Raw genomic sequence first — 102,264 nt, 5'->3', positions numbered from 1 at the left:
TTTAATTGCAAGCAGTCAATTCCCCGCCACCCGCGTGCATCTCCCTCTTTCCTCTCTAAGGCAAAGGCCCTCAAGATACAGAGAGAGAACAAGGGAGAGGGGGCTGCCCTGTTCTGCTGCAGCCGGCCTCTCTGGCACTAGCTCCACCTCCTGTCTTCTGAAGAGGCATTCCTCTGCCCTCAGCCAGGTGCATGATGATTTTGCCTCCTGCTCTGTCCCAGGTGCCACTGCTCCCTGGCCTTGGAGCTCCAGAGGCCCCAAAGATCCTCTGCCACGTTGCATTTTCCAGTCTCAAGGCTTAGCTCTCAGCATCCAGGCAGTGTATTCTCTGCCATCAGATCTGGCTCAGGGCTAGAGATACAGACCCTAGATGCGCTGCTGTCAAGTCATCTGCATTTTTACATTTAAGTTTTGTCTTTTTTTTTTTTAGTCCTTGTCAGTCCAGTCTTAAACATAATAAGCAAAGAGACAACAGTTATCCGGAACTCCAGGGGATCACCATCCACCGGATGTAGGGGCCTCAAAGACATTCCAAGCCATAGGTATGCACCCCCTACCCTCTCCACACCCAGTTCCTTCCCGGTGCGCTGCAAGATTTTGACTCTCTCTTCTCCATGTTGGACTAGATGCCCAAACATCAGGGAAGAGTTGCTCCAGACACCACTCACATAACCACAAATTGATGCAAAAGCAAGAGTGAGTTTAAATCGCCCCAGGGTGTTTTGAACCCAAAACAGGACAGAGGGAGGGAGGTCTATCCAATCATTTTGCCGGTCTCTAGGGCCAATTTTGTTAATTTGTAAAAATTTTCTTTTAGAATTTTATTTATCCTATCTATCTGACCTGAGCTTTGGGGTTGGTAAGCACAATTTAATCTTTAATTGGCCACGCACTAACTTATCTGGGCAACAAAGGCAGGTCTATTATGAGACACAATTATCTTGGGCATCCCAAACCTCAGGATGATTTTCTTTATGATCTTCTTAGCCATTACATTGGGTGTCTCAGTCCTGGTCAATGTATGATGGCTATCTTCTTTGGCAACTGTGTGGCCTCCTGGAGGCTCAAAATTTCCGCAGATGTCAACAGTCCTCTTTGTCTGTATATTGTTCTGTGTATATGGGTGGTGGCAAAAGCATACCTGCTGTCAGTATAGACGTTTCCTCTGCCATCTGTAGAGCTTGTATCAAAGCCACAAGTTCAGCTTTCTGGTAGGGCCGACGTCCCTGAAGGGAGGCTACTGGCCCAGATCATTTGTTTCCTGTCCACCAATGCTGCCCCCGCCTTCCACTTACCTTCAGTCTTGCTAGCTGTGCAGCAGCCCTCGCACCGCCACTTCCTCAGTCATAGCTTTTTCTTGCTGTGCCCCTCCAGCCCAAGCCTGGCTTTATTCCTTGTGGTCCTATTAGGTGATCCTGTCCTGGTAAGTAACTACAGGTGCTTAGAAGAATTCATAAAAAAATATAACTAGGGATCATTTGTGTGATATTTTGGCCCCAAGCCTATCTTAATTTTGCCATGTCCCAAGAATAAAAACACTAGGTAGTTTCAGATGGCAGTGCAGTGGTTAAAAAGAGACAGGGAATTTCAAGTATCTTAGCGCCATTAAAGGAATTGCTCTGCATTTAAAGCTTAGAAAGGTGCCCTAAGTCTAAGACTCTATCTGTCTATGCCCCTAATTTATGGAAAGACTATGCAAAGTAATTCCTTGTCTCAGGAGCAGCATCATACAGAACCTGCAGTAAATTTAGTCCAAGCTTGACAGGGTCCATCAGACCTTGACAGGATCATCTATGTTTTGCTAATTCTGAAAATAAGAGAGATGCATGGATTCTTCTTCTGTGGTCAGTTAATCACAATTGTAGCCATCTGTGATTGGGAGATTCAGAGCCATAGGGAAGAGACTGTGGGAGTTCATTTCATTAGGTGTTGAAGATGAAGCTGGGTTACAGTTGAGATCACAGGATGTTGAAATTTCCAAGCTATAAGACATCTGTCCTGGAGGTCTGCATACGAGGAATGGAAGTTGCAATAGAGCGAGATCTATGAGAAGTTGCAAGGGGTTGTGTAATAGCTTGACCTTATTTTGATAATAAACTTTGTTTGTAGTCAGAGATCAGAGCTAGCCATTAGCTGAACAAAATATCATAGAGGTTTTGAGGACTGTGAAGTGATAAGAGACAGGAAGTAGACAGGTGGGGGCTGAGAGAGGATCTTTCTCTCGTTACATGGAGGAGGTCAGAGTCACTGGTGGTGCTCTGCTGCTTCTCTGATCTCTCAGGTTCGTACCCCCATATCTGATTCCTGATTTTTTTTTATTGATAAAGATTAATTAGATTAACACTTCATCAAACATCTTAAAATATATGCTCAGTTAACAGAAAGGGGTAATTAAGGCCTGCAGAGATAGGTTACAGAATAGATTATTTTTTTAATATTTATTTATTTATTTATTATGTATACAATATTCTGTCTGTGTGTATGCCTGAAGGCCAGAAGAGGGCGCCAGACCTCCCTACAGATGATTGTGAGCCACCATGTGGTTGCTGGGAATTGAACTCAGGACCTTTGGAAGAACAGGCAATGTTCTTAACCACTGAGCCATCTCTCCAGCCCCCCAGAATAGATTATTAACTTTTAAATTTTTAAATGCTAATAAAAAGGAAACAATAGCTGTGGGGAAACATTAAATAATAAAAAAGCCCTGCTAAATTAAATCAAGCTGTATGCTTTAAAGATATGTTGAGCTCAGAATAAAAACCGAGCTATGTATTAAATTGGGGAATAAAGTTATAGTGACCACTAAAATCGTTAAAGATTAGTTTCAAACATAAAAATCTCTTGAGTAAAAGGGACAGTAGTTCATCAGAGAGCATTGCCATTCAATCCTTACTAATTTGTAAGACTAACAGATGTTTTCCTTTTGATTAAATATAATTGCCAAAAATCTAAAAACTCTGGACAACAGAGACATCTAAAAAAAAAAAAAAAAAAAAAAAAACCAACACATCATCCAAATAAAATGTCTCCCTCAAACAGAAAAAATTGGCCTAACAATCACTTATTATAATCATACTTATAGTCATGTTAGATACATTTTCAAGGTGAAACATTTTTCTTTTTCCTTTTTTTAAAAGTCAGATTCCTCTGTGTTGCTCTGGCTTTCCTGGAACTCACTTTGTAGAATAGGCTGGCCTCTAACTCAGTGAGATATACCTGCCTCTGCTATGAAAGTGCTGGGATTGAAGGCCTGCATCATCACAGCCTGGCTAAAAATTAATTTAAATAGACAGGTGGTGTTTCTTCATTTTAAATGTTACCCGCTTTACACTTTCTGTTTACTCAGGTAATATTATCTCCTTCTGAGTTCTCTGATGGAGCTAAAGACTCGATCATTGTAATTATGCATGTTACCAAATTGAAAAAAAAAAAACTCAAAAAAATTGTAGCAGCTTCTGATTGCAATAAGAAAGGAATCCGAGAGAGCAATCTGTGTCCAGCAGAGGGCACTCCGTTTCTCTCCCAAGTTAAAAGGGATGCATTTGCCTTGCTGCACATCCTTCAAACTTCTGTCTTGTATCTCCTTCAATACCACATTTCCTGTGTTTTGTTCAAGCATAGCTTCCAGAACAACACGACACTGAAGGGCTGTATGAAATTCGATAAAGAAGAAACATGAAAGGGGGAAGCAGTAGACCTGGATTCACTGCTCTCTGCCAAAGGGCTACCCTGGGTACATTAGTCTCTCTAACCAAAATCATTTTTTTTTTTATTTTAAAAAATTCTGTCTGGCCTTAGTGTGTTACCACAGTCTGTTCTCTGCTAACCTTTGTCCAGTGTAATTACCTACCTGGGAAGCAATTGTTAAATGTTTACCTTTGGACACCTGCGGGATGTCTGCTGCTTAAGGCAGAAAGCCATTGTGAGAAGGTAACAGTTGCTGTCTGCTTCAATTTTCCCAAAATATGTTTAGGCTTACAATTTTATATGTTGGGCTCTTCACTTCAGAACTTTCCCTACAAGTATAGTAAATATGATTTTAACTGTTACATACATAAAAATAGAAGGAAGCTATATTTGTGGGGTACCATTCAATACATATATACTTTGTGTAAAGTTGAAATCAGGTTGAATATGCATGTCTAGTTAACATGGATGACCTCTTTTGCATTTAAGTATTTACTTTTCTCAGTCTTTTTTCATAATAAATGCTTTTAAGTCTACATGTTTCTCGGGAATATTTTTTCTGTGTCCCCTATATTTTTGTATTTAGTTCCTTTTTGTTCATTTTGATAGTTTATAATTTGTATTTTATTAACATATCATAAAATGGCTTTAAGTAATTCTCATTATGAGATATTTTAAACACCACAAGTAAAAAATAACAGTGAAGGGCTGGAGAGATGGCTCAGCGGTTAAGAGCATTGCCTGGTCTTCCAGAGGTCCTGAGTTCAATTCCCAGCAACCACATGGTGGCTCACAACCATCTGTGGTGGGATCTGGTGCCCTCTTCTGGCCTGCAGGCATACATGTAGGGCCTGCAGGCATACATGTAGACAGAATATTGTATACATAATAAATAAATATTTTTAAAAAATAATAATAATAGTGAACTCTGTGTAAAAAAAAAAAATGAGGCTGAGAACCAAGCAAACTTGATTTCAATGTGCTTAGACTGCTTTATTGGAACAGTGAGGGAGCCCAATGTTTCTATGGGATGAAAGTTGAGGGAACTTTACAGGGGCTGGGACACATATGTGAAAACCGCAGCTAACTGTGTGTGTGTGTGTGTGTGTGTGTGTGTGTGTGTGGTTTTACTTGGATCAAAGTGGGTTGTTTGTTTTTGATATCTGAGCATATTGTTTTTGCTAGTAGAACTGGAATGGTCAGGCTGCGATTTTTTTATGGCTAGAAGCTGTTGTTCAGGACACGCTGACTCAATTCCTCCTCACTTGATACTATCACCCAACGCTAACATTCTCTCAGATAACGAAAGTTCTCAAGTTTCTTTCGCGTTTCTTTCAACTATTTGTTTTCTTTGTCTTTGTTAAATTATCTTCAGGAGGGGTGGGCAACAACTCAGAGTGTGAGAGCACGTGCTCTGTAAGTTTGAGGGCCTGAATCTGAATCTCCAGCTCCTCAGATGAAAATGTGAGTGTAAATGCACCTGCCTGGCACTGTGTCATGGGAAGAGACACTAGAACCCAGAAAACTTGGTGCCCAGGAAGCCCAGCAGAAATGGTGAACTTCCAGTTCAGTAAAAGACCTTATAGCAAGTCAGTAAGGTCAAGAGTGATGGAAGAGAATGCCTTTATGTCTTTTTGTGGCCTATGTGTGAACATTCACACACGCACGCACACACACACACACACACACACACACACACACGGGGTTTTTAAGAAACAGTTGTAAAGCCAGGTGGTGGGGGCGCATGCCTTTAATCCCAGCACTCGGGAGGCAGAGGCGGGCGGATCTCTGTGAGTTCGAGACCAGCCTGGTCTACAAGAGCTAGTTCCAGGACAGGCTCCAAAACCACAGAGAAACCCTGTCTCAAAAAACCAAAAAAAGAAAAAAGAAAAGAAAACAGAAACAGTTGTAAAAGACTTTCTCTCCTGCATGTTCTTGTCCTTAAACTGTGAAGGCACTATTTTCTGCAAAAATACAAGAATATTAGTCATTGTAATTATCACATCTAATAGACTTTCAGACTATTTTACCAAGACTGTGATTGACTTCTCTTATTCAAATTTGAATTAAATGCATGCCAGGCAAACACAGTAATAGCTGAGCTGCATTTCAGGCTCTCGGATTTCAGACCTCTTTCACTTTCGTTTGTGTGTTTGAGGGGCAGGAGCTATTCAGATTTTAGAACAATCTACAAGAATTTCTCATCTCCTTTTCTATATGAGTTTCTGGGTTTAAACTCCAGTTGCTATGCTTGCTGAGCCCTCCTGTAGACTTCCCTTCCTTTACATTTTCTCCGCCCTCTAGACAGGGTTTCTCTGTGTAACAGCTGTGGCTATTCTGGAACACACTTTGTAGATCATGCTCTCTGCCTCTGACTCCCAAGGGCTGGTATGAAAGGCATGTGCCACTACCACCTAGCTGATTTCCTCTTGTTTAGCTATTGAAGCTTGGAATTGTTCTATTTTTAGTTTCTGACTGTTTGACATTAATCCGAGAGACTGCTAACCGTTTTGTTGCTATTGTCATTGTTTTTCTTTTGAGACATTGCCTCACTGGGAATCTCGGGCTGGCTTGGAATTGGTATAAGACAAATCTGACCTTGAAGACAGGGGCTCAGCACGGCTCTTCATCAACACGGGAACAATCCGACACAGGAGACGGGTCTGCAGCAGGAGAGCAGTGACCAGCCGTGTTAGTGCAGCCTTTGGCCTCAGGGAGTCAGAGCCCAAACCGAGGCTTCATTTGGGGAGAAAAAAAAACCTTTTAGGTGGCAGAATGGCTCCAGGCCAGGCCTGTGGACTGCACCCAGGGACAGCGTGGTGCTGTGGGTATGGCAGGAGACCTGGTGCCTTGAAGGTGAGAAGAGATTTGCTTGATACCTTCCTGTGAGTGCCAGAGAGGACTGCGCTGAGCTCAATGGAATCGTCAGCTGTGCAGGCCCTGCCCGAGTTCTTGCACCAATACATACATTCCCTTTTCTTTCTTTCTTTCTTTCTTTCTTTCTTTCTTTCTTTCTTTCTTTCTTTCTTTTTCTTTCTTTCTTCTTCCCTCCCTCTCTTTCTTTCTTTTTTTAACAGCCCATTAGCTTCTCAAACATGGTAAGCAAATGATACTACTGTCCTCCCCAGGGTCAGGTCCAGGCCTTGTCTCTTTATTTGATCTGTTCACTCTTTTTTTTTAAAAAAAAAAAAAATTTAAGATTTTTTTTTTTACATATGCAGTATTCTGCCTGTATGTCTGCCTGCAGGCCAGAAGAGGGCGCAAGACCTCATTACGGATGGTTGTGAACCACCATGTGGTTGCTGGGAATTGAACTCAGGACCTTTGGAAGAACAGCCAGTATTTTTAACTGCTGAGCCATCTCTCCAGCCCTGGTCTGTTCACTCTTACATGTGTGGTATATGGCAGTCCAGATCACTCCTCAGCCCCGTCCTCTGACATTTCCTAGACTGTTTGCAAAGGCAAGCCAGACAGCAGTATCTGGGATTACCTTACTTTGTGGTAGAAGTTGACCTTTGAGTTGGTCCTCCACCCTGGACATTTTCCCATCATAAGTGGTGCATGGAAGCTGTTTACTTCAAGTTCCTTAAAGAACATGGTTGGTTTCTTGAAGTCTGTCTGCTTCCATTAGGTACTGTATAGTATACTACTTGAATGCCGTAAATTCAGGTTTGGGAAAACCCTCTCTCCAGAATTGAAGAACAAGAATGTTCTTAAAAGGGTGTGTTCATTTTGTGGCAGCATCACAGCCGGAGTTGGTGTGAGATCTTTCTTGCTCAGAAAAGGACTGAAGGGTAACTAAGCAGCCCTGGTTTTTGTGGCGACCGTTGGTGTCTTAGTAAGGCCGAAGGCCAGCATCCAGAATACAGGTTAAGATTATCTGTCCAGAAGTTACATCTGAGGCCGGGCGGTGGTGGCGCACGCCTTTAATCCCAGCACTCGGGAGGCAGAGGCAGGCGGATCTCTGCGAGTTCGAGGCCAGCCTGGTCTACAGAGGGAGTTTCAGGATAGGCTCCAAAGCTACAGAGAAACCCTGTCTCGAAAAACCAAAAAAAAAAAAAAAAACAAAAACAGAAGTTACATCTGGGAAGCTGATGGGCTTGTATTTGAGGTCAGGTCTGGCCTTGACTTTGTTGGTGCTACATGTTTGTCCACTCACAGTGACCAGTCCAGGCCCCCGTTCAGTGGTGCTTCCTATGTGCTAACTGATGGCCACTGGAGTGTGACTGCTTGTGTGGTGTTGAGGTGTGAGCAGTGCTTTCTTTGTCCTTCGGAGTTGCTTCACTGCCTTCAGCCTTTGACGAACTAGGTCTTACCCCGTTCCCCAAATAAGTTACTGTGCTGTGGCTGCAGCCCATGGGGTTTGAGTAGGCAGCGGTCTGAAGACTGGCCAGTGCCGTGGCACGCTGGTGACTAAAGGAAGGCCTGGGACAGAGGCCTTGGGGAGAGGAGGCTCCTTTTGCACCCTCAGCCCCACCCTTCCCTACATTTCATTGTCATTTGTAGTTTGGTGCCTCCAGTCAGCCTTGTCTGCTGTTCCAAAGTTGGGACATTCTTTTTTTGTTTTTTGTTTTTTTGGTTTTTTTCGAGACAGGGTTTCTCTGTGGTTTTGGAGCCTGTCCTGGAACTAGCTCTTGTAGACCAGGCTGGTCTCGAACTCACAGAGATCCGCCTACCTCTGCCTCCCGAGTGCTGGGATTAAAGGCGTGTGCCACCACCGCCCGGCTAGTTGGGACATTCTTTAGCGCTCCCTGCAGGACTAAGGACTGGGTTACGGTCTTTGGAGTTGGTTGTTGGCTTTTTGAGTGAGAGGACTGTACCAATTAAAAAAAATGGATTTTGAGCTCATGTGTCTCTTGCAAGTGCCTGAATTAGCAGGCCGGGTTGTGTGCACAGAAACAGCCTCATGAGAAAAGTGACTTTACCTAGAGTCTCAGAGCATCTTAGCAAGATTACCTACACCCGAGGCTTGACTGTTCAGTGTCCTTGTATGCTATGTAATTGATGATAAACCCCAGCCAGTAAGGCCCTGGAGAACAGAGACATAGCATTACTTGGTGGAGAAAGGTGACGGCCAAAGTTGAAGACTGAAGTGACTGGGTACAGTAGCCAAAGTGACTTTACCCAGCCCCGTGGGAAAGTGAACAGGCCTGAGGAGATCTGTGGGGGGGGGGTAGCACAGGAAGAGGAACTTCTCAGAGTCAGGGTGTGTGTCTTCGGGAGAACACATGTTCAGAGCATAGACTTCAGCTCAAACTGTGTGCTTGAGTTTGAGCTAGGCAACTTCTGAGATGGGAGCAGGGAGCACAGCGCACAGCAGAGCACTGCCACCTCCCCAGGGGGCAGAGCCACTTCTGTGTCTGGATGGGGTCATTTCTGGAAAACTATTTTTTCCTAATGGCAAAATGCTTACTTTGTATTTACTTTTGAAGTTGCAATTGTTCGCCTACCAGTGTTTACGGAACCCTGTATATGGGATGTTTTTTCTATAATAACGTATTTTTATTTTATTTATTTATTTATTTATTTTGGTTTTTTGAGACAGGGTTTCTCTGTGGTTTTGGAGCCTGTCCTGGAACTAGCTCTTGTAGACCAGGCTGGTCTCGAACTCACAGAGATCCGCCTGCCTCTGCCTCTCGAGTGCTGGGATTAAAGGTGTGCACCACCACCTCCCGGCCGTATTTTTATTTGTAAAAAAAAAATTATCTAGGCAAAGAAATTCCAAGAGAATTCAGTGGATGGGGGGGAGGGAATTGTTTAATGAAAGGGGATCGAGGTTGGCTTTTTCCTTGATGAGACATTGGAACTGAGGGAATGAGGAAAGACCCCTCATAAATAAAGTGTGTAAGGAAGAATGAGCTCCAGTCTTAACTAAAATGATTTAATATGGATGGAGTGAAAAAGACTGATGAAAAATCAAAGATCTGTCTGCTCTTGCTGTGCTAGGAAAGTGAAGAACAGAGAAGCTATATTTGGGTCCCTGTCCATCCCAGGCTGTCTGCTAACACAGATGGGTTTAAGCGGTTGGGATAATCATATGCGAGTTTTTTTAAAATATTTATTTATTATTTATACAATGGTCTATCTGTGTGTATGCTGAAGACCAGAAGAGGGCACCAGATCTTATTACAGATGGTTGTGAGCCACCATGTGGTTGCTGGGAATTGAACTCAGGACCTTTGGAAGAGCAAGCAATGCTCTTAACCACTGAGCCATCTCTCCAGCCCCGCGAGTTTTGGCTATAGTTGGCGCATATGGGGACACGCGAGTGATACAGATCTCCTTAAGTAAATGAACATTTAATCATATTCATCCCCTCAAGGGAAAGGAGTTTGGCATTTTCATTCCCTGTTCTGATTACCCTGGGATTCCGAAGAGACCCTTCAGAATAAGGGCCCTGTTTTTCATGCAAGTGTTACTGAGTATTTCTGATGGTACTGTCTAAGTATTAAGGCATGCTGCGGTCCTTCCCTTTGGGAGGTGCCACCGTGTCTTTATTCCAATACCTAGAGTGACTCATATGTCAGCAATGAAAAGATGATCCCCGTGTAGGAGCTGCTGCTGCTGCTGCCATCATGATTTCTGCACCGGGCAGAGAACCAAGTCTGTAACCATCAGCTGATCTTCTCACATGTGTGAAGCACTTAAGCTGCCCTGCAATCCAGGGTTTCAGCTTGCACCCAGCTGATGATTGAATTCTGATTGCCACTTAGGGTTTTCTACTAACATTGGAAGAAAGGATCCACAGAAGAATGACCTCCAGGAATTGTTTTTCCCTTGGAGGAATTCAACAGAATCTACTGTATTATCATGGCGAAGATCTCTTAACTAAAACATGAAACCTTGATTCCAGTTGTCACTCATTTTTGCTAGGTATGAAGCTTTTCAAATGGATTCCTAAAATAGTGGTTTTAGGTCACAGCACATTTGTGTCACATAGCCCTTCACAGCTGTCCCTGCAAGCACCTCTACCAGAGGGGTCCATTTGTTAAAATCAGTCAAACTACATCAACACCATCAAGCATTAAAGTCTATGGTACACACTGTAGCTCAGTCTCAGGGCTGTACGTCCTCTGGGATGGGATAAACATTGTAGCCCTTTTGCTATCTGTACTTTTGCCTCTTCAGACTGTCTGTTACGATTTGGATATCAAGTATTTACTGCAAAGACTCATGTGCTGAAGGCTTGGTATACACTATTGAGTAGTTGGTTGTAGGAGGAGGCCACTTGTTTGTTCCCAACTGCTCAGCCCCAAAATAATCACACAGAAACTATATTATTTAAATCGCTGCTTGGCCTATTAGCTCTGTCTTCTTTTTTTTTTTTCTTCTTCTTCTTTTTTTAAAATATTTATTTATTTATTTATTTATTTATTTATTTATTATGTATACAATGTTCTGTCTGTGTGTATGCCTGCAGGCCAGAAGAGGGCACCAGACCTCATTACAGATGGTTATGAGCCACCATGTGGTTGCTGGGAATTGAACTCAGGACCTTTGGAAGAGCAGGCAATGCTCTTAACCGCTGAGCCATCTCTCCAGCCCTAGCTCTGTCTTCTTATTGGCTAACTCTTACATCTGAATTTAACCCATTTCTAGTAATCTATGTATTGCGACGTGGCTGTGGCCTACCGGGTTAAGTTAGTTTTGTCATTGCCGCAACAAAGCACCTAACAAAAGCAACTTAATGAGAAGGGTTTCTTTTGGCTCACAGCTGAAGGGCACAGATGTTGGCAGACAATTCATGGAGGACGAAGTTTGGGCTGCAGCCAGGAAGCCAAGAGAGATGAACCTTGATGATCAGCTTGCTTCCTCGTTTTTATTCCGTTCAGGATCAGCCTCTGAAATGGTTCCATCCCTACTAGGGTCAGCGTATATAGACTTACCTCGTTTAATCTGATCTAGAAAATCCTTCAAAAATTTGTCTCCTCGGTGATTCTAAATCCTAGCAAGCTGACAATCAGGATTAACCACCACAGCAGACAGGCTCCTCTGCACGCTGTCTCTGATGTAAGACAAGTGAACCCTTTGGGAAGCTGCTGGCTCTGTTGATTGAGCAACTTGGAAACGTAAAGAATTATATTTTTATAATATATAGCCCTTGCCCAATGTCTAACAGGTCTTCTGGGAGATTAATTTGGTATACATTTACAAAGTCCCTCAGAAGTGAGTTCTGATTGCCAATAGCAGTAAGCAACTGGAAATTTATACTGAAATTACCTTTTTATTTATCTCTCTGTTCCCCAGCCCCATTAATTAACTAAGCCTTGAGAGAAGCTCAGAATAGCACAGCGAGGCAAGGAAAACCATCCAAAATGCAACCCCACAGATGTGATCACTATTAACATTTTGATTGCCATTTATTCATATATGGGATCTCACTACAAATTGTAAAACTAAGTTTTATTATTTAGTACTACTTATCCCTTTCATTCTCCTTTCCATCTAGTTCCTTCTTCATCCGTTTCCACTGATCTCCCAGGGTGTGGTGTGTCTTTTGCTTTTCTTCATTCTCACATAGTCAGACACTTGAATCGTAAGTCAGCTTACCCTGGAATCATGTGGGCTAATAATTATTGTGCTTATGTATCACCAGAATCTTTTCCCATGACCATATAGGTGGGGTAACTCTCTGGGGCACCTTTCTCCATGATGCAGCTCAGCTGCTCAGCAGCTGGATGTAAAGGATCCATCATCTCTCTACCCAGGCTTATACTTTGTCTAAGGCAGAGAAGAAGAAGGAGAGAAAAGTCCAGAGGTGTTTCATTTCAGCGTACTTTGGAGATATACTAAAGGCAATGAGGTCTCTGATAAAAGAAAGAGATAGTGCCTTAGAGATTGATTTGTCTGAGGTTACAAAATCAGAGCGTGGGAGACAAACCTTCCAAAGGACAGAGGCTTTCTCAGTTCTTTTTAAAGCCAAGAATGATATTTAAATAACTCACCACATCCATCCAAGATCGGAAGTGTCATCTCTCAAACGGAATCTACTCTAGAAGGGGGAAAGAATGGAAGGCATGTCACACCATGGAACATTCCTGAATAGTTCCACCAGGTAAACACATTTTTTCCTAATAGAAATCTGCTGGGAAAATAATTATCTTTCTGAACAGTGATCAAGAGCTGTGGCTAAAATCAGAGTCTGATCAGTTCCAGTTAAGTCTTATAAAAAGCTGTGCTTCCAAGCTTGGGTGATATCATGGAAACAAAGATAAGGCTGGAGGTGTTTGTCCCTATCAGAGTTGTGTCCAGTCTGTGCTCCCAAGTTCATCGAGAAGTGGCTTTAATAGAAAATCATTCTTTTCTTGTGGACTTATATATGTAGTTTAGAGAGTAGATACTTGTAGTTATCTCTATTTTAGCTTTTTATAACAGGTCTAACAGAAAAGCAATTTTAGTTAAGTATGCTTCTTTTTTTGTTTGTTTTGGGTTTTTTTTTTTTTTTTTTTTTTTTTGGTTTTTTGAGACGGTTTCTCTGTGGTTTTGGAGCCTGTCCTGGAACTAGCTCTTGTAGACCAGGCTGGTCTCGAGCTCACAGAGATCCACCTGCCTCTGCCTCCCAAGTGCTGGGATTAAAGGCGTGCGCCACCACCGCCCGGCTGGATGCCCGTTTTAAGAACTAGAATGACCCATACTCATGGATCAGAAGAATTCATCTTGTAAAAATTGCCATCCTACCAAAAACAATCTATATATTCAAAGCAACATCAGTTAAAATCCCAATGTTATTCTTCAGAGAATTTGAAGAAAAACTTGAAATTTGTATGGAAAGGGAAGAGCCCTGGGTCACTAAAACAATCTTGAGCAAAGAGAGTACCTTTCTGTTGTTGTGATAGACTATCTCAACAAAAGGCAATTGTATGAAGAAGTTGCTGAAACATGGCTAGGTTTATCACACTAATACACCCACCCTCAGTACGATCTTCTGCATTGGTTGTAGTTCACCCATATGGTATTAATCTTTCATCTTCTTTACTGTGTTGCTTACGCTTCCCAAGTGAAATGCTTTTATTTGAGTCCTTGTCTTTGTGTTTGCTTCTTGAGGAATGCCGGACTCAATAATATCAGGACTGCTGGACGCTTGGAAGACATAGCTGACAACTGTTAATGTGCTAACTGTTCTGTGACTGCCAATTCATCTCTATTTTACACATAAGGACACTGAGGGGCTGGGAAGGTATTATGCTTACCCAAGCTTACCCAGAAAGCAGATGGCTTCTCCAGGATGTCATTATAATCTATCACATAACAACACATCCACTACATATATGGTGCATCTTGATTTGGGCATTGTTGACATTTCAGGCCAGAAAATTGATTTTTGTGGGTATTTCCCTGCACATTATAGGATTCTGAGCTACAGCCTGGCTGCCAGGTACGAGATGCTGACAGCAGCCCTGTCTGTTGTGGAGTAATCTTTTTGGACATGTGAATATGTGTCACTCTGATGGGTTTAATCAAAGCTAACTGGCCAATAGCTAGGCAGCAGAGGGAATGCTGGAAGAAGGTGCAGTCCCCAGCCGGAGACAGAGAAGCAGGATAGCAATATGGGCAGTACAGAGTCAATGTAATAAGGCCATGAGGCAAAAAATAAACTGATAGGGGCTGGAGAGATGGCTCAGTGGTTAAGAGCATTGCCTGCTCTTCCAAAGGTCCTGAGTTCAATTCCCAGCAACCACATGGTGGCTCACAACCATCTGTAATGGGGTCTTGTTGTATTAGCTGTGGTGAGCTACTACGTTCCTGGCACCTGGCTGCCCGCACAGCTAGCTTTATACCCGAAATAATTACACGGAAACTGTATTCTCTTAAGCACTGCCTGGCCCATTAGTTCCAGCCTCTTATTGGCTAGCTCTTACATATTGATCTAACCCATTTCTAATAATCTGTGTAACACCACAAGGTGGCTTACCAGGAAAGATCTTAACCTGCGTCTGTCTGGAGTGGGAGAATCATGGCAACTGACGGACTTGGCTTCTTTCTCCCAGCATTCTGTTCTGTCTACTCCGCCTACCTAATTTTCTGTCCTATCAGGCCAAGCAGTTTTCTTTATTAGTTAACCAATGAAAGCAACAGATAAGATACAAGACCCACCTCCATCAGGGTCTGGTGCCCTCTTCTAGCCTACAGGCATACATGTAGACAGAATATTGTATACATAATAAATAAATAAATATTTTTTTAAAAATAAAAAATAAATAAATTGATAGAAATGGGTTAATCTAAGTTATAAGCACTAGTTAGAAACAAGCCTAAGTTACATGTCAAGCTTTTATAATAAGTCTCTGTGCCAGTTTTTGTGATTTGGCAATGCAAAAAAAAAAATTATGTCTATGGGCTGGAGAGATGGCTCAGAGGTTAAGAGCAGTGCCTGCTCTTCCAAAGGTCCTGAGTTCAATTCCCAGCAACCACATGGTGGCTCACAACCATCTGTAATGAGGTCTGGTGCCCTCTTCTGGCCTGCAGGCATACAAACAGAATATTGTATACATAAAAAATAAATAAATAAAATTTTTAAAAAATTGTGTCTATAAATGACATCCAATGTGGGGGCATGTATTCACAAAAATGGATCCAAACACCACTTTCTAGCCCTGCATTCCCTCATGCAGGGTGTGACATAGACACGACTCCCTGCTGCAGCCTGTGGGCTTGAGTTGCCGTTCACCATAACCTAAGCTGTGCAGCAGTTGAAGATTTTGCTCATGCAAACAAAAAAAAATTTAAAGAAATGCAGTAAAGCAGGTTCCAATGGAAAAATAACTCTAAACAAGTTATAGTATTTTTTAAAGTCATAAAATAATAAAGAAATAATAGCTAAAAATAATGAAGTCTTTAATGAAAGAATGAGACATAATAAAAAAGAATAGGCACACAGAGAAGGGAAATATACAGAGAGTCTGGATCCTGTATGTTATTGTGTTGTCTTTGAATTTTTTTTTTTTTTTTTTTTTTGGTTGCTGATGAAAAACTGATAGCTGCTAAGAGACATTGGATTATGGAAACTGCTAAATTAAACCAACTTATACATTTAAAAATGTCTAAACTTCAAACTAGAAGTCAAACTATATGTTCCATTAGGGAAGAGATTATGTTTTTGTTCCCACAGAAAACAAAAGGTTATGGATTCGTTCCAGGTTAAGAGGATCAGGTTTAATCAGGGGAGACCCCCTAAAAATCCTGGATACAAATATAAAAACACAAACATAGAAAAACTCCAGGACAGGTGACATATATTCTACCTACTCAAACATAAAACAAAAACTTATCTTTGGGGCCTGCTAGTGTACAATGCACACTCAATACTTGTATTAATGCCGACAGAATGAATGTTACCTCTGAATGCTTGTGTGTTTTCAGAGCAAGGGGACCAGACACCAAGGAAAATGGGTGGCCCAGGAGATCCAGCCTCTCAGAGTGCCTCTGCTGCAGTTTTCTTAGCAGAGTTCTGCATCCAAAACAGCAACAAGGGTGTTGACTGAGATGATCCAGCCTCACAGAATATTCTGGCCAGGACTTGATCATTATGATAATTTTTCAGGGTCCCTTAAAGATGCCAGTGTCCCCAGACGATAGGAAGCAGTATGGAGAACACAACGCTCACATTCCCAAGAGATGGGATGGGTGCTTTTTGGTTATTCAATGGGTTATGGATGTTTGTCATTGTTTGGGGTGATATAGAAATGTAATATAGGATAAAAAGACAACTATTAACTTCAAATATTTTACATTGGTATGGATTTTGCTGTATTGATACAAATTTTAAGTTATTTTTGTTATACTAAATGTATGTTTCTACTCTTGTTTAAGGTATTACACCGATGTCACTCATTTACCAAGGTAATTTAAATTTCTAGTCCTTGAAAGTTATTATTATGCCAGATTGGGGTGGTGCACACCTCTAATCCTAGAACTCAGGAGGCAGAGGCAGGCAGATCTCCGTGAGTTCAAAGCCAGCGTTGTCTACAGAGTGAGTTCCAGGACAGGCTTCAAGAGCTACAGAGAAATCCTGAATCAAAAAAACCAAAATAAATAAGGATACACAGGTTGTATGCTAACCGGAAGACCTGAGTCTGTCCAATCAGCAAAAAGATTACTGGACCAGGCTGTTGAAAAGGGAAGACCAGCACCTGGCTTTCATCATGGTGATGAACCTGAAAATGCAGTTCAGAAAATCATGATTCCAGCCAGCAAGGCAGGGCTCGTTATTGGAGAGGGGGGAGACTATTAAACAGCTTCAGGAACGAGCTGGTGTTCAAATGGTTATGATTCAAGTTGGGCTTCAAAACATTGGTGCTGATAAACCTCTTAGGATTACAACGTTCAGCAAGCCAAGGAAAAGGTATTAGAGTTAATTCGAAGGTGGGTTCAGAGAAGTGCGGAATGAGTATGGCTGAGGAATAGGAGGAAATGAAGGGATAGATGTCCCAATTCCAAGATTTGCTGTTGGCATTGTAATAGGAAGAAATGATCAAAAAAAAGTACAAAATTATGCTGGTGTTCGAATTCAGTTTAAGCCAGATGATGGAATAACACCTGATAGAATAGCACAGATAACAGGACCTCCAGACAGATGTCAGCATGCCGCAGAGATTATCACAGACCTTCTATGAAGTGGTCAGGCTGTAATCCTGTTGGACCTGGACCTGGTGGGCGAGGACGAGGTAGAGGTCAAGGCAACTGAAATACGGGACCACCTGGTGGACTACAGGAATGTAATTTCATTGTGCCAACTGGGAAAACTGGATTGATAATTGGAAAAGGAGGCGAAACCATAAGACGCATAAGCCAGCAGTCTGGTGCAAGAACAGAGCTTCAGAGAAATGCTCCTCCTAACGCAGATCCTAATATGAAGTTATTTACAATTCGTGGCACTCCCCAGCCAATAGATTATGCTCGACAACTCATAGAAGAGAAGAATGAGGGCCCAGTAAATTGTTTAGGGCCACCTGTACCCTATGGGGTTCCAGGTCCTCATGGGCCTCCGGAGCCCGGAACTCCAATGGGACCATACAACCCTGCACCTTACAATCCAGGACCAGCTGCTCCAGCTCCTCACGGTCCTCCAGCCCCACACGCTCCCCAGCGATGGGGAAATGGCCAACAGCTAAACAGGATTTTCTGGGCAGAGAGAATGCTGGGAAAAGAAGGCAGAGTCTCCAGACAGAAACAGAGGAAGCAGGAAAGCAATGTGAGCAGTACAGGGTAAAGATAATAGCCACAGGGTAAAGAGTAAATTAATAGAAATGGGTTTTACTATGGTAAAAGAGCTAATTAAAAACAAGCTTAAGTAATTGGCCAAGCTTTCATAATTAATAACAAGTCTTTCTTTCATTTTTTTATGAGTTGATAGCCCAAAGAAAAATATGTCTATACCTGTCCATTGACGTGACAACCAAGCTTGTTTAAGATCCTTGAGAATCCCTGTCTCGAAAAAAAAAAAAAAAAAAAAAAAAAAAAAAAAAGATCCCCAGTGGGAGGGGAGGATGGATTCCTATGCGCACCAGGGGTGCAGAGTCAGGTTCTGTGAGAAAAACTGAAAATCAAGACATTTGTGCCGAGGGAGAGGATCAAGTGACAGTGCCCGGTGGCCCTGTGTAAGCGGTCACCCTTCAGCGTCTCCAGATATGGCCTGCTTTCCATTGGGTTGGACTTCCCAGGAACACTTGTTCTGAGCCGCGCTTATTAGAAAGTTCTTTCCTACTGAGCCCAAACTCAAGCCTGGGACCTTACCTCATCAGTGCACCCTGCAGAGTCCTAATCCTTCATGGCTGGCACTTGAAGCCATGCGTGTTCCTGCCATCTCCCAGAGACCCCTGCGGACCCCTGGCGCACACAACAAAAAAACAGCAACCGCACCTGTCAGGAGGTCAGGGAGTCTTTGTCTGAGAATTCAAACCTCTGGGCGCCTTTTCAGGCCCCTGAGCAAAGGTTGGCAGGGATTTTAAGACTTCTAGAAATTTCTGACATAGTTTCCTGTGGTCCTGTATTTAGGAACCTCTGATCTAAGTCGTTCGACATTCAGGAAACAGTTGTGATTTACTTCTTAAAAGAGCTACAGGGGCTTTAGAAAAAAATTATTACAAACAAACCCTGAAATAGCAGACATGCTCACATTCAGACTTTTTTTTCTTCGGTTTAAAAAAAAAAAAAAAAAAAAAAACCACCAAGTAAATGAACAATTCCCCACCCTTTCTAAGTAGTACAAAAGTATGGACAAGTGGGGGCCCGATCTTGACTTGCCCTGTAGTCAGAATGATGAATATCTTAAATATCACCATAGAACCTTCATCCAGTAACTGATGGAGACAGAGGCAGAGACCTACATTGGAGCACTGGACTGAGCTGCCAAAGTCCAGTTGAAGAGTTGGAGGAACGAGAATATGAGGTCAAGACCATGATGGGTTCACCCACTGAGACAGTTCACCTGAGCTAATGGGAGCTCACCAACTCCAGCTGGACTGGGAAGGAACCAGTGTAGGACCAAACTATTTCTAAATGTGGCTGACAGTTGTATGGCTGGGGCAGACTGAGGGGCCACTGGCAGTGGCACCAGGATTTATCCCTACTGCTTGTACTGGGTTTTTGGGAACCAATTCTCTTTGGAGGGAAACCTTGCTCAGACTAGATATAGTAGGGAGGGCCTTGGACCTTCCACAAAGCAATGTGCCTTACCCTCTCTGAGGATTGGATGGGGGTGGGGTGGGAGGGTGTGTGGAGGGAATGAGAGGAGGGGATGGAGTGGGAACTTGGATTGGTATACATAATGAGAAAAAGATAGTTTATTTTCTTTTTTCAAAGAAAAAGAGAAAGAAAGAAAAAAAAGAGAAAGAGAAAGAGGGAGGGAGGAGGAGGGAAGGAAGGAAGGAAGACTGAAAGAAATCTATTATAAGGACATTATATGATAAAAACTATTTACTGCCTAAAGTGTCAAACAATATTAAAATGGGAGGATTGTACTAAATGTTACTTCCAGAAACAATAATAGAACTTGAACTTTGTTGCATCAAATATTCCCAAAGTCAATATCAGTGATCAGCTAACCCAACAGTAATAAAAAAAAAATCAAAAAAGTATGGATGATAACAATACAAAAATACTAGTTAGATTTATCTTTTCATGAAGGTGGGATTAAGTATATTTAATTTTCCTCTTTGTTTCCTTATCTTTATGCTTAAGCTTTTAGAATGAATACATTTTGTTACTTATACCATATGCACTGCTGTCAGTTTTTAAATTTACAAGCTAGGCAAGGGTTCTACCACTGAGCAACACCTCTAACCCTTTATTTTTTAAAACTTTTTTTTTTTTTTTTTGGTTTTTCGAGACAGGGTTTCTCTGTGGTTTTGGAGCCTGTCCTGGAACTAGCTCTTGTAGACCAGGCTGGTCTCAAACTCACAGAGATCTGCCTGCCTCTGCCTCCCAAGTGCTGGGATTAAAGGCGCGCGCCACCACCGCCTGGCCTTAAACATTTTTTAGAATTATTTATTTATCTGCCTACATGTATGCTTGCACACCAGAAGAAGGCACCAGATCTCATTATAGATGGTGGTTGCTGGAAGTTGAACTCAGGACCTCTGGAAGAACAGCCAGTGCTCTTAACCTCTGAGCTATCTCTCCAGCCCCAAACCTTTTATTTTTATTTTGAAATCAAGTGTCCGAGATTGCCCAGGCTGGCCTCTGACTTTTGATCTTCTTTCCTTCAACCAGATTACAGGTGTGTGATATAATCTATTTTCCACGGTTTCCTAAATCTTTTAAACCAAATTGTGATGATCGTGTTGATACTGTTTTCTTAGAGATGAAGGAAACTGGTAGAAACAAGTGGAAGAAACAAAGGTGTAGTCAGAGAGCTGGATTCATTGGGAGAAAGAGAACGCTCGACTGATAGAGTTGGGGAAACATAGCAGTATGACCCTCAAACCACAAGAAAGAAGACCCAGCATGCATGGGACCCCAGGACCCCAGTAAAAGACCTTGAGTTCAGAGAATGTAATCAAGTACAATAGTGATGATGGTGGCCGGGCGGTGGTGGCGCACGCCTTTAATCCCAGCACTTGGGAGGCAGAGACAGGCGGATCTCTGTGAGTTCGAGACCAGCCTGGTCTACAAGAGCTAGTTCCAGGACAGGCTCCAAAGCCACAGAGAAACCCTGTCTCAAAAACCAAAAAAAAAAAAAAAAAAAAAAAAAATACACACACACACACACATATATATATATATATATAGTGATGATGGTGGCAGAGTAATGAGTACTAAGATTGGATAGAAAAATAAACATTGGTTTTTCTGTGCACCCAAGTTAAATCACTGTTTACTCTGGGTAATTCATTAAGTCCCATCCGCCTGCACCTTTACTTTTTGGGACCTGGATTCTAATTTAACAGTTAGTGGGCTTCCTCTCTGAGCCGGGATTTCTTCTCTTCTCCATAGATTTTTTTCCAGAAGGAATCTTTCTAAAGTTCTATTCCCTCTGTTCCCGCCCCCAAACACTCTGTATACAAGTTTAAACCTCGAACTGTCATCCCTTCTTATGGGAAGATGTTCTTTCTTCCTGGAAAACACTTTCGTTTTTTCTGGGCAATGGTTCCTGTTGTTCTTGGAATCTAGGCTCAGAATTTTGGGCAGCCCTGCAGCAGGGCCGGAGTGCCTCTTGAACCACAAGGAGTGTTTGCAGGACTTGGTGAAATCCCAACCCCGCAAGCTACACTTCTTTTTTTATTATTATTATTATTTTTCATTACATTTCTTTCAGGTTAGCTACAAAGTACTGAGTTTCATTATGGAATTTCCATACATATGTGCCCTGCTTTTTTTTTCCCCATTCATTCCTTCCTCCACTGACCTCCCGTTTCTTTCTAGACCTGAAACAGAAGTCTCTCTTTCACCCTGCCCTCGGCAACAGGACACCACAGAGCTAGTCTCTGTTTAGACATTATGGATCTTTGGGGGACATTCCATTTCATGTTGCAAGGGCTCTAAGTGTGCTGGACGGGGCGGGGGGGGGGTGTCTGGAAATGTGTCTGTGAATTCTCTGGGTAATGATACTATAAATAACTTGAACTCCCACTGGTTGGCTTTTGGTCATAAAGAGCCTCATCATTTCAAGTGCAGGCCTATATATAAAAAAAAAAACATTCGAGATTGGAGGCCACACGAGCTGAGATCTTTGGTGCATAAGGTAAAGGCATGTTTAAACTGACAGTTTGAAAAGGTTTTGAGGGTTTTGCAGGCACTAACTAGGAATGGCTTTAAGAGAGATAAAATTTGTTAATAATAAATACTAATCTATGTCAAACTAATCTCAGACTCGAAGTAGATGTAGTAATTGTGCAAGTTTTTTTTTCTTTAATTCACAGCTCTCTTTAGGGAAAATGAATTTTTCATGTTCTCCCTCCCGTGCATGGGAAATAAAGAAGTGTCTCAGATTGCATGTATGGCATGCAATGTGTGGCAGACAGGTACTTTGTTGCAGGGCCTTACTGCGTGTCCATTCCATAGCGTGGAGGTGGTAACAGCAGTGGGGACCTCAAGTGTGAGAGGCTTTGCAGGAGTACAGCTCTCAGTCCTCCAACCCCGTGTGGTAGGTGTCACAATGACCTGCACAACAGGGCCAAAATTCTAACACGGGCTTCTCGCTACACTGAGGACCCTTTGGAACCTCACAATCACCAGTCTGCTGCTTTTTAAAGGGGAAACCATCCACTCCCTGAAGTCACTGCGAAGCTGAAAAATTAATAGTGAAGACAAGTAAGTGTCTGCAAGGGCAAGGATGCTCCTGAGAGGCACAAGGGTGGAACAGTCCTGGCTAGCTTGTAAAACTTGAGAACTGAGGCAATTGCTTAATGACTTGGTGCTAGAGCGTCACACCCGCCCGCTGCAGTCTAGTTTCTTAGACACTCCCTTTACTAGCGATGCCGGGGACATGCAGCCACGCCACAACCCCATGATACTCTGTGTAGCTGGAATGCCTCTGGGATTCACTGCTCGATCGTGGGCTAGAAGGGTTGAATGGAAGCGAGTTCAGTAGTGGTGCCTGGTCACCACCTCCAGCGGCTGCAAACGCAGGATGGGGACGCTCTCGAGCATGGCAGTAAACTCGGGATAGTAAACGCAGACAATGAAAATCACAAAGGCTTGTCGGGAAACCATTGCAATGTGGACTTAACATACACTAAGCACTGGGCATCATTTCAGGAAAGCCACAGGGGACCTAGGCAGCTTCCTGGACACAGTGTGGACTGCGGCTGAATGTCCCACTCAAACGTTCGGCTCTTTCACCGACAAACTTCACCTCTATCCCGGATTCTCTCCTCCAACCCCATCTTAACTGGACTGAACACCGGCTTGGTGCATGCCAAGTCAAGCGCTCTACCACTTAGCTGCATCTCAAACTTTCTATTTTGACATAGAACCTCTCTCTGTTGCAAGGTTGGCCTTGAACTTGTGATCCTTTTGCCTCAGCCTCCCAGGGAGGCAGGAGAGCAATGGGAGTATCGTGATTTTGAAGCCGATGAATGGGTAAGCCATCCTGCTGCTGGTACTGTTTCTGTTTTTATCTCACTGACCTCCAAATGGCTGTGTCTGCTTTGTCTCTTAGCAAACATCAAGTGCCCCGACCCTTTCAGGTGCAGCAGGTCTGCGGCTTTTGTGCCTGTCAATTCAACTACAGTTCTCTTGTTGCAAATCAATCTTCCTGTGTGTGAGTGAGGGTATTAAAGAGGTGCCAAGCACTGAAAGTGGGGAGCCAGGTCAGTCTCCTAGCTGTGCAGTGTTTCCTGCCATGTTCCAACACAGCCACAGAGTCTGATTCAAGCTGGGTTTCTTATCCACGCTTCCATTAACCCACAATGTCTCCAATGGTACCCAATGTTGGGCCGGCTTTCATCACAAAATTCTGTTCCAAACTTATTTGAAATATTTAAAACTCCAGAACGCAGCGATGAGCTGTACAGCGCTGGGACATGACAAGACGCGGGAGCATTTGCTCCCAGGTGCATCGGTTCTGGTTTGTATTTCTTCCTGAGCATAGGTGCCTCCTCTCCCTCCACAACACGAGCTCTGTGGTGGCCACCTTTTTCTCCCTAAGGAGCCAAGGTGAAAAGCAGAGGCTCTTCTCCACTCAGCAGACGCTAAGGCGATAAGCTCTGCCTCCTTGGACCCTTGCAAGGCTGAGTTAGAAGTATCTTTTCCCTCTCTGAAGGTTCTGCGATGGACCAGTGTCTCCGCACAGGACAACAGCCCTTGTGTCTGGGGACTCCACAGAAGGATGGCTTTGCAGGACCCTCAGTAGGTAAGCCCTTACAGCATTTCCCGGCCACAAGAATTTGCATTTCCTCTAAACTCTAGGATTCTTTTTTTTTTAATTTTTTATTTTATTATGTATACAATGTACTGTCTGTATGTATGCCTGCAGGCCAGAAGAGGGCACCAGACCTCATTACAGATGGTTGTGAGCCACCATGTGGTTGCTGGGAATTGAACTCAAGACCTTTGGAAGAGCAGGCAATGCTCTTAACCTCTGAGCCATCTCTCCAGCCCCACTCTAGGATTCTTTAAACTATAATAGGGAGTAGCAGAAGAGTATCTTTATGCAAACCTTCTATTTTTTATTGTTAAATTATCACTTCCACAATGTTTTATCATCTGTACAGGTCTGTGAGAATTGAATGTTTGAAACAAGAGCATATGAAAATTCAGATTTGTTTTTGCTTTTAACTCAGATGCATTTTTGGCAAATTTCTCCTATGGCAGATCGTTGTCAAGGGTAGTTTCCCCTTAGAGCTATGTGGAAGTTTAGAATTACATCTGGGCCTAGATTCAGAAGCAAATAAGTAATAGAAATAACCAAGGATGTCATGAGTCATTTAAAAGTACTATTTAAAGTAAAACAAAAATGTTTCACCTCTGCCAAAAAGGGTGTTATCTTTCCTATATTGTTTTCAAAAACTATAAAAGTCTCTAAAATCTGATGTTTAAAGTGATCAAATATTTAAAGTGTAAGACAGACATTTTTCTCTTTAGAGACCTTCACGTGGTCTTACATAGAACCATTTATATGCTCATAACTATCTTAATTCCAGTTCTGGATATTTGATGCCTTCTATGGCCTCTGCAGAAACTGTACCATGCCCTGTACCCACATGGTACACAGACTTATCTGTATACACAAAGGCCAAATACCCGTATATATACATGAAATAATGGAATGTAAAAACTACTTAAATCTCACCTTTAGTCATCTTCCATATGTCACCCGTGCTTTCCGTGTTACTTCCATGTCCTCTGTCGCAGGAACACACACCACCCAGGGCGAGTGTATTTATAGAGTTCCTGTCAAGCCCTGTGAATCTGTAGGGACTGGGAGTGAAACATCCCCCATTGTATTCCTTGGCCTCCTATTTGTCTGAAGCAGATTCAGCAGCAGCTCACAGTCCTGTGTAGGAATCTAGGACCTTCTCGTCATTCCTAAAGATGGGGCTTATCTGGCAGATCCCTGTGAGGGCTGTGGGGCTGCCCCTTGCAAGTCTACGGTGGCCGGGAGGCCCCCAGGACTGTGTTGCTGGCTCTCGATGAGCAGAGTCCTGAAAACTCAGCTGAAACTCAGCTTTCGGGTCACTGCACTCGCTTCTCTGAGAGGTGGAAATCAGAACTGTCTGCTCGTTAACAACCATGGGATCATCAGAGGAACCAAAGGCTTCCTCTGGGTTAATTTACAAATGACTCAGTCACCCTCACTGTGGTCAGAATTGTCCCTAATAGATCCCACGCTAATACCATCGTAAAAGAGAACAAACTTCTAGAAAATAAAATGAAACCGCATATAGACACATAACCTATGAGCCCTAGTTTGTTTTTAAAATTCTATGCAACAATCACTATCACCTGAAGTCGCTGTAGGGCCCGTCTCCACCGAGTAGAGTTTTTTCCAAGCTCACCTCCTTCCTCTTCCACCTTCCTCTTCCTGATTCTGACGGGCATCAAATGTTCATTGATTGTTTCCCCATCGATTTCCTTTTTTTTTTTTTTTTTTTTTTTTTTTTTTTTTTTTGTATTTTCGAGACAGGGTTTCTCCGTAGCTTTTTGGTTCCTGTCCTGGAACTAGCTCTTGTAGACCAGGCTGGCCTCGAACTCCCCATCGATTTCCTAGAGCCCAGATTCTACTCCTCTATCAAAACCTAGTCTTATCTCAGGGCACAAAGACAAGGTCCACCCATGTTCCTTCTACTCCAAGGCAGAATCTCTATTGTTGGTGCCACTTTAGTCCTTGGCCAACAATTCATGAGCTCAGCATCCTCATCCTCCTTCCTGACTCTTTGCCCCACTGTTCTTTTTAAACTCTGGAAAGCCTGTGAAGATTTATGATCACATGATACCAGACCCGTCAGGTGCTCTCTTCCTCATTTTATAGGACATCTGAGAACTGCTATCATGGTCCACGGGGCTGAAGGAGTATTTAAAGCAGTTGTAACTTAATATCTGGAGTTCAGCGAACAGCCTTCCCCAGGCTTGGAGAACCGATTCAACTGTGGGTACCCTGGGCCTCTTGAGGGGCAGTTGTGGATTTAAGAGAACGTGCTCCTGCCAACATGTGGTAATACTATCTCACCCCAAGACCTAAAAATAGCCAGATGTGTTTTATCTAGCTCCGCCAAGTGCAGAAAGCTCACTCAGGCTACTTACTTTGCATACAACCAGATAACATTGGTTTCTTTGGGTGGCAAAGACAGCGGAACAGGTCTTTCTTCTGTTTTCTCCTAATGAAGGATCTCCCTAGGAGATGCCTCCTAAGGGGCATCCTTTGTCATTTTGCCACATTATTAGTGTCACGGGTGAATTCCAGTCCCCATCACCCCAGTTATAATTCAGTTTTGTGTTCTATACACGGTCAATAGCTGTTGGCGGTGGCCCTCCAGAGAAAGTTTCGTCTGTTTTTATCATACTGATCCGATTTTTTCGCTTCACAGAGTCCGACAAGATAGAGTCATCTCTTCGTAGTATCCAGAAATTCGTTCCTGCAGACTTTGCCAGCTACACACAAGAGCATTATCGGTTTGCAGGCAAGAAGATCATCATCCAAGAATCCATTGAGAGCTTTGGCACGGTGGTGTGGCCAGGGGTGAGAAGTGCTACATCTGTTTGTGCTCAGGCTTTCTGGAGAGAAAACGTTTCATACATCTGTGTTGCCTAGGACAACTGGCCATGGGCTTTCTCACTGGTGTACTTTTCCGACTGATGACTAATTGCCTGGTCCCCCAAGGGATTGGGTTGTGTTTGGATTCTGCAGAAATACGTTTCTTCCAGCAGCACTGGCTTTGAAACCAAATCCTCCTCTCCCTTTCCTCTATCTTCCTCCTCCTCTTGCTCCCTGCCCATCCTTTCTCTTCCTTCTTCTCATCCTGACAGACATGTGCACCATCACTGAGCTACACAACCCCCACCCCTAAACAATATTTACTGAACTATTTCAAGAGATGTAGCCGGGCGGTGGTGGCGCGCGCCTTTAATCCCAGCACTCGGGAGGCAGAGGCAGGTGGATCTCTGTGAGTTCGAGACCAGCCTGGTCTACAAGAGCTAGTTCCAGGACAGGCTCCCAAACCACAGAAAAACCCTGTCTCAAAAAACCAAAAAAAAAAAAAAAAGAGAGAGAGAGAGATGTAAGTAGACCACATTGGAAATGGGATGTAACACTCATACAACTATTACATGAAAAAAAAGTTAAGAATTTTTAGTTTAGAATTGCCAACAGGCATCTTTGGGGTTCCCTTATTCTCAGTCATTAATTAATCCCAGACTTATTTCACAAGGTAAATTGCAGAGACTTCAGAGGAAACACTCAGCAGCCAGTTCCCTCCCTCTCACTTCCCGTGCTTGTGAAGATAGTAGTGAAGACAGACGGAAGTCTATTATTTTCAGGTTGGGTGGTCATGAGCAGTCATTTGTCCATTTTTCTTTGGTTTCCTTATTTCGAATGTGAACTAATGGTAACAAGGAGTTGCTGACATGCTTGTTCAGATTAAGGAGGCACTACACCTAGGCCCCTATTAACTCTAGTTATGATACATTATTCCTACCTCACAGCTGAGAAGACAAGGGCTCAGTAAGTTCATAGGCTGTATAAACCTTAACTCTGGGGCGCTCTGGGGTCTAGTATTACCAGTCTTCCCAATGCAAGCCTGCCCAGAAGGTTAGAAAGGGCCCACAACAGAATTTCTCAGACTTTGGAGTCATACTGAGATCTTACTGAAATGCATATTTTGATTGAAGACTGGTTCGGGGAAGGAGGAGGGTTGTGACTATTATTTCCTAAGAGCTGTCTAAGAATACGTATGATAAGGTAAGGGGCTCTAAGCTGGAAAGCCATGATGGTGGCTCTGTGGAGCACTGAGCAGTCATGAAGAGGGTCCCAGGAAGAGGACTCTTTTGCTATTTATACATGGGTATGACTTTATTCCAGCAAAGGTCTTTTCCCTGACCCAAAGTTTGATTCCTTTCCTCTTACATCAGACAAGCAGATAACTATAGTGATGGTAAACACTAAGAAAGGCCTCAGCCTGTTGTGCACCAAACTGGCCTCTCTTGGGATCTCTAAGTGGGAAAATGGCACTTCCTGTGTGATTTACGGTCCATGAAAAGAGGTTATTTCAGAGTTTACCTGGAGAGATAGAATCGGGGCTTTGAAATGTCAAAAGGATACTTATTGGAGAGTGTCCTCAGAGGAAGGCCGGCCTCGGCCATCTTCACAAAATCACACAGAATATGTTTTCTGGGCCACTCTAGGTAATACTCAAAACTTCTCCTTGCCAACCAAAGCCCCCTTCCTCGCCTTGCTGCTCTCTGGCATCTACGACTTTCACCTGGCAGGCCACTTGCATCTTTCTTCAGCTGGTGCACCTCTTCCCACAGGAGGAAGGCTGTACGAGTTCCCAGTGGTCTCTAGTCTGCCCCGTACCACTTGTAGGCCTCGTGTATGCCACATAAACCACAGTATTTTGTAACTGGTTTACAAGCCTGAGCCCCTGCCACCGGTGTGCCTTGGAAGCCTAGATAACTGCTATTATCCTTGCAGATATCTGTTCAACAGGGGTACAGGATGCAATGGAGGTGAATAGGGTTACTGTGCTATTCACTTTATGAACTGCAATGATTAAATCGGGTGTTCAGGAATTCCCTAGCCAATAATCTCCTGCCTAGCCCACATAGAAAGTAGAGTGCAAACTATTAAGCTCAACTGCTTTGCATCTCCAAGCTCCACGTCCACACCGCAATCCTGGCCTGTGTATGCATGGGTTTGTTACTCTCTTGCACATACTTGCATTGCTAGCTGGCATTCCATTCACACATATGGGGGGGGGGGTTCTGGCTGTCCTGGGGCTCACTACATAGGCCAGGCCAGCCTTAAATTCACAGGGATCCTCTTGCCTCTGCCTCCTAAGTGTTGGGAACAAAGGTGTGTGCCACCATGCCCAGCTGATGCAAATAACACTTCTTTGGTAAATCAATGAGATATCTCATTATAGAAAAATTTCTAGGAATTGTAGAAACAAAGAATAAATAAACAATGGAAAGGACACTTGATGTCATTCACAGAAACTAATTTGCTCTCATTGTAGTCCAGACTGGCATCATCAGGACTCATCCAGACCCACAGAAGCTACATATCTGCGTCTTTAACCAGCTACTCTAAACACATGAAGTACTATTCTGACCATGTTCATCAGCTAAGAGGAAGAAGGGAAGGGCGGGGGGGGGGACTCCAAATTGGCCAGCTGTCCAATGCCACAATCCTTATTAATCTGAATTTTGATGAGAGAACTGGGGGAAAGGTGCTCAAATTTAACTTACCTCAGAGCACTTAGAGACCCAACATGACAAAGCTGACAGGAATTGCTATTTTTCAGTACATGTTTCCCATTTATTCTTTTTTTTTTTTTTTTTTTTTTTTTGGTTTTTCGAGACAGGGTTTCTCTGTGGTTTTGGAGCCTGTCCTGGAACTAGCTCTTGTAGACCAGGCTGGTCTCGAACTCACAGAGATCCGCCTGCCTCTGCATCCGGAGTGCTGGGATTAAAGGTGTGCGCCACCACCGCCCGGCCCCATTTATTCTACGAGTGGAACCAACTTTCTCTTCCTTTTCCTTCTTTCTCCTTTGAGATCAGTCAGGTCTGACACAGACAACAAGACTATCTATTTCTCCAGTTCCTTAGCTAGAACTATAATATCCATACATTTTCTCTTTCTTTTTGGATGTAGGAAAGAGACAGAATCATACAGCAGCTTGGGCTGGCTCAAGTTCCTCGGTGTTGTGCTTACAGATCTGAGCCTCAGTAGCTGGCTATTTTGGTTCTTAGAGAACACTTACTAAGCTGAAAATATTTGGAGTTACACCATAATGTTCAACTACAAGTGTGCAGTGGTCTGCTCCTGGCTTCTAATGATGCAATTCCCAAATGGAAATTGTTGTTAATGTCTTTTAGGCTACAGTTTTGTGCCAGTATTTGGAAGACCATACTGAAGAATTAAATCTCCAAGATGCTAAAATACTCGAAATCGGTGCTGGACCAGGACTTGTTTCCATCGTGTCCAGTCTTTTAGGTATGTGTCTTCTTGTTCCCATTTCAAAGAAATCTCTTCTGTGACAATATTGATTTCTTACTGCTGACAGGGTATGACTTGGCTTCAATTTCATTGACTCATTCCCAAATGTCACATGACAGGCATCATTAGTTATTCAGAGATACCAATCTTGAAGAAGCTAGCCAGCTACTTCAATTCTTTAGTTTTCAGGCAAGGAAGTTGAGAAGTCCAAAGGTATGAAACCAAATCCCTTTGACATTCATGAGTGGGGGTGGAGGTTCAAATTGCGTTGCTATTGACATCAACTGTAGTGCACAGAGAACACAGGTCAGAAATACAGGAGAAAATTGTCCAGCTTAAATAATATCAGCTTGCTCGGCCTATCCCAAGGCATGGTTTAGAGATGCAGATGGTCATTGTCTGTCTTCTAGTAAAGGAAATTGTGGTTGCGTTACCATTTCTCTTTCTTTTAGGAGCCCAAGTCACAGCAACAGATTTGCCTGATGTCCTAGGAAATCTTCAATACAATCTTTTCAAAAACACACTGGAATGCGCAGCTCATCTACCTGAAGTGAAGGAACTGGTATGGGGGGAAGACCTGGACCAGAAGTTCCCTAAGTCAAACTTTTATTACGATTACATCCTGGCCTCTGATGTGGTCTACCATCACTACTTTCTCGATAAGCTCCTGGCTACCATGGTGCACCTTTCCCAGCCAGGCACTGTGGTGCTCTGGGCAAACAAATTCAGATTCAGCACTGACTATGACTTTTTAGACAAGTTCAAGCAAGTTTTTGATACCACTCTCGTGGCTGAACATTCGGAGTCATCGGTGAAACTTTTTAAAGGAATACTAAAATGGGACTGATATTAAAGGGCCTGCCTTTCAAAGTCTCAGTGTCTTGTGAGCTCTCAGAAGGCACACTCTACCATACCGGTATAGCTAGAATAAGTGCAACTCAGTATGACACCTTTCCAAGATGATAAAACAACATGGTCAGTCTAAGTATCTACAGAGAGCCACACAGGAACATGAAAGCGGTCTTGCTAACTTCCCAAGAACCTTAGTTAAGTGCTAAATATATTTTACCCAAAGAAGTTAATGAACAAGTGGGTTCTTCCTACTTGTTTCTACTATACTGCCTGGACTTTGTATGTGCCAATATGCTTTTGTCATAATTACCCACATGCAACTTAACAGGGTCTGTGTAGCCCAGGGCAACTTTAAAATAGATACACACCGGCCATAGTATCCTGACTACAGGTTTGTGCCACAGTGATTGGCATACTGCGGCTAGGACATGTATATGGGCAGTAGCAGAGAGACGGTAACACTGACTAAAGGCGCAAACGCGGAATCTCCTGGAATGAAGTGAGAGCACTGGAGATGCGGTCATGGGGGCTGGAGTACAGATCTCAGCGCCCATACAACAAGCTGCTGTTGAGCAAACAACTCTTTACAGCCCTAAGGGATCTGATGCCCTCTTCTGGACTCTAAGCACCACAGGTACACGCACTGACACATACCTGTGCACACTCACATACGTATCTAAATGAAAATTTCTCTAGAGAACTTATAATTACCTCAACTACATGTAAAATTTCCCATTAGACTTCTATATTGCCTGTTTTCCCCCCACAAATTTCTTATTAAAACTCTTACAACATTAGAAAAGAATGCAAAATTAATCCCAGCACTCGGGAGGCAGAGGCAGGCGGATCTCTGGAAGTTCGAGGCCAGCCTGGTCTACAAGAGCTAGTTCCAGGACAGACTCCAAAAAACTACAGAGAAACCCTGTCTCGAAAAACAAAACAAAACAAAACAAAAGAAAAGAAAAGAATGCAATTACTTGTTCTCATAAGACATCATAAAAATGAAAAACTAAGTATCACAAGGCTGGGGGTATCAGTCAGTACTGTGCTTGCCACGTCAGTGTGAAGATCTGGATTCAATCCCTCAGAGCCATATAAAAAGCTGGGCACAAGCGCTATACTCCTACAATCCCAGTGATGGAAGATACAGGAAGATCCCTGGTGTTTGCTGGACAGCAAGTCTTGTCCTAATCGTTGACCTTGTCTCAAATACAAGGTAGACAGTGATGGAGGAAGATACCCAGTGTTCACCTCGGGCTCCCACACAAATGTGCACATAGATGGACATGCACACTTGCCCCATACATTAACGTTTTTCGTTTGAGAAAGGAAAAACAACATTCTGACAACCATTATCACACAGACATACACACAATTATGTATCTTCTACTTTCACTAAATAAATAAAAACTAATCACGGCCAATGCATTAGCTATGCTTTCCTAAAAAGAAAGAAAACTTTCTGCAGTACTCTGCTTTAGGATGCAGGAATTATAGGATCAAGTCTCACAGAAGAAACCGCGCAGGAAAGGACAGGGAGGCAAACACAGTGTATTTGTTTGAGACCTCCATATAGTTTTACTTGCTGTTACTTCCCTGTTGAGTAAGTGTAGAAGTCCATCTGGAAATCACTGGTTTCTCAGTGTGAATGTCAGTGACTGAGTATGATAAAGCCATGGATAGCCATGATGGTGGTAGGGTCAATGAAACAAAATAAAGTTCAGAAATACACTCCCACACATACTCAACCAATTCTGAAAAAGGTACGAGGGTCACAGATGCAAGAAGAAACACCCTGTACACAGCCATATAGCACACTCTCGGATCTTATCCAATTCCACAGTCCAAACAAATAGTAATATAGATTGAAATATAAGTGCTAATAACTAAAATGTAGAACACAAAAGGGTCAAAATCTTTGTAATCTTGGTGCGATATGTGGAGGGTTTTTTTCTTTTATGAAGGGGAGAGAGGAGACCAGCCTCCTCTGGGAACAGGATCAGCAAAGAGAGAGGCGGGAGGTGGTGGTGATGGTGGAGAGAGAGAGAGAGAGAGAGAGACAGAGAGACAGACAGACAGAGAGAGAGACAGAGAGACAGAGGGAGACGAAAGAGAGAGAGAGAAGCAGAGAGAACAGAAAAAGATGGAAGGTGGGCAGGGCCCATTTAAATGGGAACAGAATAAATGTTCACAGCAGGAGCTCTTAGCGGCTGCAGCTGAAGATTTATCCCAGAACCCCAAGGTCAGACCAGTACAGGTGGCTGAATACTAACAGTCTTCCCTTATTATTTATTATAAAAAGATGAAGAGTTAAGAAAGGTGAGGCAGGGATGAGGACGCTGTGTTCTCAAGACTACTTCTTGCTGACCTGGTGGGGGGGAGGCGTCCTTCATCTTCGGGGGACCTGGGAAAGCTGGGGTGCTGGACCTGTCCTAGAGCAGCTGGCTGTTTCACTTCATTGCCCAGGCTCTGTGGAACTGTCAGGGGCCGCCTGGACCTGGCAAAATGCTGTTCAAGGTAGATCCAAATCAACTCCTGAGGACTTATAGCACCCGAGTGTTTCCCATCTCTACAACCCAGCTCTATGGCCAGCAGCTGATAGTACGGCAACAAAAACTGATTAGGTACGGTCAGTGCGGCTCTAAAAACATCTCAGTGCGAGCAAGGATGTACTAGCAATGACACAGATCCCATGAATGAGGCAGAGAAGACCCAAGGGTCTGCAATTACTAGTGTCCTAGGAATTCAGAGAGGGTTGATTCTCAGACCACACGGGCTGCTTTATAAAACTGATGGAGCAGGGGTCAAGGACTCTGAGGCTGAGACACAGTCACCTTCTACCAGGACTTCAAGAAAAGCCAGAAGGCGAGGAGAGGACAAAATTTGGAAGAGGCTTCACCAAAGAAGCACCACATGTCTAATAAGCATATTATTTATTGTAGGAATGCAGATTAAAACCACAAAAAGACAACCACTACCCAGTTTAAAAGTAACGGAAAAGGATGAAAAACAAAACCACCACCACCATCACAACAAACCCAACCCCATAAAACCCATCACTTGGCAAGCAAGACATTTAATCAGTATAGTTATGTTAGAAAACAATTTGAAAGTTTCTTACATTAACAAAAAGGCCAATAAACAGCAATTTTTCCCCAAAATATTTCCTTTAAAGCCCACAGTACATACAAACACCCATGTGAGCAGATAAACAGAATGAAGTATATCATGTAATAGCTTTTTTTTTTTTTAAGTATTAATCGGTCATGAAGTGCACCACAGGGCCAGCCTAAAGTGTGCATTAAACTCAAGAATATGGCACTAAGGAAGCCTGAAGAGATTTCAAATTTTGTCATTCCACTTCGAGAACGGGTAGAAAACTCAAGAGTAGTGATTCAAAGCAGGCCATGGCTTGTTTAGGGACAAAGTAGGAATGGAGATTGACTGCAAATGGACAAATGATTTGTTTTAAAATCAGGTTGTGCCAGGTGGCAGTGGTGGCACACGTATTTAATCCCAGCACCTGGGAGGCAGAGGCAGGTGGATCTCTGTGAGTTTGAGGCCAGCATGATCCACAGAGCAAGTTCCAGGACAGGCTCCACAGCTACTGGGAAACCCTGTCTCAAAAAAACAACAACACAAAAAGAAAGAAAAAGAAAAGAAAAAGAGCCGGGCGATGGTGGCGCACACCTTTAATCCCAGCATTCGGGAGGCAGAGGCAGGCGGATCTCTGGGAGTTCGAGACCAGCCTGGTCTACAGGAGCTAGTTCCAGGACAGGCTCCAAAGCCACAGAAAAACCCTGTCTCAAAAAAGAAAAAGAAAAAAAAAAAAAAAAGATAGACAGTAGATTAACCAGTAGATCTTTTATAGCAGTAAACCAAGGGATGAAGATCACACAATCCATGCATGCACACACACACAAGTGTACACACACATACACACACACACTTTTCTATTAGATTAACTACAGACTTTTTAAAATTATCTGTTTTTGTCTGTTTATTTTATGGAGGCAGGAATACTAGAAAAAAAGATAAAAGTAAAAAAGTTAAACATACACAGGACTTAAACACATGATAAGCATTAGAAATATATTCAAATAATTGCAAACCCACAAGAAAAATTATTAAAATATATTACCTTACTTTTTGGCCAATAGATTAAATAAACTGTTCTAACACCAAATTTAATTTATTAAAAAAGATTAAGACCAACTTTAAGGAGCTTCAATATTTACTTTTATTATTTATAAAAAAATTAAGGTATCAGAGTGCAAATCATGTACTGGGCCTGTGGTTTTGCACATTTATTCATGTGTTTTACATGATTTCAAGGTTATGAACATACCATGTGTATCTTTACAATAACCGATAGATTCAGCTGTCTGACACTGACACATGAAAATTTAATGCATTCTGATGCTGTGTACTTGAGGATGCTGGAAAAATAACTTGTCTGTTATGACTCCTTGGTGAAGATTTCTGTAACAGGTGTCCTCCCTCAGTTGCCATGTTAATGCGACCCTGCCTCCCACTAATTTCCTCATTAGGAAAAAGTCTGGAAATGACGTTCTCTTAATTTTGAGTCTAATAAATAATTTAGCTACTCCTATTACAGCTTTTTAAGGCCTTTATATAATTAGAAAAAGAAAAAAATTAAACATGTTTTAACCTTTTGATTTATAAAACAAAAAAATAGGATTCAACAGTTTTACAGTTAAAATTCACAGATGAACACTTCTCATGCATGTAAGCAGCGGCACCCAACTAGGATATGCCCTGCCCTCACCAAGTGGAGGAGGCAGTAGGAAAACATGATGGCAGAGCTCTAGATTTACATGTAGTAAGTCACACGCCAGTGAGTTCTCTGATAAATACACATAGTTTTAATGATCAGTATTGGATAGTGGATGAAAACATGCATTAGTTAGACTAAAAATGCCACACATTTGTTCACTATAAAATTTTCTTTTTGAAAATTTAAAGTCTTGGTTCTTATTTAGAATACACAATAATCAGGAGGATACATGATGGGAAGCCAGTTTTCAGTGAAAGATGCACAATGGGTCCATCCAAGTAACTTCATTAGCTATAATGAAACAGAGCATTAGTGCATGAGATGGCAGTGCAACGTGCAAAATTCAGAATCATTTAGTAATAGCACAGTAACAACACAGCCAGAGGACTGGTGTCCTTCCTAACAACCAATCCTACTCAGGAGTACAATCACATACAAACAACGGAGTTCTCTTAACCTAGTCAAGATCCAAAGGACTGAAACTGTCTTACTATTTGGACTGACTGATGAAGGTTGAAGGAAAACAAGAGGACATTAAAATAATTGTTCTTCATATCTCAAACTAACTTGTGGAGAAAATTCCAACTAGTTTTCCTCTGCATATGTGATATATGGTAAACTAACAAAGATGAAAATCATCTCAGACAAAAATTCAAATATAAACTTCACAAATTGAACCATCTTACAAACAACCAAGTCAACACACATTGAGAAGGAATGCTTCCTTCCAAAAGGAAAACATTGTCTTCTAACTAATTAACTCATTTTTGACCTTGTTGAAAACATTCAAGGCGAATAGGTCTCTGAACAGCAGTGAAAATGGTTTAGAAATTTGGATGGCTAAAAGTGGTCTCTTATGCATTTATTATACATTTCATATTGCTTTAGTAATGGTAACAACTGGCCACAATAAAATGCGTAATGTTATAATGAGCACAGGTGTTTTTTTCCCAGTGCTCTTGTCACTATGCAATATGGAAATGATACACAGTATAATTCAGACATCACTTACTTGAATACAATTTTTCCAGTTTTCTTTTGTTGGTTTTTCTTCTACAAGTTTAGTTGCAAACTTAAGGCCTCTCCCATACATCTTATTCACTAATGCATGCTTGTATGCAAATGTTAAAACCTATGGTATAAAACAAAGTAAAAATGGTTAATGGAATATTTCTATTTCAAGGCATATAGCTTTAACAATGAAATAAGGCTTTCACAGAAGAACAGCCGTGTGTGTAGAACACATGCGCAGAGTCAGAGGTCAACACGCTATCTTTCTCAGTTTCTCTACATCTTATTAATGCTGATTTGGCTAGATTGCTAGGCCCACAGATAATCCTACTTCGGCCACACACACACACACACACACACACACACACACACACACACGCTCTGGATTAAGGGAACATGTCATGGTGCTTGTTTTTTTTCACACTGGTGCCAGAAATTGAACTCAGGTCCTCGCACTTGTGTGGCAGGCAATTTACTGACTGAGTCATCTTCCCAGTCCCCGGAAGCCTATTGCTTTTAAGCTGAATAGGGCGCATCAGGGAAATTAAAAAAGAAGAAGTGCCTTTTAAGGGAAAATAACTACAAAACAGAGTAGAGGAAATAAATGATGAGAAGTCATATGCTACTAAAAATCTACTTTAAATCATTTCTTTGTGCAAAATAAATGACAGTTAATATAACTACAGAAAACAAAGCAGAATTAAAAATAGTTACTACAAATCACTAAAATTGTAAGGGAGAAGTTTTATATAAGCATGCTCCTTCTGAAACTGGAAACTGGTCTGTCAGGTTGTTTCCTTCTACATTTTGCTTGAACTGTGGAGTGTGGTAACCATTCTCAAAGAAAGAAATCCTGCTGGACGGTGGTGGTGCACGCCTTTAGTCCCAGCATTTGGGAGGCAGAGGCAGGTGGATCTCTGTGAGTTTGTGAGTTCGAAGCCAGCCTGGTCTACACGAGTTCCGGGACAAGCTCCAAAGCTACAGAGAAACCCTGTCTCGAAAAAAACAAAAAATAAATAAATGAATAGAAAAATAGAAAAAAAAAAAAAAAGAAAAAGAAAAAGAAAAGAAAAGAAATCCTGTTACACTGATTTGTTCTTTAGGGCCAAGCCAAGCATTAAAAAATGTTCAGTTAACCAGGCCACCGGTGGTGGCACACACCTTTAATCCTAGAACTTGGAAAGCAAAGTCAAGTGAATCTCTCTGAGTTCGAGGCCAGCCTGGTCTAGAGAATTAGTTCCAGGACAGCTGGGGCTGTTACACAATGAAACCCTGTCTCGGGAAACAAACAAACAAACAAACAAAACCAAAATACAGAACAAGTTCAGTCAACAGCACAAATAGGCCAGTATTCTCAGTGTCACTATGAAGACAGAAGTATGCCTGACAATATTTCTCAAAGACAGAGACTAGATCCTTGTTAGCTTCATGTTTCCAGCAGGAAGTAGTGTTTCCCCACACAGCAGACCTTCAATAGCAGTTAACAGCAATACCACTGACAACTCCCCATGAACTTAATACTTATTCACAACATCCAAAGGTAGATAGCCACTGGTAAGAAACAGGCACCAGTGTTCAGTAACTGACAAAAATGGCAGAGGCAAGAGTCAACTCAATTTCATGGCCTAATCCTTACACCTTGCAAAATTCTTCTAGCTTTAGTTTCTTGAATACTACTGAGACATTCTATTCTATGGGGGAACTGGAATCACACAGAAAGAACTTTTCCTAGTTTTTTGTTTTTTTCTTTAATTAATAATTACCATGGCTAAATCCTGAGAACCAGTGATTAATAATTACAACAATGGCTTTGTCTGGATGAGAACTCATCTACTCTTCCTTCTCAAGGAAGATTAATAAAAACATACAGTTAAATCATCTCTACTAGAGACAAAAGAGATTTAACATTTTTTCAGAACCCCAAAATCAACTTTGCTTTTTCACACATTTTTAAAACTGGTCTCTAAAAACTGAGCTATGTAGAAGTTGGAGCATTGAGGAAAATGAATAGTGACATCTAAACTAGGGAGCACATTTCACCTTGAAAATTAGCATAATAAGAGGCAGGGAGAAAGAAGAAGAATTTCTACAAGATAACAGTTTTGGCTTCATATATAACTGTCTTTTTTTTTTTTTTTTTTTTTTTTTTGGTTTTTCGAGACAGGGTTTCTCTGTGGTTTTGGAGCCTGTCCTGGAACTAGCTCTTGTAGACCAGGCTGGTCTCGAACTCACAGAGATCTGCCTGCCTCTGCCTCCCAAGTGCTGGGATTAAAGGCGTGCGCCACCACTGCCCGGCTATCTATAACTGTCTTAAAAGGCTACTCAAATTGCCCTCAAAACATTTTCAAAATAATTGTTAAACACTTTAAAACATGTAGGACAAATGCAAGGTACTTGGACTAAATGAATCTTCTGTGGAGTAGAGCCTTTATCTTCTTTCTTTTTGGTAGGCAAAGCACAAGCAGGCCTGAGAGACAACCACTGAGAGCTGTACCAACACCAACAGCAGAAGGATAAGTTACCTTAGTGTCAAAAAGATCTGTCCACTTTGTAGTTTCCCAAAAGGTTTCTGACAGAGAGTCCAAGGTACTTTCTCCCTCCTCTTCCTTTGCTTCTGCATCTCCGGCTGCCGCCCCATCATGTGGCTGTGCATGAAGCAGGTGGTCTGCCAGAGCACACCCTTTCCTGCACAGGGCATCTACCAGTGTGGACTTCTGCTTGTCCATATCACTAGAGAGGAAATCATTTGTTTCATATGTCAGTCAAAGGGTTTCCTAGAGATGGTCTTATTTGAAGTACATGCATTCTTTTTCTCTAAGACTTAGCATGCATAAATGTAGCACATCCATGTACACACGTCTGTGTTATACATCAAATGAGATTCTTATTAGTAAGCATCACAAGCTACTGCAGTACACACAGATGAAATTAGTTAGGGCAACTATACTTGGCTGAAGCAGGATGCCATAGCAACAGAGTTGAAAGACTACTCACTAGTTGTTCTATCAGCTACACAGCTTTTAATAAGGGCAGTATCTTTTAAACCTTTACATTAAGAAATATAGTAATTATACATGCTTTGCTATGTAATGTATAGAAAGACAAGGTTTTTGTAGTCATGAACATATTATGTACAAATTAAGCAAACAAATATCAAGTTTACTCTGAATGCACCAATAGCTGCTTTATCACTTTAGCATATGAATTCATTTATAGTCAAAACAATTTTATGGGGTCAGTACAACGGCTCAGTTAGTAATAGTATTTGCTACCAAATCTGATGACCTGAATCCATTACGGGAACCAGCATGGTAGAGAAGTCTTTCCTTTAAGTTCTCCTCTGACCTCCACAGGTACATCATGACATGTGCACCCATTCACAATACAAAATAAACCCCAAACCAATCCTATGAATAAGATCCTCCTATTTTGCGTAGGTGGAAACTGAAGCTCAAAGAGAGTCAGGTTAGTAGTAGCGGATGGAGGACTCTTTTCTGAGAGGGGGGAGGGGAAGAGAGGGTTTATTTGGCATAGGTTTCCACACCACAGTTCATCACTGAGAGAAGGCAGAAGGGCAGGAACCCAGAGGCAGGAACTGATGTTTACAGCAGGGAACAGGAGTGCTGCTATGACAGACCTGAGCAGGTTTTATTTGTTTGTCTACAATCTTTTCTCATCTTACACACCAATCCCAGTTCCCACCCCTCCTCTCCTACTGCTCCCACCACCTGCTCCCTACCCCACCCCATCCACTTCTTAGGGAGGGTGAGGCTTCCCACGGGGAGTCAACAAAGTCTGGCACACTTTGAGGCAGGGCCAAGGCCTTCCCACCTATAACTGATATAGAATTCTAAGCTTAGCAGTGTGGCTCTGCAATCTGGGCTCAGTCTCTAGAGTAAACTGCCTTGTTCTGGGAAGGCATCTTTGCTTTTTCTGCAGGAGCCTAGGTCCGTGCTGGCACAGACTAGACAGTCACCCATTATTGTTCGGCACCTAACCTCCACTCCAGGGAAGGTTACTGACCTTAATTGTGGTGATACGTCCAATTCATGTCAGGGATGTATAAAAACAATTAAACGTGCTGAGACAATGGCCACAAGGCAACCTGACTATGGGATCATCTGTTTAAGAAGACTAACTCTGAAGGACACATAGTAAAATATGCAATGTGTAAATCTACTGGGAACGACAAAAATCAGGACATAATTACCAATTTAGTAACTTGGGCCTCTGGGGCTTACTAGTTCTGCACACTGAAAGTGAGTTACTAACTTGAGCACCTCCCTGGAAGAATAAAGGGAGCATAAAATGAAGAAGTGAACATACTGCTCAGGACTAGGATGCTCTCAGGCTGCCAAGACCATTTGATTCTGTGAGGTCATCTAAGAAGGTATGTTCAACGTCATCTGGACTGAAAATGAAGCTAAGACCATAACACACCTTAGTTTATTACCAAGAAAAATAGTTTCCTTTTTAATTTCTGAACTGACTAACAACCGCAGGTCACATAAACCTATGTCGAGCTGACTGGAGAGTTACAAGCACAGGAAGGGCGTGCTTGACGTGGAGCAGAGTGCTTATTCTCAGCGTTCCCACCTACCCCTTTACCCCTTTCAACCGTCAGCCTCAACCAAGAAGTGGCAGCAGTACCATATTCTCCTCCTACCCAAGGTCAGGTCACCTCTTTATTTTATAGTCCTTGTGGTAACAGCTTCAGTCACCAAGTTCAGTAGCTGGCCTATATCTTGACAAATAAATAAATGCAGAACTTGATGGGCCATAGGACACCTCACTCATCTGTTCATTTAATGACACAATATTTGGCAAGACTCATTAATTTGGTATCCCACATATCTTCCTCCCTCGGCATATTATGCTAAAACACAAATACGTTTCTTCCAGGTTCCAGTTTTAAACATTTTAAGAAGTTTCTCAGCATAAACTCCACATTCCAGGGTTTGGGGTCCTTCTCAGTTTAATTCTAATCTTTGTAATCTTCTGACTCCAGAAAAAGCTTCACTACTCTCCTGTCTGGACTCCAGGCTGGCCTGAATTCCACCAGTCATCAAGAGCATCGAAGTTTTAAAGAACCAACCTTCATTCTCTATGTGGAGGTGCCTGGATTCTGCTTTAGCTACTCCAGGCTGAGAATAGCAGACTTTTGAGTCCCCTCTTGAGACATCTACTTTCCTGCTCACTTACAACACTGTTCTATCACCTTTCAGATGTCTGGTACCATTCTTTTCTGCTTTAGGGACGCTCTAAGAGCCCGGTACAACCATTAGCCCTAGCTTGTGAAGGAGACAGTGCTCTGGAACAGACTGAATCATGAGGGCATGACCCATGTCAAACCCAACTGACTGGTTCCACCTATCCAAGGCTTGCTTGAGGGGGAGGGGAGGTACAGAATTCAGAAGGAAGTTGTTACTGACACAGGTGCTCTATTCTTGCCAAGAATGGATTAAGTTACCAGCATGACTCTTTTCTGAAAGTTTTAGCATCTTCTAAAGCAATAATCCAAATGTCACGTACATGGAAATATTATTTCTCTCTCCTACCTTAGTACTCTTCAGCCTGAACACCTTGTTAAGCTATGAAGCGTGTCCATTCAGAACACTAGCAAGTTTTCTTCCTATAGGCTTTTAAAATATTAAATATATTTTCTATATTTCATCCTGTCTGCCAATTTATTTTTCGAGACAGGGTTTCTTTGTGTAATAACCTAGATGGCCTGGAACTCACTCTATAGATCAAGCTGGCTTCAAACCCACAGAGATCTGCCTGGGTCTGCCTGCCTCTGCCTCTAGAGTTGGGATTAAAGGTGTGTGCCACCATTGCCCAGCTCTATCTGCCAATTTTTGTTTTTGTTGCTACTGTTTTGTTTTTTGAAGAACTATATAGTCTCACAGAGATCCAACTGCCTTTGCCTCCTAAGTACCTAGCTCTATCTTCCAATGTAATTTTTTGCTTTAAAACAGTTTTTATATTGGAAGATCTTATTAATTTCTTCAAGTCCTTCTTAATGATAACTTACATATACTTGTTTATAAATATTTTCTAAATCAAAACTGGTTACTCGATCATAGTCATCATAGCTAAATTTTAGGAATGATTTGAATCCTATACTTTAATGCCTAAACAAAAAATTAAAATTCTTATCAGATTACATAGAAAACACCAGTATCATTTTCAAAACCATACAACAGCAATTCTGTCTGTCTCTCTCTTTTAGGACAGGGTCTCACTGGGTAAACGGCTGGCCTTCACTCATACGCCTCTGCTCCTGCATGCTGGGAAAGGAGCATGAGAAAACTGTCAATCCTAACTGCACGTGTGCTACAACAGAAAAATCCTCAATACCAGTCCCTAATTCTTAAACAAGTAACTAAGAAATGAGATGCAAGAAAGATTATTTACTGGCTAGGTACTTTTTTATAGTAGCTGCATCAGGCCTGGGGTCAGTCTTCATTGCAATGTAAACTGCTAGAGCAGTTTGATCGATGTGAGAAATAACAGCATTGGCAGCATCAACGATTTCATTAAGCCTTTTCATTCGCTCCTGGGTAGAAGATAAAGGAGTGTATCAGTCACTGCATCACAGCATTTTCATCTCTACTGTCCCAGCACTATGCCACTTCCTTCTAAGGCTAGAGCTCTATGCTATCGTTTAATCTGACTTTTACAATTCCAGTAGCCCTGGAAAATGGGTTTAGATGTAACAATACCTAACTTACCAGCTGTAGTTCAAAACTAAAAATAAAGTAAACATATAAAGTTCACCACAATGTGGGGTTTTTAACAAGGAAAAGTCCCTTCTATCATACCATTGATTTTAGAGATAATAATCTCTATTTTATACCATGCCACATGAAAAAACGGAAAAAAATCCCCAAACCCTCATTCATAAGCAAATTCTTTCTAAACAATCACTAGAATGAGAAAAGTAAGACTAAAGGAAACAAAGATCATGATCAGGACTCAAACTATAACCATCACGGATGGTTTCTGAGCGGCCTCCTCTAGAAACTCTATTCGAGTTCACTCTAAACCTTCATGAGTTTCACCAGGTCACAGCTGGCATGTTCCTACTCCATGAACAGTAACAAGAGATGGCCCACAGTCCATGGTAGACAATCTGGAATCATCATAAAATCTTTAGAAGCAAAGAAGTTACTGAGGTATTTAGATTTCCAGCTGTCCAAGACAACCCATCTGTAAGAACAAAAATCAGACCTTATGCTTTTTCCTGTGCTACAATTTTACTGACCAATCAAATACCGTAGTTTCATGGCTTCTACACATACATACTGACATCATTACTACTACTGAACTCAGTAGTGGCCAGCTCTTCTAACTATTTTAACAACATATCCAATTGCAGGAGACTCATTTTCAGTAGGCAGGAAGACAAGACAGAAAGAGATGCACCTTTATTCAAAAATACAAACTTTTAGATACTAATATGCAAAAAACAAATTTAAAAAAATGAGTATATCCAACCTTCTCAGCATCCAATTGGTGAAGCCGTGCAACATACAGAGGAAGGTAAGCAGGGTATGTTTCTTTCAATTCATTGTAAATGTCACTAGAATCGAGCCTAAGAGAGACAAATTGGTGATTTTTAATTAAAAGCATGTTTCTTTAAAACAAAAAATTTAAATATTGCTTCACAGTCCTAGATATTAAAGTACTTTATAATTATTAATAAGGACTAGTTACAGATAATATACCTATCTGAAAATTACTTAGAATTCTACAGAAATGTGAATGCACATCTGTGTGAAAAGACGTCATTCAATCTCAGACTTATTTCTCAGGCACCCTGTATCATCAGAGACAAGGTCTCTCACTAAATCAAACTTGCCGATTAGGCTAGGTCATTTGGGTAGTAAGCCCCAGGAATAACATCTGTTTCCACCTCCTCAGCACTAGGATTACAACTTTGTGCCAACCTTAACGTGGGTTCTGAGGACTGAATTTGGGTTCCTCCAGGCTGGTGAAATATGTACTTTATTGAGCTATCTTTTCCATCCACCATATTTTACAAATATTACTGATTAGAAGCTTCTGTTTGTGGTTTCCTTTAGAACCACTTCCAGAGGTTTGGGAGGTTTTTCTTAAACAAAACTGTTCACCAGTTTCACTGGATGGCAGACTCAGGAAGGGCTTCTCAGGCTCTCATGAGAGAAGCCCATCTTTGTAACTCTGAAGAAACTGTTTGTCTGCTAGTTACAGCGTTCTACATCAGTCAAAGGCAGGCATGGCTGACTGACGTCTGGGAAGATACCCTCAGTTTAAACACAACAGCACAGATGAATATGAACTGATGCTGGAATGGTTTAATCCTTGGGAACTCTGTTCACATTATAAAGGCTTTTGTTCCCTCCTAGGCCACATATCCACAGGGATTTATACACCAAGTCTGCTAGGGAGGACTCCTCCAGAAAACCAGCAAAAGAAAGCTACAATGGAAGAACCCAAACAACTGATTTAACCACACAGAACAAAGTCTTAAGTGTAACATTTTGAGCTAAATGCCAAGGGATAAACTAAGGGAAAACAGCTGATAAGTAAGCTTTCGTGTTAAAAAGTTTAGCATTATTCTTATTCATGTTAATCAATAACATGGTAATAAAAGCCTAACATTCCCATGAAGAATGGGCAGAGCACATGTTCAGCTGAAACAACAGCTCACATCTAAACAGCTGCCCCGCCAACAACAGCAGCTTTAGCCATCATGTCTAGACATTACATTCGTAGCGGAAACCATTTGAGAAACATATCAAGTAACTTTAAAGACATCTAAACTAACAATTAGACTACACTATCTAGAGAATTTAAATGTCCCCATTAGGCCGGCAGCGCTGGTGTGAGACTGCTGTCGAGCCTCGGGGAGGCAGAGGCAGAGCAGAGGCAGGACGGCGAGGATTCAAGGTCGTTCTTCCCAGCTAGAGAATTGAGACAGCCTGGGATAAATCAAACACTGTCTCGAAAAATTAAAGCCAAACAGATAAGAAAACAAAGTTAAAGAGAAAATTATAGAGAAAAGTTTTAAACATGTATTCTAAATAAATTATTAAATATATTATACTGTATTCATAGGACAATAAATTATAGTCACTAAAATTAGAACTCTAAACTATGAAATGACACAGGAAGTGCCCAACACTCACATAACCATTCACACTGCTACATGCTCAAACAGAGAGAGCAGATAAAGGGAATGGTGAATTTTGGAGAGAAGAAAAAGTTACTTTTTCTTTCTTTATGCCCTTCAATAAAATTCTCTTTGGGGCAAATTAAAACAAAAAATTACATATTTCATTGTAAAAATATAATTATAAAGTATAAATGCAGAAAAAAGTTTACAATGCTGCAATCCTATCATCCAGTCAACAGTTCTGAATAAAGTCTATACTTATACACACTAGCTGAGAAAGACTCAGGATTGGAACCCACTGGAAACAACCTACTTTGTCATCCACTGAATTTTAAGATCTCGCAATGCTTCGGTGAACTCTTCTTTCAGATCTTTCTCCTTCTCTGAATCCTTTTCTTTATCTTTGCTGCCGTTCTTCGTCTTTGCTGGTGGAGGTATTAGATAGTAGTGCACAGGGATCACATCCTAGGAAGGTGAGAGAAAGCCTCAGGTTCATACGCTTCATTTCACAAACTAAAACCACTGTCAGGAGCTGAGAACATTGTGATAGGGGTTGTGCCTGAGTTGTGTTACACCGTATTCCAGATCCGAAGGGTCCAAAACCATCAAAAATACCAATCCACATACTGGATCCCTCCTGCCCCACACACTTCAAAAGTACTGAGGTTTTTATCCATTCCTTTAAAGTAAAAGAGGTAAGAACGCTATCAGTGTCTTTAGCCTTCTTAGTTGAACCTGATACAATAAGGACAGTGTGTCCTGTCCTTTCACAGTTAGATCTCAACAGAGGAGTAAAGTTAAAACTAAACAATTTGTTTCTCCTTGTAAGAGGGCAGAGTAGAGAAGTACCATTCCTGCACTTACAAATACCAAGAGTTAGTCAGACAATTAACACACAAGTAAGCAGTTTCTGATAGTGACACACAACACACATGAAAATTAAATAAAGGATAGAGTGACTATCGGGTAAGACAGGGAAACCATGCAAACAAAGACATTATGGAAAAGTCAGTGAATCTAAATGACAAACATGAATGAATCTCAATTACCTAACTGAAGAGAGGAAGAAGTACTCTCCACCCCAGGGATTAGCATCTGAAGTGGTATATAGAGAAGTTTATCAACTATCTTAAGACCTTTTGCTTTTTAATGACTTCAGTCTATTAAATTTGGGCTTATATTTTTTATTTTTATAATACTTGATGTTATAAGTCTTGGGAACAGACCACAGAATGGAAAACTAGAGCTAGAAAAATAAGTCAGAAAACAAGCCTAGGAATTCCTACACTGTCTAGAACTAACAGGCTGTGAAAACGAGAAAATGGACAGATTCGAGATATTCTTTGAAGGCAGTGCCAACAATGTTTGCCAATAGTGCATAAAGTCAGGACATGAGTTTGGTCAGCAGGGACAAGAGACTGGAAGAGAACAGATTTTCTACTCCTGCTCTGCTCAAAGATGCTCTAAGACTGGGACAAAACCAAAGGAACCTGGGATTTTGCAAACCCTGAGGAAGAGCACGAAGAATGAAAGATCGGGGACGGCAGAGGACTGAGACCGTGCAGGGGCTTGTTACTGAGCATGATGGCCTGAGCGCGGTTCCTGCGCCCACCCTGTGCAAGGAGAGAGCTGACTGCTGCTAGATGTATATGCACGGACACACACGCACACACACACACAGACATGCACACAGACTCACACGCGCATGCACGCACACACACTACTTCCCACACAAAATAAGTGAATTTAAAAAAAAAAAATGTGATAGACTGCTAATCCAGATTAAGAAAAGAATGACCAGAAAAGTTGGCTGCAAGGAGCCTGTTGATAACCTTGGCAACAGTGGTGTCCTGGGACAAAGATCAAAGAAGAGGCAGAGAACAAGGAAATAAGCTTAGAGTTCTTTGAGAAAGTTCTGCTTCGAGAATAGTAGAGTAATATATCTTAAGTTTATCTATGGCATATAAATCTATCCTATAAAAATACATTGCTTGGGAAATGTAACCAAATAGCTAAACTTAGTTTCTGGCAACAAACTGTCTGTCCTGAATTAAGTCATTACTTACTAAGTCCACTTCTCAAATTCTATTTTCAGGTTTATATTGAACTGCTGCTAAATTAGTATCTCCACTCATCTTAAGTTTCTAATATTGAGACAAATTTATCTTACCAAAAGGACATTTACTGCCCTCCCACATTATTTCAGAAACAGCATGAGTCAAAAAGTATTTTAAAATCCTACTCCCCCAAATAGGACTTTTAGGTCTGTGCACTGTGTAAACATTTCCATGTTAAGGAGATTCTGACACTCGGGACTCGGGGGTACATGGTGACGCGACAGTGTGTGAGGAGATTACTGGTCTAGGTACATGGTGACGCGACAGTGTGTGAGGGTTACTGGTCTAGGTACATGGTGACGCGACAGTGTGTGAGGGTTACTGGTCTAGGTACATGGTGACGCGACAGTGTGTGAGGGTTACTGGTCTAGGTACATGGTGACGCGACAGTGTGTGAGGGTTACTGGTCTAGGTACATGGTGACGCGACAGTGTGTGAGGGTTACTGGTCTAGGTACATGGTGACGCGACAGTGTGTGAGGGTTACTGGTCTAGGTACATGGTGACGCGACAGTGTGTGAGGGTTACTGGTCTAGGTACATGGTGACGCGACAGTGTGTGAGGGTTACTGGTCTAGCTCTACCATCGCTTCAACACACAACATTAACCATTATTTCTTCATGCCTCTTTTAAAGCACAGAAAAACAGAAATGAGGAAGCCATAGAAATCCATCTGCAGCCTGTTATACTTTCTGAGTTAAGGGAGTCAGAGCAAAGTCTACTGCTGAGCTTGCTCTTTTAGGATGCTGCAACTTATCCATTCCTTTTCCCTCAACACCAACCCTGCTTGTATTTTTGAGATTGGTCTTGCAATGGGAGCCAGGCTGGCTTTCAATTCATGATTTTGTCTCAGAGTCCTTCCTCTCAACCCCTGACAACGCTGGAATTATGGGCAGGTTCCACCATGCTCAGCTTTCTTCTCCACTGTTTGCAGGTCACTTTCCTGGGTGGGCATTGCCCTGGATAAAGCAAAAGGGTATTTGAAAAAGCTGAGCCAAAACCCTAGCAACAAATTCTCATTGAAACAGCTCCAGTGTCGTGTGTTTTAGCAAAACTGTCCAAGAAGTAAAGATAAAAGTAGTCTCCAATATCTCTGTAAATATGGTTACACTGCTTTGGAATCAAGTTCTTCTGTATGTTACACAGACTGTGGATCACCACTTGCCTGACAGTCCGATTCATTCTAACTGCACTGTGTATCGTTTAGCCTCCCAGGCTAGAAAGAGGGAAATACTTCTAGGTAGAAAAACCTGTCTTAGAAGGCAATTTCTTCTCTGAATTTTAAAGGTAAGGCATTTGCTATTACTATTTTAGTACAGAAGACAGAAAATAGAATTTAATGTGAGTATGTGTTAATATACAATAAAAACAACTTTAAAAACAAATGCTCTTAGAGTAAACAAACTATCACTAAAAACGTTAAGAGCAGAAAGTTTAGGATCTTAGAAAAAAATCAGTAACCACTACAATTAAAATATTAGTAAGACCCTATAAAATACTTCATGACAAGAATTTTCTACTATTAAAATTATAAATGCAGTACTTTAAAACCCTAATCAAAAGGAAAATGGAGTTGTTTTAATTTGTGTCACTATGATCATATACTCTTTTTTAACAGCATTTTTTTCCCCAACTCACTTTTTTTGTTTTGTTTTTTGAGACAAGGTTTCTCTGTGCTCTTCTGTGTAGCTTTAGAACCTGTCCTAGATCTCACTCTTTAGACCAGGCTGGCCTCGAACTCACAGAGATCCACTGCCTGTGCCTCCTGAGTGCTGGGATTAAAGGCGTGAGCCACCACCACCCAGCTCCAACTCACTTGTTAAGAAACTAATGTAAAGTTAATTTAATAGGAATGATTTTGTACCTTAAATCATGAATAATTGTGAACATGTTTTAATGAGAATAGTCAAGAAGAATATTCATAGTAGAAAAGTAATAAAGAGTTCCAATAGGAAAAATTTAGTATTGAAGCTGAGAAAAATTCTAAGCTATCCTTAAAGTATTTCAATAACGTTCAAACTGAAGAATATTTTTCAGAAACTTAATGTTACCCATAAAATCAATAACTGCTCAGTGAACAACATAATACAGCATCATTTAGATCTGGTTCAAAAGGCTCAATTTCTTGAGTGCTTAATGTATTAATTTAGTTAATAATTTAAAAGCTTTATGCAAGTTAAACTATTTTAAAGATTAATAGCATTGATGCCATTTGTGATTTATTAAAAGTATCTAATTACATTATAAGTGTAAGTTTTTCTCTTTGTAACTTTATAGGTCTTTTATACAAGAGCTGTAATGTGCCAAGTACTTGTGCTGCTAGGAAGGAATGGAAGAAGTAACTGTAGTTCCCACATTTGTTACCCAAGCTTTAGTCAGCCTCCAGTAAAAAGTCTCGTGCATCAGTATTATCTCTCACAACGTGCACAACCTTAGCCCAACAAAACTGTGCAGACCAACTTAAAAAAACTGTAAGTGTGGAAGGAAAGTAATGCTTAGCCTCTCTTTGATACTTTCTATTTTATGAGTTCCTAGGAAACTTTTCAGGCTATCTTTATGGCAACTCAAAGAAGCACACATTGATACATAAGATTTTTCTAAATGATGGGTTATGATCCATTAAATATGTTTAGATGGTGCCCAAACATGTCAAAACATCCATTTGAGAAATATTGGTCTTCAGGTCCTTAACTAGAAGACTCTTCATGGTGCACCAGGGCTTAACATATCAATACACAACAGGGGCATTTTGGAGGACATTTCAGAACTTTGAAGCACAACTGATTAAATGTGGCTCCAGCAGTCACTACAGACTCTCATATTCTATAGGAAACCAAGTAGAACCATGCACAGCATCAAACATGTCTGCATTTTTATTACAGACTTCACTTTTAGTTAGACATTCTTATTTGTTATTTTCACTTTTTTTTAAAAATCCTTTTTGTGTCTGTTCTTCCATAACCAGGACATACGTAAAAGCAGGGACTAGTTTATTAACAAAACCATATTTTTAAATATGGCTTTTAGATTTTAATAGGCTTTTTACATTTTTCTTCCATTTTAAAATGTGTGTGTATGTGTGTGTGTGTGTGTGTGTGTGTGTGTGTGTGTGTGTGCAGGCAAGTCTCATGGTACATACACAAAGGTTAGATGACAACTTTCCATCATGAGTCCTAGAGATTAGGCTCAGGTTGTCAGATTTGTCAGCGGGTACCTTTACCTATTGAGCCATGTAGCCAGCCCTAGATTTAAAAAAATCATTAATTACTTTGTTCTCTATTGCTATATTATCACATTCATCTCTTTATGGTTTTGGATATGCAAAACTTCAAGCTTTTTAACTTAACATCCTATCTATAGCAAGAAATATGAGGCAATAAAAACTGTCTATACCACTGGAAAAATAGGGGTTATGATTTACAAAACCTTTTATAGGAAAGCACTATGCCAATACTGCTCGTGGGTATTGCAGATTGTAAAGAAAAGAAACTAAGAAAAAGATTCTTTAAAAATAAAGATTTATAATAGTGAGAGGAAAAAAGTTTAACTACTATGTAAATAAGGCTTTAAGATATCATTTTTAAGAACTGACAATCAGTACCTTTTTAAATTTTCCTTGTCGTTTTGCAGCAGACTGCCCCTGGGAGTTAGAACGACATTCTGTAAGAAAACATGCATAATCTACACAGGATGGAGATACCACCTCTGCCTATTTTTCTTCCAATTTAACATTTCATCTGTACTTGTCACAGTACTCAGAAGGATCAGATCTGTGACCAAAATGGCGTGCTTAAAGGAAAGCAATACTGCCATACCAACTTCTAAAAATAAAAATGCACTCAGATATGCCATTTCAGCTTTTTATTTAAAAAGTTTTGTGATCAAACTGCATTAGCATTAGAACATTTTTTTAAAAAACATTTAAGATTAGCTGACAGTCTGCAGAATCTGACTGTATACAGGAGGTCATGACCATCACATAAGCCTATGGAATTCTCTAAAAAACAAAACAAAAACCTGCAGCGCTTAGGGTTTAAATGAAAGGCAAAGTGAAGTAAAATCACACTTTCTTTCCAACTACCAAAATGTAAGAAGTGTAAAATGCTGAGGAAAGTTTAAATGAAAAATTCAATAGTAATTATACTAACTCAGTAACTTTAGATTACTGCCGTCTTCTTATAAACAACCTTCCTAACTATAGTTAGCTAGGTAAAGTCAATTCCACGTACTTATAACTTCAAATTTGTCTCTAAGAGTATAGTTGGGAAGTACTATTTTCTGAATTGCTGTAAGAATACTTCTGTCAATAACTCTCCATGAGAAGTAGACTTCTAAGATGAGCCATCTATTATGATCTGGTTGAAAAATCCAGTTGCAGTCCCACAGAAGGAGCTAAATAGTAAATCTACAGTAAGATCTGAGGATTTCTTTCTTTCTGTCAAGACAGAGTTTATCTGTGTATTCCTGGTTGTCCTGGAACTCACTTTGTAGACCACACTGGCTTTGAGCTCAGAGGCTCACCTGTCTCTGCCTCCTGAGTGATGGGATTAAAAGTGTGCACCACAACACCTGGCTATGAGGATTTCTTGAATCAGCTCAAGAACAAAGTTCAGGATCAAGTGCTGGCTGACTTCCAATGACACTGAGCTATGCATGTGTAAGGAGTACACTGAAATGCAGCCTGAGCGATATTAAGGTACACAACCTTTTCTAAGCACAAACTCCCCAAATTAAGCTTCAAGAGCTGTGAATAGATGGCCTTGATTGAACGATGACAAGCAATACAAATAAATTTCAAGATAAATGAGATGAGCTCATCTGACAACAGTTATGTACAGATCCTAGTATTAGGTTAAACAGACTTGCATAGTTTGGTTTGAACTAACGCTAATGAGAAATGCAAAGATGTAAGAATGACAACTCTAACTGGGTTTACAATAAATGACCCATAGGTCATAAAGGTGACAGATGCACATAAACATCATTCTGTGTGACAAATCTGTAATGAAAACAGATGGGAAAACCTGAAACAAATGCCCATAAGGCTGAAATAGCAGTTATCTCTAAATTAGAAACAAAAAGCATCTTTTTAAAACTATAAAACACAGTACCAAAGGAAAAATTACACCTGCCCACATAATTATACAAGATCTCAACAAGTCTGCACAAACATGACAACCAATATCCGTTGGCAAAAATTCCTCAGATTGGTTTTTAAACAGCTGAAGAGAATCTGACTCTTCCAATCTCTACAATACGTTGATCAAAATTGTAAGGTATACTGTAATTTTACATTTATTTCAGCCAATTATGACCTGGATCTCAGGAAGATTAGGTACTGAGTCAGAATAGGTTTAGGACATGAGGCATAGGCTTATGGGAAAGAATATAAACTGTTTTTCAATGACACATTTAAATAAACACCAAATATTAATTCACCTTCACTAATAGCACAAGAAAAAGCAACAATCACCCCGCACCCCCGCTGTCTCCTTTACCCATCTGAAGCGTGCCTTTTAAGGCCGTCTTCAAAGAGACGGGCAAGGCTAACAGGTACTTTCTTAGAACACTAGTACTTACAGCTTTCTTCCCAAGCTCAGTCTTTGACAGTGTCAAGGAGCCTGCAAGGTAGCATCCGGGTCCTGCCCCCTTAGGTATTCTAATGAGAAAATTAAAAAGGGAAAAAGCAACAAAAGAAAAAGTTTCACAAAAATACTTAGAGGAAAACCATCAAAATAATTCCATACTGAAATATTTCCCATGTACAAATTTTCAAAAATAAAACTGAAAAATCCCTTCAGACTAAAACGCTAGTAAACTATAAATGTAGACTAACATGAACCACAAAGTCACCCATCAACGTCACCACTTACTTATCGTCAGGTAAGGAAGTAACAAAGAATGGCTGGTTATATTTAGGTGGTAACGTCAAACTGCTTGATTTCTTCTTTCCTAGAAGTGCAAGGCTATGATTTTCATGAATATCTAAGCTCAAAGTATTAGACAACCTATGAGAAACAATAAACGGAAGATCTTTAAGACGATCCAAATCACTGATTTGCTCATGGCGAATCTGTAGTCGAATTGTATAATCTCCTTTCTCCAGTTTCAAAGAATACTGAAAAAGAAAATATTTGGAAAAAATAAGTTTAGTTTAATAAAATGGCAATAAAAGGATAAAAGAGACATTTCCATTTACAGAATGTGCACACGGTACAAGACATTATCTATACAAAAATGTCTAGGTGCTAGCGAGCCCGCAGGATCAGGAATATCAATGGACTTGCCCAGAGTCACACAGAGTAAAGAATGAAGGAGTTCAGGCAAGGTCTGACCCCAGTGTTCTCATTCTTTCCACCACAGGATAGCCACACACTCACATAACCAATATTTATACATGACTAAGAAAAGCAATATTTTTGTTCATGGGTCATCAGAAACACAAATTGTCAAAAGTGAAATTGAGTTGCTGCAGATTTTCTAAAATAGACATTTGTGTATATGCAAACTTTGAATTTTAACCATGAAGTGTTACATCTCTTTATGACAAGCAGGGGAAAGAGAAAGCCAATAGAAATTAAGGAATAGAAAGCTACATTCGGCCAAGCTAACATGTTCATGGAATAGGGATGCTTTACTCTGCAGAAGCAGTGGCTTCTGAGAAGACAGGAGAGATAACTCAAGTATGCCTTGCAACATTCCATTCTATAGCGATGAGACCGCTGTGTGTTTGACGGGGAAAACTGGGATAACTCCTTAAATGACCAAATGCAACAACTTCCATTAATTATTTTCACTATTCAGAAAAAAAAAAAATCACTAGCATTTCAGGAAAAATATCTCATTTCTTCAAATACAATTTGAGTTAGAGACGAAATTTCCAAGTAGTCACATGCCAAGAGATTCTTTGTTTCTATTCAGGGGCTGTGGAAAGCACAGTGCTTGGCACGCAGGTCAATGCTCAGTACAGTTTCAGAGCTGATGGCATGAATACACTGAAACCACCAGGTCAATGCCTTAGTAACCCCAGAGTTCCACTCAGACCTGGGACCACTTTACAGTCTCACACTCCTCATTCACGATCTCTCTTTAAATAGGCAGAAGCCGTGGGCAGGAGGGAGAAGCACAACAGGTCTAATCTCATGACGGAGTGCATGCTGAGCTTGTGCAAAGTCCTGGCTGCAGTCCCTCCTCCTCCACTAAAAACACTCTGCGGGCAGTGTTTGTAAGCAACATCCTCTAGCGCACGGCAGAAAAGTTGTCATGTTGGTCCCTTAATGACTACCAGAGCAAAAGAGATTTCTGTAGGTGTAAAAAGATTGAGTGCAAATTATATCTTTAAAAACTTTTCAAGTGTTTTAACCCAACAAGAAATTTGGGATTTATTAATTCTTTTTACAACTTATACCTGATGTGGATAGGCATCGCCTGAGCCCATTTGTCTTTTGTTCTGGTCAAAAATAATCCAGAGTTGGCTGTCAAATTCTGACTCATATAACAATTCACAAAGAAGTGGACAACTAGGTGTTACTTCTCCACTCTTAGGCTATTAAGAAAAAAAGAACAATTACTTGTCATGGTTTATATATAATTTATAATACCATTATACTGTTTCATTAAAAAAGTATTCAAAATACATTCTTATAAAAGTACAGGATAGCTACTATCTTGGCATAAAATAAATTAACTTTTGTAAACTTTAAAAAATACAAACCTAGTGCTCTTCCTATACACACCACACACACAAACACTCATTCCTAACAAATATATATAGTTCCAACATATATACTCTAATCTCTTTATAAAATTCGAATTTAACCCTAACCCTAACTCTAACCTACCATCTGTAGCATGAAAACTAAATTTATAATGTTTAAACAAAGTAAATATAAAATGAACTGAAATCTCATTCACTGTAGAAATCTCCTGGATCCAACATTGACAATGGTCTCAATTACGTTCACTACTGATTCTTCACAGAGGGCCTCAGGCCAGGTGTCATCCATGGAGCATTGTTGTAGTCAGGATATACAGTATCTCCCATATATGCTCAACGCTTGGTACCCAGCTGGGGATGCTGTGCTGAAGATGGCTGAAATTCTAGGAGGTAAGGCCTCGCTGGACAAAGCTGGGTGGCAACAGGCATGCCCTGATTTTTAGTTTCCGGTCCCCTCCTCTCTGCTTCCTGTCCTCTGTGAGTCGAGCAGCCTCCGTTAACTGTTCCTGATGCCACTGTGTGTTACCTGACTACAGGCCCAGAAACAAAGAGGCCAAGGGAGCACAGGCTAAACCCTCTCAAACAGTGTGGCAGAGCAACAACTCCTTCCTTTATGCATTTTTATTCCTGCTGTTTGTCATATCGACCCGATAAAAAAATTATTAAAAAACAAAAACAAAAAAACCTAAGACTCAAAGACAGGAGATGTCTTTCCATCTGTGATCTCATAAACTATAAAATGAAAGTTTCCTGTACAGGTGTATTTTACTAGAAAACACTTACCTGATGAAAGGTATATGTCAGAACCATCTCATAAAGTTGGCGATTATTTGGCAAAACATCTCTTGATCCTAAAGGTCTGGTTTTTGCAATTACTGGGCTGTAATAAGGCAACTGCATCACTGAATTAATTCAAGACTTCATTTAGCAATACAGAGAAGCAGTTAATTATGCCAGCTGAGAAGATTACTCTTGAAACTGCCTTTTTTAATAAACCGCATATTTTAATTATTAATATGTACTCCATATTGACTAAATCGCTGCAATATTACAAAAATTTATCATCAAAACCATTCGAAAACGTTACCAAAGAGCTCTTAGCATAGCCAAACCCCAGCACTCGGGGATGACTACCAACAACAGGGAAAGAACAGCTCCGATCAGACACTCCCCACCACCCTCTCCTGCTGGTGCTGCTGCATAAGCCTGGCATGGGCCACGTCATATGCCAAGGCTATAGCTAGCCCTTGTCCCGAGGAGATGACACTGCCGAGGTATTAGCAGCAGAACACCAAGACTGCAAGTTCCTGCTTCCACAAGGAGTTATGGCATAGACACTCAGGACACATTTCTTCTACCAGTCAATGGGATTTTCTGATATTGAATTTTTACCAGCAGTGAACCATGCATTCACAAAATAAAAATTGGGCACTGTTACCTTGCTTTGCTCTAATAGCTGAGATTAAACAGGGTGTTATGCATGGAGAGCAGCAGCTCTACAGTTAAGAAGAGACAGGGTCTCCCTAACTTCTCCAGGTCAGCCTGGGACTTGCTGCTCTCCTGTCTCAGTCTCAGCTGGTCATTTATGTCAGCAATGGTGGCCAACAGACAGTGACAGCAGCGCTGATGGGAGGGACCAGTGAGGCTGGAAAGCCATCCCAAGAGGATTCCTGGGCAGCAAAATCAAACTGCATTTTTTATTGCTAGCAGCACATAGATAAAAAATTAGAAAGAAAACAAACAAAACACCCCCAAAACCTCACACTGTTCCTATTAACATTCAGCTTTTGTAACTCTGAAAACAGTGATAGATACCGCAGTGTTTGGACCCAGCTCTTCAAAGTAATGCAAGGAGCCAGATCTTCATACTTTAAGGAGGATTGAACATCGAAACGATTGATTCCTTCAGATGCATGCTATAAAAGATATTTAAAAATTAATTTTTCAACCGTTAAGACAATACTTTGACTCTAAAATAAGTTTATGTAGTGCAAATATTTAAATACTCATGGACGAATATATATAGATTTGATTTTTGATTAGTTCCCCATTAAGGTTTACATCTACCACAGAAATTATTTTTCATAACACAAATTACACTAAAAATGATGAGAATGTTATAATACTTACAATGTTTAACTGTGGCGCAGTACACACTATTCCATGGAATGATATGGTATAATCAATATTGACATCACTAAGACTTGCCCACCAACGAGCAATACAAAATTCAATTGCTTTTCCACCCTGCAAATAAAAACAAGAATGTTAAAGAATAAATCTGTTTTCTAATTCTTCATTCCACCAAATATTACCTGTTTCAAAACAAAATTTTTATTTGCAGCAAGAAAACTAAAGATTTTATCATTTATGCTAGGCATTCAACAAATTATAATTGCACGGGTGAGTATAGATAAGGCATTTAAATAGTTATTAATAATCCAACACTTTTTAGATCATTAATAAATAAAAAACCTAGGACCATTTTAAGACATCGACATTAATGACGAGAAAGAATATTGGGAAGTTTATGAGCATACTCAATAGGCATGAATGGAGACTGTTTATGAGCATACTCAATAGGCATGAATGGAGACTGTTTATGAGCATACTCAATAGGCATGAATGGAGACTGTTTATGAGCATACTCAATAGGCATGAATGGAGACTGTTTATGAGCATACTCAATAGGCACGAATGGAGACTGTTTCACAGCCACCTGGCAACTGAAGTAGCAAGTTACAGTCACAGCCTTCTCTTATGAAAAAGTTGAAGTGTATTCTAGCACTGCTGTACTAGGAGATGAATAAATGCTAACACTGCCCCACAGAAAAGTAACAGGCAGGAGAGAGCAGGAAGAGAAAACCCAGACGAGCAAGCACAGCAGCACAGCAGCACATCGCTACCCGCCGTGAAGGAAGTCCAGCCATTCCTACCATGGGGGAGAACAGACCCGACAACAGTTTTATCTGGAAATCAAACCACTCCACAGAGACACAACAGGAGGGCATTAGTAAGACCACTGTAGAAGAGGTTCACATAAGGAAACAATCTGCAGGCCGCACTATGTGCTAACAATGCAAAATGAAGGTCCAGATATAAAGCAGCCCATGACTACAACTTTTCTTTGAAGTATCCGAGTTCAAAGAGACAGGAATATTGGTTGGGGTACAGTTCAGTTATAGAGCACTTGCCTGAGATGCACAGACCTGGGTTCCATCATAGAACTTTAAGAGGAGAGAGTAGAGGAGTAAAATTCACTTTTGAAACACAGCTTACATTTTATTTATTGGCAGAGATTCACACTATGTAAATCAGGCTGGTCTGAAACATTCAGTGATCTCCTTACCTCTGCCTCCCAAATACTAGGATTTACTGTTAAGCACTATGATAACTGCCTTGGTTTTCAGTACTCTTTTCTTTAAGGTTGTTTATTTTATGTATATGAGTGTTGCACTTGCGTGAGGTGCTTGCCCAGTGTGAGGTGGTCAGAGAGGGAACTGGCATGGCACGTGGCTGTAAGTTGCTTGCCATGTGGGTGTCGTGAACCAAAGCAAAGTGCTCTACAAGAGCAGCAAGAACTCTTGACCCCCAAGCCATTTCTCCAGCCCTGGTTTCCAGTATTCTTCATTAAACTACCTTTCATCCTACCTCATCTGTGAGGTATGAACAAAATATGAATCTCTTACATACTCTAGGCACAAACTACAAAGTCTTAGCCCATGTCAAAAGAAAAGGGAGTACTCTGAATCTGAACCTGTCAAACTTACCAGGACAGGAAAGGCTTCAATCAGTGTTCCTTTTTCTGGAAGGGAACAAAACTTATAAAATTCATGACTTCGATATGCTCTCTGCTTCACAAGCTGTACTGCATGAAGAACAAACTTTGCTGATACCTCAGAAGAACATGAACACACTGTAACTTCTAAAATGAAGAAATAAAATAAATTTTAAACTGGTTACGAATGAAAATGATCACAAAATGTTTTTTTTTAAATAACTTTTACTTTTTAGGGAATAATAAAAATAGAACGATATTTTCTTTATTACTTATAAACATATTTTTATTTGATATATGTAGGTTTTGTACGCATGTACATTATTCTGCACATCATGTGCATGTCTGGGGCCTGCAGAGGCTGAAGTCACAGCTACGCCGGAACTGGAACTACAAATGGTTGGGAGCCTCCACGTGGGTTCTGGGAATCAGACCCAGGTCTCTCTGGAAGAGCAGCAAGTGCTCTTAACCTTACTTCTCTCCAGTCTCTAAAATGGTATTTTCAAATGAAAGCCGCAAGCTTCTTCAAAAAGAGTATGTGTATACATGACAATCTCTAAGAAATAAACCATCACTAAGTGAACAGCAATCTGAACTTCAGACACCAGGAAAAAACAAAGTTACTTCTGGATCTACACACAATTATCCTAACCAGAGCCTTTAAAATCTCTCTTTTCTCTTATTTTAGTCAGAAAACAAACTAATTCCCAATAAACAGATTATAATTTTAGCAATCCCTATTTATCAAGTCTAAATTCTCTTCCTGTTCTTTTCCTCTGGTATGTATTCCTAAATTTCTTCAAAGTATTGTCATCAGAAAGAACCGCACCCGCTTAGCTTTACTGTACTGCAAGGCTAGAAGTAAACCAAAATCAGGAGGAAGATTATTTAAAGAACACTTGTTCTGCCGGGCGACGGTGGCGCACGCCTTTAATCCCAGCACTCGGGAGGCAGAGGCAGGCGGATCTCTGTGAGTTCGAGACCAGCCTGGTCTACAGAGCTAGTTCCAGGACAGGCTCCAAAACCACAGAGAAACCCTGTCTCGAAAAACCAAAAAAAAAAAAAAAGAACACTTGTTCTGATCCAGGGTACTGAAGCAAGGATCGGTTCATTTTATTTCTTACAGACAAGGGGGCAGAGGGGAAATCAATCCATTGCTCTGAGTACATATATGGCATTCTGACAATATTTTGAACGATCTGAAATAGAAACCACCAGAACATTTGTAATCTAACACTGTGAAATGATGTGGAAACATGTTCATTCTATATGATTCATATAGAATGTATTATAGTAATAACCTCCACCCAACCCTGGAATGTTTTCAACACCAACTAAATAAATCCTAAGGGGATTATATTTACTGATTTATCACTAAACAAGGTTTTTTCTTCTTTTTAATTAAAGAAAACAGACTCAGTAAACTGCAAAGGCTGGACAAAAAAACAAGAGTAATTTCTGTGGATAAGGTTTTTTTATTCTTTAGTACTATTACTGAATTTTATCAAAGCCTTGAGCTATACAACCCCAAGGGGCCTTATGTAAATACTGCAGTACTAAGCAATGCCACAACTTGGTCTTAAAATAGCCCACAGTGACAACTCACAATTATAGCCCCACATAGCTTTCTGTCACTGAGTGCAGCAAACTCTTAAGAGTACAAAGGCTGACCTAGCATAGAGGAAGCACTCCATAACCATCTATTCTTATAGACAGTATCAGTAAAGGTATTTCACTCTACTGCTTTCTCAGCAAGTCAGTCAGAGTTTAGACAAGGTATTCTGTAGGAGACAAGGCAAACAGTCTTCCTCTAAGGGCCTAGCATAGACACAGAATACAAAAAGATAACAGTTGGGAAAAACTCCTGAGAACCCTTACAAGGAAATCAACACAGCAACAGTGCATTATTACCAGTGTGCAAATTCTCAAATACATTAACAAAATAAAAGGTCACAGTCACATTTTACTTACCAGCCCAGGTTGCACCCTCAGGAACCTCAACAAAATGCCTTCGAATCTGACCAGGTTTAAAATGTACATCTGTAAAGGCTAGATCATAATGTGATGACTCATTTACTCTGAAAATTAAAAATATATATATATATATATTAAACATGATACTCTAACAGTAAAGCTACATGTAAACAATAAAGTCACTGGCACTCTAGATGTTCCTAACATATGCAAGAGTACAGTTCGCCAGAAGTAAACCCTGTATTGAGCTTGCAATAAGTTGGTGATAAACAGCAAGCACAACACTACCTCATCATGCAACACAGCAGCAGATCTAACCTGACAGCAGCACAGATGAGCCTGCTAACCTACTTTTATACCTTGCAACAGAAACAGTAAAATGCTTAGGCTCTCACCTGTTTTTTTTAAAGGAAGTTTACAAAACTCACAGGATTTTGTCATCACCTGATACTCAACTAGTGATTTCTAATATTAAAATCAAATCATATTCGTGCCAGCGACAGTCTCACAGGTGCACAGGTGAAACAGAGAGTAAGCCAAGCCCCTGTTTATGTTTCAGAATGCTCCAAAGACAAACTGCTTTCATAAGACATCAAAGAAACCTGAGCATCAAATGTGTGACTATATATACTAGAAATAAAATACATCTGCAGTCACATGGTCCTCAGTTTTACCAAGAAGAAATGAGTACCCACTATGTATGAGGCACTGTGATGTGTAGCTAGAAATATGTCAATGAGTAAAACATGACTCTCTGATATATAAAAACTGATGGGGAGAGAAAACCATTTAATACAGCAAGCTTCAGAAAGGAACTGTTGGGGAAAACAGAAAAGGGTTTAGAGCCTAAAAGTGAACCTGGGGAAACTTCCTCAACTGCTTATTATTGAAAGTCTTTTCTAAAGTCCCACTGGACGTATACAAAATATATAATTGAGAATTTAACTAAGATACAATTTTCCCATGTTTTAAATTTAATCTCTTCAATTTTATGCTATAGACCTCACTGGCTGAGGCCTATTCCATAATTAACTCAAACAACCCCCCAAACAGTATTAAATTTAGAATGTGTAAAACACAGAGGACTCACAATCAAACAACGTAAATTAAATTTTAAAACCTTGGAACACATCAGCCAAAGACTGTCCAGGAGCTGGTAAAAGGTGTTGATGAGCACAGAGAAGGAGCTCCCTTCACTAGGATGCCCAGACACAAGACTGGTTATTTAACAGACAGGAAAATGAGGCAAAGGAACCAATAGTACAAATGCATAAAAACTGAGGAAACCAGGTCAGGGAACTAGCTAAAAATGTGCAATTTGGTAGAGTCAGTGACAGGAAGCTGTCTGGGACTATAATTGTAAGTTATGTATATTGTGGGCTTTTAAAGGAACCTAAACCTGATCCTTAAGGAGTGGGTGCCCTTGCTGTGTTTGAAGCATGAAAGAACATTATCAAGCTGAATTCCATTGATTCCAAGAAGGATAAAAGAATAATTGTGGAAACAAAAGGTTGTTTTGGGATACTTGCACACTGTATTAAGTTGTATTTGCTGTGACTGGTGTGATAAAAAGCTGAACAGCCAATAGCTACGCAGGGAGTATAGGCAGGATTTCCAGGGAGAGAAGGAAAGAGGAGAACCTGCAGGATTTCCAGGGAGAGAAGGAAAGAGGAGAACCTGCAGGATTTCCAGGGAGAGAAGGAAAGAGGAGAACCTGCATGCACAGGAGACACGAGGACAGGAAACAGAAGGTGTAAGACGGAAGAGAAGTAATGCCACGTGACACAAAGTAGGTCAATATATAAATGGGTTAATTTAAGTTATAAGAGTTAGGAACAAGCCCAAGGTAAGACCAAGCTTTTTCATAACTAATTACAAGTCTCCATGTCATTATTTGAGAGCTTGTTGGTAGAACAAAGAAAGACTCATTATATAGAAAGCAACTAGAAAAATCAGAAGAGCATAATCAGACACAGGAAAGTAAAGCCACATGGAGTGGAAGAAAATGAAGAATCACTACTGACTAATAAAAGAACAGGCAAAATGAAGGCAGACTCAGCTGGGCAATATGGAGTCACTGGTACACCGTCTGGATAAAAACATTTCAGTCAAGTGTGGGCAGATGCCAAGGCTCTCAACTACTCATAATTAATACAAACAGCAAAGCTAACTACATGCCATCTAGAAAGGAGCACGACCCAGTTACCTGCTTCTGTCTTATAATCTTTCTAGTATTAGCTTCTGGGTTAATAATCCTTCAAAAGTCTACACTGTGTCACATATGGGCATGAACAATGTAAATGTAATAGTAAGTTAAACATCTTACTTACTTTGCTGCTATAACTGCAGTGATTGGAACTCTGAATAGAGGACCTGCATTAGGGGATGCTATGTCATAGCCACATACCTTGAAGAAAGAACGCAAAGTTTCAGCATCCATGAACAAAGTTGCAAAAAAGTAAGTAAAAGGTATAATGCAAGCATAGAATAATCTAATCTTAAAATATAACACAAAGTCCAAATACTCACATAAGCAAACCATGACTAAAATTAATGGGCAATACTGCATCAATTTTTTTTTTTAAAAAAAAAATGCATTTTAATTGCTATCTACTACAAAATAAAACTACTATTATAAATACTTTGGAAGCAGAAAGATGTTATGATTTACTTACAAATGCCATGTTTAAAAATGTTTTGTCTAAACACTAAAGCTAATGACAGTACAGGTTTAGCTATGTTTAACAAAGTAGAGAGGTTGGTCAAAAAGGCTTTGCTATCTATGTCTTCCCCAGCCTTCTTCACAAAAGGATGCAACATTAACTCCTTCAATGGACAAAGAAAAGATGACAATATACCTCTGTATAATGCAAGCCTTCTCTTAACCCCCTGGGGTCCACACGTATGTTTATGTGCCGACACTGGTTCATGAGCTCCAGATGGCTAGGGCACTGGACCCAAGAAGAATTTGAAGTTAGAGCTAAATGAAGCTGGAGGGATATTTTCTCAGAGTTTTCTGGAATAAAAAATAAAATAAAGTTAACATTTCCCCCTGTGTCTGGGAACCATTTTAAAAGTTCTATCAAGAAAGTTCAGCAATTGAGTTTGGTCAGCTGGACATTGCGTTAGACACAGCGCCCACATCACAATAAATAAAAGCACAGCGTCTCCTTATACTCAGTGTCCTGCCGCGGTTCATCCAACACTGCTAACCCTAAAACAGGAGATTAGTGGATGTTTCATATTGCTGCACGCAGAGAAGAGCGTCTGAGTAAAATAAGCTGCCATGCATGCGACGGCAGCTTTAACTATACACCGTAGAGCTGCAGTGTCCCTGCTACCCCAGCTGCTGCTACTTCTAACGCTAACCTTCTACTGAAGAAATGAGATAGGGCACAAAAGGAATCTGTAATTTTATTATACGTTTAATAAAACTATGGGCCACTAAAGGCCTGGCTGTACTGTTTTCTTGATAGCCAAGATGCTGCCTGAACTGCCAGGTACTGGGATCCCTAATTAACATTTCTCATCTATTAAGCTTTAAAATAATCACTAATTAAATTGTAACTTCTCCTTAGAGTAGTGGTTCTTTTTTTTTTAAAGAGTTTTTTTTTCTTTTAAATATTTATTTATTATGCATACAATATTCTGTCTGTGTGTATGCCTGCAGGCCAGAAGAGGGCACCAGACCTCATTACAGATGGTTGTGAGCCACCATGTGGTTGCCGGGAATGAACTAAGGACCTTTGGAAGAGCAGGCAATGCTCTTAACCACTGAGCCATCTCTCCAGCCCATGAGGAACTGTCTTAAAGGGTCACAGCATCAGGGAGGCTGAGAACCACTGCTTTAGAGCATTAGACAAGCAGCATTCTTCTTCTTTTTACCATTCATCCAAGTAACAAATATGAATGCTTCTGCTTACTGCCAGCCTACTACTTACCTGTGTTCTCTGGAAATACAGGCTCAATGCCAACACCATGATCTGAAGGAGCAGCCACCTGAACAGGATCTCGGAGGTAGATGCCACGGTTATTTCCAACTGTAACTGTAAAACCTAATCTGTTAGCAAATGATGTATTCTGAATGAGGTAGTCATAGGCTTTGTCAACCTAAAAAAGAATAAATGGTCAAGAAAAATATTTTATTACAAATTAAGAATCAATTTAATTAGCAGCAAAGCTAATTTCTATATTCAGTTCTCTAAACTAATCTCCACAGCTAAGATGGCAAACCTTTAAATGCTTTAAAAAAAAATACCATTCTAATCACGACTTGAAGACTTTCCACTGTAGTCTGCATTTACAGCGGTTCTCACGTGATCCAAGGCCACTCACTAACTTCTGCCTGACCAATCTCTACATGCCCTCATGTTTCTTTATTTCAGTGCAGCTACTCTCTCTTGCCTACTAAGTCTCTTTGTGCCCTTTGTCTGATAGTTCTACAATGGCCAGCTCCATAGTTTAGACAGGCTAAATTAGCACCGTAGAACAATCTATACAGCGTTATCTTGATGGCTTATCATTACTTTTTACACAGACAACAATACCTGAATAATTCCGTGTCCTTGGGCAAATACTTCTATATTTTCAGCTTTTACTGCAGTGTTTTCTAGAGCTCTTCTGACTGAGTGAACAGTATAGTCAACATTATTTGCTTTCAGACCTAAAATTAAAAAACAAAACTAAGAAATTAATGTTAATGAACTCACTAGCTGAAACCCCCCCTTCACCGAGATAACATGTACCCTCTTCTGCTAAATCTTTTTTTAACGTTCACTTCTGAATGTTTTCTTAAAAATTAACAAAACAGTTGATTTAAATTGCTTGTGTCACACAAATACTTAAGAGAAAAATTCGTTGCATGCCACTGTGCAGGCATGTCAATGCAGGCTATGTAGAGATGGCAAGAATGCACCAAGCAGACATGTTAGATGCATTCAATGGCACTTTCTTTAAAATACTGTACGTTCAGCACTATGGTTGGGAAAGAAATTTTCAACTAGATTATAATTTATGATTAGCAGTGGAACTTAAATAAAACAAATCAAAAACACTAAACAGGTCTCACTACAGCTCAGAATCTTTAATGACTAGGCACCAGATGATTACAGTGTATAGTCAGATTTTGAACGTAGAAGGCTATGGTCAACAATCTGCCAGCTTATTACTCATTGTTAAAGAAGAAATACTATATACTATGTTTGTCCTCTCAGAACTCATCAAATATGTTATCCATAAAATATTGCAATATGCAAACAAAACAAACAGGTAGTCTATGATGCAAACTAAGGAAGCTATAATTGTGTCCATGAGAATCCAGAAGAACTGTAGGTGAGTCTTGTAGAACACATGAGTTTTCAGATCCAAACCATGGTATAAAGGATTTGCAGGTAGAGAGAAGACATGCAGTCTTGAAATATCTGGTGAGTCTGAAGGACGAGAAATGAGCAGAGACCAGGATCTGTCCTAGGTCTGACTCACGCTGGCAGGTGATGTAGCACTGACTGGGGCATGGAGGCAGACGATTTCTCCCCAGTGTGGGAGAGGAGGGAGTTATAAGAGACAGAGGCGGGTGGAAGGTAAGACTTGAAAAGAGCGACACTTTGAGGCAGTGGCTTGGTGATGCCCCATTTAATACTGAATAACATTCTTCAGCTGGTAGAGTCGAATAAACATTTTGAATTTGTTTACAGTCTACCTTTTGCAATTAGCTCCATATCAGCAAAGTCATTTTTGATATTCTACGGATAATTTAGCCCCAGAACTAAACTCTTATTTGATAATCATCAATCACAGTCGATAAATTGTATTTTCTGGATGAGTGACTACCCACTCAAAGGGCTATTATTCCTTGCACCATTTTCTTCCTTATACCTTATTCTGTGTCCTGGACATCAACAATTCTATCCATACTCTCACCAAAGAACTACAGAAAACATAGCATACAGTAAAGAAGAGAGTAGTAAATAATATTCTTACCTGAAAGTACCAGGGCAATGCCCCCACAGGCATTGGGGGAAGACATTGATGTCCCATTCATTAGCTGAGTCCCCCTCAATGTCCAGTTAGGCACAGAAGCAATAGCACCTCCTGGTGCACTAATACTCACACCAAGGGCCCCATCAGCACTAAAAGGAAAGCAGAGAGGTTTATGTAGAGTGAGGATAGCTGGATATGCACAATATTTAAAGTCATAATTACAGTCCAAAATGATACGATATTTGCAGTCATTCCAAAAAGGAAAAAAAAAAAAAGAAAGAAAGAAAAGACAAAGATATTATTATGGGGTAGCAGTGGGAGGAAAATGACCAAACACAGCTAATTTCTCACTACACACTTTTTCCTTTTAAGTGAAATTTCTGTGTGTATGTATGTTTATGTGAGAAAGTCAAATATGCCAGCTATTTGAGTGCTCTAACTCCTTGATGAGGGTATTTCTTTTACCTCTATCAGTAAATTTTCACCTTGTCCAACAGAAACATAACATGAGCCTTATATCTAATTTAAAATTTTCTAAGAGCCAAATTAAAGAATTTTAAAATCAAATTATGTGTGTATGTATATATGTGTGTGTCAAAGAAAGAAAGAGGGAGAGAAAAGAAAGCTGAGAGAGAGAGAGAGAGAGAGAGAGAGAGAGAGAGAGAGAGAGAGAGAATAAGAGAGAGAGAAAATAAGAGAGAGAGAAAATAAGAGAGAGAGGGGGAATAAGAGAGGGAGAGAGAGGTGTCGTGGCATGCCTGTGTAGGTTGGAGGGCAACATACTGGATGACGCTCTCTCCCAAATGTGGGGCCCGGAGACTCAACTCCAGTGTATTCGTAAACACTTCTGACCACTTATCCTACTAGCTGTAAGACCACAGTAACACCCAGCACAGCTCTATGCCCTGTCCCAAATAAAGATATACCTATTTTGTCTTTATGGTACCTTTCATTGAATATGTCTATATAAATAATGTTTAATTTTTCCACAATGAACAATAAATTTTCCTACAGTAATCTTTGAAGTCTCTAGGAAAAAGATGGAGAACCACAACAATGATTCCACCTGGTTGGTATGATGCCATTGTGATGATAGCTGCTCCTGGCTACTGGGCACCAAAGATACTCCATTTGGAGCTTCTTTTCTTCTTGGTAAAACTGGCCTTTAGGCAAAGAACTGCCACTGCCTTGACTACTGATAAAATGCATGGTGTCCAAGCTGGACAAGCAGGATACAAGCAAAAAGACTGCCAAACCATGCCAGACAGGGTCAGACAGGTTTTCAAACTTTCCTGCCTCTCAGGCTGGGCGGTGGTGGCGCACGCCTTTAATCCCCGCACTCGGGAGGCAGAGGCAGGCGGATCTCTGTGAGTTCGAGGCCAGCCTGGTCTACAAGAGCTAGTTCCAGGACAGGCTCCAAAGCCACAGAGAAACCCTGTCTCGAAAAACCAAAAAAAAAATTAAATAAATAAATAAAAATAAATAAATATTTTCCTGCCTCTGAAAATGGTCTGTCAGATACTCTCAACCTCAGCCAAAGTTGGTTTCCCCGACACTGCAAATGGCTTTGGGTGATTGCACAGTTGTCTCTGTGCTTTCTTGCACCTTTTAGAAATTGCCTGACTACACTTCCTATTTACTCAGGTTATATTATTTCCCTTCTCGTGCCTTTAATGGGGTTGAAGAGTAGAGAGTCATAGTTACTTTCCTCTCATGACTTTTTAATATTAAGACTTCTTAGAATAGGATAATTATTGAAACGTTTAGCATATGTTTCCTATTTGATGTTGTTCATGCTGGTTGTAATTCTAATTTTTATGTATGTCATGCCTCATCTTTTCCAAAAACAATACCTGATATTTGATCTTACTGTATACATTTTTTTTTTTAATTAGGCAAGAACTCTCTTATTTAGACAAAAAGGGGAGGTGTTGTGGGAAATCCTTCAGCCAATAGCCTTTAAGATACTGAACCACTTTGGACATCATCTCAGGTACTCTAAGAGCGGACAAAATGCGTGACTGGATCTGCTGCTGGATTTGGTTCCAGTTCCCAGTGTAGGCAGAGGTCTGCAGATTGCTACCCTGTGAGTTTATCCTCAGATAAATATACATTTGTTATATTCCATTCCAGGCTATTGTAGAACTCTTCGGTACAACTGTGGTTGTTGGATCTCCTACTATGATTCTTCCCCTAAGTGAGTGATTTTCTTTTTTAACTCCTGGCTAAGAATTATAGGGTGATTTGATTTCTGTTCCACAGAAAGCAGACACACTGGTGAGACGGGTTGGGGGCAGCACTTTCAGAGCCTATCTGAAATATGACTAGACTAAGTGTCAATGTGTAAAAACATTCATGTTATATTACCGAGAGACAGACAACAGTGTCTGATCATATCTTCTCAAGAATAAAAGTACAATCTTCAAAATGTCACCCATCAATTAGATAATGGATGTGAAGATTTGGGGATAATTTCCACATTCTTGTTTATAACATCTTTTTTTTTTTTTGATTTTTCGAGACAGGGTTTCTCCGTAGCTTTTGGTTCTTGTCCTGATACTAGCTCTTCTAGACCAGGCTGGCCTCAAACTCACAGAGATCCGCCTGCCTCTGCATCCCAAGTGCTGGGATTAAAGGCGTGCGCCACCACCGCCTGGCTGTTTATAACATCTGCAATATCAACCAACAATCACAATAAGCACTAGGTCTTTAACAACTGGAAGAACCTAACTACAAAAAGTTAAAATGTAACTTTTTTTAAAGCACTTCTAAATGTTTAAATTGCTATTCTAAAATTGAGTTTACTGAAGCATCAACAATTTGGAAAACTATTTTCTGTGGTTGGGTTTTGTTGCTAGTGTCTTAATGATGAACGGTCTAGTGTGGGTTGGCCTGTGGGCACGTACGTAGAGGACTGACTTGATTAACTGATAATGGAAGACCTAGCCTAAATGATAGATGGTATCAGAAAACCAACACTTGCTTATAGGTCTCACCCAAAGTGTTCAAAGTAGATTATAACTTCAAAATGAATATAAGATTTGTTACTGTGATTCTTTACAAAAGTACAGCACGTTTCACCAAAGTTTAAACATCAAACTTGCTGGGAAAAAAGGCTATTACTATTTATTATCTACAACCTCCTCTTCTCCCACTTTCTAAAGTTTAATCAAATACATGTATTGCTTCCAAGAACTACTTGTACTTACCTTGGGCCTCGAGAAGACCACGTGTACTGATTCGCAGGTAATTTCTCTCTCAGCGAATACTCTGCAACCATCATATCAGGAGAAACATAAGCCCCAACACCTATAGGATAGATTCACCATTAACAAAAGGGAAGACAATTTTTTTACATGTATACTAACTTTTTACCAGTATCATCATTACTCAATGTGAGAAAACTGCTTACTATCTATTCTCTCTCTCCACCACCACCCCTCAGATGGAGAGGGAAGAACATTCAATGAAGAAACAAAGTAAGCTTATATTATAAACTAAATACTAAGGACACTACTTTTATACATATAAAAAAAACTTCTATGATTATTATGTGTCCTAAAAAAAAACTGCCTAAAAGTGTGCATGTGTTTCTACTAAACCACTTCTCCTAAACCCCTAGATAACACAGTCCTCAGACTTTCCTAAGAACACATTTAGGGTCTATGTCTCACCCACATTCCACAGGACACTTGCAGTCCATTTTAAGTTTACTCAAAACATTATGAAGGCAACCTGACTTTATAGAAGAAAACATCCTGTCACAGTGTAAAATGACTGAACATACCTGTGACAGGGTATATATTAAAAAGGCCTCCAGTGTTTTATATGGAGAACACAATACTTGAATACGCTGTGACTGTGATTTATTGTTTAATTCATGTATTGCTGGGGGACGGGGTCTCTCTAGTGTCATGGGGTGACATCAAACCTGTGATCTTCCCCCTTCAATCTCCTGTTCTGCAATGGTAAAGCTCACTAACCTATCACGCTGGACGTGGTTCCACCTGGACAACCCACTGTAGAAAGACATGGACCATTATTTCCAGCACTTGAAACATAAATTGTATTATGTTTCCAGACTGCTTCATTAATTACTTCACAGATTCTCCTAAAAAAAAAAAAAAAATTCCTTTGAGCAAATACATCTATTCCACATTTAATTTTTTTTTTTCGAGACAGGGTTTCTCTGTGGCTTTGGTGCCTGTCTTGGAACTAGCTCTTGTAGACCAGGCTGGCCTCAAACTCACAGAGATCCACCTGCCTCTGCCTCCCGAGTGCTGGGATTAAAGGCGTGTGCCACCACCGCCCGGCCCTCCACATTTAATTTATAACGAAACAAATTATAATGATTCCAAACTGTGTAACTGACAGTAGCTTTAAATGAGGTATCAGATTCACTCAGTTAAATGATTACACACACATTAGCAGGTAGGCTTTTAGTAAGACACAATGCCATTCCAAGTGATATACCCTAGTTGAGTTTCAGTGAATTTGCAAGTTATATTAAATAAAAGAAAAACTTAAAGAAAAGCCTGGTTGGTGGCACGCAGCTTTAATTGCAACTCTCGAGAGGCAGGCAGAGGAGTAGTTTTGTGAATTCAAGGCTATATCTGGTCTACAAATAGATTCCTAGGCTAGACACCCAAGGCTACATAGTGGAACACTCTCTCAAGAAAAATAAAAGAGTAAGCAAACAAAACCAATATGGGGGGGGGGACACCAAAATCCACAATATCAAGAGGGTCTGTGAAGTAGTAGTGTTGAGAGAAAAATAAAAACCAAACAAAACACCAAAGTGACTCCTACATGTATTCTGACCTGGGATTATTTGAAAAAAGCCACTTAGTATTTCTAGTGAAAAGTTAAATGGGGGGAGAGACTAGAAGAAAAACCTAAGAATTTGAAAGTCAAAGAAATCTACTCAGAGATTGATAGCAAACAAGAATGTTTTCCTGAGATGAAGAAAATGGAAATTAAAGAAGGTCTAGCTCAAAAGGGTCCTGAAAAATCCAATGTGTGACATCTAACAAGAGATTCAAGTTCAGTTACCAAAACACTCATCATTGTGCTCAGAACTGACTGTGACTCCAGCAACAGGGTTCTACTGCCCTCTTCTGACCTCCATGGACACTGTGACACAAGTGGAACACACTCACACACACACACACACACACACACACACACACACACGAAGGGGGGAGGGAGAGGGACTTTAATGGGTAACTGACAAAGGAGAAAAGTAAAGAAAAAGATAATGAGATGACAGAAGGGGCAAGACTGCACCTTAGAAAGAAATGGCTAAAACTGACAGGGAACATATTAAAAGGGCAATAAAACAGTATTTCATAAGAAATCCAATTCCTGGAAGAAATGAGCCATCAGGTAACAGTACAGCCTCTAGATTGTTACAGCTTCCCCTTTGACGGACCCTAAATAATCAGGTACCAGATAACTGGCATATAGTAATACTTTAGTGACGGGAGTGGTGGAAATGTTGATCACTAAGGAAATGCTCTAAATATTTCAACTATATATTAATATAAAGGGAAGGAGCTAAGGTAAACAGGTTAAGGCCAACACGGTACTGCAGTAGAGGAAATGACAGGGATGACAGATGTGTAACAGTTTCCTCTGAGACTGAAATATTTCATCCTGCAGGGAAGCTCCTTAAGCAGGAAAGTAAACAACTCAACACTGGTTCAGCAAGTCTCTGAAACTGAACAGATTCACAAGGCCCCTCCCTGCCAGAGTGAGCAAAAAGCTGAGAGCCTACCTTAGAGGAGAGAAGATAAGCTGCAATCAAGACTCTCACAAAAGCTAAGTTGCAAAGAAGTCTCTGAGACTACCAGCTGCCTGCAAGAAGCAGAAACCAGCTGAGCTGCCTGGAAGAGGTTGAGACCAGCTGAGGCACCTGGAAAGGACAGGCTCCAACCTGCTGAGCTGCATGCAGGCTGTGCAGTGTGCTCTAGGTTCCCCGCTGGTGTGGGAAGTCCTTCTATATGTGTGCTGCTTTTATTGGTTATTGAATAAGGAATCTGCTTTTGGCCAATGGCTTAACAGAATATAACCAGGATAGAAGAGATATATATAGAGAGAATAGGCCTCCGGAGTCAGAGAAGCCATGCAGCCATGCCAGAGACATACGCGCCAGAATCTTGCTGGTAAACCACAGCCACATGGCCATACACAGATTAATAGAAATGGGTTAACCAAAGATATAAGAGCTAGCAAGCAAAACACTTAAGTGAATGGCCAAGTAGTGATTTAAATAATATAGTTTCGTGTGATTATTTCAGATCTGAGCTTCTGGGAATGAACAAGCAGCCTACGTCAACACCCCACTTTGTGAGAGGTCACCCACGCTGGAGTAGGCTTTGATGACGCAGTTGTCTTTGAGTCACTTCTCCTACAAGTAACCTCTCACCCACAGTCCTCTAAGTAACCCAAAGAAAACTCACTGGGTCACTACTGTGGGATTCTCCTCTGTATGCTGTGATTACCATTAATAAATAAAGGAACTGCTTTAGACCTATAGCAGGGCAGAACTTAGCTAGGCGAGGAAAACTAAAGTGAATGCTGAGAGAAAGAAGGGCAGAGTCAAGGAAAAGCCATGTTGCTCTGCCAGAGCTGGACGGAATTTTACCCAGAAAGCCACAGCCATGTGGAAATACACAGATTACTAGAAATGGGTTAAATTAAGATATAAGTGTTAGCCAATAAGAAGCTAGAGCTAATGGGCCAAGCAGTGTTTTAATTAATACAGTTTCTGAATGGTTATTTCGGGCCTGAGAAGCCAGGAAACAAACGGCCTCTCATTCAACAGGTCACCAAGCTGGACTTTGGTGGTGTCCGTACTTCGGTCTGTTGTGGGGTTCCTACCAGGTGAGCAGATGTATGTATTTTATCTCCCGAGGAAAAGTTTTGTCACATCATTACAAGAAAGAAGGGGGTGCAGGAGAGAAAGTAGCATGGATAGAGGAGACAGGGAAGCTTAGCAACTGGAGCCAGTATGTGTAACAACAGCAAGCTTGGTGGTTAAGGAACAGCAAGGTCTGTGCACATCTGGGCCCCTGTCAGGTACGCAAGCACCCCTGACAAGTCCCAGAACATCTGTGAATGAGCTATTTTGGTGATGGATGGCCCAATAAATCCAAAGTTGCTAGAAAGGAAAATGTGGAAGCATCGACCAATGTCAGAGAGTTAGGCAGGTTGGGAGTGTCAGAAGCACTATACAGAGGAGCAACCCTAGCTACCCAGGCTTGGAATGGTTTGGCAAGGGGCAGTGATTGGACCTGGCATTAAAGACGTGACATGGAGTGAGAGTCTGACTTACAAAACACAATTACTTGTCCATCATAGGTATAGTTTACTGTAATTGCAATTCCCTTACTTAAACTATTGATGCTCTTAATTAGTAGGTTCTATGATATGAGATCTGACAAAGAAGACTTACCCAGAATTTGGCCAATGAGTTGCTTCTCCATAGCTATAGTTGACAAGATCACACTTATGATTTATTACTTCTATCATCTATTAAAAGATTAAGAATCTAGTTTAGGAAGTCATTTGTAGAAACAGATTACCCAGTAAATAAGGTTTATAATCCCACAGTGTTTAATCTAATTGCATCCTAATTTATGAGGTATTTCTAGGCATACTGTAATTAAAGTCATAGGTAACAAGAGAAGAGTTACTAAAGCATCAATTAAAAGTGAAACTATTCTCTTTGGACTGCGGGAATCATAGAAGGAAATGGGAGAGGCATAGATTCTGAATAGATTTAAAGGCACTTAAGTTGCATGACAAAGTGAATCATACAGAATATTAAATTTACAAAGGGTTTAATTTATTCCTTTCAGAATATTGGAGCAAGCCAAATATTTTTTAAAACCTACCTTGAAAAGTTTGCTAAGAGATTTACAACAAAGAGTATAAAATATTTTTTCTACAAAAGGTTTCTTAAGCCAAGAAAGTTCTTCATGGTAATTTTTAACTTCAAACTGAATTAATCAGCATTGGTTTGTTTCTATAAACACTGTTCTGTACACCTAATTCTGTTTAAATATACTCCTGATAAACTAAGAGTACTTTATAAACATTATATAGGCTTCTTATTTATTTATTTATTTATTTATTTATTTATTTATTTATTTATTTATTTATTATGCAATATTCTGCCTGTGTGTATGCCTGTAGGCCAGAAGAGGGAAACAGATCTCATTACAGATGGTTGTGAGCCACTATGTGGTTGCTGGGAATTGAACTCAGGACCTCTGGAAGAGCAGCCAGTGTTCTTAACTTCTGAGCCATCTCTCCAGTCCCATTATGTAGGTTTCTAAGTCCCTAAATTATTAACCTATATCAAGAACTTCCAGACACTCACAGCTCTGATGAGGCCTGTGCCTGTTTCCATGGTGCTTAGCCTTGTATCACCAATCTTAATGGACAGAATTTGAGCACCAGGAGCAACTCCATTCCGTTCAGGCTCCTCTGGAAAATGCCCAGCAGCGATACTTGCTACATGGGTTCCATGAGCTCCTATAGACAGAAATAGAGTGTGTGCGCATAAGATGAAAAAAATCATCACATACTAAAATCGTAACCATTTCAACATGTATATTATGACAAAAATAATTTAACAAAAACACAACCTGATCGCATATCTAATATCTCAAATATATTCCTATCATTCATACAAAATCAACTTAAATTATATATATTTGCTTCTCTACACTGGATCCTACCCTGTTTATAGTAAATAAAAAATGTAAGCCATTAGAAGACAGCCAATATTTGCAATACATAGAACCTACAAGTAACCTGTATCCAAAGTATATATTAAAAAAATCTTGCAAACCCAACAAAGAAAGTAGAAAAAGGAGTTAGAAATACCTGTCCACCAAGCAAAATTTGAAAACACATTCCACAAAAAGGATGTCCATAAGACATACAAATATGAAAACATGTTTCACTTCATTGATCATCTTGGGATTACACCTTATTGTCAAAATGAAGTATCTCTCCACATCTTTAAACATAACTAAGATATTGAAGGCTGACAATAGTTTAGAATATACTTGTTTGAGAAATTTGAACACAGGGATTCTTAGGGACTTAGTAGTCTTGCTTTTGCCCCAGTACCCAACAGACATGTGCAAACATGTTCACCAAGGCATTCAGAAAAATGTTCATGCCTGCATTACTTATGTAATTCAAAATTCCAAATAGCTTAGGGTTCACTAAAAGTAAATGGATATTTAACATATCAATCCATAGAATTGACATAAATTAATGTGAACTAATATGAATCAAAATGAAGCTTACAATAAGACTGAATTAAAGTCTCATACAAAAACTAGGCTAAATTCATTTATATAATTGAAAAAAAAACATGTGGAAATTAAGAATATTTTTGTCAGTTCTGACTCAACACAAACACCCCTATATGTACAAAGTAATAAGGAAGACAGTAGTTAACTTGGGAGAAAGGTAAAGGTTATTAGTTTTTCTAATGTTAGCACACAAAATAATGCATTTCCTTATGACATCTTTCTATGTTTACCATACTCTGATTTCATGCAGTCCTCATTATCTTCTTCTGATTCCTGGCATCTGCGGTCTTTGTCAACACAGTCCCACCTTACCGCATTCTCTTTCTGTCTCCTCAGCAGCCCAACCCTGAAGGCCTGAGCATCTTCTTTCCTCTTGTTTCTGTATCCTCAGCATAAAAACACCCAAGCCTATCTACAATATTATTTGGCATGCTCTTCCACTTTATACAAGTGTTTTATGATAGATACATTTTCACTAAAACTCATATTTGACATTTATATATAAATTTGATTATGTAATATTTTATATCATAATACAAGTATTAAAATCTCTCTTGGACCATTATCTAGTAGCACACTATTGAGCAGTCAACTTATATGTCCTTACACAGAATACTATAATGAGAATCATCTTAAGTCTTTGTACTTATGGGTGAATTCCTCAAGGGTTAATATTTGCAAGTAAAATCACTTCATATTTATTAATGGCTTTTCTGATGTTAAGATTTTGCTTTATTTATGAACTATCTCTACACAGTCATAACTTTAAAAGATAAGAGAGTCATATCTTATCAAAGTTTCTAGGCTTGGTCCTTCAATAGAAATTTCTATGATGAATTCACCAGCACCTCACTCTAACCTGCAAGGATTTATCACTCAGCTACTGTACGGCTATCTCTCACTAGTAAATCTCATAAACCAGATACCTCCACTGGTCACAATGGAAAGCAGGTTTCCATCATCATAAATATTAACAGAATAATTCAACATCTCAGCTGTGCCAAAAGAGCCGTATTCTTGGGCCTCTTTGTAGTTTCTCAACACAGTACATTTACTCAAGTCTCCGTTTTCATTGGAATCAACACAGGCTCTGTGGAGAAGGAGAAACGGGTATTAAAATTCACCCTTCCACTCTTGCTCTGAAGATCACACAGTACAGTTTCTCAGTCATCCTCTCCCAACACTCCATTCCAAAGACTACATTCCTTCCTTTCAGACTGAGCAGTTAAGCTTAGGACAGAAACCTCCAGAATCCAGTGCTAAAACCAGGACACTGATGGTCACAGATGGTATAGAAAATTAACTGGACAGGTGAGAAATGAAAACTGAAGCTTGGGTTGGAGTGTGGACGAGTTTAGGACGGCTCAGACACAAAGGACAGCCTTTACTCCCTGCTGCCGATTTCAGTGCTGGCGCTGTGACTCCAGCAGCAGCCACAGCTTCTTGCTACCAAATGGCTAAAAACTTCAAACTGTAGTCACATACAGCTTTAGGAGAATATTTTTTTTTTTAACAAAACAAAATTTCCACCTTATTTTATGATTCTCTTCCTACCTGCTGCTTACCTATTTTATTACTGCTAAAATTATTTTAAGCACATTATTAGTCTGTTTAAATCTATTTAACTAAAATGTCACAAATGTTATATAAAGATCAACCCTTTGTTATTATGTTTGTTTGTGTATGTATGTGCATTTTGAGAGAGTGTTATTACACAGCCCCAAATGGCCTGACAGGCACTAAGCAGCCCATGCTGGCCTTGAACTTGTGGCAATCCTCCTGTCTTAGCCTAGTAAGTACTGAGACTGCATATATCCACCATTATGCCTAACCCAGGACTGAACACTTAATTACTGTGTTGTGCTGCCAAGTTAACTTAGCTATTCTATCTCTATTTAAAACATTGAAGTCCAAATTTTCTTCCTTTTATCCTTGAGTTTTTAGTGAATACACTACAACATTTGTGGTTACTTTGCAAACTGCCCAGTTTTAACAAGGAGCATTTCCATATATCTCAGTGATCAACCTGCCAAAATGTGGTTAATCAAGTAAGATTTTAAAAAACAGTAAATGTAATGCTTAATGTAAAAAATACTAAGTTCAAAAGGCTTGCCCATGGATACCAACAGCTGATTTGTCTCTCACACAATGTTGCTAAGTTATATGATTATATAAACCACAACTTTTCACAGCTTTGAGGGTTCACGATTTTTAGGTAATGAAGAAGATCCACAAAATACTTGAGATTACCTCCAGGTCTCACCATCATGCCACACCAAGCAGTCATACACAGGGCCTGGATCACTATACTTTTTCTCAAAAGAATTAAGTAATTCCACTTGAGTTTGCAGCTCTTCCTTGATTAGCTTATTGCCCTATTAATCAGAAAACAGATTAATATTAGAATATTTTTGTGTATATGAGAGTTGTATTAACATATGTATGATCAAAGACAGTGTTGAACAAACAGAAAAAAAATCACTTCGGAAAAACATAGTAAGAAAACAGAATGCTTTCGCAGTGTTGGAGACTGAGTCTGGAGCCTTGAGTATGTAAGGCAAGTTCTCCACCCCAGTCCAAAACTCCACTTTTAATTAAGAAAATGTATATGTTCATAATAAAAGAATAAAAAGGGATAAACACTTCTTTGTGACTTGTTCCTGGGATGGCATAATAAAAGCTTTCCTTTGGCACTTATTACCATGCATGGGCCATCCAAATCTGCTGCACTTAGCATACCATGTTCATAATAAATAAAAACAAAGGCCGGGCGGTGGTGGCGCACGCCTTTAATCCCAGCACTTGGGAGGCAGAGACAGGCGGATCTCTGTGAGTTCAAGACCAGCCTGGTCTACAAGAGCTAGTTCCAGGACAGACTCCAAAACCACAGAGAAACCCTGTCTCAAAAAACCAAAAATAAATAAATAAATAAATAAATAAATAAATAAATAAAAACAATGCAATGTAAGCCCCTAAATCAGTGTCTACCTCTGATTCCATGAAAAACTGTTACATTACTGGGAGACCAGAATTTTAAATTATGTTTTCACTGAATATTTCCAAAGGGTGTAGTTCTTTATAAGAATTATTAAACTTAACTGTATTTTATTCTTTAAACAAGAATTGTCACTATTCAAATTATACTATGACGACGGTTAGAACTGTTTAAAATATAATAATTTTGAAAACTATGAGAATAACCTGGGAATACCAATTTTTGTCCTTGAATCTCAGAGTAACACCAAAAATTGAAAACACTGAGATTGTTTGCATTTTCAATGCTGTAATTCTAAAGTGTAACACTGTTGATAAATATATTTTAGCTTTTCTTCTTAAAGAAAAAGCATAAAAGCAAACAAAAACCCACAAAGACATTATGTTCACTTATAACTGACTAAAATGAAGCAGGAGGGCAATGGTTAAGAACAGTGCTACGCCTGCAGAGGACCAAGGTTTACTTTCACCCACACAGCGATGCAGAACTGTGTAACTTCCATTCTGGACAAATAACTGCCCTCTTCTGGCCTTAGAGAACATCATGTATAGGCAAACACTCATACACATAAAATAATAATAAAATTTAAAAAATTAACAGGTATACTTACATGCCTCTGGTGGGAATATAAACAGGCATTATCATTACGATTTACAAAAAGCTATACTCAACAATGTTTTAAATGATCTTTTTCTTTTTTGAAGGATTTATTTTGTACCTAGAATCCCACCACTCAGGAGGCAGAGACAAGTCACATCTCTGTGAGTTTGAAACCAGCCTGGTCTCAGAGATCCAGAACCGCAAGTTCCAGAACAGCCAAGCTACACTGAGAACCCCTGTCTCGAAAACAAAAATCAACAAAAAGACTTATTTCAATTTTACGTTTGAGTGCTTTGGATTCATGTTAAGTTCTGCACCACCTGATGCCTGTGGAGGCCAGAATGCACTGGATCTCCTGGAACCAGAGTTACAAACTAACCCTGGGTCCTCCTTGAAAGCACCAAGTGTTCTTAACTCTGAGCCATTTCCTTAGCTCCAAAATGACACTTCTTAACACTCAAAAAACAAAGTCAGTACCAATGTGCAAAATGAACAAACTGTATTACACACATAAACATAGAATATCACACAGAAGTATAATGACCTGTATGTAATACCTAGGGCATATCCTAACAATCTCAGCAACAGAAACTGCGTAAAAGCTCTGTATGGCTTCATCGTACAAACTTCAAAGAGGAAAATCATTCACAGTGTTAGAGGACAGGATGATGATGTCTTGGGGAGGACAAATGAGAGAGTGGCTAGGAAGAGGCACTGGGGAATTTCCATGTGTAGCTGGTAAAGATTCATGTCTATGTTTTAAAATATTCATAATATATATGCAAATTGGTACAGCATAAATAATAATGTTAGAACTGGTAACTTTAATCCACTGAGAAAAAAAAACTGTCAAGGAAGGAACCCTATGAAAATGCAGTCTACTGAAGCCTTCAGAGTACTTATATAGGTCTTTAAAACATTAAAATAAAAGTGAGTAGCACCAACTTGGGAAGAGCCATTGTTGGCAATATCAAATTCTTCTTGTTTCCTACAAGCTTCTGCAAGCGCAACTCTGTGAACAGGATCCCAGATTTTTTCTTTCCGTTCTTTCTGCAAAGGCAAAATTTTTATCTCACAATCAGGCAGACAAACTAGTCAGGTAAACAAGCCTATATGGTTACACCCTGCCAGCAGTTCAGATATTACAAAATTCTGAAACAAAGGTTTACCAAAACCATTTCTAGTGAAGGTAATAAAGAAAATCAATTAATGAAGTTGGTTAGGAGAACAAGTTTATCAAGTCACACAAAATATTTTTATACAGTTATTTCCAATTTATACCCGCCCTTCTCCACAATGTAGTATGCCACACCAGGAACCCTGTCTAGTCCTAGAAGATACCCACCCCGAACTTGTACAAAGCTGGGAAATGCAGAGAGGCAAGGACAAAGTCATGACTAAGGAAAGACTGCAGCTTCACTGGGAAGGGCAGGTGTCCTCAATCATCCCTGTCCAGGATGCCTCATCCTCTTCAATTGGACAGGGTTCCAGGCTTCTGAAATCAGTCCTAACCTTTGTCACCATTCTTCACCATACAGTATCTCCTAACGAAAGTTTTCTAGATAAAAGAATCCTTTCAGTAATCTAGTAAACTGGATTATCTATGAAGAGTCCACTTCAACTTTATGAGCTATATTCACATGTCAACTTGTTCCTTATAAAAGCTGACTGAACAGAAATTGTCACTTGACAGCAACTCTTTAAAGCAAATTCCTAGCCACACTTAGCTCTTCTTTCTCTAACTACAGACATGTTTTATTTTATTCATGTATGTGTATGCGTGAATTTATGTGAAATGTGTGCATGCTGATGCCCATAAGCCAGAAGAAGGCATCAGATCCCCTAGAACTAGAGTTACAAGTAGTAATAAGACAGCTGTGGTTAAGAGCACTGCCTGCTCTTCCAAAGGTCCCGAGTTCAATTCCCAGCAACCACATGGTAATCCTCATAACCAACTGTGATGAGATCTGAAGAAGAGACCTGGTCAGTCATCCTCCTCAGCTCAGACCATGAGACCCAATATGAACAAGTTCAACAAAACCGCCATATTCAGGCAGCTCATGCATGCTTCAGCACTGCCAGGGCATAAATTCCATTTTTCAAAAATTTCATGAGTCATCTGATGTGGGTGTTGGGCTCGATGCAAAGACAGTAAGCTAAGCTGTTGCGCTATCTTTCCAGCCCAACATGTGCCTTTTATACACATATTTGAAAAGCTTTAGATCTGATGAGCAGAACAGTATTAAACGGTAACAAACCAGGAGCAGGAAAGACTAGACAACAAGATAAAAGGGGCAAACTTTCTTAGAGGACACAAGAACAAGAATAAAGAGATCTATTCTTTAAGAAAGTTCTCAAAAAAATCTAAAGCTCAGTTTATGTCATCTACCCATAAGAACCCTAGTTCTAGTTTAGTTTTGCTTTATTCTTCCTTAAACTAACTAACCCATGCACCCAAGACTAAGAATGACTTTAAGTAAAACACATACTCTTGAACAGTCTTTCAAAGTCCAAGTCCCTAGAAGATTTAAGACCTCATGACATTTTTTTAAATATTTATTTATTATTATGTATACAATATTCTGTCTGTGTGTATGCCTGCAGGCCAGAAGAGGGCATCAGATCTCATTACAGATGGTTGTGAGCCACCATGTGGTTGCTGGGAATTGAACTCAGGACCTTTGGAAGAGCAGGCAATGCTCTTAACCTCTGAGCCATCTCTCCAGCCCAAGACCTCATGACATTTACAAAAGCAAAATTTAAATTAAAAAAAATCCTTTTTCTTCAAGTAGGAATCTAAGCATATAATACGTGCAAGCAACTGATTGTGGGTTTCTCATTACCTGTATTCTTTCCTTGAGAGCCTTTGGATAGAAGTCATAGCCATTTTTAATGCCAATATGATATTTTCCTGAAGGATTTGTCCAGCTCGCAGGAATCTGTAGGTAAAACAAATTGCTCATTCACTTCTCAATGCCAATGATACACCACTGTGGGATCAAACTATCTCACATCTACTCTACTGGCTCACTGTGGGTAAAGAGGCTTATGTATAGGAGAAATACTTTTAATACTCTAAGTGGACACTTAATGTCACTATGGCTTTATAGTTTATAAAATCCTCTGAAAATGTTACTTCGTTAAATCACTAACATTATTAACCGGTTCTTGAACACTGCTGACGCTTCATCTCTCCTTTATCACACTTGTGCCGTTAAGTAGCAGGGAGGAGAAGCAGTTTTCAGAACTTCCCCACACTCAGCCTTCCTATTTAGAGTAAGAACGTCATTCGTCTACAACAGCAGCATACAGACAGTGCGCAGATAGTACACATGGCTCGTTGGATCCTTATGGACAAAGCACTATAAAATCATGCTAATTTCACTAAGATCTCTAACACTCTCAAATTATCTCATCATCTGTAAAAATAGGTTTTAATAGAAAGATGAAATGAAATTACTTATACAAACAGGAATGTAAAAAATTGGAATCTAGTTCCATCATGGAATTCAGTTAAAAAGGTACAAGATTTTAGACTAGACAAATGTGGCTGTGACTCTCAACTTTACCACTAATGGGGGGTACATTTATTTCCTCTTGTGTGCAAGGAAGATATACCCCATAATCCTAACCTTATGACTGTATTTTGGGGATGGTGATGAGGTCTCTCTATTCTTCTTGGAAGCAATGTAACAGTTTCAGAAGTTGATTCAGCAAAAGCAAGCAAGCACTCCATGGAGAGGGGAAGAGTAGGCTGTCTCAAAAGTCAGGCGGCAGCACTGCAGTTCTAATACATATGCCTTAGAGAAGTGTCTATGAATGTTTATGTGGGTGACATCTTCAGGCATATGTCATTTACCCTCTTCTCTTCCCAAATCATGGTAGGATGAAATAGCGGAGCCAAGGTCTTTTGAGGATGCAGGCCCTTTTAGTGCGTGTGTGGGAAAATACCTGCCACCATAGCTTCTGATGTACGGAGAACAACCAACCTATCAGCAGCCTCAAGACCATCTAACCACAAAAGGGCACTATGAAATGGCAAATGCCAAGCTACATCAGCAGTTTCCCTTTGAGAATGACTGCTCTCGTGCTCTCTCTGTCGGCTGACAATTTCTGCTTCTCCAGGATGAAGCCTGTCTGTTATTCTAGACCTTAATTTATCATGAAAGCTGGGATCTGCAGTAGACAGGCAGGCTGCTCCACCACTCATGTCTATCTTCAACAGTGAAGCTGGGGATCATAACTACTTTATGATCCCTATGACTCATAAAATGCAATGAATATCAAGAAATTTAAAATATCAAATCTATCTGATTACCCTAATTATGAAAAACAGCTGTTAGCTTTGTGCTAAATACGAAGTTGAACTGCCAATGCACATCTGGCTGTCCCATGTGTTTAATCCCAGCAGCCGGAAGCAAAGGTAGGTAGATCTCTGTGAGTTTGAGGCCTGCCTGGTCTATATAGTAAACTCCAGGACAGTCAGTAATACTCAGAGACCCCGTCTCAAAAACAAACACAAAAACAAACAAAAAATCCTCACTTGTCTCACTTATAGTCTCTTTCTCCAACTCATTCCCATGTTTTATAGCAATTATTTCCTACATAGAAAACTTTTGGGTGAAAATTTCATCATATTAGAAATATGAAAACTATTATTAAAGGCCTATGTTTTAACTAATAATTTGAGAGTCAACTGGCTGTATACTAAATCTCATCCATTGTCAGAAAAGCCATTCTTCATATTCTTAAAATGCCTTGACATAACAAAAACAGTGACAAAATGTTGCAACAAAGTGCCACTAGCGGCAACACAAGAGTCCACTGTACATGCACCTCTATAAACTCTGGTGAGTGACAAGTGAAAATGTTCAAAAGGCCATGAGATGCCAACTTATAAAGAAAAGCAAAACTCAAAAGCTATTCAACATATTTAATCACATTAGTTAGCATATATATAAAAATCAATGAAAATAATCCTGTGGTCAATTTATATTTAACTATAAATAAAACAAAAATTCCACGGGGTCATAGAAGTACATATATCTCAAAAATTAGTATTATCTACCTTCCTTTAAAGGTAGACTAGCTATAAAAATTATATACAAAAAACTCAAAAAAATAAAAGTCATGCTACATTAATTTAGGCAATTATGGAATGTCATTTTATCTATTTAAATAGTATACATTATGAAGTTATGTGTGATATCTTTAAGTAGCAAAGAAATATTTAAAACGGTTTAAACGACAGACAGTAACTACGATCATCTTTCTTAGAGGTGTGATGTATACCTGTGTGAGAGTATGCACACGTTGTACATAGGAAGCGCATGGAGGCCAAGGGTTGATGTGGAACTTCTCTGCTGCCACCATCCTGCTTTTTGAGGCAGGGTCTCTCAGTAATCAGAAGCTAAGACAGCTGGTCACTAGATCCAGGGATCCTACTGGCTCTACCTTGGAGTGCTGAAGTTCCTGCCGAATGCTACCACACTGCGATTTTAGATCGGTGCTGGGGTCTGAATTCAGGTCTTCATGCTCACATAGCAGATACTTCATCTACTGAGCTCTCTCCAGGTCTCCATGGAGATCAACTTTGTCTCTTTTTTTAAAGACAGGATATATTGTTTTGTATGTAAACCCACGCCTGGGACTCAAAATCCCTGTCTGGAGTACATAATCTCATTATTACGAATTATAGTTCATTTCTAAAACTCTTAAAAGAGGTTGCCTAACAAATGGGACATTTTTCTTAATGAACCAAATAGCACCCTGAGTTGTTTCAGTCTTGCCGGCTTCATAGCACATGCCTATAAAGTCACACACCATTTGCTTTGGTTATACTAAATCTAGTCACACTCTTCTATATGCCTGTATTAACCTTTTCATAAAATTTTTCAATTTTTGAGGCTAAATATAGGTTATTTTTTAAAAGGTTTAACTTCAACGTGGTAAAGTGAGAGCAGCATGTATTGAGAACTGAGTCGAGAACGACTGGAGAACCACAGGACAGAGAACTAAGGAGTAAGACTTAAAGGTGGACCAACCTTTGGTCTGCTAACACGACGGTGTCACAGACAAATTTCACAACCCAGAAGAGTCTCTTTCTCCCCCCACCCGCCATGTCTTACATAAGTTCATGGCTTTCTCTTGGTGCAGATGTCTCCTGTGAGCTTCAGGATAGACAGGACTCCTAACAAACTTTGAAGGTAGCCAAGTTAAAAGAAAGACATGAGAATTACTGGGGAACTAAAGGAATGATAATGTGTGATGTGGGCATTCTAGGTTTTTTTATGAAAAAAATGAGACTCCAACTTCAAACTAAATATAAAAAAAATTCCAGTCAAATTCTCTAAAACAAATAAGAAAAAATACAACTTTCTAGGTATACTGGGAATACTGTCATATTCAGTCACACATTTAATTAATTTTAGAGCTTCAAGTTTTCACTAAGTACATATGTATATGTAAAAACTGAAAATTTCAAGTTTAAAATAGAAAATGGATATATAAAAGAATGCTACAAACCAATAAGAATACAATGCACAGTTCAGTAACATTAAAATGAAACAAAACAAAAATGAAAAGGGTAAATGAATGTTTAATATGTCATACGAAACCCAAAAGCCCAAATCTGTGAAAAAATGGCTGATCTCATTAAACAAGTGCAAATTAAACTTACAACACGATATACTGAGATTCCCATCCTTTTTAAAGATTTTTTTTTTTTAAAGTTCTGAAAATTCCAAGTATTTGAAGTTAAAAGCTGGCCAGGCACGATGGTACACACCTATAATCCCAGCACTTGGGATGTGGAGGCAAGAAAATCAGGAGTGTACAAGGCCAGTCTCAAATAAAAGGTAAAGACATTAGTAATGTCCTAGTAAAGCTGTATCTCCATGACTCAGCAATTCTTCTGGCACACACACATCCTGGAGACATCCGCACACATGCACAGGAAATATGCATAATGCTTTCAAAACAGCTCTTACTCAACAGTCCCAAACTGCAACAGTTCAATACACAGAGCAAACAGAATGTGCTGTATAGAAATCTTATCATATTGCTTAGCAATGAAACTGAACCCATTATTGTTGCCACATTCAACAATAAAGACCAGTCAATCTCAAATCTTGCAAACACCAAGAACAGATACAGAAATGAGGGCATCCATGAAAAGCTGAAAAGTAGAGGAAACTAAATACTGCATTTTATTTATCTGCACAAAGGTGATAAAACAACAAACAAATGATTATCACAAAAGTTGAAACAGGGTATGATATGGCAGAAAGAAGTCAAGATTGTAAAGGACTATCATCTGAAAGCAATGGCTACCAAAGTATTACCTGTACTTGGTCTTAAACAAGAAGAATGAGGCTCTGTTGGCTGTTTATGAGCTATTTGGAAGAAGGAGAAGATAGTAAATATCAAGACAGATATTTACTTCACTGTAACACATGGCTAAGTCAAAGGAACTTATTTTACTACTTTCAGAAAATGGTGTCCTGAAGAGGTAAGGAGAGCCAAGTAGCCATGGTACCAGTGACTAATAATTATTCCTTCCTGACACTACAAAACATCTCAGCCAAGTGGTGGTAGCGCCTTTAATCCCAGCACTCAGGAGGCAGAGGCAGGCGGATCTCTAGAGTTCAAGGCCAGTCTGGTATAAAAGAGCTAGTATCAGGACAAGCGCCAAAGCTACACAGAGAAACCCTGTCTCAAAAAATCAAAAAGAAAAAAAAGAAAATTCTCAATACCTCTGTAAGTACATTTTATGCATGGATGGAGAAGGGAAAGATTGGTACAAAGTCTGTATGAAGAGCAATTGGTTTCCACCATCCTATTCCACAAGCTATCCAAACTTAACCAATCAGTATCTCTCCCTGTGTGGACTAGGAGGCTGGTCAAGAGGTCAACTCCCTGGAGAACGTTCATAGCAAATGAAGCGATAACACACTCTGGAGAACAGTCTTCATGTGAGCAACAGGCAAGACTATCAAGTCTTTTTTTTTTTAAAGACTATCAAGTCTTAATTGCTTTACCTTATTTATTAAGGAATGATATATTACATAAAACTTCTACCTTTGAGCACTAGTGACAATAGTTATTCATACAGCTTATTGAAAGCTTAGGTTATTACAGTTATCTAAAAATAAGCAACTAAGAATAATTATGTAGGTCTAAATCTGCAGGGCTCACTAGAAGTGTGATCTACTGTCATAGAGTAAATCAATATACTTCAAACTAAGTCTGCTTGTTCTAAAAGATTAAAAATAGCCGGGCAGTGGTGGCGCACGCCTTTAATCCTAGAACTCAGGAGGCAGAGACAGGCGGATCTCTGTGAGTTCGAGGCCAGCCTGGTCTACAAGAGCTAGTTCCAGGACAGGCACCAAAGCTATAGTGAAGTCTTGTCAAAAAAAAAAAAAAAAAGAGCCGGGCGATGGTGGCGCACGCCTTTAATCCCAGCACTCGGGAGGCAGAGGCAGGTGGATCTCTGTGAGTTCGAGACCAGCCTGGTCTACAGAGCTAGTTCCAGGACAGGCTCCAAAGCCACAGAGAAACCCTGTCTCGAAAAACCAAAAAAAAAAAAAAAAGATTAAAAATAAAAATCATTCTCAATTCTTTTGTAATCCTCTAAATGGATTAACCAGTAACTCATAAATAGCTCTATGCTTGTTTTATATCTATTGTCTCATGCTTAGTTTATACATCCCTTTTTACCAAGAACAAAATAAAGCAAAGCCAGTCATTTAAGTTGGTAAATTTTAGGGCCTAAATATTTCTTCATGGTCAGGTTCACTGAAAAAGTGATGAAGGCAAAAAAACTATGTAGGTGGTTACTTTCTCTCTCTTTTTTTCTCTTCAAAAGTTAAAACCATTTGTTGACCTCAATTTAAAAAAAATCCCAATGACAAGTACTTTACTAAACAAATAACTTCTAAGATGGCCCTCATGACCCACACCTTACAGTACACATGCTGTCATGAGATACCTCTTCCAGGTGTCTGCTGATTACTGCCTGATTTCCAATGAACAGAAAACAATGAAGAGATGGACTATCACTTGTAAGCTAATCTTATAAAAATCCATGACTTTCACCGTGATTATTCTCTTAGACTCTTGCCCCGAGATAAGACAGCTGCCATGCTCACTATAAAACAACTCTGTCAAGAGAGCCATGTGGCAAAGAAACAAGGGGTAGTGGTGCAGCCTTTAACCCCAGCGTTTGGGAGGAAAAATAAGCAGAACTGGGAACAGCCTGGTCTACCTAGAGTTCCAGGACTGCAAAGACGACATAAAGAGACCCTGTCACAAAAAGAACAAAATAAAACAACCAAACAAATAAACCAAATTATGTACATGGAACAGCCAACTTCCCAACGCTCACTAGCTAAGCCTTTAAATGAAACCACAACCATGGTCAACAACTTACAACTTCATGAGAAATTCACAACTATAAGCTATTGGGAAGCTCCACCTGAACCCAATCGTCACATTCCAGAACCCATGCCTGAGAACCCCAGGGGGAGGCCCCTCCCCCTGAGAGGCTCAAGACCACGAGTATAGGTCTTTATATCCAGAACTGACCCATAGTTTCTCCTTCCTTCCAAGACTACCCAGGAGTTGCTTTGCTCAGATTAAAACCTGGTCTTATTAATTCGGTTTGATTTGGCTTATTACATCTGTGGAGGATATCCAATAGCTGGGGATTCAATATTTACCATAAGCATCCATCAACATGACAACCTATGTTCTTAGAAGACAGTAATGGAACATCTCCTTATTTTATACTAAGCGTTTTGGGATAATTCGCAAAGTATAAGTAACAGGTAAATACTACTCTAGTGCCAATTTAAGTTTAAAAATATTAAGATGTTTTGAAGCAACATTACAAAATGAAGGAAGAGGGGAAAAGAACCAACAAACTAAAAAACCCATTCAATAAGAAGAGAAATGTTCCAACCTTAAGCACTCTTCCAGAAAGACCAATAATTTCCCCATCTTTTGGCTCTACTTCTGTAGCAGTATTCACATCACCACTTCCTGTGGTATCAATGATGTCAATGATTTTTGGTTTTCCATCAGTTGTAACCTAAAAATTGAGAAAAAGAAAATGAGTTAGATTTTGTCTTTATAGTAATGTAAATCCATGTATGTACACACTATAATATATATATGTATATACATATATAATTGCCTATGGAATTTTTCATTTATATTAAAAATAATATAATTAAGAGAAAAGCATAGGGGCTGGAGAGATGGCTCAGTGGTTATGAGCACTGGCTACTCTTCCAAAGGTCCTGAGTTCAATTCCCGGAAACCACATAGTGCTCACAACCATCTGTAATGAGGTCTGGTGCCCTCTTCTGGCCTCAAGGCATACATGCAGACAGAATACTGAGACTACTGTATACATAATAAAGAAATCTTTTTTTTTTTTTTTTTTTTTTGGTTTTTCGAGACAGGGTTTCTCTGTGGCTTTGGAGCCTGTCCTGGAACTAGCTCTTGTAGACCAGGCTGGTCTCGAACTCACAGAGATCCGCCTGCCTCTGCCTCCCGAGTGCTGGGATTAAAGGCGTGCGCCACCACCGCCCGGCAAATGTTCACCATTCTTGCCTCGACTGTTTTTATACAATCCTCTTCCTTAGATTATTTATCTCTCCAGTTGTATAAGAGCATTCAATTGCGCATTTCAGTTTTCTAGTCAAGTTATCGCCCCTTCAGAAAACCTTCCCAGATGACTCCTTTCATGTGTTCCCCACCCTCGCAGGACACAGCCCAGCTTCCCACAGCACACACGAGGTGGCTCTCGTCAGTGTCTCCTGTTAGAGTGCACGCTCCACAGGGACGGGTGGTCTCTCCATCCAAGTTGCAAACAGACACCCAACAACAGTGATGGCTGGGCAGTAACATTTTTTATGACTGAATGATCCAACTTAGCATCGGCTCTAATAACTTAGTTAAGATATATTTCTTTACTAGCTATAAATTTTCATGTGAGCGCCGGGCGGTGGTGGCGCACGCCTTTAATCCCAGCACTCGGGAGGCAGAGGCAGGCGGATCTCTGGGAGTTCGAGGCCAGCCTGGTCTACAAGAGCTAGTTCCAGGACAGGCACCAAAACCACAGAGAAACCCTGTCTTGAAAAAAAAAAAAAATTTTCATGTGAGCCACAACACTACTGCTACAGGAAACTGTAGTAGAATATTTTTACAGACGAATAATTAATAAGGTTCGTTTGAGCTAGTTTTGCAAAGCCAAGTCATTGTGTTCAATATATACTTATGGAGCATGCCTATACTTAAAGAAACTCAATACTAATTTTTATAGTAAATGATCTAATATATACTTCTACCAACGGTATTCAAGAATCTTACTACCAGGGGCTGGAGAGATGGCTCAGTGGTTAAGAGCACCACCTGCTCTTCCAAAGGTCCTGAGTTCAATTCCCAGCAACCACATGGTGGCTCACAACCATCTGTAATGAGGTCTGGCGCCCTCTTCTGGCCTTCAGGCATACACAGACAGAATATTGTATATATAATAAGTATTTAAAAAAAAAAAAAGAATCTTACTACCATCCTTAACCTCATCCTCACCAGCATCTGTTAGTTTCTTAATGACAGGAATTCATTGTTGGTTAAGCTGGAATCTCAATATAGCATTGACTTTGTTGCCCTGATGGCTAAGGATGCTGAATTTTTTCATATATTTATTGGATGTTGTATATTTTTTAAACCAAATCTCATTTATTTTGTGTGTAAGGGTATCTGTGTGAGTACAAACATGCCACAGGAAGTCAGATGGCAACGTCTAGGAGTTGGTTCTCTCTTTCCAACATACAGGGACACGGCAACTCAACCCAAGTTGTCAGGATTGGCAGCAGGCACCTTTACCACTGAGCCACCTCACAAGCCCTTTCTACTTCTTTTGAGAGCTGTCTAATTCACTTTCCCATTTATTATTGTCTGTTGAGATATACAAGTATAAAAATGTCATAAGGAAACCCATCATTTTATACAATGAACATATGCACTAGTTAAAACTGTACTTGTGTGTGTGTATACACACATGTATATATTCTCTTGTGCGCTCTCTTTCTCTCTCTCTCTCTCTCTCTCTCTCTCTCTCTCTCTCTTTCACACACACACACACACACACACCAACAGGAATTAGGCATGAAAACACAAGGTCTGTAAAAAAGAGAAAGAAATAAGAAAATAACAAATGTCAAGAATGTAACAAGCACAAAGTCTTCAGACTTTCCTTCTACCTGGAAAATTCATAAATCTTTAGGACCAGGGTTGTGGCCATTACTATTAAATCATTTGACTATCATGAATCTTTTCCCCAACACAAAGTATTTTCTCTATAGTACATGCAAAGTTTTGTATTTACCATATACTCAAAGAAGCAGTGACTCTTAGAGAAAATAAGACACTTTTTCTTTTTTGTTTGTTTTTCGAGACAGGGTTTCTCTGTGGTTTTGGAGCCTGTCCTGGAACTAGCTCTTGTAGACCAGGCTGGCCTCGAACTCACAGAGATCCGCCTGCCTCTGCCTCTCGAGTGCTGGGATTAAAGGCGTGCGCCACCACCTCCCGGCACATTTTTTCTTGATAGGGCCAAGAAGGTACAGCTGTGGATCACACGCAGAACCTTGTCATGCTGCCTTGAAAAACCAAGAGCATCATGGTGTGAAGTTCCAAAGGGACTGTCACACTTAGGGTTTTTGTTTTTGTTGTTGTTGTTTGTTTGAACAGCAATTTGTAAGCTTTCTTGGATATTTATACTAGAAGAAGGCTGATAATCAGAAAGTTCAATCAATATGACAATTTAGAAAAAAAAAGTCGCAATGAAAATCATGATCAAACTAGTAAAACAAAACCTCATTATCAGTATGTGAGAAGAGGAAAAGCCAAAAGAGATTTAGTGCTTTGTTTACCATGTATTATTATTGTTAAGTTATGTATAAGAAGTGCTTGTGGTCTCTCTCTGTCTCTCACCCACGCCCCACTCACCCCACACCCTCAAACACACAGAGACAGAGAGACAGAGAAGAGAGGAAGGGAGAAAGGAGCAGACAAACATACAATATACACATGTAGAAAATTTAAATTTTTGTTCACTCTATTGGAGATTTTCTAGGAGACAAAAGAATTAGGGGCTGAAAAAATATAAAGGTAAAATCATATGAGTATTTTGCAGTAGAGGCTTGGGATAAGAAGGAAACTCAACTAGTAACAGAGGAAATATGCAGTCCATCTTTAAGGACGGAAAGGTGCGTGGATGAGGGCTGGCAAGCCTAGAAAATGGAATTATGGGGAAAGCCACAGTAATAACCTTGAGGGGGAGACTGGGAAACGTTTCCTGGATACTAACTAAATAAAAAGAAATCGCCTACCATTTCCCCGAAATGTCAGGAATACGAGTTGCTCATTTCCCCACTGTTATGGAGCAGAAAATGGTACGGGTAGGAGCCGTTCACTAACCATTTGTAAAGCCACAACAAGAGGCGAAAGGCTTGCTAACCATCAAAAACAAACGTTCACTAAGCAAGGAAAAAATAGTATTTTCTTGAAATTTCAACGGAAAAATATTGAAAATATACATTTAAGTATGTGATTACTACTCAGTAACTTTTATTCCGAGAGCATGATCAATTTATAAGGATCCCTGCTTTTAGAAAGTTTATTATCAGTTGAGATAACAAAGAAGTAGAGATAATAATCCAAGACTGTAAGAGTTTAAGGAAGTAGTCAACAAATGCCCTAAGAACACAAAACTCAGCTTGCAGAAACTAAACCCAAGTAAATGACAGTCACTAAGACTAAAATATAACCAATTATATATGTTGGATTACTTATTAATATTTTAGTGAATGTGCACACTAAAAATACTTTTATTTGAGCTGGGTGGTAGTGGCACACACCTTTAATTTCAGCACTCGGGTGGCAAAGGCAAGTGGATCTCTGTGAGTTCAAGACCAGCCTGGTCTACAGGACAGACAGAGCTATTACACAGAGAAACCCTGTATCAAAAAAACAACACAAATACCAAACAAACAAAAAACTTTCATGGAGTTATTTGTATCCATTTACCTCAAATTGCTTTTTTTCTAAAAGGACAGTTCCCTATTATGCATGCATGTCTTTTTCAACAAAATGCTTATTATCACTAGCAGATTTGATACCAAATAAATTTGATATATGCTTTCCAAGAATTTTAACCAGGAAAAATGTAAGGCGGGGTAACAAGATGAAAAAAATGTAAGCACTATTAGGAATACTTACAACTTAAGAGAACAAAAGGGAGAAAAACGAAAATCACTGTTAGCCGGAAGTTACTGGCCTTGCTCATGTCTACAGCCACAGAACTTAACAGTAGAGCTAAATGCCTGGCAAAGGCTGAATGAAGTCAGTAATGTCTTAAAGGATGAAGCAGGAGTTTGCAGGTGACTATAGGAAGCTTTTGGGCAAATTAAGGACACAGGCAAAGGCAAGCATTAGGACCTGCAACATCTAGGAGCCTAGAAGAGATGGAAATCAAATGTTCAAGAGGGAAGCACTGAGTGAAAGGTGGTGCTGAGGCTACGCCCAAAGGTCAAAGTTGGGGGGGTGAAAGGCTTGCAATAGAATTTTTGGAGGTTTACTCAAAAGCAAACTGACTTGGTTTTGAACAAATACACGTTACTAGGTTTGCTTCTGATGGGTAAGTTTGGGAAAGTGAAGCACAAATCAGTAGAGAGTTAAGAGTGGCATCTACAATTGCTTTTTTTTTTTTTTGGTTTTTCGAGACAGGGTTTCTCTGTGGTTTTGGAGCCTGTCCTGGAACTACAATTGCTTTTGTGGACGCGGCCTCGACCAAGGTTTATCTTGTCACGAAACACGTCCACGACCTCAGTCTTTCCGCCATCCTACCGCTCTATCTTTGAAACACTCACAGTTTCCAGGACTTTGTTATTTAATGGAGCAGTGGGCACCAACCAGGTGCCTGAATGCTTGCTAAGGGAACATTTCATCATCTACGGAAGGACTGCTCTCCTCAATCTGTCGGCACACCCGGCCCTGCCCTCTACTCTGAAGACACCCAGAAGCTGTGACAGAAAAAGGACTTGGCCTAAGGAAGTTAACGAAGGAGGAGACAACTGGCTCTGTCCCTCAAAGTTCTCATTTTTGTCTCGAGTCCTTTACTGAGATCCCATTTGGCATCCCAAATGGCCAGGTCAGTCCCCTCTTCTATTTTTTTTAAAATTTCTATTTTCTTTCTTACCTTAATGATGTATATACAGAGCTACAAAATTAATGCTTGATGATCTTATATTCTCATTTGGTTTTAATATTTTATTGAGTATTTGTGTTGTATGTAAATATCCAACATTATTTTCTCTTCAGACAATTTGTAAGTATAGACCTATCATAATCTCCTCCCATTAAACATTCATTGTTATTTAGGACTTTAAGATAGTCTTAAAAACAAAAAAAGAGAAAAGCAATAAAGTGCTGAAGAAAAGTTTTGTTTTTGTTTTTTTGGTTTTTCGAGACAGGGTTTCTCTGTGGCTTTGGAGCCTGTCCTGGAACTAGCTCTGTAGACCAGGCTGGTCTCGAATTCACAGAGATCCGCCTGCCTCTGCCTCCCGAGTGCTGGGATTAAAGGCGTGCGCCACCATCGCCCGGCTTGCTTTTCTCCATGGTCAAGAAATTCTACTGGGTAAAAACCGTTCCTTTACAGAAACAAAATACTTTGATAAACAGAGCTGGAAATCCCACAAATGCCCACTGAGCAGGTCTACTCCAAAACCGCCTGACCTCTAACAAAAGAACCAGCCAGCCACTTACCCTACCCTGGCTGTTCTCCCACGCGTCCTACAAGTAAGCACACACTGCTGTGTAATGGGCAGCATTTCCACTGTGTGCCAAACCCTCTATGTGGCAATGCTGTCACCACGCCTTAGCAATTACCATTCATAAAAGAACAACGGTAGTCACCTGGAGGGAACTCATTACCTGAGCTTCTAAATCAGGGGTTCTGTCAGACAGGACGGCCACTAGCTGTGCTCCAGAGAAAGGAAGAAGCAACAAACCCTCAGGATCAGGACTCCCCAGAGATCCATGGAGTGGTCACACAGGCTTCCTTCCCATCCCTTGCACAAGGAAAGAACTAACGATGGGGGGGAACCAAGGTCTAGGAATAAAGGATTAAGCATCCCTCCTTTGTGAGGAAGAAGTTAATATATTATCTATGCAATCTAATGCATCTATCTGATAGATACACAGACACAGGACCGAAAAGGAGGAAATAAGTTAGTCAGGGAAGATATTCAACAATGGCTGCAAAAGTACTTATTAGTGGGTTTTAGTAAAAGGTTAGTTTACTTTAAAAACAGAATGCATTTTAATCAGAGGCATTTTTTTAACATCAGTTTTCTGTAAGGTCCCTCCCCTAAAGACTTCTAACTTGCAGAAAGGAAAATAAAGTCATTTAAGGAAATCATAGCTAAAGTATATATTTTATGTTCTGAGGCATTTAAAAAGTCTATTTTCTTAAGGCCTGAAAAGTTCGCCCCTAACAATTTAGTTGTGCCTTACGTAAAAGTCTAACCCAGATTTCAAATACACGGCAGATAACTTAAAAATACCAAAGTCTCAGAAGAAACCATTCCGGAAGCGGACCGAGTTGTCTTCTGGGAACCCCGCTTTGCTGGTCTTGCCAAAAACCAATCTGTAACCACATCCCTAACTGCTGCCCCCATCGGTGTCACTCCCCCACCCTCCCCGAACCCCCAAGGTTAAAAACTGTAAAATCCTGGCTCGGCGAGACCGGGCGAGGACCCTGACGAGGTGCGGGGCCTGGCACGCCCGGATGACCAGCAGGGCTTCCCCGCGCGCGGCCCCGGATCCCGATCAGCCACGCCGACCACGCCGCTTTTGTGTGGAGCAGAAACCGGGTCCTGCGGTGGCCCGGAGCTGACCGGCCTCGTCCTCCGGCTCGGCCCTTCCGGTCCCAGGCCCTCGGCGCCGCCTCACCTGCATGCCCGGAGCCCCGGGATCGACCCCCGTGTCCAGGACGGCGATGAGCACCCCGCGCCCGTCATACTCCGGGTATCGGCACAGGAAGGAGGCGGCCCCGGTCTCCTTCTTCGGCAGAAGACCGTGGAAAGGGAAGGGCTCCTCGGTCGCGGCGGTGGCCATGGACGCGGTCTAGAGGACGGGCGAGGAAGAGGCAAACCGCCAGGCTGCTCGCGGACCAGCGGCGCGGGGACAGCCGGCGAGGCGGGCCCGAGGCGGGGAGGGGGCGGGGCCGTGCCGCCAGGAACCAATCGCGTGCGGGAAGAGCGGCAGAGCCAATGAAGTGTCGCTACGTCAGCTAACGGCGCCGCTGAGAGGCTCTACGTAGGCGTGTAGCTGGGCTGCGGCGCAGGGGTGGAGTCTGAACGCTTCCAGCTGGAGTCCGGTTCTAAAAGAGGGGGAGCACAGAGCCCGGGGCTCGGCGTCCGAGCTGTCACTGTCTGGGAGACGCCGTCAGAAGAACGGGCAGCCCGCCTGAGCCGCGGGATCCCCGCCGGTTGCTGCGGGCCGGCAGAGTCGGGCTCGGAGGTCTCGGATTGAGCGGTGCAGGCTCTGTGGCCGCTGCTTTCTGGGGGGTGAGGTGGATGGATGGAGTGGGGAGAGGCAGCGCCTTAGTCAACAGGAAGAGGTTTGTCGGCGATTCTGTCGCCAGTGATCTTGAAACAAAGCACGGGACCGAAATGGGCCCCTCTTGTCTTCGGGGCCTCTTCTTGGCCTCCGGGATTCCTGAAAATTTTCTAATTTTCTGCCTACTTTTCTCCATCGAAGTCCCTGTTTTCTCCTTCAGGCTCAGCACTGTCCTTAAACCATAGTGCTTTTTTTTTTTTTTTCATTAAGATATCCAGTGAGGGTGACCAGCTTCTGCGTTCTGTGGCCCTGAATGAGCTGGCTGTGCCTATACCTACCAGGGTAATCTTAATTGCCCCACTGACAATCTTGTAAAACCCTCTCACAGCGATTAAACACAGTTTATGAAAACCCAATTGTTGTTGACAGCTTCACATGCAAATAATTATGTATGTGCTTTGTTTTGCATTAAATAACAAGAGTCGGCGTCAAGTCTAATAAATAAAGTCTTAAAAAATAAAGCCTACCGGGAGAAGATGAGCAAAGGAGTCGTCAGCACCGCGAGGGGTGCGTCCACGCACTGAGACGGTGTGACCGATCTTATGGGAGCTCACCAAGGCCAGCTGGACTGGGACTGAACGAGCGTGTGATCAAACCGGACTCTCTGAATGTGGCTGACAATGAGGGCTGACTGAGAAGCCAATGATAATGGCACTAGTATTTGATTCTACTGCGTGTACTGGCTTTTTGAGATCCTAGTCTGGATGCTCACCTTCCTAGACCTGGATGGAGGGGGGAGGACCTTGGACTTCCCACAGGGCAGGATACCCTGCCCTCTCTTCGGATTGGAGAGGGAGAGGAAGGGGGAGTGGGAGGAGGTGGAAATTTTGAATGGTATTACTTATAAAGCAAATAAAAAAATAGAGCCTACCGTGATTTCTAAATCGGAAAGCAAGTGACATTTGAATATCTCCAAAGCACACAGATAACAAAGCAGTATGTAGTTGTTAACTGCTTTCATAATTAAAAAGAAACAATTTCAGAGAGGAAAATATTTTTTTCCTATGCAATCATGGGCCCTTTGCATTTCTGTGGACTCCAGCGTAACAGGCAGATGCATGGAATACCTTATATGCCACTTTTCAAACCACAGTCCTCCCAGTGACTCCTCAAACTTTGCTCTGGTGTCTCTGCAGTAATTCCTGCTGATTGCCTTCATTGTTCATTGTATAAGACCAGAAGAGTTTGCTTTTGCTTGTGAGGGAAAGGCAGCAAGGTCAACGTTATCTTCATTCCCAACCATGATTCATTACCTTTAGGACAGAATCGGAAAGCACTTAAGTATCTGAAGAGCAGAGGAAAGAGAATGACAAACTCTCCAGGGACTTTCAGTACCGAGCATGCAGCAGTGGCAGAAGGAACTGGTGTGCAGCTTCACGGGAGCCTTGGCCACCACTTCATTTCACATAGAGGAAACGACTGGAGGCCGGGTTACAAAACAACTCTCTGCTGAAACTAAGTTGTTTTCATGGTCTGCCTGCAGTACTTTCTACCCTACTGTGTTGTGCCCAACAACCAGAGTACGAATGCCTATTCGGTGAGTGTTTAAAACTGCTTATTATGAAAACTAAGTGCCAGGATTTTTAAGAACTGAATTTCAAATTTTTTTGCTGCACCTCCCACGATTTTTTAAATTTTTCTACAGTTATAAGGAGACATCTGATGCCATGTCAGAGACTAGGAGACCTAGAGGACATTATTTCTGGTGTATGTATGGACTAGCGTTCTTTATCTCACTGATTTCTATGTAGCCAGTTCAATGCCTAGCATCTTTTACTTACAAAACACTCAAACACTGAAAGTTAACCACTCAGTCACTCATTTTGCGATTTTATTTTCATTCTATACAGATTTCAATCCGGATGTGATTTGCATTTTTGAAGATGTGACTTCTGTTATAAATACCCCACAAATTAAATCTCTCTTATAAGTACATAAGAGTATAAAATGTATTCAATTGTAATTTTAAATAATTTCTTGAGATCAAAATGTTAACTTTTCTTTTGGATTGTTATCTTATAATTACAAAGCTGATGAAAAATACAAATAAATCTTAAGATTAAAAATGAGGAAAAAAGGAGGGGATGGGAGGGAAGGGGGCAAAGACAAGGCAGCTGTTACACAGATGTGTGACAGGAATAAGCCACACTTCCATTAGTAACAGACTGCTTGAGTTGATAAGGGTAAGATTTCCATGTGTATGCACGGTCTCTTGTAAAACCAGAGCCATCAGCTGCTACCTTCTAGGGAGCAAAACTGGGATACAGAAGTATTGTATTCCTGTCTCAAAGGTGACAAGAACAAGATCTGGGAGTACAACTAGTCCCATCTTTTTGAACCAATGAACCACCCATGACAAATGTCATCCTTGGCTATAACCTTTGCATAAATTGGAGATAAGATGGATATAATGAAATGTTAAAAATTAAATACAAAACACCCCAGAGAACACTACATGCTGTTATTATCCTGACCATCCCCCAGCACTTGATCCATGTAGGAGACCCTGAGTATGTTTGAAAGACTAACATTTATTTATGTAATGTGGTCCCTGGTTGTTACACCTACAATCCTAGCTTGTAGAAGGTAAAAGCAAGAAGGATTTTGAACTGGAGGCCAGTTTGGGCTATACAAACAGACTCTGTCTCAAAAAAAAAAAAACAAAAACAAAAAAAAAAACAAAAACAAAAAACTTTATTATTGATGAAATTTTTTTTCTATGGTACAGAATATTGGAGTTTCATTTTTCAGTGTTAAAGTATTTCAGTTTGTTCATTCTGTATGCTTCCAAGGCTACTGCTCCTGTAGGTAATAAAAGATAATATTCAGGATATATGTCTCCCCTATTTAAAAAAATGGAAGACCCGGTCATGAAATAGGAGGTGCAAAGGAGAAGAGACATGTCCTTCCATCATAAGCACATTTTCCGGAAGTTAAGTTTAGGAAATGTTCCAGATGTGAAGCATCTGGAAATTGTATTAAAACAGCCTGTGACTCTGTAATATAGCTTGAAGCCCTCTATTTTATGTAGAGCTGAAGCCACTTTAACTCAACTCAAAACCTATTATTTATCCATAGTATTGCACATTTACACACGTTCACATTTTTTTTTCTTCCTTTGGTGCAATGGCATTCCTAGATAGAGGATTTTTTTTTTGTTTTTTTGTTTCTTTGTTTGTTTTAGGTGTTGAGTTAGTTTGTGCTACTTGGCAACCTGACCATTGGATATAGAAAGGAAATAAGTAGAGAATATTTTGGGTGGGGAGAAACAATGAAAATACAGGTAAACGAAATAAGACTGAAGATGTGACAGGAGGAAGACAAGGCTATGCCAAAGAGGTCACTAAACCACAGCATCTGTCTTGCTGTGTGAGGTTGAGTAAGAGACTGGCTGCCCAGCAATTCCCAGGAAGTGCTGAGTCAGATGTATTGTGCCTTCTCCCAACCCCTGCCCACATGACAATGCAAGCTCATTACACTGCAGTATTACTGACCCTTACGATTTACAGAACATTTCATAATCAGATTTCCTCAAATAGGTAGACACTAAGCACTTAACACCCCCTGGCCCCACAGGCTTTGAAGTCGCCCACATTTGCTGCAAATCCACACCTCCCTGTGGATGGCTCACAGCCCAGGACTGATTGCAATAGAGATCTCAAGGAAGCTGGTTCCTGGGAGATGAGGGATTTCTTTGACTCTCCAAAGTCTTTGTCAAGTATTCCTTAGCGAATATGATGATCTAGGATACAACAGCTCAAACTTCTTTCCGCTGGATTCAAAGTCACGTGGACAGCATAGGCTCATGCCTCTGCCAGAGGTGTGTATGTGGTTTTAGACTATACAACACTTCACTTCGCTCAGGAGAATCTTGCTTATTTGATTCTGTCTAGGCATCTGTTTTCTGGAGAACTGGACTGAAATACTGTAATATATATATATATGTATATATATATATTCATTCCTCTGTACTAT

General features: G+C 40.5%; 2 protein-coding genes and 1 pseudogene across 4 annotated transcripts; 2 read left to right on the top strand and 1 right to left on the bottom strand.

Moving 5' to 3' along the window:
- The first annotated feature begins 16,738 nt into the window (after nt 1-16,738).
- On the top strand, nt 16,739-22,377 carry LOC130866735 (far upstream element-binding protein 1-like; annotated as a pseudogene).
- Nucleotides 22,378-23,898: 1,521 nt separating this feature from the next.
- Nucleotides 23,899-31,801, top strand: Mettl21c (methyltransferase 21C, AARS1 lysine). Its single transcript, XM_057758801.1, has 4 exons — nt 23,899-23,980; nt 26,655-26,806; nt 30,163-30,280; nt 30,736-31,801. Exons 1-4 carry the CDS (start codon nt 23,899-23,901, stop codon nt 31,128-31,130), a joined length of 747 nt encoding a protein of 248 aa, XP_057614784.1. The 3' UTR covers nt 31,131-31,801.
- Nucleotides 31,802-34,993: 3,192 nt separating this feature from the next.
- Tpp2 (tripeptidyl peptidase 2) lies at nt 34,994-97,850 on the bottom strand. 3 transcript variants are annotated; one of them, XM_057758430.1, is made up of 30 exons: nt 97,621-97,850; nt 90,560-90,688; nt 83,442-83,537; nt 81,544-81,648; nt 79,254-79,378; nt 77,930-78,093; nt 76,055-76,209; nt 75,125-75,201; nt 71,652-71,779; nt 70,878-70,977; nt 67,669-67,817; nt 66,237-66,352; nt 65,631-65,799; nt 64,548-64,705; nt 64,020-64,096; nt 61,687-61,793; nt 59,708-59,862; nt 58,068-58,184; nt 57,753-57,853; nt 56,721-56,817; nt 55,629-55,766; nt 54,094-54,338; nt 53,801-53,879; nt 51,822-51,860; nt 46,418-46,569; nt 44,445-44,541; nt 43,373-43,503; nt 39,467-39,674; nt 36,946-37,065; nt 34,994-36,224 (listed from the first exon to the last, which is right to left on the bottom strand). In XM_057758430.1, exons 1-30 carry the CDS (start codon nt 97,783-97,785, stop codon nt 36,135-36,137), a joined length of 3,789 nt encoding a protein of 1,262 aa, XP_057614413.1. In that variant the 5' UTR covers nt 97,786-97,850; the 3' UTR covers nt 34,994-36,134. The 3 variants fall into 3 exon arrangements, with proteins under 3 accessions (XP_057614413.1, XP_057614414.1, XP_057614416.1); XM_057758431.1 differs by lacking the exon at nt 51,822-51,860 and having other exon boundaries at nt 34,995-36,224; XM_057758433.1 differs by lacking the exons at nt 34,994-36,224; nt 36,946-37,065 and having other exon boundaries at nt 39,510-39,674; nt 43,362-43,503.
- Between the last annotated feature and the right edge of the window lie 4,414 nt (nt 97,851-102,264).

This window comes from Chionomys nivalis, chromosome 26, assembly GCF_950005125.1.
Source record: "Chionomys nivalis chromosome 26, mChiNiv1.1, whole genome shotgun sequence".
NCBI classification, from domain to species: Eukaryota; Metazoa; Chordata; class Mammalia; order Rodentia; family Cricetidae; genus Chionomys; species Chionomys nivalis.
Note: the sequence above shows the minus strand (reverse complement) of the source record. Positions and strands in the feature narration are given on the sequence as shown.

Coding starts and splice junctions, on each gene's coding strand:
- Tpp2 (XM_057758430.1), bottom strand. CDS start 97,785: ATGGCCACCGCCGCGACCGAGGAGCCCTTCCCTTTCCACGGTCTTCTG. Junction 78,094..79,253: donor CATGATGGTGAGACCTGGAG/GTAATCTCAAGT, acceptor CCTTCTCCACAG/AGCCTGTGTTGATTCCAATG. Junction 55,767..56,720: donor TGACATATACCTTTCATCAG/GTAAGTGTTTTC, acceptor TTTTCTTAATAG/CCTAAGAGTGGAGAAGTAAC.
- Mettl21c (XM_057758801.1), top strand. CDS start 23,899: ATGGACCAGTGTCTCCGCACAGGACAACAGCCCTTGTGTCTGGGGACT. Junction 23,981..26,654: donor CTTTGCAGGACCCTCAGTAG/GTAAGCCCTTAC, acceptor TTCGCTTCACAG/AGTCCGACAAGATAGAGTCA. Junction 26,807..30,162: donor GCACGGTGGTGTGGCCAGGG/GTGAGAAGTGCT, acceptor AATGTCTTTTAG/GCTACAGTTTTGTGCCAGTA.